At 49.1% G+C, this 120,780-nt stretch overlaps 2 protein-coding genes across 12 annotated transcripts; both read right to left on the bottom strand.

The window, feature by feature from the left end:
* Positions 1–8,062: 8,062 nt before the first annotated feature.
* NKX6-3 (NK6 homeobox 3) lies at positions 8,063–11,855 on the bottom strand. Its single transcript, XM_090258474.1, has 3 exons — positions 11,320–11,855; positions 9,283–9,452; positions 8,063–8,330 (listed from the first exon to the last, which is right to left on the bottom strand). The coding sequence occupies exons 1-3, from the start codon at positions 11,699–11,701 to the stop codon at positions 8,091–8,093; spliced, it is 792 nt and encodes a 263-aa protein (XP_090114600.1). The 5' UTR covers positions 11,702–11,855; the 3' UTR covers positions 8,063–8,090.
* Positions 11,856–14,192: 2,337 nt separating this feature from the next.
* On the bottom strand, positions 14,193–116,036 carry ANK1 (ankyrin 1). Of its 11 annotated transcripts, none has more exons than XM_090258782.1 (44): positions 115,898–116,020; positions 108,485–108,586; positions 87,577–87,675; positions 83,528–83,626; positions 82,873–82,971; positions 81,652–81,837; positions 79,729–79,827; positions 79,143–79,241; positions 78,749–78,847; positions 75,374–75,571; positions 73,909–74,007; positions 73,457–73,555; positions 72,423–72,521; positions 71,123–71,320; positions 70,440–70,538; positions 69,894–69,992; positions 65,652–65,849; positions 63,258–63,356; positions 61,371–61,469; positions 61,026–61,124; positions 59,856–59,948; positions 59,291–59,363; positions 58,541–58,564; positions 57,626–57,722; positions 56,444–56,522; positions 54,280–54,377; positions 53,963–54,187; positions 52,876–53,030; positions 52,298–52,509; positions 51,568–51,772; positions 51,094–51,190; positions 50,602–50,830; positions 49,068–49,193; positions 48,837–48,956; positions 47,495–47,573; positions 47,276–47,350; positions 45,556–45,687; positions 44,581–44,727; positions 31,833–32,391; positions 28,611–28,908; positions 24,258–24,341; positions 23,158–23,223; positions 22,724–22,855; positions 14,193–16,741 (listed from the first exon to the last, which is right to left on the bottom strand). In XM_090258782.1, the coding sequence occupies exons 1-43, from the start codon at positions 115,934–115,936 to the stop codon at positions 22,757–22,759; spliced, it is 5,679 nt and encodes a 1,892-aa protein (XP_090114908.1). In that variant the 5' UTR covers positions 115,937–116,020; the 3' UTR covers positions 14,193–16,741; positions 22,724–22,756. The 11 variants fall into 11 exon arrangements, with proteins under 11 accessions (XP_090114908.1, XP_090114914.1, XP_090114907.1 ...); XM_090258788.1 differs by having other exon boundaries at positions 31,833–31,905; positions 115,898–116,018; XM_090258781.1 differs by lacking the exon at positions 22,724–22,855 and having other exon boundaries at positions 23,083–23,223; positions 115,898–116,036.
* Between the last annotated feature and the right edge of the window lie 4,744 nt (positions 116,037–120,780).

Genomic DNA, 120,780 nt, shown 5'->3' with positions numbered 1-120,780 from the left:
TGCTGCAAATGGGGATTTGATCATTGCTCTTCATTCAAGCTTCATAAATTCTAAATTTTAGGTGATATCAACACAGTGATTCTTACTGATGAAATTTGCCTTCATTCCAGTGCTCCCTCTTAAATACACGTTAAAGTATGTAATGCTTCTGGTGATCAATTGTGATCATCAATTGTGAACTGCATTTTATTAACATTCATTGCCATTAATTAAATTCTTATTCTTAGCCACTGCCTCTTGTGGGTTCTGCTCCCTGTGAAGACTTTCCTCATGGCACTGATAACACTGTGTTCCCTTTCTTTCTTGTCAGCCTGTCTCCTTCTAGACTGTGATCATCGGAGCTCATTCTGTGTTTGTATTCCCAGCAACAAGCAGAGTGCCAATCAAAAAGCAGAGCATCCATGTTGACTACATGGGTTTTAATTTATGACATATAATTCTAATTTTCTTTTTAAACAGTTTAGAACCCAGACTTATTTCAAATGAGCCTTTTCTCTTTCTCCTTTTACAGTGATTAAGAGTGGAAGCTCCAGAATCAGTCAGACTGGGCTAAGCTGTGTGACCTAAGGCAAGTTACTTAGCTACTCTGTGTCCCAGGCAATGAAATGGGTATAATAATAGTGCTTATTTCATGTGGCTTTTCTTGTTTTAATTAAATAAGCTAAGTAAAGTCCCTAGAGCATTAGCAGGAAGTAACAGCAGGAGCGGTGGTAGATTTGTAGATTTGGTCATTGCAACAGCGTGTGGTAAGGGGACAGAGCACGGACTGTGAAATTGAGCAGAATCTTGACGCACTACATCCCTGGACCTGGGGTACAGCAATTCATCTCTCTGCCTCAGCTTCTCCTTCTGGAAAGTGGGCTACTAAATTATACATAGCTTTCGGAAGACAAATGAATGGATGTGATTAGAACATTTAGAAGGAGTCCTTCCTTAGGAGGTGCAAGATAGAGTCTTCCCTGCCCCATGGACCTCCTGCATTGTAGAGAGCAAACAAATGTCCCTTTGTCATCTTGACCTGATGTCAGGTGGATCCTATTGGAGCTCTGGGCCCGGGGGACAAAGTGACCCAGGAAATCCCTTGGCCTCTTTTCCATGATTTCTGCCTCCCAAATGATGGATATTCTTTCCCTTGCTGGTTTGTAAGAGATTCCTCCATAAACTCCCAACCCAACCTCTGACCAAATAGAAATGACATATCAGAATAAGAGAACTATTTTGTTTTTCTGAGCATCATCAGTGAGTTGTTTTAAGTAAAATAATTTCCCAATGAAAAACCTTCCAAAATATGCTCTCTGGCTATCTTATGCAGAAGGCAAAGGCCCCAGTTTAATATTCCTGAAGGCTCTGGCACATCCTTATGAACATGAACCACAGTGCTGTCATCAAAGACCTTTGACTCAAGCTGGGATTTTAGTCCCATCACCAAACACCTGCTGAGGCCTGTGCTTCTGAAATTCCTCTTCCTGCATGTCTCCTGCTGCTAGCAGTTGCTTCTCTGTGCCTTGGCTCAGGGCCTCTCTGAATCTAGTCTTGTCCCCAAGGCAGCTCTGGCCTCGCCTGGGAAAACAGTGTCTGTGCGCTGTGACAGCTACTGTCTTGTCCTCAGAGATTTTGTTCTCACTGTTTTGTTATACATGGTCACAAATGTTGGCAATCTACTTATACCCATCTGAAACCATCTAGGAAGTTTTTAATGAGCACCTGACTTGGGCCAGGTACTGTGCTCTGAGAAGAGGAGTGTTATCCAGACACATTCACGTGGTCATGCCCACTCACGGTCTTCTCACACCGCCACGTGCACCACATGTGGGCCATCTTGCTAAAACACAGCTTCTGATTCAGGAGGTCTCAGGCGGGGCCTGAGCATCTGCGTCTCTAGCAAGTCCCCAGGTGAGGTCACTGCTGCTGGTACTGTGGTCCATGTGTTAGAGCGTTAAGGCTTTAGCAGGATACAGAAACCCAAATGACTTTAGGGGCCAGGCAGGTGACATACTGTGCAGAGCCCAGGCACGTGGCAGTGTCAGGGAAACAGTGAGGATTGCACTCTGGACCAGGCTTGCCCTGCCTAAAGGCCCACTGGTTACTGTAAAGGCATTGTATGCCACAAAGAAACACATCTGTAAGCCAAATTCAGCTCGCCACATCTGGTTATCTCCTGCTCGAGAATCTAGGAGCTCAGGTAAGCTAATCTGGTCACACACAAGTCTTTCTGGAACCTCTCAGAGAGCAATTGACTTACAAAGCTAGAATACTTAATGGAGGGGGTGGCTTGTCCCCTTGTTGAGAAGACCTGCTTAGAGTTGGCTCTGCCACTGCCTAGTGGCAGGACTCTCAGGAGGAAGGAGAGTGGGAGTGCATGCACATGTGTGTAAGTCCCCACGTTGTTCTAGTGTTGTATGTGATTTCATTTAATCTTCTCAGTCTTGCACAGTTGGTCATCGGCCTCATTTTACAGATGAGGAAACTGGATTTCAGGAGCTTAACTCACTTGGTCACAATGACCCAGCTACTTACAGTGAAGTGAGGATTCCAGCTTGGGACTGTCAGCCTCAAAAGACCCTGCAAAGTATGTATACTTATTCCTGTCTTACAGTTGAGTAAACTGAGGTGCAGAGGTTAAATAACTCACCCAAGGACCCAGACTGGTGGAGCGAGGGTTTGAGCCCTGCTCTAACAGACAGGTTCCCCTACGCCCGCTGCAGGCCAGGACTTGGGCTAGCCAGAGCCTGGGCTCAAACAGTCGGGGTGGCTTGAGCATGAGGAGGGGTTGCCAGAAGTGGGGTTTCTGTGGCCCATGTCCTTTTGAATTGTTCACATCAGGATATGGGCATTCTGAACCAGGGGTGACACTGCCATTTCCCAACTTCACACCTATCCTGCTGAAGACATGTCCCAAGTTCTTCTAACACTGGAAGCCACCAGTGTGAGGCCCATGGGATTCGGTGCAAGCTGTGCCTGTCTTTTGGAGCCCACTGGACTGTCTTGCAAAGCAGGACTTGGTGGCTGTTGGGAGAACAGGACTTAATTTCTTTCCCTTTTGTCTCATCCCTGAGAAGTTTGTGATGTGATAGAAGTTGCAAGAAGCATGACTGTCTAAAAGGTTTTGTTTAACTCAGCATGTACAAGGCGTCCCTTTTACAACCGGACATAAACAAGGGGTAGGGGTCTATGGCTTATGATTTCTTTTTTTTTTTTAAGTATATTTTATTGATTATGTTGTTACAGTAGTCCCCACTTTCTTTCCTTTGCTCCCCTCCACCCAGTACCCCCCTTGCCTCCAGCAATTCCACCCCCTTTGTTCATGTCCATGGATCATGTATATAGTTCTTTGGCTTCACCCTTTCCTGTATTATTCTTAACTTCCCCCTGTCTATTTTGTACCAGCCAATTATGCTTCTTAATCCCTGCACCATTTCCCCATTTCTCCCCCTTCCTCCTCCCAGCTGATAACCCTCCAAATGATCCCCATACCTATGATTCTGGTCCTATTCTGGTTTGCTTAGTTGGTTTTGTTTTTATTTTTTAGATTCAGTTGTTGATAGTTGTGAGTTTGTTGTCATTTTAATGTTCATAGTTTTGATCTTCTTTTTCTTAAGTAAATCCCTTTGACATTTCATATAATAAGGGCTTGGTGATGATAAACTCCTTTAGCTTTACCTTTTCTGGGAAGCACTTCATCTGCCCATCCATTCTAAATGATAGCTTTGCTGGATATAGTAATCTTGGTTGTGGGTCCTTGCTTTTCATCACATTGAATACTTCTTGCCAGTCCCTTCTCACCTGCAAAGTTTCTTTTGAGAAATCAGCTGATGGTCTTATAGAAACTCCTTTGTAGGTAACTCTCTGCTTTCCTCTTGCTGCTTTTAAGATTCTCTCTTTATCTTTCACCTTTGGCATTTTAATTATGATGTGTCTTGGTGTGGTCTTCCTTGGGTCTAGCTTGTTTGGGACTCTCTGTGCTTCCTGGACTTGTATGTCTATTTCATTTGCCAAAATTGGGAAGTTTTCCTTCATTATTTTTTCACATAAGCTTTCAATTTCTTGCTCTTCCTCTTCTCCTTCTGGCACCCCTATGATTTGGATGTTGGTATGTTTAAAGTTGTCTCAGAGGTTCCTAAGCCTCTCCTCATTTTTTTCAATTCTTATTTCCTCATTCTGTACTGGTTGACTTTTTTTCTTCCTTCTGTTCCAAATCATTGATTTGAACCCCAATTTACTTCTCTTCACCATTGGTTTTGTATGGATTTTTCTTCATTTCATTTAGCATAACCTGCACTTCTTCCTTTATACAGTTGCTGTACTCAAGCATATTTGTCAAGCCTTGAGTATCTTTATCACCAGTGTTTTGAACTCTGCATCTGTTAGGTTGGCTATCTCCTCATCTGTGAAATTGGCTATCTCCTCATTGCTTAGTTCTCCCTCTGGAACCTTGATCCGTTCCCTCTTTTGGGCCATATTTCTCTGTCTCCTCATCTTGATAGGCTCCTGTGTTTGTTTGCCTCTGTGTCTTAGGTACTGTCCCACCTGTTACATTGTAAGAGGAAGAGCCTTAGGTATTTGTCAGTACAGGGTGACCCATTTCACCATGTCATGGTGCTGTTATGTGGGGGAGGGGTCTGAGAGGGAACAATGCTGCTTGCTCAGCCCTCACCCCTTTCCTAGGCCCTTCTCCCACTTCCTGTATGGGACTGGTGCTCCTCTAGCTGTTGCCCTGGCTGTAGTTCCCAGCGTGGGTGTGTCTGAGGATGTTCTAAGATCGTGAGGGTTCTCTAAACAAACAGACTCTCCTGAGAGACCAGCAGTTTCTTACGCCACCCTAGCCTCCACTGGTTTGCACAGTCAGAAGCAATGAGGCTTTATTTTCCCCGACACTGGAACCGTGAGCTGTGGAGTCTGGTCCGGTGCTGGTACCACTCCTCAAGTGTCCCTCCCGACTTTTTTAAATGTGTGACTGCACTTTCCACTGGCCTGCTGCTGCCACCACACCACGTCTCTGCCTCGGTTCTGCCCCTCCTACCTGTTTGGTTGAGTATTTCTTCTTTATATCTTTGTTTGTTGGACTTCCATGCAGCTCGATTTTCTGGAACTTCTGGTTGTCTCTAGTTTTGAGGTAGTTGTATTCCTTCTTAGTTGTGGAGGGAGACACAGCGTGTCTGGCTAGGCCTCCATCTTGGCCGGAAGTCCCTAGCTTGTGATTTCTTTATAAGGGATGAAGTGAGATAGCGTTTTCTATGCAACACACACACATGCACACATACATACACACACATGCACACACATGTGCACATCTTCAAGAGGGCAATACTTACTCCATATTATGCTCAGGAATCAGGGCCATTCACCTTGAGCTCTTCTCATCCTTCAGACTCTGAATCTAGTCCCTAGGCAAGGCCTGGGCAAGATAATGAGCACAGTGGGGGGCAGTGCCGCTCCTGGCTGGTGCCTGTGCTCAGGACAGGAGTGAGAGAGAGGGGACGCTGGGAGGGCTGCAGTCCTTGAGCCATAGGGTCCAGTGGTTGGTGTCCCAGCACTTTGACTGGAAGAGGTTTAGTTTAGCTCAGCAAACGTCTCCCAGAAGAAACTTTTCCCAGGCTTGATTTCATACTGACTCCAAACAACTTGAATCAGACATGCACGCAGTACAGCTATAATAGAGCAGTTAGGATTACACTATGCTTACGACATAGGCTAATGAGCACGATTTTTTGGTTACAGGCTTTTCTCTGCATACCTGCTTGATGACTTCGCACACCTGGCTCTCTGAGCTCCCAGAGGGTTATTGTCCTTGTGGCTGTGCTAAGTGCATGCTTGGGCCCTCCCGGCGTCTGTCCTATCGGCTTCCGTGTGGCCGCAGAGCACCTCTTAGGACACCCCTGTCAGCGGAGGGTTCCGTGCTGCAGCCTGTGACCAGGAGTACACAGGGGTGGTGCTCGATTCTTAGAAGCTGCCTTCTTAGATCCTTCCCACTGGCGTGGAAAGAGACCGCACGTGGACATCATTGTGAGTTGGGGGGCAGGGCTTAAAAGCAGTCCACACTTTCTTGTCACATTACCCTCGTTTCCGGGTTCACTAGGATTATTATAAAAGGCTGGTGCCTCAGTTTCCTAGCTGAGGTCTTCCTGCCACCCTCATTTCCACTCAGCGACCAGATTCTCCTGCCCTGGGGGCCAAGGGACAGGCTGAAGGGCTAGTTGGGGCAGCAAACAGGGCAGGATGCTTCCCACTACTTCCGCCTTTCTGGTATTTGCAAAGACCATAAAAGGTGGAAGAGTCCTGAAAGCATAGCTCATTCTAGCCTGTCATTTGACAGAAAAGGCTCCGTGGCGCTGCCCCATGTGGCAGAGCCTTGGAATCAGCCCTCAGGTTGCCTCGTCTCTTTTCTGTGACTTGGTTCAGGTTCTTCCTCGGTCTCAGTTTTCTTACCTATGCGGCGAGGATAATACCTACTTCTGAGGTTTCTTATGGGGTCAAGTGGGATAATTTAAGCCTTCACCCTGGGAGCGATTAGTAGGTGTTCAGTTAATGTTAGTGTTTTTATGTCCTCCCCTATTTTCTTTACCCTGTGGTATCTAGTTCCCTAAACGATAATTTCCCCCACTAGGCTGTGACTTCCTGGAGGTCAGGAACCCCAATAACTCCTCAGGTTTCTCAGTACCTATCACAGTGCCTGGCATGTACCGATGAGATTTCAGCTGACCAATGTCATGCAAAGCTTCGGGACTCCCAGAGCACCGACATCCCCCTAGAAGCAGAGGCCTGCCCTCAGGGGGGGCAGGGGGGCTTACAGCTGGCACACCTGGGACTCCATAGCCAATTTCACAGAAGCACAAGAGCCAGGAGAGGGTTCTGGGACTTTTATTTTTACTCCTTATTTTTTAAAAGCCAGTAAACATGGGCAAATGCTTGGTCCCTTTTGGGGCTGCACTTATCTGGTCAGCCCCACCCACCTCCCTCAGCCCTCCCACCTGCCAGTAGCTCCAAATCACCTGGGATGAAAAACACCACCCTGCTGGCTAGTGCCCCCCCCCCCCACAGCATCAGCTCCAGCGCTGCAGGGGGTTCAAGGAAGGGAAGGGCTGGGGGTCCCATGCAAGCCCTGGAGAAGCTCCTCCCTGCAGAGGCCTCTCCATCCCAGCGTGGGCCCCGAAGTTGGAGGAGCAAGGAATTCTGAGGTCCCTCCAGCCCTGCTGTCCCTCCCATCTCTCCGAGTGGTCCTTGCATCAGCACCCAGGAAAGCCCAGGTGGGTGGCTCTCCGGTGCAGCATCGGCTGCTGGGATACTCCCATCTTTCCTCTGCTTCTGCCTCTGTTTCCACCTCCAACCTCTGTCTTTCCCAGCAATGGGGCCTCTTGTCTCTCCTTGTCTGGGGGAACCCCGACCCAGGGCTAAAAAGGAGAAAGGAGGTCAGGAGGAGTGTTCCCTCTAGGGGTGTGATCCTAGAGTTTGGGTGTCACGGGTGTTTCTTCTTCCTGGAACCCACCTCCAGCCTGGGTTATGTATTTGACTCTGGCCCCTCAAGGGGGATCCTTCCCATGCCAAGGTCTGGACGTGCCAATCGTGTCTGCCGCAGTCCGCCAGCAGCCACCCTGGGCCCAGGGCCCTGGCTTCCCTGCTCCCAGAACAGAAGGGAGCCCCTTGCCTAGGCCCGCTGCCTCCCTAGGGGAAGCCCCCACAGCTGGATCACAGGGGCACGTCTGGGACCCCACAGCCATTTCCTGGCTGCAGAGCCTGGTCATGTCCATCGCCCTGTGCACTTGGCAATCTTCAGAGCCGGCAGGGCAAGGCCCGCGCCCCGGGAGGTGCAAGATGGCACACAGGGCGCCAGGCCTCAGGAGCAGTTTGCGGCCGCCTCTTCGTTTCCTTCTCCCTTAGCCAGGCTGGCCTTCTCCAGGACAACTTCTGTCTCCTCCTCCTTCTCCCATCCCCCTCCCCTCCCTCCTCCTCTTCCTCCTCCTCCGTAGCCCCCAGGTCAGCGCTGCGCCCCCAGTCCCCCCAGCAGCGGGGAGGGGAGGGGAGGGGAGGGGGCTGCAGGCTACCCTCCCGAGGGGCAGACGGCAAGCCGGGCGGTCGGAGCGGCGGGCCAGGCGTCAGACGCTGTGCCCGCCGAGGCTGAGCACCGAGAAGGCGGCGCGGTGCTTGCGGAGCAGCAGCCGGATCTTCTCGTCGTCTGAGTCGGGGTCCAGCGGCTTGTTGTACTCGTCGTCCTCGTTCTCCGAGGGCGCGCGGTCCCCGCTCGCGCCCGCGCCGCCAGGGGCCCGCGGCGTGGAGGACGAGGGCTCCAGGGCACTTTTCTTACGCCACTTGGTCCTCCGGTTCTGGAACCACACCTGGAGTGAGAAGGACCCTGAGGACCTGCACACAGGGCACACACGGGGCCTCTGTGTGACTCCCCTCAGTAGCAAGCACAAAAGCCTTGCTTTTATAGTAAACAAATGGCTCAATAATAGAGTAGGCTGTAATATTTGCACTACGGTTTTTTAGGGGAGGGGGCAATTTCAAAAATGTGAGTGCAGCAGCCCTTTAGGCTGAGCTGTACCACCCCCCATCCCCCACGGTCTCTCTTCCTTCTACTTTGCCATTGGGCACTTGCGTGGAAGATGCTGAGGTGGCCCTGGAGGTGGGGAAGGCAAGGCAGTAGGAGTTCACGAATCACCTACGTTTAGCTCCACAGTCCCTCGCTGAACTACATAAAAATTTTCCCCTTAATTTTAAAAATAATATATTTTCAATATTTGAGATAGCTGAAGAGCGCAGAAAAGAACCTAACACAGAAAAACATGTAAGAGAGCCACATGTTTCCTCCTGCTTAGGTTGGGCAGCTTTCTCTCCAGTACACCAGGAGCCTGCAGAGGTTAATGCCTGGAGATCCTGGGCCCTAAGCAGAGCCCAGACAGTGCAGAGAAGGGGGGAGCCTGAGGCTGGAGGCCTCCAGATCTGGGTTTGACTCCCGGCTTTGCACTTACCACCCAGGTGACCTTGAGCAAGGGGCTGAGACTGTTCTTTCATCTGTAAAACCCATCTTAGGGTTGCTGTGAGGGTTACATGAGGTGCTACAAACAAGGCCCTCAAACTAGGGGTCATTCCTGCCAGTCATTTTTTGGTGAAGGTAATTATCACCGTCTCTGGGGTTGGGTGGACAGGTGGTGCCCACACAGCAGGAGGCCTCTGGTTGAGAGCTGGGAGCTTCAGGGAGAGCAAGGCCACCTCTCTCCCACACCGTGGCACCTGTCCTTCAGGCTCCTCACTGCCAGGCAGGCATCTTCTCCCACACAGACTCACCTTGACCTGGGACTCAGTCATCCCCAATGAGTACGCCAGCCTTGCCCTCTCTGGGCCAGCCAAGTACTTGGTCTGCTCAAAGGTCTTCTCCAGGGCAAAGATCTGGTGCCCCGTGAAGGTGGGCCGAGTGTGCTTTTTCTTGTGGATGCTTTCGCTCAGGGGGTCCGGGGCTGGTGGGAGGAAGGACAAGTGCAGTCTAAAGGATGAGTGGGGTGCCAGCCCTGCCCTGCCTCTCCCCCAGGGCGAGCTGCCTCCTACAGGGTGGCCACTGAGGCTGTGGGTGGGTGGGCCATGGCACCTCTCATATGAACAGCATTCCTGACATTCTGATAATAGTGACTTTGACCTCTGTCTGGGTGGGCAGACACCTGCTGAGAAGGCATCTGCCCCAGGTTACAGCTACTTAAAGACAGAGGAAGCTGAGGACCTGCCTGGGACCCATGCCTGTTTGAGTAATGTTCTTTCTCAGCCATGCTGCCTGCCCAACCCCTCCAGGGGCAATAGGACTTTACCCTTGGTCTCAGGGATGCCAAGAAATGGATTAGGCACCTTCCACCAACAATCGGGGCCCAAGGGGCCTGAGAATTCTTCCCCTCCTGACTTCCTTGTTCTTGGAATCCCATTTTCCATGTCTCCAGAAACCAGAGTCTTAAGCCCCAAGTTCCTGTTTTCCCCTGTTACCAGGCCTGGGAGTCACCACACTGTTGAGTATAAACAAGGAGGCTCAAGACCGCACCCTCCACCCAACCAATGCAGCTTGTTAAGAAGGAGCTGGGCAGGAGGGTAGGTGGTGATCAGGGTGAGCAGAATGCCCACCTATCGGGCCTTGTTCAGAGCATCCTGGGGGCCTGTGCCCTGTCTCCTCATGTTACAGATGGGGACACGGAGGCACAGAAAGGGGAAGAGACCTCCTGGGAGACTGTCCCCTTCAGTCCTCTCTCCCTTTGTTAATTCAGCCACTTTCTTAGATATTTTCCTGTGTGTGAATATGCACCAGGATTGAAGAACAGGGGTGTGGAGAAGGTGTATGTTTGGGGGTGGGGAGGAGGAGGTGATGGAGGTGAAAGGGAGAGAGTGCTTGAGGCCCAAAGCACCCCCCAAACCAGGCTATAAAATAAATTCCAACAGATGGGGCCTTCACCCCAGGGAACTCGCTGTGTTTCAGACTGAGTGAGGGGTGAGCTGCCAGGCCGAGTGACCCCCTGGAGCAGTGCAGCAGAGGGGAGCCCCTGCTGCAGTGGGCAGCCCGTGCTCAGACAGGAGTGGAGGCTCCCTCTGCCCCTGCCCTTGCCTGATCTAGGCAGAGCCTTCGGGGCACAGGGATGGCTGCCGCAGCCACTGTTACTCTCCCTGCCTCCCAGGTGAGCCTCACCTGTCTATGCATGTCCCGCCCCCTCCTCCAGCCCCTGACTAGCATCATGGGCCAGTTCTCTGAAAACAGGTTTGGGGACAGTTCGGGTGAGGAGAGCTGCCCCAACAGCTACAGCCAAGTAGCTGCTCCTGGGGGCTCAGCAGCTGTCACTGCGACTATTAACATAAACCTGGAGGAGGTTCATAGGAAACAAGCCCCCTCAAAGGCAGATGGGACTGCAATGGAGTCAGTGTGCATTCTGTGTCCCTGAATGGTGGCTCTCCGGGAAGATGATGCTGTGGCCACTTCTCCGCACTGGGGACAGCATTTGCCCGCTTTGGATGAGGAAGTGGTTTCTGGGGGAAGAAGGTGAGCTGCCAGCCGGACCCTACACCAGGTTTCTGTGGGCTATGTGCTCTTCCCCAGACTTAGAGACTCCCAGGTCCTAAAAGGGCAGCTGAGGTGGCAGCTGGTAAGGGGTGAGAAGTGGGGGGAAGTTGCCCTGTCCAAGTAGGATAGAGTGGGTCGTGGAGGGGAGAATCCTGCTCTGAATCCAGATGAGAGATGGGTCCAGGGGTCTGAGCTTCCTGGAGGCTGAGGAGAGGTGGGCAGCGGGTGTGGGCCCCACTGTGAGTGCCCCCTTAGGACACCTCCTCCTCCCCAATCCGGGAGCTCCCTGTACTCACTGTTGGTGCACTGCCGCCCGCCTCGCCAGTCCTGGCCCGTGTCTGCCCAGCAGTTCCGGGTCCGGGTGGGGTACTCGTTCCCAGCCTTCGAAAAATTCCCCACCTGGGGGCCATAGTAGACGCCCTGGGAGCCCAGTCCACCAAAGCCCGCCACATGGGGGTAGCTGGAGAGCAGACTGCTGTTTGGCGTGGCTACGGGCCTGCTCAGGATGTCTGTGATGCCGTGGGGGGTCCCGGCGGCCAGCTGGGGGCCCAGCCCCGGGGGGCTGAGCTTGTAGAAGGAGTTCTGCACAGAGTACTGGCATACAGGGGCCTTCATCTCCGAGAACTGAGCCAGCGGTGTGTTGTTCAGCAGAAACGTCCCTTGCAGGTTGGACTCCATGTTCCCCAGGTCAGAATGAGGGAAGGCAGGAAGCCCAAATGCAGGCCCCTAAACCCTGAGACCCCGCCGCGCTCTGGTCCAGAATCCCATAGCAGGTTTGGAGGGTCAAAAGCAGCCCGAGTCCCAGACCGCCCTCCCACCTAAGGCATCAGCCCAGCCCCTGCCCAGGGATGGGCACCCACGTCAGCTGCTCGGAAGTCAGGTGCTCCGGGACAGGTGAAAGGCCTCGCTGAACCCCTTCCCTCTCTACCTGCCAGGCCCGGAGAAAGGCGGTTCCCCACTTCTCTGATCAGACCCCCTTTCTGCCTTTAAGTCTGGGGACCCTTCATAAGAAGTTTTAAGTTCAGAGAAGCAATATTTCCCTGATAAAGATATGGCCCATTAGAATACAGACCAGAGACTGGCTGAGCTGCGCCAGCTGCGTCGCCATTGGTTGAAATCCACATGGGCCTCACATTGGCTTTTCCTAGACAAATTGCACTTTGAAAGATTGACTGTAAAATCAGCCAGGGTGTGTGTGTGTGTGTGTGCGTGAGAGAGAGAGAGAGAAAGAGAGAGTGCTCTGGAAGCTCTGTTCATTCTCAGAGGGTCCATCTGCTCCCGGTCCCCTCAGTCCAGCAACTAGGAAAAGGTGGGTGGGTGGGTGGGTGGGTGGGGGTCTTGGAGGCTCCTGAAGCAGCTGCTGGCAGTCAGTCACAGTTCTTGCAGCTGTTCTCCTGAAGGCAAGGAGGCCCCACTCAGGGGTCGCTGCCCTGAGGTTCTCAGTCAGGCCCCAGTGTGCAGATGCCCAAGCCTCTGTGGGAGTGTGCAATCTGAGCGAGGATGCCTACCTCCCTCCTCCATGCCGGGATGGGTAAGTGGGGAGGCCAAGCTTTGGGGGGTGGGGGGAACGCAAATCCCTGTGACTGGACTGAGAGTCCAGGGGTGGGAGCCTGCCAGGCAGTCTGGGGCAGCTCTGAGCATACTGGGAATGTGCTCTTCTTGCCTCTGCCTCTAGGCAACCTGCCCTGATCTCCTCCGTCCTCCCATCCTCCTCCACCGAGGAAACATTTGTGCCTTTGCCCGGTCAGTTGCCATATTCTGCCTGGCTTGCACCTGGGTTGCAAATCTTTGATGGCTGAGATGGCTGTTGATTCAGCGGTGATTCTCTGTGCTTAGCACTTGGTTGGCGCTCAGTGAATTTTTGATGGATAAAACTAGATTGAATCTCAGAGCACTCACGTGCCTTTTTTTTTTTTTTTTGTCCTAATATTTACAACATGCAAGGCTTTTCTGGGAGCTTTCATTTTATAAACAGCAAAAATAGCAGTAAATAACATGGGTTACTTCTGTATGGGGCAGCATCCTTTCTTTAATTTTTATTTTATTTTATGGTAATCAGCATGCCACTGGTCTGAATAGGCAAAATGACAGGGAAAATAGTGACTGCCAGACAGGTGAACTTCTGTCCCTCCTCTACCTGGCAGTCCCAACACCTTTCCTGACCAGGCTGTGAGTTCCTTGTCTCGCTGAGCCATGCTCTCTGTAGCATAAATGCAGTTTAATGCACAAAAGACCTCACAAAGGCTGCATGTGGATATTGTTTTTCTAGAAGTTTGGATTAAAAACAGGTAAAAAGGTTCTCGTGCATCTGAGTTGGCTGTGCCACTAAGCTGCTGTTTTGGGAAACATGTCTGAATCCCAGTGTTGTCCCCCAGCCCCATCCAGGCAACTGTGATTCTGAACCTGTGCTTTTGAAAACCCTTTGGGCCATGCGGTTGCACAGCCCTGGCTGGCTTCTTGGTCTGGTGGCTTTTCTGATACTGAGAGAGAAGCTTCAGAGAGAGGGCTGGGAGCATTCCTTGGACCCTGCAACTGTGACTTTGTCACCCAACAATCATGGGAACTTATAAGGAAGAAAAGGTGCAGCAAATGATTTGGTTCTTATTTAATGCCAAGCTTGACAAGGGCATTCATGTTTTGGGATCCCAGGATGACACACTGAAGAAATTTTAACAAATGCTTAATCCATTGCCCTGTTTAACAGATGAGGAAACTGAGGCCAGCTTAATGGCCAGCCTTGCATGCAGTGTTAGGAACTCATTGCTAGGAACAGGGTGATTTTCTCAAAAGTTGTTCAGTTTTGAATGGCGTTGAGTGCAAAGGCCTGACGCCTTCACAAGGAGTGCTAGGGGGTCGCCGTGAATGTATGTCAGCTGTGGGCTCGGCCATGTACTCTGGTGGTTTGTGGTGTCCCCCACCACCTTGGACTTGTCCCCATCTCATGGTAATCTTCAGGTGGGACCAAAATCTGATCTACCATCTCAGAGGCTGGGAGGCTTCTCCCAGAGTGGTGGTCCTGATTAAGGTGGACTGTCCAGGTTTCCTGGAGGTGGGCACCTCTCTGGTGCACAGGCCACCCTTCAGACTGATCCCACTGCCAGGCTTCACTCCTGCCTCAGCACCTCAAACTCCCCAAGGATGAGCCAAAAAGGACAGATGGAGCCTGTGCCATGAGTCAATTTCTTTATTAATTTTGACATTTGTTCAGCTGGTGTAGGGAGAATGGTCTATACATCAGAGTGGGCAAGGGGAATTCTCTCCCAATTACAGAGCATGTGGGAGAGAGTCAAGAAAAGATTTATTTTCATAACAATTAGAAAAATCAAGGTAATTCCAAAACTTCTAAAAAGCATCTAATGTGCAGACTGCAGCATTCTCTAGGCATCGTGTGGAGACCCCAAACTCCTCCCCTAACAGCTCCTACTAGCAACCGCAGCGGGCAGCCATGCCGCCAAGGGCCCGGGCCGCGGGGCCAAGCAGCCATGCCGTACGGAGCGGAAGGTGCCAAAGCATAGGCTGGGGCCGTGGGTCGCGCGGGGCTCTGCAAGGGGCTACTTGGGGCGGCCTGGGACAGGAAGGTACAGGGTCGGGGCGGGAGGCGGGCCCTGCGCCTGTCTTCCTGGGGCCAAGTGGCCTGGCCGGGGGCGCCCGGGAACGGGCGCACGCTCCAGCCTAGCAGCGGAGCAGCCCTGCGCCCCTGCCCCTTAGGGGGAGCCGGCGTGCACTTGGTCCGGCACAGCCCTGGGGGGCCTGAGACCGCCAGCTTGGCCTTCGCCTCCGCCTCCGGGGCTGGCCCCTCTGAAAGCAAAAGCGAAACCGCCGGGACCAACAGAAGCGCCCGGGCTGGGCCGGCGGGGGCTCCGCGGCGCCCAAGGTCCCCCTCGGCTGGGCCGTCCGTCCGCCCGCCCCGCTCCGCCCGCCAGGACCTGTGCAGCCGGCGACAGGCACCAGGGCCGTGGGGGGCTATGACACTGAGGGAGCTTCTGTGCTACTTGGAAGGTGTGAATGTGTTCCGAGGACACGTCAGAAGAGTGGCAGGGAGGAAGGTGACTGGACACCCACGAACAGTGGCTCTGTGACAGCCAGCAGAGCCTGCCAGTCTCTCTCTGGCCCTGGAGGGCGCCCGCTGCGCAGGGCGGGGCCGGATTGTGCTGATTCGGGCCTCCCTCTGCCGGAGGCTCTAGTGTAACTTTAAGGCTCTTCCCTGGTGGCACCGAGGCGAGGAACAGCCAGCTGTCTTGTTTCCTTCCTGCTCTGACCCGGGGCCTGGCCTGGGGGGGGGGGGTCACCTTCCTAGCCCCAGGCCTCCTGGTGGTCAGCGGCTCTCTCCTCCTCCGGCTTCCCCTCCCCTGGGCTTGTCAGGAGTGGGCCCCTCCTCCGCCTCTCCAGGTGGGGCGGAGGGGCTTGGTCACGGCGGGGGCGCTGAGGCTGAGCAGCCTAGGCCCCCCATCCTGCGGGCTGCCTGGACTTAGAGCACCAAGTTCGCTCTGGGAGACCGTGGGGGTTGTGGCTGACTTCTGAGAACCCGCAGATACATTCACCAGCCCTACTCCTCTCCTCTTTCACTGAAAGACAGGCTGTAGCTCCTTCTCCCGCAGCTCGGAGAAGTCCTCAGGAGCTGAGCTGTTAGTGCTTTGCACATACTGCTAAAGTGTTTCTATTGGTTTGCATAGTATTTATTATTTTTCATATACACAAGGCTGATTACTGTACAGTTTACACTTTGAACACAGACTATGATATAAGTGCTTGAAGATATAGAAAAACCTCTTCTCTATTGAACATGCTGGTGCAATCCTGGGACAGTCACCAACTGAGAGAGAAGACCCTTTCAGATGGGTCACTGGCTCCCTTTGAGTCCTACAGCTAAGCCGGGGGTCCTCACTTCAGATTCTTAAGTCCCTAACACAAGGAACCCTGAATGCACTCTAAAGGTAATGATTTTCCATTGGAAGATGATTAATACCGAAACTGGCAGAGAGAGAGAGAGAGAGACAACATAAAAAAAAAAAAAAAATCCAGTTTATCCACAGGAGATTCTATAAAGCTTTGGACATCACAGTAAAATCTGTGTGTACACTGAGTAGAGGGGAGAGGTGCTTCTGTGTGTGCGTGTGTGTGTGTGTCCTCAATGCTATGTAGAGTGTTCCGGGGGAGTGGTCCCCTGGAGGGGGGACTGTCACAAATGGAATGGAGGTGTGTGTGGGTAGGGAAGGCTGGCAGATGAGGACAGGGGATTAAGGTGCTGAACTGATTTCATGCCTACTTCTCATTTTTTTCTTTCCAGGAAGCCCACATGGATTTCTTACAGATGAAGTTGAAAAAATAAGTACCCTGTAACAAGTCAAAATTAAAATGGTTTAAAAAAATATATCATCCCCAGCCACAAAGAGCCCTTGTTCACGTCTGCGTTCATGCGCTCTCTTGCGCTTGCTTTCCATCCCTCTCTCTCTCTCTCCCCACTTCTTGCTGCTTTTGTCCTGATTCCTGACTGAGATCTGTTTGTCAGTTGTCGCTAGAGGCAGGATTGAGGACTGTAGGTCATGCGTCTACAGTCAGTCATTCATGCGATTATGAGACTAAAGGAAGTCCCTTACGGAGATCATGCCGTTAGCCTAGAGGAACATGTGCGCCACTGTGCAGCCCTCCGGTCCAGCTCTCCTCCTGTGTGCATGGCAGAGTGTGTGGAGCTCAAGGGTTGGGTGTCGAGGTGTGATCCTGAGGGACACAAAGAGAGAAGGAGACACTTAGAATTTAAAGGTGCAACTCCCAGCAAAACACCCAAATACTGAGTTTTGTGCTGGTTGCTCAGATAGGGTCTGATTCAGGAAAAGCAGCCACCCCAAGCAAGGTGATGAGCAGAAAGGTGCTGAGCTCGGAGCCCCTGGCCTTCCTCATACCAGCCATCCTTCCCCCCGCTTCCCAACCCGGAGGCTGCCTCTCAGAGGTGGCTGACCTGGCCTATCCTAGTTTGCTGGCAAGTGGATGATTCCCCGAGAAAACCCGCCTGTGGGAGTGCTCTGTGCCTCAGGGAGGAAGCAGGAGGCTCCCACACCTATGCGGTCACCTGGGGAGAAATCCCCACGAGTAGCTCTTGGACCTGCGAAAGGGGCTGTGATCACGAGCCAGGCTTGTGCCAAGAGAGGCTAGGCTAGGCAGCAGTACCCTCCACCTTTCCAGTTCAGTTCGGCCAACATGCACTGATGGCTGCCGTGTGCCAGCCCCAGGATCCCAGAGATGGAGCAGACAAGATCATGGCCTCAGGAGCTCGTGTCTTCAGGGATGGCAGTGCCTCTTCAGCTCTGGTCCACAGCTCTTGCTGTTGGGCGCCTCTAGCTCCCTGCCTTTGTTCGAGGCTCTCCTGGCAAGCACGTCATGTGTTCCCCTCCCCGCGCAAGCTCTGCCCACCACCCTCAAGACCTCTCCTCCCCAAAGCCTTTCTGAGAACTCTGGCTCACTCTTGTTTCTTCCCTCACAGCTCTGGAAACTCTTCCCTCTCGTCACTACCTTTTATATAGAGCAGTCATAGAGTGTAGCAGTCAAGAGCATGAACTCTGAAGCCGGATCGCCTGAGTTTGTATCCTGTCTGCCAATCCCTGCTTAACCTTGGTTAAGTTACTTTCTCTGTGACTGTTTCCTCTGCTATACAAGGAGGGCTATAAGAAGATGCATCTTATTAGATTGTTGTGATCTTTAAAAGAGCTAAAGAGCCCTAACCGGTGTGGTTGGGTGTCCTCCCACAAAGCAAAAGGTGCAAAAGGTCGCAGGTTCAATTCCTGGTCAGGGCACATGCCTAGGTATCAGGTTTGATCCTAGTTCGGGGCATGTATGAGAGGCAACCAATCAATGTTTCTCTCTCACATCGATGTTTCTCCCCCTCTCTTCCCCTCTCTCTAATAAGTAAATAAATATTTTTTAAAAATAAAAGAGCTAAAGATATATAAAGTGCTTCGAACAGTGAGCAGTATATGTATGTAACTATAAATGGGCTCTCTGGAAATGCTACTATCCTTGGCCCGTCTTTCCCTTTTTATATCTGCATTCTTCCCCTGGCAGTGGTATAAATTCTCCAAGGGCAAGAGCCCCCCAGGTGGTCCCCGCACCGCCCACCCCAGTGCTAAGCATACCTCAAGTAAGAGACCTTATAAAACCTTGGGCCTGGGGAAGACAGGCCTCAATCTCTCACCTACTTTTCTGCCCTGGCAGGGCGCAGAGGAGAATGTTCAAGGCTAAGAGCCCATCCTGTGGTAACTGCTCATTTCCTCTCTGGGCAAACTGGGACTCCAAGAGGAGCAGTGACAGGTCCCGCGGGAGCACCCAGGCAGCACCAGGGTAGGGCCAGAATGCCAGTCCCCTGGCTGCGTCCAGTATTCTTCCTCAGTCCTGCACCTCTTCGCCTGGGTGCCCCCCGAGAAAGGTCTTACCCCACAGAGAGCTTGCAAGAGGCCCCTGCTGCTCCCCATGGCTGCCCTAGGCAGGTTCTTCTCCCCACTCCATCTCTCTGTGCCGTCCCACCTGCTCCCACCCCCTGTCCAGTGCCTGTGGCTCTTTCCTCTCTCTCCAGTGCCAGACTCCAATATACCTGCAATGTCTGGGAGTCAGGGTGGACTTAAAACAGCCAAATAAAACACAGCCTCTCGCCTCCTTGCCCCTTCCCGTTGAGATTATTAAATTTTTAACTTACTAAATTATTCTGTGGTCAGAGGTAACACAAGACTTGCAACCACCATGTCTGAATGGAACGTGCCTCTTAAAAAGGAAAACAAAACAAAACAAAAACCCTGCAGCCTTTTCATGCTGCAGCTTTCGGAGCGTCCCCAGAAGGCAGAGCCAAAGAGCCGCAGAGGCCTGCCGAGCACCAGAGCCCTGACCAGCTCCGGCCCGTAGCCTCCTGCTGCCCCGCTCCATGCTGTCGCTCTGTCTAACAGCACTGGCACTCTTATTCTTGGACCTAAGTACTTGGGCATAAAGCAAAACTCACCAGCTGTTACTGTCTGCTTCAAGCAATCAGGCCTTGACTGACCAAACAGCAATTATTTAACTTCCTAAAAACTACCAGAAAGCACCCTTCCCACATCTGCCAGGCCTTAGAGGCAAAATTCTTCCCAAGGTGGGAGCGATTGTGGGGACATCAGAAGGGGCGTTTGGGGTCTATTCAGTCCCTACCAGGGCTGGGGGTGCTCTGCCCTTCAGGAAGTGCTCCACATCTTTGAACAAACTATAACCATAATTCCTTTCAGCTCGTCGGCAGCCGTCCGTCTCGAGAGACGATGGTGTAGCTTCTTAAGAGTCTATCTGCACTGCCGAGAATGGCTGTGCAGTCCGACTCGGGAGTGACACGGTATCTGTCTCCTCCCGTGTTGAATCAACATCTTGCGATGACGCTGGAGTGTCCTCTCCAGTGAAGCTGAAGCTACAGAGCCTGGGCAGGGTGATATGGAGGGTCTGCTGTTGCCCATGCAGCAGACCCCCCCTCTCTTCACAGCTGAAGGGTCCAAGGGAAAGACGGAGTCAATACAGCTTGGCTTCAGGTGCGCCACAGGAGTTGCCGGTGTTGACTACAACGTCAAACCGCCTTAGGGACTCCGGCTCTGGATTTTCTGTCGGGGTTTACTCCCTTAGCCTTTCCTCTGAAGAGGTATGCCGCAAGGCAGTGGAGGTTTTTTGGAGTCAGAGTTTTCCTTCTCTGATGTGCCCTGACTGGAAGATTGAACCAGCGACACTTAGCTCGCAGGCCGACGCTCAATCCACTGAGCCAAACCAGCCATTTAAATATAAAGTCTACAGCTGTGCCACATCACCTCTGGGAGGTTTGTAAGGGAAAACCAGAATCAGTCACCATAACTCGCTCTCCCATATGCATAAAAATTACTTGAGCAGCTGATGCAGAAGCCAGAGTTCTGGGCAAGGCCGAGGAATCTGCATTTTAACCGGGCTCTCGAATGACTGAGTTACAGGGATGTGGAAAACCCTTTGAGAAACAGTGGATTAGAACCTGACAATTTACCAAGCCCTTTACAAACATAAACTCATCGATCACCATAACCACACTGGAAGAGGGATATCCAAGTCATTGCTCTTTCCTGGCTAAGGAACCCAAGGTTCTGAGAGGTCAATTGACTTGCCCTGGTCACACTACAAATTAGATCTGCAATCGATTGAGCACCAGAACACACATGTTCTCCTTTACCCTTTCAAAACAGCTCTCACGGCTCCTATGATTCTTTTTAAAGCTTTATTGAAGTGTAGCATACATTCAGAAGGGACTACTTTCATCCTCCCTCAAGGAGAAGGAAGCTCAGGGCCATTAAATGACTTGTGTAAGGTAATACAACCTGCAAATTGGAGGAGCCAGGTTTTCAATCTAGACTCCCAAGCCCTAGCTTTCACCCTTCTTAAAATACATAGTTGATTCTCGTAATGTACCAAAAAGTCGCCACGAACACTGGATTAGCCAACACTGGACCAGGAAAATACAGCGTCAGGTTCCTGCCAGCCTCTGTTAACAATAGCTTTGTTAACCAATGAATACCTAACCTTGTTCTATGTGTGTTTTCTGGACACCTTATTTAATATATATTATTGCTTCATTAACACTAAACGCATGGCTAACGGTGCTCTAACTCATGCCTGAAGGAAGCTTATTAAACACATGTATTTTTTCCATAAGGCATATCCCTGCCTTCTTGTACTTAGAAACCCTAGACAGCTCTTCCAGCACTGGCCCTGGAGGCTGAAATCACCAACAGATAGCCCCAAAATGCAGCAACAACAACAACAAAAATCAACCCGTGGCATTAAATAGACCGCAAAAAGGACACCTGTTTACAGTCTGAGAGCTGAAACCAGAGGGCAGAGTGCCTTGCTTGACCTCAGCTGGGCACGTGCACACAGAGCGACTCAAAGTCCTCACCACCATGCATGCGTCTGTGAGTGACCACAAAAGTGCTGTGAGTTTGAGGGTTAAAATAAACCTGAGTAGATGAATCTGCAAACATGAAATCCACAAATAACGAAGGCTGAGTAGGTGGTACTATTAAGAACCAGGGAGCTTTCAGCCCCTTCACCGTCTTCTCTGCAGTGCGCCTTTCTGGGAGGGGAGGATACTGCAGGCCAGGCTCTTGGGACCCAGGCAGGTGCCTGCTTCATCACTGGCTCCCTCACTACTGTCCCCACCACACACTTTCTTGGCCTTTTCTTGGCAGAGGCTCCAGCACGGTACTGGAGCCAGGCTGCCCTGTATTCCTGACACGTGAGCTCAGTGATCTGGACCCCACATCCCCTATGGGTGGTGCAGTGAGACCATCTACAGAAAATTAAAAAATAAAAATCCCTGAGTTCTGCCCTTCTCCCCAGGCTGGCTTCTGGGCTGCCTCTCTCCTGTTCAGGAATGTCCGGAGAACCCCAGCCAAACAGAAGCTGAGATTTAAAGCCCCTGCTGCTGTCGCCACCACCATAAGGAACATAAGGTAGAAGAGTGTACTTTCGCTTCGGCTCTCTGCTTTTTCTAATTATTTGCACCTTTGGATTATTTGCAGGACGGATCACAGCTAATCTCCTAAACCAGCAGACTGGTGGGCCCCCCTGGCAGTCCCAGGGTTAATACTGTGACCTCCTTAAGCTGCTGAGGAGTCAGGTCTAATTTTATCCTATAACTGGATCTGCCAGTCCTCTTTTTTGCCCAAGCGCTGAGGTATGTTGGGAAGCCCAGAGTCAGCACTTCTGGTGGCTGGGGAGCAGAGGCAGCGGCCCCACTTTTTGCCGAATGCAGAAAGCTGAAGCTGGCCTGCCACTCAGCCCAGAGCCAGGCCCTGGGGGTTTAAAAATGGCAACAACCCCAATAGTGTCGCTAGTGTCGCGCTGGGGCCACAGTGCTTCCTCGCTTCCTGCCGACTCCCACCCCGATGCATCCTGTACTGAGCTGCCCCGAGCTGGGTGCAGTAAAGAGCCTCGGGGCAGCTCAGTACAGGATCCCTCAGGGAGGACGAGGTCAGAGCTGGCCGCTGAAGCCCCCAGCACTGCACGGCCCGCTGGAGAGCCTTTGCCGCTGCGTCTTCACGGCCTCCTTCACTACACATCACCGCACACCCCGGCTCCTCAGCTCACTGCCCCATGCTCACGCACAGCCCTCCTGCCTTGTAGGGAAAACACCATGCACCCCCGGGCCTGTTAACTTCGCCCTTTCCTGGAAAGCAGGGGTGCAACAGGAGAATGGAAGCCATCGGTTGTGGGGGACTTCTGAAGGACTCCAGGTTCAAGGGGCAGTACAGTTCTAAGTCTCACTGTTGGAGCTCTTCCTAGGGACCCGGGTTGGAATAGCACAGCCTAGACAGACTCAGGTACCCTCTCTGATGCCCTGTCCCCATCTTCCAGACCCCTGTTGCTTGGTTTCCAAGATAATATTACTACTGAGGTTACCAAGCACTTTCACTCATCCAAGCATTTTTCAACTCTGTATTTCTGCACTCCCTGAGAGGTAGGTCAGAAGATATCGGTGACTGTTTTCTTGGTGAGGAAATCAAGACTCAGGGACTCAGTTAGAAGGTGGGGAAATGAGAATCTATGCCTTGGGACCATAGCTGTTGATCCTGCATCATGCTGGGGAGAGGCATGGGGGTGAGGAAAGGAGCAGCCGTTGCCAGGACCAGCCACTCCACGAAGACCAAGCCATGCAGAAAGGATGCAGAAAGACTGTGTTACCTCCAAAGAGGCCATTTTGGGGGATGCCCAAGATCACTGTTTCCCCCTTTTCAGGCTTGCCCGCTTCACTATCTGAGCTCCCTTCCTGCCCTCTATCAGGTCCGGATGCAGGCTACTCCCTCTTGGCTCCACCTGGAGACAGCAGCAGAGACAGAACATAGGACAGATCGCACAGAGAGACAGACAATAAATAGGCAAGAGAATGAAAGGCAGTATTCAGAAGCAATGGAAACACGGCCTCCCAGGGGGAAGGAAGGCTCGAGGGGGAGCCCACAGAGGTCAGCACAGTGCAGATGGAAATCCAAAGTCGGCTGGTACAGAGGTAAACAGCAGGCACAGGGGCCAGGCCACTGCAGTACCTTGATATGTTTCATAAAGTAATCAATATCAGCTTCCACCTCCCTAGGATCTTCCAGGGGACCCTCAACAATCACCTCCTCGTGCTCCTGAGTGTCATCGGCACCAGATGAGTCTATCTGCCGAACAACTTTGCGAATGATCTGGAAGAGACGGAAGGGAGAAAGGGCTGGTGAAACCATCAAGACAGAGCTTGAAAACAGCAGGTCCCCAGGGATGATGTTGGGGCAGAGGCAACCTCTATCCTAAAGTGGCAAGAACAGGGACAGGTCTCCACTCCCATCACTGTGTGGAAACACTCGCATTGGACAGCCTCAGAGGGATTCAGATTTGCAGAGGGGTCTTGGCAGGTTTTTAATGACCAAAGTTGGACCATATGTGACTTCCATCTAGCCCATAGCACTTCCTCTGCTTTTCAGCATCCATGGAAGCTTACACTGTCTGTCTTTCCCTTGTACGCCTGCAAGCTCCTGAGGGCAGAGGACATTTCTTTTTTATCTATAGTAATTCGACTCAATCCACCCTTCCCTTACTCATTCTTCCAGATATTCTAACAACTGTGCACTCTGCACCTAGCATGTGCTAGGAGTGGGAGATAAAAACATAAACAAGACATGATCCCTGCCCACATGAAGCTTGTGTGCAGAAGGAAAGACAGACGTGAGGGATCTGCTCCAATGTAACGTGAGCAACACCAGAGGTGAGCACATGCAAGTCTTTCCTTTGCTCCTCCTTCTCCCTGCTGCCCAAACCTTGCATGGTGCCCAACCCTTGATAGGCAACTTCATGTCTACTGGGTTAAAATCTGCTACCAGCTCAATGCATCTCCACATCCTCTTTAATTTCAGAGGCCAGTGATGGTCTGGGGATCACCATACTGCTGTCTTACAGCTCTTTTCAGGGCAAGGCATCACAGGACTAGGTTTGGGCTGCTCCACGGGGTTCGTTCCTTCTGGAACAGTGTAGCAGGGGCTCAATTCAGGCTGAATCAGACAGAGTGGCTATGTGGCGTGTCGTGTCCAGATCACAGAAGGCAAGAGCTCCTGGCACCTGAACTGTCCCGTCTGAGCCGTGCTGACCCCTCTGTCAGGGCGGCAAACAGGGAGGCAAGTGCACGGCTGCCTGTTTGGCCTTTGGCCCTCCTGTCTCCCCCCAGGTCAGGGGACTCCGCACCCACCTTCTTGGTGACAATGTTGCCCTGCTCATCTGTGAATTGTTCCTCAGTCACCTGCTCCCCTGGAATACTCTGAAGCTCATTCCCCTGAAATTAGAGAAAGGGAGAAAACTCAGGATTGATAAGCGGGAGTTTGGGAACAGGACTGGGGGTGCGGGAAGAGAACAGCAGCAGCAACGGTCCCAGACGGATGAATCCCCACCCCAGCAGGAAACTACAGCTCAGCACGTAGCAGCAGCCAAGCCGCCCTCTCCGAGTGCAAGAGGCGCTTCATGGGGCCATGGGGGCCGAGGACAGGTGGAGTCCAGAGCTCACAAGAGTTCTGTGTGCGCATCCCCACAACAGCCCCAGGAACAGGCAAAACAGGGGCGATCATGCAAGTTTCATGGGAGAGAGCCTGAGAGAGTACGTGGCACCTAATTTATAGTCCTACAGAATCTTACAGTGAAGAAAGCCCTTCCACAGAAACCATCACACGGAGTGTAGCCTGAGGACAGAAGCAAGATGACAACAGGCCTGCTGAGCCCCAGAGCTGAGCTTTCTCAGCCGTCACAGGGAGCCTGTCCCCTGAGGCCCTTCTGTCCCTTCTCTTCCAACATGTCTCCTGACCTGAAGTGCTGCGCCTTGCCCCAGATCCTCCCTACATGCGTCACAGCACCGTGCCCTCTGCCCTGGCCTTCTGGCCTCCAGTGCTCCCACCTCCAGCTCCAGCCCTGCCTCCTGCCTGGCGATTACCTTCAAGAGGACCCGACGCCGGATCACCCTGGTGGAGATGGTCTCCTCGTCATCACTCAGAGCCTCATTCTCCCCCAGCTCCTTGTCCAGTTCCTGGTGGATGTGCTTCAGCACAAAGCACAGGGAGCCCTTAAAAATGTGCATCACATTCTGGCAGCTGACCAGGAAGAAGCCCAGGAGCACTAAGGTGACCAGGAGCTGGGTGATGAAAGTCCACATTTTCACCAGCCCAGTCCTGCGGGGGCCAGCGGAGCCAGGGCTCTGGCTGCTGCAGGGGTCCAACCTCTCATTCTCTTCTCGGACCCCTGAGTCCCCGTGGGACCCCTTCCACTCTCACTCCACAGTCTCCCCCGCTTTCTCTCCAGGCAGGAAACAGACGGCCTCTCTCTCCCTAGAACTGCTCGCCTGAGTGTCCTCCTGCTGAGCAGCCCCAGGCTCTGCCCTCACGCCTGGGTGACGTCAGGCTTTGATAATTTTAGCTTCCAAACCAGCTGCTGGGGCTGTCCAACTGGGCTAGAAGGAAGCCGGCAGGTGTGCATGTCCTGGGCACTGAAAGCACATGTCAAAGTCACAGTGAGAAACCTCCGCCCCGCCCCACCCGAGAGCTTGAAGAAGGACAGAGCCCCTCACCTTTCCTGCCTGCTGCCTCTGTGTGAACTAGAGGCAGTTCTACCCAGGGAAGCTTTCTCATTCAGGGATGCCAGAAAATAAGGCGTCCAGGGAGGCCAGGTACTTGTGTGTTTCCCTGGGCTGCTATTGCCATGATCAGAATGACGTCCACCCCCTCTCGTGGGGACGGGACCAACTGATACCCTGGAGAGTGAAGGGTTTCTTTCAAAAATAGCTCTGGGATGAGTGACGTGCTCAGGCCCAGCACAGGAGGGTCCGGCACAGGTGGCAGGGCCTGTGCCGTTCCCATCAGCCCCTTCACCGGGCACAGCAACCCTGAAGGTAAGCAATGTAACGGGTGTGTCTATTTCAGGCCTGTCCTCAGAGGCTCTTCCCAGGCTGGCTGTCAGCGCCTGCTGGTGAGGAGCAGGAACCATGCGCATGAAACTCGCCTTCCCTGAGCTAATTCACAGATGCAGCCACAGCAGCTGTGGCCGAAAGGAATTCCACTTTCGGGATCAGGCTGTTCCTCCCTGAGTGGCAGCCACGTGGCAGGGAGAACAAAGATCTGGGATACAACACAATGACCCTACAAGGGAAAGTTGGGTACCTCCTCTGGGCCTCAGCTTCCTCACCTGTCAAATAGGGCGGCTTAAAGGGCTCTCCCTAACCTGTTCTGTTCTCGAGAGGGCTATGAGGATCACAGGGTTGCTAAGCGCTACCTCTGTGACTAATCACAGCAGACACCTACTGCAGTGCCTGCCGCTCTGCAGACATCGTTTCACGTGCATTGCACACACGAACTCAGTTAAGCCTTGAGCCCATCCTACCCTGCAGGTTCTTTCATTTTCCACAGAGGAAAAGGAGGCACCAGGGGTTAAGTAACTTGTGCAGTGAAAGAGTAAGTAAATGAAAGAGTCAGATTTCAAACGCCTATCACTGCACGACACTGCCTCATTTCAACAAGAAAGCCCTGGAAAAATAGAAGTCAGAGCATATTTGGTTTCGGCCCAGCCAAAAAGACTCTACCTTCAGGTATTTCCTCCAGGTCCTCCAGGAAGGAGTGTCTGGCTTACGATCTTTTCATGCCCGCCTCCCAGGCCCTAAATTATGGGGCATTTCTCTCTCTCTCTGTCACTATTTTCAGAGATCCACTGGAAATACGAGCAAATGGGAACTTTGCAAACCGGTACCTTAAATGGATCTCATTACCACCACCTGGTGTCCTGCCAGGGGATTAGGAACACAGCTCATCACACCATCCAATCTGGTCCTAGACTGCGGAGGTGTTAGGTATGGTCTCCCCTGCCCCACGCCCACTCCCACTGGGAAAAAGGAGATCTGGGCTCTCTTGGTTCTGACACCGGTTCGCTGTGTGACCCTGGAGACACCCTAGCCACTCTGGGCCTAAGGTTCCTCATTTATAAACGAGGCAGCTGGACCAAATGATCTAGAAGGTTTCTCCCTTGATCCTCTGGGGCGGTCCTGCTTTCTCCCCAGGTCTCCCCTTGCCCAAGGCTGACTGCAGAGTAACGTCGTCTTTCTCATTACTGTGAGTCAGGAGTGCAGCTGGTTAGGAGCTCCCGTGCTCTGGGCCAAGCACTTGCTCCTGGGAGCAGTGGAAGCGGGTACCAAGGAATAGCTTGATGGCAAAAAAACGCACAGGGGTGGGCTGGGGTTAAAAATGGACACAGCTGCCTGCCCTGTCCGAGACACATACTTGGCAAGGACACATTCTAAATAAAACCCGATTTAATTCCTAGCAGCTCTTGACAGTCAGCAGCCTAGGGCCATTGTGGAGGCAGCGGAGCCCTGCGGTCCCCAGAGGTGCCTGCTGGGACCAATTTCAGACAGGAGCATGGGAAGAGAAGAGAGGAAGGTAGCAGGAGCAAAGGGAGGAAGAACGCCGGTCCTGGATGAGGAAACGGTGCTGCCCGAACAGCAAGAAACCACATGAGATACAGACATATTGTTGACGCACACATTAAGAATATACAAAGGCACAGAACAGCACCACAAATTATATAAGAACCCATAAATTAAAATGACACATTAGTAAGATGTCTGGGGTTTGCTTCAAAATAATACAGGGGAGGTGGGAGAGAGGAGGAAGGTACAGATGAGACAAGAGTGGCCTGGGTGGTGAGTGCATGGAAAGTGAATATGATATTCTGTCTGTTTTTGTATTTATTTGCAATTTTTCATAATAAATTTTTTTAAAAAACATTAATATGGATGTCTATGGGAATGGGGAGGGGCAAGAGAACAAGAATGGGGCATGAAGATAAAAGTGAATACATAAAAAAAGCTCAGTGGGACAAACTGAAAGGGAGGGAGGGAGGATGGGCGAAGGAACTGGAGGAGAGAGGAACCTTCTCCTCATCCCTCTCCTGTTCCCTTTGGTGAGCCCACCCACAGAATCGCAGAATTCCTGAGGGAAGAACCTCGGTGATAACCCATTCACTCCTCATTACTCCATTCACTCCTCGTTTACCAGTGAATAATCAAGGTGCGAAGAAGAGAGTGGCTTGTCCTCAACCATGCAGACCATGGTAGGACCAGAGTTGCCCAACACCCCGTTCTCCCAGCTCTAAACCCTTTCTAAAACATGATGAAGAAAGAAAACAAACAAGGACCATGGCTTTGGAGTCAGCCAGGCCCAACTCAAGGCCCACTTCTGACCCTGTGACCTTGGGCAAGTTGCTCAACCATCAGCAGCCGGATGGGAAGGACCACCGAGAGCTGGGCCGCTGTGAGGATGAAGGCAGCACTGGCTGTGCCCAGAACACGCAGGAGCTCCACACAGGTCGGCCCCGCCTTCCCTCAGCAGGGGTCATGGAGGCAGACCAAGACCAAGGAAGCTTGTAGGGAAAGTAAGGTCACCACCATAATTTCTAAAGAGAATAAACACGCTCAGCTCTGGGCAGAGTGAACAGGAGGTCCCCTGGCCTTAGGCCCCTCCTGGCGCTGGTGCAGGATTCGGCAGGGCAGGTCCCTCCCTGCGGTTCTCACCTTTACCACCTGTGAGAAGGTGCGCTCCGCCTCCTGTACCCACTTGTGGGGGTCCGGTTGCCTCCGTTCCCTGTCGGCCTGCAGGCTCTTGGCCTCGGGCTGCTCTGGCTGCCAGTGCTCAGTCGCAGACACCAGGACCTTCTCATACTCCTGAGACCCACTGGGCTCCAGCCCTTTGACTGTGGTGACTGTTCTCTGGAATGAGCGTGGGCCTCGCGTGACCTCCTCTTGCCAGGAACCTTGTGCAGCATCTTGCAGGTACGAGACAATGGAGCCTTCCCTATCCCAGTCCTGCGGTCTGGGGCCCAGGAAGAGAGAGAGGACAGCGAGTCACCCTTCGGTCTCCACTCTCGCAGACATCCCCCCCTCCAGAGCCCTGGCTCACCCAGGACACATCCTATACCGCCCACTTGAGGGATGGGAGGGCATGTGCATATCACACAGCTGACCGCCCCATCCAGAGAGGTTAAATGGGCCATCCCTGTGGTCCAGTTGGGGAGGGTTTTGGGTACCAGTGCCATTGGTCCCCTCCCTTTGAGTGGACAGCCCCACTCTGGGCTCCCAAGGCACTACGCTCACAGCAAAGATCCAGTCACGAGGGCTCCACCCACAGCACCACACCCCACTCCCCTCCAGCCCCCCAGGCCACCTGCACTCAACAGTCCTCATCTCGGGGCTCATCACACAAGGCAGTCACATTCTCCCCTCCAAGGCTTCTGGGACACCTGATGTGCCTCCACCCTGAGCCCTCCACCCTCTAGTCACTTTTCCAGTGTCTTTTGGGGTTCCTCCTAATTCTCCTGACTTCTGACCATTGGAGACCCCAGGGCTTGGTCCTCAGACCTCAGCTCTACCCACATCCACTGCCTCCGGGAGCTCGTTCAGTCTATGGCCGCACACCCCATCCGCGTGCTCTTCACACCCAGAGGTACGTCTCCAGCGTCTCTCCCCTGAACGGCAGACGTGTGGCTGCCCCCTCCACCTCTCTGCTCTGGGTTTCGCACAGGCATCTCAAGGACAGTATGGGCAAAGCCACACTGATGGCCTGTTCTGCCCGGTCTTCTCCGCTGCAGTGAAGGGCGCCTTTGTCCTTCCAGTGATAAGCAAACCCCTTCGGTTCGGCTTTCACAAGCTACCCTGAGCACAACCACTTCTGGTCACCACCACTGCTACCATCCAGGTCCATGTCACCTCCAACACTGGCCTCCTAGCTCATCTCCCTGCTACGACCCCTGGCCATGACAGGCCATTCTCAAGACATTTGTCAGATCATCTCACAACTCTGCTCAGAGCCCTCCAATGGCTCCCCATTCCACCCAGTAAATGCTCAAGTCTCTCTGTGAGTCTCAAGGCCTGACACATCTGGCCTTGTCACCTCCCTAGCCTCACCTTCCTTGATCGCCCTGCTGTAGCTACAGTGACCTCCTCACTGTCCCTTGCCTGTGGCAGGCATGCTCTACTTCATGGCTTCTGTACTAGCTAGGCCTTCGACTGGCTGTCTCCTCTCAGGTATTCGCATAGCTCACCCCCCAATTTCTTTAAGTCTCTATTCCAATGCTACTCTCCCAGGCTTCCCTGGCCACTGTATCTACAATTTCCCTTCTCCAGACATATACACACCTCCTGCTCTATTTTTATTTTTTATCACTTATTATCTGGCATTTCTCTTTTAATTACTTAGAATTTTATTTACTTTATCTTGTTTACTGTCAGTCTCCCCACTAGAATATAAACTTCTTACAGGTAGAGACTTTTGGTCTATTTTGTTCAACACCATCTCCTAGGCAGGAACGAACACTTTTTATAAGTACCTGACACATTATAGGCACTCAATACATATCGCTGAGTGAATAAAATTTGTCTGCCCCCATTGGAAGGCTGACCAAGGTCACAGAGCCAAACTGTAACATGGTGAGGCCCAGCACTCAGGTCTGCTGGTTCCCCATCTAGTGACCTCACTGTCACAATGGTGCAGTGGCCACACACAGACAAGTGTTCAGTCAACGCTCGTTGAGTGAATGGCCATCGTACATTGTTGGATGATGGTCCCCCCTGCAGGAAAGCTGGTATTTCAGTTTAAATCCTCACAGGCTGTCTGTCCAATTCTGCCTTCTACTCAGAGGATTTATTTGGGAACTAAATAAATTCACGCTGTCTCATCTTCTAAATGACCTTCTTTTTCCTCCTACTATGGTATTTGGGCCACACTGAGTGGACCCTGGGGAATGTCTAGTCAGCATGGACTTTTAAGCCGAGCAATGTGAGTGGGAAGAGGAAATGAGAATAGATTTCCCAAGGCCTGGCCAGACCTGAGCTCCTTGGGTGGCCACGGCCTTCTGGGAGCACATCAACTGTATCCTTGCTTTAGGGGCAATTTAGGAAGCACAGCACTATGAAAGAAAGAGCTTCTGTCACTTGTTTCCTGTGCCAGGCCAGGAAAGCTAAAGCAATACCCGCCAACACGTCTGCCTCCACTCTCTCCCCGCGAGCCCTCCTCCACCCTCGGCACAGCACCGAGAGTGCGGTGTTCACGGCACGGCAGTGAGTCGGGCCACAGGTGCATGAGGCCCTTCTGCACTAACTGTCCCCCATGCTTCCCTGCTGCTTCTTGTCACAGAGAGCTCAGTGAGGAGCAACAAGAACAACCATTTCTTAGTAGTTGAAAGCTCTGTCCTGCTGCAGATGAGCCCAGCAGCCTCACTCTTTCAAAGGGATAAAGTAGAAAGGGCACCATTATCAGCCCTGTCACATGCAGGCTGTGTGACCACACGAATGACTATCCGGGCCCTGGTGCTTGTAGGTTTCTAAATATGGTCTTCAACGATAAGCACACAACAGCGATAGTGGCCCAGAGCACCTAGCCCCAGACACACTCTAGAGACCCGGTTCCTCCAAGCGTTGTAATCTCTCTCCTAAGTATGCTACCCACAACCCCAACACCCTAAGCCTCTCTCTTGGTAGCCACACCCAGAGCGGGTCTTGGGGAGGGATCGGCCTTTGCAGATCACAGCTCCATTCTTACATAACAAGAGGCCTGAGTGAGGGCTCAGAAGCTCCAGAGAAAGCTGGCACCTCCAGAATGAACTTGTCCCAGGGCGTTAAGAACAGAGGAAGGGTCAGCAGCAGCACCTACGAAATTCCCTCTGAACTCACTGCCAGGCACAGAGTCACCCGGGAGCCCGGAGGAGGAAAGGCATCCCACCACGGCAGCCCCGCCCTTACCTGTCCTGGCTGGTCTCCATCACCCGACTCACAGTGGGGGACTCTGTGATGTGGGCTTGCACCTTCTGCTGGCCTGAAACAAGAGACACTTCATTCTCTGAGTCCTGCCCTGCACCTGTCGAGTCCTCCTGCCTCTTATGACCTGGCAGCTTCTCTTCTGACCTCTGACCTTCCTCCTGGTCAAGCAAATCAATAAGGCCATTTGTGGCATCTGAATCCACTGTGTCGTCCTCCACAAGGTCCAGAGAGCCCACCGTGGGGCCCTGGAGTCCCTCGGAGAGAGCCCCCTCCAGCTTCCACTCGTGGCCAGTGGCGTCAGAGTCCTCGGCCTTGCTGCACTCCAGAGAGGAGTCCTCAGCAGTAACCAAAGAGGGTGTGAGGCCCGCGGACCACACCTGCATGTCAGACATCTCCAGCATGGCGTCATGCTCCGTGGCCGCCAAGGGGATGGCGTCTATGACGGCCACCTCGTTCCAGTACTGGTCTGCACGCAGCGGAGAGGGAAGCGCGTAGTGCAGGGAGGCAGGGGACAGCAGCTCGTCCTGCAGCGAGGAGTAACCTGGATGGGCAGACAGAGGGCAACATGCTCCAGAAGCGATTTTTGTCACACACGCCTACGTGCATGTCCACGCACACGCACACACGGGCACGGCCACAGACAGGCATGCACATTCCGGGCGAGGAGTTTTCCAAGCTCAAACTCCATTGCTCAGGCCTTGTGGCTGCTGCCCAGGGCACCTGGGCAAGAGAAACAAGGCTCTGGGGGTGGCAGGCAGCCAGGGAGAGGGGCGGAGAGGAGGGCGCCTTTGCTGGATGGCAAAGAGAAGAGATTGGAATTCTTTTCCAATTCAGAGCGCTAGATCAAGAAGCCTTGATCCACAGGACTCCTGCTCCATTCTGTCCCCAATCGGAGGACAACCGCACTTCTCCATGGCTGGGCAGAAAGAAATGTTCTTTCTTTGTTCAAAACTTCGCTTTAGCACAGTCCGTAGAGTACTATCAGGAATGTATCTTAAAAGGAGGAAACAGCCCACCCAGAGCCAGGGTCAGTAACCGAGCTGCCTTAGCGGGGTCGAATGGGTACACCAAACGGCCACAGACCTCGGTGCAGGGACCAAATGGAAAACCATTTGGTTTGGGATGAAGTAGCTTTTCCTCAAGTTGCAGACAGGTTCTAGAAATGTGAATGATCTCAAGAGGCACAAGTGAGGGCTCTAAGGGATCAAAATGGGCCAGGTCAGAGATGCCAGGAGGCACCAGGCACATCAGCTGCCACCTCAGGGCTCTGCCCGGAAGCTCCTCCCTTGCAGGCCCTGAGTTTCATGCCAGCTCCCGGTCAGCAGTGAGCAGGTGGGACTGGAGATGGCCAGCTCAGGACGCTGTGCGTGGCCCCCTGGTCAGCACAGACTGTTCGCACGTCTGTTCCTTACTGACTGGCTCGGACAGGAGTCCCTGCTAGTTTGGGGGTTGGCTCTGGTATTGGTTCCCTGGTGTTCAGAAGTGACTAGGAACCTGAGTGAGTGGCACGTGTGTGTGAGGATTCTGTGTGCCAGCTGAATGGGCACTGTCCTGTCATGTGGCTCTTCTGCTCTCCTCCAGCCAGGAGTGCGGTCCCTGTGAAAAGGGGAAAGAGAGCCTCTGACTCCCCTTCAGAGCAGCTGCTGATCTGTGGGTGGGAGAAGGAACTAGAAGACAAAATTCCCCATTTGGCTCATGGAGCAGCTATGTGCCTATAACCTCTGAAGACCCAGCAGAGCCAAAGGAGGATTCTGGGCATGGGTGCGGCTGCCCCCTGCAGTCTCTGTCGTGACCTTCCTGTTTCCACAGAGGTCCTTAATCTAGTGTCCAGGCTCTTCATCCTGCCATTTACCCTGCCCCCCTCCCCACCCCCTGCATCCAGCTATTTCCTGGGCTTGGCCTTTCTTTAGCCGAATGGAACCTCCTCGTGCCCCACTCTGGGCCTCAGCTGCTGCTCCCCCTTTCCTTCTCTACTTTTGACAATACCATCTCCAGCTATCCTCATTCACTTGTTCAACCCCACAAATTATTAATTGAGACCCAATTATACACCTTGTACTGGGTTAAAGGGTTGGGGGTTACAAACACACAACACACACACAAAAGACAGGTTCTCTTGGCCTCTTTTTTCATGATGTTTTCCCAATGACTTCCACTTGCATTGATTTGCCCCATCTTTGAACCTGCTCATGAGCTATATACTCTTTCACAGGCAGCGATGGTGTCTCCCTTTTCCTTCCACTTGCCTAGAACAAGCTGGGAATTCATTGGCCCCAATGACTACTGCAGAGCTCTCCAGGTGTGTGAGGGGGACACGGGAGCAAGAACAGGTGATCCCATCCATATTTAGTAAAGCCACAATCACTAACATTTACACATGTTTCAATGAGCCAAGAACCATGCTGTGTGATTGACATACTCGTACATCTTCTTTTAATCTTCCCAGGAGAGTTTTCTTCTTGACTGATCTCTACAAGTCTATGTGGTTCCATGCCCCAAAACAAGGGGAAGGAGGAAGAGACCGTGAGGTGTTGGAGTGGCTGGCAGGTAGGATTTTGTTTGACCAAACCAGGAACAAAGAGGTGGTAGAGAGGAGAAATGGATGGGTCAAATCTTACCAGGACATGAACTCCACATCATTGTATGTGAAACTGTGACCTAAGGAATTGGGAAACCCGGGGCAATGGCCTTCAAACCCTCCAAATAAATCTCTCCATATAGATGCAAACAGGATATTTAGAGTCAAGTGATTATTTTTCTTCTTGTTATTTTTAAAACATTATTATATTATTTCCATTAATAATTGAGTATCTATTTTGTATAAAACATATCTGCCATGTTATTTTTAATTCTTAATACAACAACCCTACAAGGAAAGTAATATTATTCCTACTTTATAGAATAGGAAACTAGAGGTTCAGGAATTTGCTTAAGGCACACAGTTAATCAGAGTGGTTTTTTCACTAGACTCTGCCATTAATATCTTTTAAAGATGGCTTTACAGAGTAATAGTGGACATACAATAAGTGCACATATTTAAAGTAGATACATTGACAGGTGCCGACGTAGATATATATCCATGAAACCACCACCACAATGAAGAGAGGGACACTCACCATCCCTGAAAGTTTTCCTCATGCTTCTTTGTAATATTTTCTTTTGCCACCCCATTCCCAGGTAACCACTGACCTGCTTTCTGTCACTATACATTAGTTTGCATTTCCTTGAATTTTGTGTAAATGGAATTACACAGTGTGCACTCTTTTTCTGTCTGGCTTCTTTCACTCAGCTTAATTAGTTGGGTATCATCCATATTGTTGCATGTATTTGTAAGTTTTGCATTTTTATTGCTGAGCTGTAAGTATTCCTTTGGATGGACAGACTACAGTTTGTTCAACCATTTACCAGCTAATGGACATTTGGGTTCCAATATTGGGCTATTTCAAATAAAGTGTTTTCCAAAGTGGTCATCCCATTTTATATTCCCACCAGCAGCGTACGAGAGTCCCAGTCCTTCCGTGTCCTAATCAACCCTTGGAATGGTCAGTCTTTTCCATTTTATTCTTATGTGTAGTGACATCTCCTTGTTGTTTTAATTTGTATTTCCCTAATGGCTAATGATGTTGAGCATCTTTTCATGAACTTATTTGCCATCTGAACATCTTATGGGGTAAGTGTTCGTTCAAATCTTTTGCCCATTCTAAAATGTGGGTTGTTTGTTTTCTTATTATTGAGTTTTGAGAGTTCTTAATATATTTCTGGATACAAGTCCTCTATCAGATTTGGCAATAATATTTCCTCCCATTCTGTAGCTCGTCTTTTCATTTTCTTCACAGTGTAATTTGAAGAACAGATGTTTTAATGAACTTCAAATGATCGATTTGTTCTTTTATAGATTGTGCTTTTGGTGTTGTATCTAAGAAATCTTTGCCTTACCCAAGATCTCTAAAGTTTTCTTTTATGTTTTCATCTAGAAGTTTCATAATTTTACTCCTATGAGTTTTTATGTTAGGTTTTAGACTTAATTTATAATCCATTTTGAGGTAATTGTTGCATATGGTGCAAAGTGTGAATCCAAGTTCATTTTTGCCTATGGATATCCAATTGTTCCAGTACCACTTGTTGTAAACATTGTCCTTCCTCCACTGAATTGCCTTTGTTGAAAATCAGTTGTTCATACATATGTGGTTTTATTTCTGAACTCTATTCTGTTCTATTGCTTTATCTATATTTATGACAATACCACACTGTATTGATTACCATAGCTTTGCAATAAATCCTGAAGTCAGGTAGTGTGAGTCCTCCAACTTTGTTCATTTTCTAAGTCCTTTCCATATGAATTCTAGAACTACTTTGTCAGTTTCTACAAAAAAGCATAATGGGATCTTGATTGAGATTGCATCAAATATATATATTATTTAGGGAGAATTGACAACAATATCAAGTCTTCTGATCCATCAACAAGGTATATCTCTACCTTTATTTAATTCCTCTCACAGATGTTTTATAGTTTTCTAAGGGTTTCACAACTTTCATCAGATATATCTCCACGCATTTCAATGACATTGTAAATGGTATTCTTTTATAATTTCAATTTACAATTGTTCATTGCTAGGACATAAAATTCAATTGATTTTTATACATTGAAATTGTATCTTGTGCCTTGGCACAGTTGTTACGTTTCTTGTACACTTCATTGAACTCCTTAGTCTGTGTAGCTATGGCTTTCATCAAATTTGGAAAATTTTCAGTCATTATTTCTTTCAATACTTCTCACTCTGTTCTATGTTGGTAACTTTTAATTTCACAAATATGACATTACTTGAAATTGTCACATAGCTCACTGATATTTTTTAAAGTTTCCTTTCTGTGTTCCATTTTGGAGAGTTTCTGTTACTGTGTAGTCAAATCCACTAATCTTTTTTCCTATAATGTCTGATCTTATCCAGTCTCTAGAAGATTGGTTAGGGTTATCTTCCATGTCTCTACTTAACTTTTTGAACACCTGAAATACAGTTATATAGTTATTTCACCATTGTTGTCTGCTAATTCTGACATCTGGTCAGTTTTTGGTTAGTTTCAATTGATTAATTTTTTTCCTTATTGTGGGTCATGTTTCCTTCCTCTTTGTATGTCTAATAATCTTTAAATGGATGTCAGACATTGTGATTTTTTTCTTGTTAGTGCTGAATTTCTGTATTCTTGTAAATATTCTTGAGCTCTGTCTTGTTATGCAGTTAGGTTACTTGGAAATAGTTTGTTCCTTTTGAATTTTACTTTTAAGGTTCGTTAGGCAGGGCTGGAGCATTGCTCAGCCTAGGGCCAGTTATTTTCCATTTCTGAGACAGAACCCTTCTTTGTTCCCTAGGCATTATCTGTGATAGAACAGTTTGTTGTAAATAACTGATTAATGCTCACCCCAAAATTGCAGGGGAACCTCTGAAGATCTCCAGAGTCCTCTGCCTGTGCAGCTGTCTCTTCTCTGGGTATCTATCTTGGGACCTCTAGCTGTCCCAGTCTCCCTGGACTCAGACTTCTTGAACCAGGGAGTCTTCTTGGATTTCTCTTCCCTATACTATGACCTAGAAACTAGCAACAGGGTTCACTTTGTGTATTTCCATGTCTCATGGATCACTGTCCTTTCTTGCCAGATGTCCAATGTTTTGAAAACTTTTGTTTCATATATTTTGTCCATTTTTGGGGGGGGCTGTTTTAAACAGGAAGGTATATCCAGTCCCTGTTACTTCATTTTGGCCAGTAGTGAAATGCATCTTAAACAGTCCCTCAGATGTGGCCAGGTGAACACTCTGTCACTCCTGAGAATCTCAGTAAGTCTTTTATTTTTGTTCTTTTTTTAAAATTGATTATGCTATTACAGTTGTCCTGATTTTTCCCCCTTTGCCCCCCTCCACCCAGAACCTCCCGCTTTCTCAGACAATCCCCACACAATTGTTCATGTCCATGGGTCATGTGTATAAGCTCTTTGGCTACTTCATTTCCTATACTGTACTTTACATCCCCACGGCTATTCGGTAACTATCTGTTTGTACTTCTTAATCCCCTCACCTCTTCACCTTTCCCCTACAGCTCCCTCCCACCTGACAATCATCAAAACACTCTCCATATCCATGATTCTGTCTCTGTTTTTCTTGTTTGCTTAGTTTGTCTTTTGAATTCAATTGTTGATACACATGTATTTATTGCCATTATATTGTTCCTAGTTTTGATCTTCTTTTTCTTAAATTAGTCCCTTTAACATTTCATATAAATAATGATTTGGTGATGATGAACTCCTTCAGCTTTACCTTGTCTGGGAAGCACTTTATCTGTCCTTCCATTTTAAATGATATCTTTGCTGGGTAGAGCAATCTTTCATGGTTTTAAATATTTCTTGCCAGCAAACTTTCTTTTCTTTTCTTTTTTAAATTGTATCTTCTTCTTTTAAAAAAAATTAAATTGTTTATTTTTAGAGAGAGGGGAAAGGAGAAGAGAGGGAGAGAAACATCACTGTGTGGTTGCCTCTCACTTGTGTCCCCAACTGAGAACCTAATGTGCAACCTAGTCATGTGCCCTGATTGGGAAGCAAAGTTTCTTTTGAGAAATCAGTTGACAGTCTTATGGGAACTCCCTGTAGGTAACTAACTTCTTTTTTCTCGCTGCTTTTAAGATCTCTCTTTATCTTTAACCTTTGGCATTTTAATTATGGTGTGTCTTGGTGCGGTCCTCTTTGCATCTAGCTTGTTTGGGACTCTCTGTGCTTCCTGGACTTACATGTCTATTTCCTTTGCCAAATTAAGGAAGTTTTCTTATATTATTTCTTCAAATAGATTTCCAATTTTTGCTTTGCCTCTTCTCCTTCTGGCACCCCTATGATGTGAATGTTGGACCTCTTGAAGTTGTTCCAGAGGCTGCTTGTACTATTCTTTTACTTGAGGGGGGGGCATGGGGGTATTCTTTTTTCTTGTTGTTGTTCTTTTTGGGTGGTTTTTTTCTTCTTTTTCTTCCTTATGTTCTAAATCATTTATTTGATTCTTTGCATCATCTACTCTACTGTTATTTCCCTGTAAATTGTTCTTTATTTCAATTAGTGTATCCTTTGTTTCTGACTGGATCTTTTTTATGCTGCTGAGGTCCTCACTAAGTTTCTTGAGCATCCTTATAATTAGTGTTTTGAACTCTGCATCTGATAGATTGCTCATCTCCATTTCATTTAACTCCTTTTCTGAAGTTTTGATCTGTTCTTTCATTTGGGCCATGTTTCTTTGTATCCTCATTATGGAAGCTTCCATGTGTTTGTTTCTATGTATCAGGTAGAGCTGCTTTGACACTGTGTCTTGGTAGTGTGGCCTAATGTAGTAGGTGTCCTGTAGGGTCCAGTGGTACAGCCTCCCCTATCACCCAAGCTGAGTACTCAAGGCGCACCCCTTGTGTGGGCTGAGTACACCCTTCTCTTGTAGTTAAGCCTTGGTTGCTGTTGGAAGATAAATGGGAGGGGTTTCCCCAGGCCAGTCAGCTGCAAAGAATGACTGTGATCACTTACCACCAACCTTTGCCCTCCATGGGGAATCAGTTGTGCAGGGACAGGTTGGTGGTATTCCAACATGGTCTGCAGCTGTCCACCTGGTGTACCGGCCCTGGGGTTTCCTGGGTGGTGCAGGTGAAGGTCATCTCCCACCTGTGTTTTGCCCGGGGCCACGCTGCCTGAGCTATATAGCAATCTGAGATGGCTGCTACTTGTGCTGGGCTTGGAGGTTCCCAGGTGAAACCAAGCTGTGAATCTAGCCTGGCTGCTGCTAGTGCCAGGCCTAAGGTTCACTGAGGACAGCTGTGCTTGTTTGAGAGGATTTAGGAAGTTGGAAAGCATGAGCTGAGACCAGTCATTCGTACAGAAAAGCAGCTTGGCTGGGCCTGTAAGTTGGGTGGGGCAGAGTCTCTGGGGATCTCCAAGGTGGGTCAGTGTTAGCCAGGTTCATGGAGTCTCAGATATGGCACCAACTTGTTAGCTCTGTGGCTCTTCAGGGGGAGAGTTTAGAAAAGGGACAATGGCCTCTGCTCACCTTGATACCAGACACTTCAGTTTCTCCTTATATGCCACTGGAGCCTTTTAAGCTGCTACCCCAGTGCTGGAGCTCAGAGGGAGTGAGTCTGAGCAGGTTAGTCCCTGTGTGGGTTCTTTAAGAGGATCTGCTTGGGGCTCCAGCAGTTTCTTCCACTGACTCGATCCTCACTGGCTTTTGCAGCCAAAAGTTATAGGGACTTATCTTCCTGGCACTTGAACCCTGGGGTGGGGGACCCGGTGTGGGGCTGGGACTCCTTGCTCCTGAGATAGCCCTCCCAAACTTTTACCCACCACACATGGGTGTGGGACCAGTCTGCTCTGTGTTTCTGCCCCTCCTACCAGTCTGGATGGATGTGGCTTCTGTAAGTTCTGATGGTTCTGAGTGATGGTGTTTCTGTATCTCAGTTGTAACTCTGACGTGCTTGTGCAAGGAGGCGGCCATGTGTGCCTGCAGCACCATCCTGACTGGAAGTCCTCTCAGTAAGTCTGGATAAGAACTGGGAGATGGTGGCTCTGCTGGCCACAGAATACCTGAGGCTTACTCTTGGGTATTCTTTGTGACTTTTCCACTTTAAAACTTCCATGGTGTTCACTTGAATGAAACGTCACTGGAATGAAAATATGTCCATGAAGAGAACTCATGCACGCACTCGTGCCTTGTGTTTATCCTGGAGTCCTCCCCGGGAAACAATATTTAGGGGCCACGTTTCACTGCTCCCTCTCAGTCTCCAGAGGACCCCACTGATCCACCCACACCTCCACAGGCTAGGATCTGAGGCTGTGGGTGACCATACCCATGGCTGGTGGGATTTCTATTAACGAAGAGCAATGCCCATTAATGCCTGAGCGCATCCTCATAAGGAACATCTCACAGGTAGGGGACCAGACCATAATAAGGTCTGCTTAGCTCCCTGGGTTGCGTTTCAGAAGTACCTATTTCTCTAGGCGCCTCGTGTGACCTTGCCGTAACTTAGCCACCAGCACATCCTTCAGTCTAGAGGTCTCCCCTCTGGGAAATCAGGTAAGAGGCAACCATACATACTGCTTTGGGGCAAAGCACAGTCCAGTGGTCCCTCCCAGGTCTCTCCTCGTCTCAGGCTATCACACTGGGTCTCTGCCGATCCAGATGTAATGATTATCCTATTAGTTTAATGTCATTGGCAAGCTAGATGAAGAGTGAACAGACAACCTGGCCTCAGAGGAGAGCCGCATTCAGTACTTGTATTCATTTTATTTCTAAGTAGACATTAATATATGTTCAACTTATCAAACCAAATGGAGCTGACAACTGTGGGTGTGAGATGTCCTTTTGTTTTTTTTCTTTCATGGGAGAAAGCTGTTTTATTTTTAGGAACATGCTATTTCCTTCTGATTTTAGGCAATTTTTTCCCTACACACTTATTACCCAAGGGCCTGGGTAGTCTCTTTTTGTGCAGGAAAAGCAAAGTAGCCTTCTGACTTAAGCCTCTTCTGGTCTGGCCAGTCCCAGTGCAAATGGCAAGAGGAGCCAGGAAGGAAGGAGAAGAGACTTCAGGTTTCTATTTCCCTGACACCATGAGACAGCCAATCCCTGCCCTTAGTTCCCATGGCTTCATAAAGAGGCTCAGGCATGCAGAGAAATGAGGTAAAACACAAAGGAGATGAGGTATGACCGTGAGCAGCAGTGCAGAGGGCTGGGCTGGCCCCGGAACAAGCCATCACTGCTCCCGCCCAGAAGAAAGCCAGAGAAACTGCAGGAGGCTGCTATCTCCCAACCTCCCTCCTCTGACCCCTCCTGCTTTTTCTTTCCAGACATGCAGTGGTCTTCCTGGGACAGGAAAGAAGGCAAGAAAAACAAACAAAAGCTAATTCTGGCGCCCAGAAAGGCAGGAGGGACCAAGCTTGAGGTCTGTTTCTGAGTGTCTGCTCAGGCCGTGCCGGGGAGTATGCACTTGGGGCACACAGCCTGTGCCTATCAGGAGACCCGCTGGAGGGGGCAGGTGCAGAAGGGGCTGGCGAGGTTGGACAGAGAAGCCAGAAAGCTTGTGACTGTCTACAATCGACAAAGCAGGACGAGGGATCCTTTAAAAACTTAAGTTAGGTCATGTTGCCCTTCTGCTCCAAAGCCTCCCATAGCCCTTCATCTCGTCCCAAGTAAAATCCAATGTCCCGAGGATAGTCCGCAAGAGCTGGCCTCCTATGGCTCTCTGATCTCTGCTCCTGTCCTTTCTGCCTCCCTTCCTCTGCCCAGCCCCTCTGGCTCCTCACTGCTCTATGAACACACCAGCCTCCCGCGCAGGGCCACTGAATATACACTCGTCTAGATGTTCATTCCCCTTGTCTCCTCCCAGCCTTTGTCCAGATGGAACCCACTTCCACCACTGATGTACACCCCCAACCCCAGCACTCCCATCCCCCTTACCAGAGTCTATTTTTTCCCACACCATTTACTGTAACCCGCTGGCACATTATATAATTCACTTACATATCAGGTTATTGTTTGACTCTCCAAATAGAAGGTAAATTGCATGAAGGCAGAGCTTGTTTATTTGTTTGTTTGTTTTTCTGGGTGGGGCGTCTGTTTAAGAACTGATTTTTCCTCCCTGTCTAAAAAAGCACCAGGCACATGATAGGTATTTGAAAAATATTTGTCAGATGAGTTGACCAACGGGAACAGAGACCTTTCCACAGGGCACAGAGAGGCCCAACCTGGCACAGGGATTCAGAGCTCCATTTAGGCATTTGAGTCTCTGTGACGGGCTGGGGCTGGGAGGCCCAAAGCCAATGGTATGCATTCATCAATGCTTGGGTTTGTAACTCTTTTAAAGCAATTTTATTATGGTAAAAACACTTAACATGGGATCTACCTTCTTAACCAATTTTTAATTGTTGTAATGCCTTGCTTGTTGTCACGTAATTCTATGGGCCTGTTGTCTTGCAGGTACATAATTGGGGCACGAAAAACCCCAAACCTTGTTGATTTGATTTCAGTCAAATGGCCTGGGGATCTTACATGAAGTGATGGGCTATTACACAGACAAGAAGTGCTCAGTCAGCTGGATTTCCTGAAGTTGGCAGCATTCCTCCTCCACCCTCCCTTCTTTCCTCTGTGAAAGCAAGTGGGTCTACCCAGCAGCCTCTGCAACGCCCCAGCCAGGTCTCCCGAGGGACGTGAGAGTGGACCACTGTCTTGGATCCCTTTACGCTGGGCGTGAGGAATGAGCAGTGCCCAGCCACAGGCCCCATGGGGAGCCAGAGACAAGCCCCCACACACGCACACACATGCCCTCGCACACACATGCCCTCGCACACAGCCGTGAGGCATGGGGCAGGGTGTGGGGCAGGAGTCTCCCAGGACATGCATCTGTAGAGGCTGATGGCTCCTGAACACCTTGCCGAGGCGGAGACAGTGGAGACAGGCGGTGGGAGAGAATGAGCGGACTACAGGTCCAGATGAGGTCAGAGGCAGAAGAGAGAGGTGACAGGGCAGGGTCAACAGAAAATGAGCCCTGTACCCAGGGGCGCTAGGTGGCACGTTCCAGGAGACACAGGACACGGAGAAAGAAATGTGTGAGGGGCCCAGCATGAGCGGGCGCCACCTGGCCGAAGGGGGCCCTATGGCCAGCCCAGCCTGGAACTTAACCACACACGGCCTATGCCCAGTGCCACAGGTGCCCGCACAGGAGCACACGGGCAAGTGGCCGGACAACCGATAAACTAGGAGCTTGGGGAGCATGAACGGCACGATGCAGCTGTCCAGGCTGACGTATTAGGTGCCAGAGGAAGACAGTTCACAAAATTAAAATTTTTTTTCAGGGTCTGTAAGGAATTGTAGGGATCTAACTCAGCTTGCTGATTTTAAAGCAAAGAAGATGGCTCAGCTGCACATGGAGTCAGGAGGAAAAAGGGACTAGAACCCAGCCTCCTGGCTCCTACCACAGAGAGGGTTTCTGCTCTGCTTCTGTGCCCACTGGTTAGAGGGAGAGCAGATGAGGGGCTTGGGGGGAGGGGGTCCACAGCCTCTTCCTTCATGTGGCTGGCTCCTTCCATGGCTGCCAAAAGGAAAGTGGTCCTCCAGAGAAAGCAGCGGGGGTACGGAGGGCAAAGGTCAACCTCCCAGGGGCCTGGCCACACTGGAGGCTCCCGTGCCATGCTGAACCACATCAAAAAGAACAAGGTGAAAGAGATGGGGTAAGCAAAGAGGAGGCCAGAGAAGGAGACGGGACTCAAAGGAAAGTAACCTGCTTAGCCTCACAGAAGGCGCTGCAATAGGACTTTCAGAACAGCATCCAGCTCATCCCCATCAGGCCTTGGGCAGGAAGCTCCATGCCCTCCGCTCCTCAGTCACTGACTGTTTTACAGATGGTGACACTGAAGCCCAAGAGCACCCATGCCTGGTGCAGAGCTTTGCAGAGCATCTGCGACTTGTAGGGTAAGGAGCGTAGCAGCCGCTCCATACTCGAGCTCTTCCCACTATGACACCAGGTCTCCCTGTAAGGAGCATCAGGAGCCTCTCTGAAAAGAGGTGCAGGCCTGTCTCTCTTGTTCACCTCTGTTCTCACTGCCCCTGGAGTGGGAGTTTGTTGAGACAGACCTCCCAGCAACAGGAGAGGAGGTTTCATGAAGTATCTTGTCCTGGAGGCTGGAAGGGCACGCTTGGCTCAGGCCCGCCTCCTTCCAGGAGACACTCACCATTCATCTGGGAGGGCGAGGAGGAGTAGTCCCGTTCCGTGTGCCGCCGGTCCGGTTTCAGATTGCGGCTTTGTCTGCCAGAGCCTTCCAACATGTTCATGATCTCGCTCCGATCAATGTTCCGCAGGGCAGTGTACAGGCTCTCCACTGTTGAAGAGAAGAGAGGTGCTTGCTGAGGGAATTCTACTGTAGGGCCATGTAGAATGTCACCGGGCTCTGAAAATCAGCCCAGGAGGAAATGGGGGAAGAGGGAAGATGATTTATATTTTTCAGAATGTGGAGGCATTCCTTTCTTGGCAGATCAAAACAAACGGCATGTTTGGAGAAGATGTCATCACCCTCAACAGATCTTTTTCCCAATCTCTAACAGTGGCCAATTTCAAAGCATGGAAAAACTTCAGTCATCTAAGAATACTACCAGAAAAGGAGAGTAAGAATGACTGGATTCCATCCTTTTGAAATCCTTTCTCCTTCCCAGCTGACTTGAGGTGTAAATGGAAACACTCAATTTCCTCTTTGTGTTTTTGACAATGGGAATTTGTTTGGGGGGGAGCTGAAAACAGTGAGACAAATCCTCCCTCCAGGACGGAGAAAAAGATGTGCTGGGAGGAGAAGAGGCTTCACTCACCCATGCTCTGTCCTGAGAGGACAGTCCTATTTGTTTGAGAAATTCAACAGGATGTCACACACCCTACACGTGCTGTTATCTGGGGGTCCCAGTGTGATGGCTACCTCATTCTCAGGTGGGAAGAAGAAGGGGGACAAGATTCTCTGGTATTCTCTTCTGGCAGGATTGTCTAGAAGCCCTACCGACCCTGAGAGGTGTGTGTGAGAGAGAGGGACAGAGGGGGCACAACAGATTGGTTCCAAAGGGGAACATCACAAACGGAACTTGAAGGAAGAACTACTGTGGAGAAGGCTAGGTCCTGGCACAGGCTTTGAAAAGAGAGGTGTCCTCAGCTTAACGGTACTGACTCTTTGCGTTTGTGCCTTCACGGATGACCCAGAGGTTCAACAAGGCCGCGCTCTGCTCCAATAGAGAGTTGGGGTTTTCGACGCGGATCCTGTTGATGTCTTCCACACTGAACTGCAGCTCCCGGGCCAGCTCTGCAGGCAAAGAACCAAGACGGGGCGTGAGCCCAGCCAGAGCTCGGCTCCAGCTCCCAAACGGGGCCCTGTGGACGGGGGCATCCAGAAGGGAGCACCTTTGGATCTGGGATTCCTTCTTCACGAGGAATGCCAAGTGGAATGCAGACACCTATGTTTCTGTATCTCCAGAACATGGGGCAGGGGTAGGGCGCTCAATAAATAGGCATTGAATGAATGAATGGACGACTGCCTTTCCTTCCTCTCATCACATCCAATATGAGATGGTGAGACAGCCCCTCAGCAAGGTTAGCCACTTCCAAGGTCACAGAGCTAGCTGAGCCAGCAGACCCCCACTCCACTGCCATCTGTACTACACCAGGAGGCCACTTACATGCCATCAAGAAGCAATTATAATGGAAATATATTTCCACATTTAAGGTTCTTCAGGGAGAGATGTTATTTACATTTTAAACAAAAACATGAGTTCTCATGTAAATGTAAGGCAGTAAACACTGAATGTTCCCTTATCTTCCCTCCCATTATTTTTATTGTTATTTCTCACAGGTGCTTTAGAAGAAAGAATAGCATCAGAGTTTAATTTCAAGGATGAGAAAGACCAGAGGAAAGTAATGGTGAGAATCTGAACATGCATTCACACACACAGACACACACCACACTCTCTCACTCTCTCTCTCTCTCTCTCTCTCTCTCTCTCTCTCTCTCTCTCTCTCTCTCTCTCTCTCTCTCCCTCTCTCTCTCTCTCCCCCTAAGCAGCAGCAGATATTCTTTTTTGGCTTAAACAATGACCAGTCTCTGAATTTCTGTTGTCAACCCTTTGTCACCCTGCCCCTCAGCAAGTTATTGCTCAGGCTTCTGAGTTTGTCTGAAGCCCTCTCAGCAGGGTGACTGAGTGAGGGGAGTCCATTCATATAAGAGCTAACAAATAAGGGGAGAGAATTAAGTTATGGAGCTGGTGCCTGCGTAAAGCACACACTGAGCTTTCACTTTATTTTCCCACTGCCTTACTTCAAATAAGATCAACTGTTGTTGTTGACAAGACATCTGGGGGGAGACTTTAGCTCCTGCTGGAGATTGGAGGTGAAAAATGTTGAGCCGTGGCCCTTAACTCCCCTTTCCCTCAGCAACGCCAGCTTGTGTGAAGAGGCAATGAGAAGCATGTAGGGGGCAGGGGATGTGCCACCAGGTGACATAGCTTTTGTCTGAATGTTATTTATTTATTTGCTGAATTTTCTGAGCTCTATCACTAACTAGCTACATCATTAAAGTCTCCCTATTTAGCTGGATCTTAGTTTTCCCATCTGTAAAATGAGGTGAACTAGATCAATTCTAAGGTCTCCTGAAATATCAAATGTTGATTCTTCCTTACAAAGGAAAACCAGACAGAAATGGGGGAGGGAGGAAGCTCCTGTCTTTCTATTGGCCCGCAAAGGCATTGCTTGGGCAACAGACCTAAGACAATCGCAACACAATTAATAGTTAAAAAGAGGTTCAGAAATGGTTTCATCAGTTGCTCATTAGGGGGAGGAGGTGCAAGGGTAGATGTACACAGGCCGAGTGCTTTTCTACCTCAAATTCCCAGACTCACCTGCCCAGCTGAGACCAAGGTGTTCTGCTATAATAGCCATTTTCATATCTGCTCGGTCTGTCCCACTGAGAAAACCTGGGGAGAAGCATTGGATTTTATTTAGTGGCCTCAGTGGGACACAGGATTGACAGGGGTGAGCAAGTGACCTCAGATGGGTGCTCAGGTGAGGTGGTAGACCTCAGAGGCGGTGGGCATGTATCATTACAAAGAGGTTTATACCCAGTGTTGATTCGCTGAGAATGCTGTATCTCAGGGCCAGCGGGGTCAAAGTCCTCCTCCTCTCCTCAGCTCCGCTCCCCTGTAGGAGGAAGACAAAGAAAGGGTGCTTTGATTTAGGTAGATCCCCCTTCTTGGAAAAGGCGATTCGAGCCCATAGGCTGTGGGGCAGAGAAGAACGCCGGTCCTGGCAAACAGTAAATACGCCTCTCCTTTGGAGCCTGAGCACAAAGAGTAGGACAGCGGGAGTGAGAGGGAGTTGACGGGGCCCACATCCTTTATTAATACTAATAACAACAATAACGGGACACCCGTGAGGCCTTTCGCATGTTCCAGGTCCTGTTTAAATGCCCACAGCAACCTATGAGGTAGGTACTATTATTATTCCCATGTCATTGATGCGGAAACTGAGGCACAGAGGGGTTAAGTAACTTGCATAAGGTCACTCAGCTAATAGCTGGTGGAGCTGGGGTTTGAACTTAAAGGAACAAGTTTCTCTCTCTAGATTCCTTTCTGTTCAAAAGATCCATTTGTGATACTGGTGCGAGGCTTAACACCCTGTGGAAAAGCACCCAGATGCTTTCTCAAGGCTGCAGGAAATCTTGTTCTGAAAGAGAATTTGGTTCACCCCAGCTCCCAGACAGAAAAGAGAAACTGAGCCGTGGATGTATGAACGTAACCTTGCTTCTTTTCTAGTTTGGCAGGGAAGGCTGGTTATTAACAGAGCACCAACAAAAACATGGAGACATATGTCTCTCCCAAGTCCCTGGGACATGTGCTGACTCTGCCGCTCTTACAGGTATCGATAAAGGAACATCCTCGGTCACGATGCTGGGCTAAGCCCCAAAACCTGCGCGTTTGCAGAGGCTGAAACACCAGGGTTCCCTCCTCTGAAGGCCTGGATCCCTGGAGAAGATAAGCAAGTCCATGAAAAAGAGGCTCAAAAAGAGCTATCACATGGCTGGGTGACCTTGAGCCTCTAGATGCCCTGTTCTGAGCCTCAGAGGCCTCGGACGCAGGGTGCCCGGGTAGATGCCTTTCAGGCTCCTGCAAGCCTCTGGGAAGGAACATAGCAGAGAGCGCAGAGTCCCTGCTGTTAGCATGCATATTGCCGGCTGATGCTGCTGTTTGTTCCTGAGCTTTGCAGAAAGGGCCCATGTGTGCTCTCCCTGCCAGGCCACAGCCAAATGTCGGAGGAGATTGGCGGGCCTTTTGTGCCTCGGGGAATTCAAAGGCGGCTTTCAACAGGAGGAAGCCCTTTGGAGGTGCTCGACCTGGGGTCTGCATGGAGACCCCCATAGGGATGCCACCCCCGGCCGAGGGTCCTCCTCAGGGGGCAGCTCACCTTCGTGCAGGGGGGCATGGTGATGTTCAAGTGGCAGAGAATGTGCTGGGTGTCCTCATACTTCATCGCCTTGCGCAGAAATGACAAGGACCCTCCTGGTTCTCGACTGCTGTCCCTCACCTAAATTCGGTCACACGAAAGGAAGACTCAGGAGGTCGTTGGAGAGGCCACGAGGTTGGCTGAGAGATTTCAGCCACCCAAACTTTCTAGACCCAGAAGAGAGGCTGGCACCTTTACAGGAATGGCCAAACGGTTCTCCCGAAATGACTGGAATTGGAAACTCCGCTGCTGGGCAGCCTTTTTGATGGGTACCAGGTTCCCAGAGAGTTCTGCGAACAGGGGCGTCCCTTCCAACACCTGTAGGGAAGGGAAAAAACAAATACAGCTTGTCACATAGAAGTACCCTTTTGGCTTTGATCTTTCCTTCCTCATGACACCCCCTTTCTTCAGCGTGGCATACAGTTGGTATGCTCCAGGAAATCCTGCTATTTGTTTTGGAAAAGGTTTTATTTCCAAGTTATGCTTCCTTACTGAAAAGACATTTTTTAAAAGATTTATTTATTTATTTATTTATTTTTAAAGAGAAGGGAGGGAGAAAGAGAGGAAGAGAAACATCAATGTGAGAAACATTGATGACTGCCTCTCCCATGCACCCCTACTGGCAACCAAACCCACAACCCAGGCATGCACCCCGACCGGGAATCGAACCAGTGACCCTTTGCTTTTTGGGACAGCGCCCAACCAACTCAACCATACCGGTCAGGGCTGAAAAGGATTTTATAATAAGCAGGAACCTTCATGTATCCCTGTGTGGCAGATCAGGATTGCTGTCAGACTACTCTAGAACTCCACGAGGCTACCATAAAATAACTTCTGAAGAAAAATCTGGTTTTCGCACTTGTCCAAAAATGTTTAGTTTATGCAAAGTGCTAGAAGGACCACGGGATGTTTTAATCTCACCCTTTACATAAGGGTCCCTGCTGTGTATAAAATGCTTTCAACTGAACTCATTTGACAGTTGAGGAAATTGAGGCACAAGCAAAATGAACGCTTTGCCTTGTCAGTTCTTTCTTCCTGGCCTTCAGCCACCCACAAAGGCTCAGCACAAACTCCGAGGCCAGACTTTTGCAAAGGTCCTGGCTTATTACACATCTTAACATGAGTGATCATTCTGGGGTCAACAGCAAGTTCCAGTCCAGTCCTTTGCTCCTCATATCATTCGTCCACCCGTCTCTCCTGCTTTCTCATCTGGACGCCACCAAAACCCTGGCACAGTGGGTCAAAGTGTGGGCTCTGGGGTCAGACGACTTAGACAAATCCTTTCCCTATGATTTACTTTGTTATGGAATCTCAGGTTGGTTACTTAACCTCTCCCAGCCTCAGTCTCCTCCTCCGTAAATTGGGGATAATTCCAGTACACACAGTTATGAGAATCAGATGAGATTATGCTAGTCAAGAGCTTTCATTATCACCTGGTACCTAAGCACTTGAGCTCTTATGATCACAAATCACTGGGCCAACAGTGATGTTCCTTACCGTTGGTGAAGCTTCCCTAGGATGCTGCTCAAGAGGGGCATCAAAGAGACAGCCTAGGAAGCCCCCCGCCCCCATCACCCAAGGAAGGATTTCCTGACTGCCTTGGGCTACAGTGTCCTGGAGAAAACAGACGGCATGTGCCCTGTCCTGGCTGCGGGAGCTCTGTCTCATTGTGGGGAGTGAGGCAAGCCCATGAGTGCCCAGTAACAAAGGGGTCCAGCTGCTGTACCTCTATGTCCCTGCTCCGGGCCACCTCAATGAAGTTCTCATGCTGCTCCAGCGTCTTGTCCACTTTATCGTCCGTCATACAGTAGCAGCGCAGCCGCCCTTCTCGGGGGTCATTCATCTTGGCGAAAATGACGAACTTGGCCATGTAGGGCACTGCGGTAAGTTCCTTATACAGCAGAGTGGCGAAGTTCACAGCCTCAGCAGTCCGAGGACAGTCCGACAGCCAAAACCTGGAAAGAGAGGGCTAATTATAAGCATGCTTCTAAATGCCTGATGGAGAGCTTCATGTCCACTCAGACAGGAGCAGCCTGTAAGCAGGTGACGGCCACTCTAGCACTCCTGCTGGTCACAGCGGGGCTTCTATGTGGAGGTCACTGAGGGTCAAGCCTGGGATGGGCAGGTTGGGATATGAGGATGGCTCCCTGCAGGGGCAGCGCTGATCCGTCCCTGCAGGGCCCGGGAGGCCCCTGGGCTGGGCTGAGACGCTTCTCACCTGGCAGAGACGTTGGTGGTGAAGGTGGCACACTCGTTGGCATACACGAGCTTGGTTGTTCCTGTTATGTCTTCCCACTGGGCTTGGTCTGTTCCCCCTGCAACAGGAGCAGAAAATGGGCTGGGGACAGTCTTCAGCACACAGACACAGAGCTGACCAGGGCCACGACAGTGAGGACCGCGTGCGCAAGGGCAGAGACAGGCACCATGGGTGAAGCCCTGAGCACACCTATCCTCCCCCGCGCTCCTCCTCCGCCACAGCACCCACAGCACCCTTCCTCGAGCAGTCAGAGGGTGCTTCCATGGAGCGCCTGGATGCTACGCAGAGGCATCGCCCCTCCATCCCTTCGAAGAGCTCATTACCAGGAGAAGCCATCAAAGGATGAGAAGATCACTAGCTTCACCTTCTCCTGTCACCCCCTAGTGTGGCCGGAAGGACAGAAGACAGGCCAGAGGCAAGGGGGGCACCTCTCACCAATGACGCTGCAGAGCAGGCGCAGGCTGGTGGTGTCTCCCTCCCCGCTGTCCCGTGGGTTGTCCGTCCAGGAAGGAGGGAGTGGGATCCGAAGCCCAATGGGGCGGTGGAACTTCCGGCGTCTCGGCTCCACGGTGACAATGGGACTGAACGTGGCCTGGTTGCCCAGGAGTTTGGTGACTAGGTCATCTGGTACAGGCTGGGCCTGTGAAGGGCCAAAGTGGGGACACTCAGCCCCAGAGTATCAGAGGGGCTTGTGGGCAGGGAACAGCACAGTCCCAAAGGGGAGAGCGAACTGTCGATGCAGAGTGCAAGGGGGCGGGGGCAGAGGGGTGTCCCACTACTGCTGGGCCACAGGGCCTGCCCCAGGTCTGACATCCCCATTTCGCTCTGCCTTCTGAGCCCTTTCTCCCCATCTCTCAGCTGCTCCTCACTCCTGAGATGGTGCCATCTTTGCTCAGCAGTACATGCACCTCTCGGAGGCCATGTGGATGTGTGCCTGACCTGGGACGCACAGCAGCTTAGCTGAGAGCTGCTGTCTGACCCCACCCGCCCAATTTTCCTTTGAGCTTTAAGGCTAAATCTCTAATCTAAATTTCCAGGCACTAGATAGCAGTGTGGGCTCAGCCTCCTGAGGACCCTGAGTGCCTTCCCCCTTCCATAAACCTTGTCTGAGTGCAGGGGGTTGTGGGGCAGGTGCCCCAGCTGGTGAGGAGGAGGGCTGCGTCACCTGCAGAGCCAGCTTCACTCTCTTGGTGACAGCATTCTCTGGGAACGTAGCCTGCACCAGGGGCACCAGCTTGCTCCTCAGGGAGCCCCCTTCGGGGCCGATGGTGTCATAGTCCTGGCAGAGCCGTGACATGATCACGAAGTACAAGGGGAAGTCCGTGGTGATGATGCGGCAGACCCTCTTCTTCTCCAGCTCTTCCAGACTGCCCAGCTCTGCAATCACACGGCACGGTGCCGCCAGCCCTGGCCATGCTGAGCCCCGCTCAGCCACCGCTGTGTCCCAGAGCCCCCTCAGCCCCGGTACCTGGGCCACGCCTCCACCCCTAGGGCAGGAGGCTGAGCCGCCTGGAGGGAGAAATCCCTGGGTCCAGAAGGTCTAGCAGAAGGAGATGCAGCTGGCGGACAGGCCCAGATGCTCACTCAGAGTCCCTAGGGACCCGGAACGGGACTTCGGGGCCATCTCTAGTCTCTCAGGGAGCTTCAAACTCCAGGCAGCCCAACAGCCCATCCCAAAAGTATAACCTCAAGTCCCACCTTCCAGGAGGAAGGCACCTGCTCTGGGACCCCTGGGGCTGTTACCTTCGTCCATTCCATTGAGGATCTGATCCAGGTAGCTTTCTCCATAGCGGCTCTTGTGTTCCTTCCACACGGAGCCGTTTTCACTCCGCAGCACCACAAGCTCACGGTCCCCGCGACCATGGGAGGCAAAGTGGGGGATCTCCACGATCACGGGGCTGAGGGGACAGAGCAGATGGGGCAGAGGTGTGTGGATTCAGGGGTGCATGCCTCGTGGCAAAGGCAGGGAAGAGCAGGCGTGTGGGGCAGGTGGTTACAGCCTCAGGGGGGAAGGGGGCCCTGCCTATGCGCAGGTCCCGACAGCGGCACAGACCTGTCCCCGGGTCCTGAGCCACACCGTGGCCCCTGCCACCAGGCCCCCTACCCTGGAACCTGATCCTGAGAACCCGCCGGATATCTCCACACAGGGGGCTGCACCTCTCTGATCCTCTATCACCAGTGATCAATCAGTGATAATGACATGTCCTTTGCAGGGAGGCCTTCAGAAGTACATTTGAAAGAGGAAATCAACCCAGAAGCCTGCTGCAGGCTTCTTTACAACAGTAGGTGAAAGCTCCCGGTGGGGACAGGAAGTGGACCTGCTCTGACCCAACAGCCACGGTGCCTGAAGAATAACGAAGCTCCAAGGACCACAGAAGCCCATTCTGCCCCAGACAAGGTGAGACACGGGCCTCTGAAGCCCATCGATCTTGCCAACCTTGGGGACAATGCTGCAAAGCTGTCTTTAGGAAGACCATTTCAGAGCTGAAATAATGAAGCCCTCAGGGGTCCCCAAAGTAGCCCTTTCTCCCCTGTCCCTGCTCCTGTGTCATACAAGGTTTAAGAGTATTAAGCTCCACCTGGCCTATGGTCTTCTTAGTGTACCAAGGAAAAGACAGTTACATGGGGACCCGAGCTCTGGGTTCTGTTCCTGTCAGGACAACAGAGAAATGAGAGGACGTGGGGCTCCAGGGCTCGCCTCTCTCTGCCCTGTGGCTGGATGGACCGGGGTGGTTGTGGCTGAGGTGGCAGCGATGGGCCAGCGGGGCAGGGACAGGTTAGGGACCCACTGTGCGTGCGCGCCCCCCCCCCCCCCCAGGTGCATACTCACCTCAAGAACTGGGCGCCTGTGGGCCCCAGGGCAATGATCCTGCTGGCCAGGCCCTCCTCCTCGGCCAGCGGGGGCGGCGTGCTCAGCTTCTGCGGCTTGACCAGGCGGCAGGTGATGCGAGTGGGTGCCGCGCACGTCCGTGGTGGTATCACCACCCTCAGGCCGTTATGACGACTCCCTCTCATGGAGCCTCCCCGGGCATCCACCATGAAGCTCACCAGAAACCTGGGGCACAGGCAGGTCCACGTTGGGCATCTGGGGGCTCCCTCTGAGACAGAGCGTGGGGGCCCAGGACTCCCTTCCCGGGGGTCACTCACCCTGTGTGGATGGGGCTGGCTACTGGGCTGATGTTGTCTGAGGTCTCTGTGGCTGGGCTGCTGGGGATGAGCGAGTCTTCATCATACTCCTTCGATGGCTGAGGAGGAAAGGACAACAGTCTTATCACCTCCCAGGCCCCAGGGGCTGGTCTCAGGGCAGCCGATGGACTGCCCGGCTGGGGAGGCTGGGGAGCGTCTCCTCGCCAGAAACCACAAGGACCCGTGGAGGAAGTGCTCCCACACACTAGCCCCTGACCCTTTGGGCTCAAGGCATCCCTGGAGTCTAAAAGGAAGCACGAGGCCCCAGGACAGAGCTTCAGAACAGAGAGAGCAAGTCCTCACTGCAGTCTGGCTTCAGCCTTAGGTCCTACACCCACTGCTGACCTCCCCACCCTGTTCTCCAGCTACACCCCAACATGCAACCTCTGCTCTAGGTGGCTTGGTTTTTACCCTAGGGTTGGCAATGAACCCTGCACCATCACCTACTAGCTCTTTAGTTCTGGGTGAGCTCTCTGTCCTGCTGGCATCTGAGGTACAAGAGGTGGCTAAACACACCCTTGCCCTTGGTGGTGGTGGTGGCGGGGAGGGGTTCCTGTTTCCTCATCTGCAAATGGGACAGTCCCCCCGCCTCACAGTAACGTTACAACTACAGGGACATGGGGGCTGCCTCACTCAGGGCTTTGCCTGTCACAAGGACTCATCAAAGCCAGCAGGGGCTGGATCTGTCCCCACCCCCTCCAGGTCTGTTCTCAACTCTGTTCCTGCTCACGCTTCCCCACGGTTGCAGAGGCCCTTGTCCCTCTCCTGCTCTGGTCCAACCCTGTTCACTTTTCACATCTCACCTCCACTGTGAATCTTTCCCATTGACTCTGATCTGGAAAACCTCATACCACACAGCTGGGCACTTGGATAGTTACACCTCCTGCATTCTGTGCTAACTGATTTCATGTAGCTAAGTCCACCCTTGCCGGTTGGGCCATCAGCCAGCTCCTAGGAGGCAGGGATGGGTCTCGTAGTCTGCCATGCAGCCCTATATAGGACACATAGTAGGACTCCAGTAACACCTGCTGACTTGAGTTCCTGACTTAAACACGGAGTCAAAGAGAATGGGTTGGCCAAGGAACAGCAGGACACAGGTCCCCTCGCTGCTTTCTCATTGCTGTTCTTGGCAGCACCCAGGGAGTGCACCCCAGCAGTACTAGGGCCGTATCTGACCATATCTCCCACATGCCACCCAATAAGTGACACCAACATCTGTCACTACGGTAGACCCAGCATAGAATGGCTGGCTGGACAGCTTCACAACCACTGGGTCCAGGGCTGTGGCCACTGCATTCAGGCTCACACCCCTTCGGTGGCAGTCGGAGACACCAGCCTTCGCTGGGACACAGTCACACCCGGTTCAGCTGTCAGGCCTCAGGCAGCCATTTCCAACTTCCAAACACCACCCCGCTTTCTTTTTATCCTAGAAAACCCCCTTGCTCTGAGGGAGGAAAAAGTGTCAATGGCATAAAATTAACTAGGGGAAATTAAATTGTTTTAAACCATTCCACATTTTAGGGGGATAAATTCAGGGGGCATCCAGGGAAGCCACGAATAGGGTGCCATAATGTATAAGAGTCCAAGGTGGGGACATCTCCTTGCTGCCCTCTTTCGCTTGTATTGGTGTCTTACGCTCCCAATAATCCCTTAAGGAAGGTGATGCAGAAAGTGCTCCCTTTTCTAAAAAAGGAGTCTTTGACGTGCCTGCAGAGTCACAGTAGGTGTGGGCTGCAGCCTTGGGCTCCCTCTGCAGTACTGTGACCTGCTGCCCCCTGGGTGCAGAGAGCATGTGAACCAGGGTTGTGGCCCTGAGAACATGGGCTTTGGAGCCAGAACTTCTGGTGTCAGTTCTCAGCCTCGCTTGTGACTGGACCTGCAGAAGGATGCTTGACACGCCCGTGGGCTCTGTAAGATGCCTGTCAGTCATATCTGGGATCATGAGAACCCTGACAGCACAGGGGCTGTGAAGAACACGCAGAGTCACGGGTCTGCAGGGCGTGGTAAATGCCACATGCTTTCCAACTATTAGTTCCTATCATGCTGCAGGTCTTCTCAAAACAATCACTGTTCCAGGGTCCCCGTTCACCGCAAAATGGAAAATCGGAGAAATGATGCTTCTTACCTGTTCTGGCTCTTCAGATCTGATCACTACTGTCTCAGGTGTGACACAAGGGATCCTGGGGATGGCTGGAGATTCCACCCTGTGTGCCAAGAACATTGGGAAATCAAAGAAATGATCCTTCTAAGTGTACCCCTGCTTCCATAATGACCTACCCAATCTGCCCCCTCACCTCAGCCTCGACCACCGCATTCACACATGCAATACAACTCAGCCTCCACCACTGACCGGCCTCATCCTTTCACCTCAAAGCCTTTCCCCGGCACCCACTGTCCTCAGATCTCGCTGAAGGGCCTGCCTTCTCCACGGATCTTCCCTGCGCTCATCACCCCAGTTCTTAGCCTTTGAGCCCTCGTTTGCAGAATCCTCGCTCTGGCCTTCACATCTTATTCTGCAGGGCTACGTGACCTCTTGGTGTGTGTTTTGATCTTATGAAAGAAATCTGTAGCTCCTTTATGTCCAGGGGCTGAGTCTTGTACTTCTTTCCAGCTGATGTTCAATAACTACTAATTGGTCACACATCCTTGTCATTTCACTCCCTGCCTGCTCCACTGCTCTGCTTCGTATCAGCCAGGGTGCTGAGCTGGCACACGCCAGTCTTTTCAGAAAGCGCCGAGGGCTCAGCATTTCCACCCAGTTGTCGCTTTTCGATTTATTTACAAAATAGCCCTATGTGCTAATGTACCCACAGCAAAACTAACTCACAGCATCTCAGGGAGGAATGAGAAATGTGTTCCAGGCAGATACAGACTCTCTGTGGGTTTCCCCTAATGTACAGAAGGACGTGGTCAGTGTTTGAGCTGAGCTTGGCACCAGCTGCTAATGTGAGCTTTCCTCAGTGGATGTTTCTGGTGAGAAGCCGAGAGTGTATGAGAGGGAGGGGGGTGTGCAGATGAGACTGTGAGTGAGGGGAGGGCGTAAGCTGGGAGCAGAAATTCCAGAAGAGGAGGGGAGATACTACGGGCCAGCCTGCCATAGGGAGGCCTCCATGTCCCCGCTTGCTCCTCAAGGTACAGAGCTAGTTCATCTTACGGTGCTGGTCCCATAGGCCAGCCGACCAGCATTGTATCCCTGTTAGTGGCACACCCGGGGCCTGGCCTTCTTGTGACTCTTCCCTGCTTTGGATCCTTCCGCTCCGAGGCCCAGGCCTGGACCTCGGCCATCCGCGCTGTGAACACTGCTTACACTTGGTCTAGCTTCGGCACAAAATCCAGCAGCTCCTTCTCTTCATCTGCATCCCTGGAATCCTGCCTCTCAGCCTTGGAGCCCACGAGTTCTTCTCCTGAAACCACACAAGTGTGAGTAAGTGACAGAATGGAGACCCGCTTTCTTGTTAACAAGTGCTTTGCCCGGTCCTCCATGCCGAGGAGTGGAGGAAGGTCTCTGATGCTCGAAGGGGATCATTAGCAATGTCTTTGACCAGTCCTGTTCCTCCAACCCTGGTATCTAGAGCAGGGCAGCCAGCTCCTAACGTCTTAGTCTGTCCAGGCTTTGTAGAAGAAAAAAAATACAACTGGAAAGAACTTTTTTTTTTTTTTTTTGTGGCTTGACTAATTCCACTTCCAAAGAGCCCTTGTAGAGTGTGCAGTGACACCAAAGAAAGGCTTGTCTCTGTTCTTTTCCACACCGCACACCACTACAGTAGAATAAGCTACAATGGAATTGAACCCACTCGTTTAGAAGGGCTCTAGGATTTTTGTAACCGAGAGGTTCAAACAATGTCTGCAACCCAGACTGCCTCTTTGTTCCCCTCTCCTGCAGTTGGAGCCCTCGATCTTGCAGTGTCATTTGCTGTCACTTAGCAGTGAGTGTCCCGAACTTGTGATCTGGAGCTGACAGAATGAAATAACAACAACAGCTCATGCAGTCATGATCACAAACACGGTGGCATGGGCACAGACACAGATGGACAGGCAGGAGCTACCTGCCAGGGCATGGATCTCATGGGTGTACATGTCCCGTTTTAGTCAAGCTCCTGGCTCCGGACTGTTAGCCGTCAGAGGAGGGTGGACAGCGGGAATGGATTAGTGAGAGCTTGGATCGCTTAGGGTGAAATGCACTTGTGAGAAAGGACCACAGGGAACAGAAAGTGTTTCATACCCATTATAGTTATATGAGCAGTTCCTGGAAAGCAAAGAAGAGCCAAGTTTAAGAAAGGACAGGATTGAAGTCAGATAAAGCGAGAGGCATGTTACCAAAGGGGACACAAGGACAGCTTTCACCATCTACTTGCAAAGTTATTAATTCAAAGGCTGGAGAGATCAGCCAGTCCAATCCTACCATTCGCATCTACTTAAGTGAATAGATAGGCTTATCTCGGGCAGTATAATACTACAACACTCTGTGATTCACAGCAGTTGAAACTATAGTAATTTCATGAGAATGGACACACCCCAAAACTCATGGGCTCATTCTGTGGTCAGAAGAGCAGCATATTAAAGAAATTCGTACAGGTTTTAAATAAACAGCTTGTCCTTTACTCAACGTACAAGGAAGGCATCGGGTCAGCTTTTAGGACAGGTCTTTAGAGCTCTGATAATTGATCTAAGTAGAATCGTATTCTATGTATAATATATGCAAACACACACATGTTTATGAAACTTCATGGGATTTTTTACTATAATCTCCAAGATGTAGATTTTCTTCCTAAAATTACATGAAAGGAGTATTTTTGATAACAGAGGACATCTTTAAAAAGCAGTCTCTCTGGTTTCAATACAGACCCGCAGAACTTGGGTGTGCTCTAAGGAGTCGAGCATGATAGGAAGCCTGGGGGATGGGGGTGGGGGGTGCTCGGAGCGCCGTACGTCCCCCGACTTTACCCAGACTTTGTTAAATCCCAGACTTTACCTTCGTCTTCAGAGACATCCAGGATCTCATCTACCGTCTCAGGGAAACTCATTCGGTGCTTGTCGCTGGCTAACTAAAATAAGAAAAAGCAGAAAATTCAACCCCAATAGAGCAGTGGATCTGTTCACTGATCCAGCAGTTACCTGGTGATGACTGTGGAGACAGGAAGGAGGTGGGGAAAGTTTGTCCCAAATGAAGAAAATCGGAGCTAAGAGACTCTCAGTTTGGCAGCTGCTGTCTGACAGGAACCATAGGGCAGATAAAAACGCCAGCTTCGCGTTGCCTAGTTCCTGCCCCGGCCCCATCTGGCTACCGCCTCTTTAGGTCTGGTCACAACCCTAATTCCTCCGTCCGCTAGGTGGCAGTACAACTCCACCTGATGGGGAGACAACCCCACCCCACCACTCCCACCCCTCCCACCCCTCCCCGCCTTCTGCCTTGGTTCTACCAGGGATCCTGGAACCCCCAAGAGCTTTACTTCTGAGAGAACCCATGGAGGTGCCCTGTCCGCGGGCCGTGTGTGTTTGGGATGGGGGTAGGGGACGCAAGGAAGCAGCAGACATACCACGAGACTGGGTTCATCTGTGACAACCTTGAGCACGTCTGTTACAGAAATGTAGCCCAAGCGCTTGGCTATTGCCAGAGGTGTGGTTCCATTCTGGGAAAAACAGCAGAGAGACGGTGAGACAAAGGAAAGGAGCTTGGGAGGAAAGCCCGCCCCCTTTCCACAGACCAACATTACAGTCTAATTGTTATACAGGTTCTAGGTGGACAGACTGCACCTTGGAGCCAACAGCAAGACCCCTGCACATTTGTGAGCCCAGACACATGCTAGATGTTAGCCAGGGTAAGGCAGAGAGGAAGGCAGGGACCCTCTAAATCTGCAGCGCTGAGTGTGAGAGCCTTGAAATGAGAGCAGGGAAGTCTTGCCAGGACAAATCAAAAACTTCTAAGGCGGAACCAACTGGGAAGAAATGCATCAGGAAGACACCATAAACAATTTTAGGAATATTGGGGTACAGGGCAATGCTGTTCACTGCTCTCAACACCAGTCCTTCGGGTGTCTGTACTGAGCATTAAATAGATAAGGAAATCCACAGACTTCGGTGAACTTTCAGTCCAGTCAGAAGTCACATATTACCAGAAACAGAGGAAGGATGTTTTTCCATTCTGATTTTAAGAGAAAAAGTGAAGTGAGAGTAAATCGAGGCTTTATTTTTCTTTTCAGTTCTCCCACGGTATGTCCTGGGCCCCACACAGATTCAGCCCCATGCACGGTTATAATTTTAGTAACCACATCAATCATCCAAGGTCCGCACACTTTCCGAGCTGGAAGCAGCCATGGAGGCAACCCAGTAAAACCTGTGCGCTGTCACGTGCGGAAGTTCATACCCACTGACATTGCTAAAGACAAACCCAAGGCCCTGAAACATCGTGAACTACGCAAGACAGTTGGTTTTGTTCCTTGTACTATACTGAAAGCAGCTTCACACATGTTAGAAATGGTTTCAATAATAATAGGGGAGGGGAAATGGTGCTCGAAAGGATAACCTTCGGTTCACCCCAGAAACTGATCACAGCACCCATGGCCTGGGGTGCCCAGGCAGCTACGACTTTATGGTCCTGCTGCCCGTCCAGGCCTCAGACGTGCAGCAGGGACAGATGAGCACCTGTGATTAGGGTCATCGCACAGGAGAGCAGCTTTCCCCAAATCAGGAACCAGGCGGGTACTCACCGAGCTGACCTCGTTTGGGGAAGCACCATTTTTGAGGAGCAGTGTCACGATGTCTGTGTGTCCTTGTTGGGCCGCCTGGTGCAAGGGGCTGTATCCCAGCTATAAAGCGAGGCAGACATTTTGGCAGGATTAGCTAGCTCCCAGAGGAAAAACTGCCCACATACTCCAGAATCTATCCCTCTTCTATGTGCAACATAAAAAATGCATTTTCCCCATTTCCCCCTTCAGTATCAAAGCTTCAAACTGTGGCAGAGCCCCAAGTGTGCCCAGAGCCACTCTGGCTGCATCCTAATTTGGCCCTTAAGAAGTGTCAGTATAGGAGTCCAGTCTCAGTTGCCCCTGTACCTTAGTCTTGGCATTGACGTCTGCCTGGTGCTGTAGCAGAAACTTCACCAGCTTGATATTTCCATAATGACTGGCCACATGGAGGGGAGTGTAACCCATCTGGAAAGCAAGAGATGAGAATGGGTGAGCAGCGGGGCTTCTGGGCATACCAAGAGCCACCGTGAGCTACGCGTTAATAAATTCTTACAACAACAGCTGATTAAGAGAGAATGGATGGGGAAACCCTTTGGAAGGCTGACAGCTGCTATAAGGTGTAAGCTGTACTGTCGTGGCCAGTCAGATACCGTCGGCCTGGAGAGGACCAGGGCTCAGTGTCGGACAAGTGAAGTTTGAGATGCGCAGGAAAGATCCAAGTGAGTTGTACAGTAGGTGACTGGGAAACTGACGCAGGTGAAGAGCTCCAGGTAAGGCGATGCCTATGGAGAGCTTCAGGTCTTGGAGATGAGCAAGGTCATTTAGAAAGTGTAGAGAGAAAGGAGGGGGGGCATCTACCACGGCAACACTTAGAGGAAGAAAAGAGGACCTTGAGGGACCAGCCGAGAGGCAGGAGGAAAACCAGGAGACCCGTGTCACAGAACCCAAGACAGGCTCTTCCAAGCAGGGAACAGCCTTCAGGCCCTTAGCTCCGTTGAGGGCAGTTGGCAGCACGAGATCACTGCTGACCCAGACAAGACAGATTATATTCCCCTTAGAAAGGTGAAATCCCATCGTAAATACCCCCAAAGGCTGTCCGCGTCACTGAGTAGTAGTGTAATGGATTTTATAAGAACTGCTCGTTGTCTGAAAGGAGTGGGCTTTGGACATTTATTTTATTTGTGTTTTGGCTGCAAAGGAACTAATTTTCAAGGACTCTGTTTTGCTGAATATTTTGGTGCTCCCTCCAAAGGCGGACAAGCCAAGGCCCTCTCAGCCCTTTGATCATAAGCCCTTTGGTGTCCAATTTCATACACCATCTTGACACAGACGCTGCAGGCTGAACCTCAAGTAATGATATGGCTTTGTGACCCCCACGTTCTAACCCTCAGTAAAAGGTCTCTCAGGGAAAGACCCCAAAAGACTAACATAGGCCCACAAAAGAAGCCTCAGAGATCTAGAACAGTCTTGGTCTTCAAGCAGATTCCTGTTGAAGCCCTAAGCAGTTGGGGATAAAATACTGTTTCTAGATTCTTCTCAGGGAGACTTCAACATCATGGTGTTGACTGGTCTTCCTGTGAAACTCCAGAGGGGACTGGGGCTGGGGTGGTGGTGTCACTTGTTCCTTCCTTTTAATACAGTTGCCTTGTGGTGAAAAGGGACAAAATGCCACTTCTTCCAGGAGGCCTCCTTCTTACTAATGGAACCAGTCTCCTCCCTTTATGCTTCGAGTGGCTCTCTGGTGCTTCTCTCACTGGGACATCATGTTACGCTGTCCCTTCCAGCCGCTGACAGGTACCTCCACACCAAACTGCAAATCTTTGAGGCAGATTCACTGCCTGTGCCATGCACGGTACCCTCAGCCACCTCACAGAGCTCCTCACACACAGGTTCACAAAGTTGAGCCAACCTTAACTGAACACTGGAATAGAAAGGGCTGAATTTTCGAGCAAATCCTGAGAAGCCTGACACTTGGACATGCTGCTCATGTACGACAGGTCTTGGAATCATGATTAAATATTCCTCTCGGCTTCTCACTAGAGAAGCTGAAAGGTCTAACAAACTTCAAAATTCCCAACTGGAAAGCGAGGCCATTAGAATTGGTGTCTTCACTGCCACCCCTAGAAAGTGGCAGAGAAGAATATGTCGCGGGGTCCTTGGTGTTTCCTAACTCCAAGGAGGAGCAATTCTGAAGCATGAGGGAGGCAGGCACTGGCAGGGCTATGGGCATGTGTGGGGGCGGGGAAGACTTACCCGAGTGGTGGCGTCTACGGTGACACCATGTTTGATCAGCACATCTGCTACTGGGACATGGCCTTCTTGTGCCACCAGATGGAGGGGAGTGAGTCCGCTCTGGAAAGAAAAAGTTCATCATCTGGTAGCCAGTAAAGAATTTCAGGCCACAACGGAAGAGCACTGCCCTGGCTGGCGTGGCTCAGTTGGTTGGGCATCATCCCACAAACCAAAAGGTCGCTGGTTCAAGACCTGGTCAGGGTACCTGTCTGGGTTGTGGGTTTAGTCCCTGGTTGGGGTGCCAACAAGATATTTGACCCTGGGCAAAGTTCTGAGCCTCCATATTCTTATCCAAAACATGAGGTGGTTAAACTAAATCAGAGGTCAGAGACATTTTCTGTTAAGAGCCAGATCATCATTATTTTAGGCTTGTCTCTGTGGCAACTACCCAGCTCTGCCAGTCATAGTGAGAAAGCAGCTATGACCAACACAGAAACAAACGGCACATGGCTGTGCTCCAATAAAACTTTATATACACAAACAAGTACTGGACCGGATTTGGCCAATAGGCCATAGTTTGCTGACCTCTGAACCAGACAAACTGTATGTACTTTCCAATTGTAACATTCCCCATTCCCAAGATTCAAGGTGAGCTTCAGAGCTTTGGTTTCCTTATCTAGAAAATAGGGATTATCCATGACCTACTTCAAGGGCAAAGTAAAGCTCACTTGAGAAAACAGATGGAAACTCATTGAAAAGCATGATGTGCCCAGTTAGATGTCGCGTGTGATCAGATCACAGCCAGTGTTGCACTGTAAAAAGGATGGAGGATCTTGCTGGAACGGAAAACACCATATTCTTGGTGTTCTCATCACGCTTTCTTATGAGGAGAGTAACGCATTCGAGATCTTGTTTGGTTTGTGCACATTCCCACAAAAATGTCAGAGAAGCCTTCTCTCCTCTGTATCCGTGGACCTCAATCCACTTTACTGACTGTGGGAGCCACAATTCCTCTGCAATCAGAGGCAGAGGGCAGAGCCTGTCCTCTCTCCAGGGACTCTACCCGCCCGCCTCTGTCTTCTGTACTGACCAGAGGCCCGTGAGCAGTACCTGTCCCCAGCTGAAGCCTGAGCAGCCAGGCCATACCCCGCAGGATGGCCCAGGAGAGTCCCCTAGGTCAGTCCCAGGCCTCTGGGCACTCTGCCTGATCCCTGGGCTAACACAGTAATCTGCTTACAATCACAGTGTATGGACGAGCGAGGATATCTCCAGTACAGAGAATCACCATCATTCTTAGGGCTCCTTACAGAGCCCACTTGAGATGGCGCAAAGAAGAAACCAAGAATCCCACCCAGCAGAATGGTCCTACCACAACACTTCCCTCCTGCGGGTCACCTGTCCCACTCTGTATTAAGAGCCAATGGAGCTACAGGTTTTTAAGAAATCTCAAGGTATCCTTAAAATAATTCCCTTTCTGCAACTGTATTATGCCCACTTATTCTGTAAGAAGTGGCTCTTGATATTGAATGATTCCACTTACATGAAATGTCCAGAACAGGCAAATTCAGAGTGACAGAAAGTAGATTAGTGGTTGCCAGAGACTAGGGGTGGGGTGGGGTGGTTGGTGGACATGGGAATGGTAGCTAATGGGTATGAGGTTCTTTTTTGGGTGATAAAAATGTTCTGAAATTAGATAGTAGTGATAGTTGCCCAATTCTACAAATATATCAAAAACCACAAAGTAGTACAATATGCAAAGGTGAATTTTATAGTATGTGAATTATATTTCAATATGACTATTTTTAAAAATAAGCGATTCTTAGTCTTTCTTGGGCCATGCATCTCTTTGAGAGTCTGATGAAAACTATGAAGACTTCACCCAGAAAAATGCTCCCATGCCCATCCTCCCAAAATGTTATGTACAAATTTGCAAGGTTTCAGACTCATATGCTAATAGTCGCTGGATTGAGAACTCCTACTTTAATGTATAGGCTGGCATTTAAAAACACATCCTCCCTACAGAAAAAGAGTATTTAGTACCAAATTACTTAATACATTCCTGAATGGAATACTGGCCTATATTTGGGAGACTGTCCTATGGATTTTAATATTGACCATTTTACAGATTTTGAACCAACCTATTTAGAAAGAATCAGCAAAGACTTTGGCATCAAATAGGCTCAGGGTCATGCAACCTTGGGAATAAGCACCTCTCTGAATCTGTTTTTTCATTTATAAAAGTAAGATAAGAATATACAAAGGGCTGTTGTGAGGATCACTCACACAGACATACACACACACCTAATTTAGAACCTGGGCACACAGTGGGCGCTCAATGTTCAGACATAATATCCAGTCAGCTAACACTAAACCATTACCGAGACCACAGGGGCAATCCAGAGGTGCCATGTTTACCTTGTTCCCCAGGTTGCCATTGGCTTGTTTGGAGAGTAGCAGAGCCACCATCTCTGCGTGACCCTCCTGGGCAGCCAGGTGAAGGGGTGTCACGCCTTGCACTGACTCCGCATTTGCTGACGCCCCGTACTGCAGCAGACTGCGGGCCACCTCCATCTGGTTCTGCTTGGCAGCGATGTGCAAAGGGGTGTAGCCATTCTGAAACAGAAGAATGGTTCCGCGGAGGCTGAGTTGACAGCATGTGCACAGGCCTTCAATTTGATCCTCTGAGGGAGGGCGAGGCCCAGTTTGGGGCCTGCTGGACACCCACCAAGCAGGGCTGGTGTCACCCAGGAGAGCAGCTTCAGGAAACCAACAAACAAACCATGTCTATGTGATTTGGGGAGGTCCCCACAAGCCAGCAAATGTTCTGTACCTTCTCTCTCCATCTATTTTCTGTATCAGTCTGACAAACTGCTGTGCAGGAAGGGGTCTCACCAACAGATGGTAAGATGCAAAAAGAGACTAGGTATGTAAGGAAACAAAAGGTTCCCACTTCCTCCTTCCTGCTTTAAGAACCAGCCCCCCAACATTTCATAAAGGGAAAGGAGCAGAGTGCACTTCTTTCCCTGTGCAATTGGGCCAAGTGCTCCCCTGGGCTCGCCAGCTGTAGGCAGGTGGGGTGAGAGGACATGCACCTGGCAAGGGACTTGGGAGCGTGAGTCAGTCTTGTTCCACCCTAACTCACCATGCAGTGGGGGCATGCTATTCAGCAACCTTTAGACTTCCTTTTGTATTTTTTTCAAGCCATTAAAGGTGGACAATCACATCTACCTTGTTCTTAAAGTTGTTGAATAGACCAAATGCAATAGTGTTTTGGAGGTGCTTTCCAAAGTTAAGACATAAAGATAATAAACCTTGGGATATGGTTCACAAGATATTTTCAGCCCCCAAGGTAAATCAGCCTGTCTGTCATGGTGCACTGTTTATCCAGCTGGCTCTCCTTGTTTCTTTTATTTTTGGTGGTAGGACATTTTCAGTGAAGGAAGCAACACATAGGCTTATATTCTGGAGTAAGTTCCTTGTCCCATTGCAGACAGGTGACAGCAACAGTGGTCATCACCTTTAAAAACTTCTTTCACCAACATTATCCTTTTGAGCTTCATCGCTATCATGGACAGCAAATAAAGTAGGCGTTTTTATTACTTCCCTACTTTGTAGATAAATAAGCCAGTCTCTGAGAGGCTAAGGGCTACTGTGATGTCCCATAGTAAATGGAGTAACAGATGACCCAAGCCTGCCTTTCTGACTCCAGATCCCAGTTTCCTTCAGCTGGAGGTGCGATTCTCAAACTTCAGTGTGTCTCAATTCACTTGGGGTCTTGTTAAATGCAGATGCTGACTCAGAAGGTCTAAGGAGACCTAAGAGTCTGCCTTTCTAACAAGCTCCCAGGAAACGCTGATGCTGATGGTTCAAGAGCCACACTTTGAAAATCCAGGTCCCAAAGCTCTCAGGGATATGGGGGTGCCAGGCTGCAGGACCTCTGAGCAGGACCCATGACTTTCTAAGCATATGCCCACCCTGGCCCAGAGCAGATGGCATACAGCATATGGTCCCCTCTCCCTGGCCAGCATTTTTTGAGCTGTCCCACAGAACTGAGTCTCCGTGCCAGCCAGGGTCTCACTGGGGAAACCAACATATCTAATTCTGCCAGGATCACTGAGCAGAAACAGGAAAAAGAGGAAAGGGGACTGACCAATATAGCAAAATCCCAGTTTTATAGCACTGGGGGGGCAGGGGGAGATCCACCTGCAAAGTGGATTTTATGGAGAAATGAAAAGGTGTAATTTACCCAGAGAATTAAATTGAATCCAAAAATCTTTCCCTTTAAATAATTATGTAAGATAATGCATTTGAGTGTTTCTCCTTTTTAATTTGATTATGTTATGAGAAAACATTAAATGCTTCTTTGTAGGTTGTTTTCCCATAACAAGATCGGCATTGGGATTATAATGAAGTTAATTAACAAAATGAATTTTGTACTACATCAAAAGAGAGCCAAGAAAAGAAGTGTGTGGTTCAGTGGATCGAGCGAGCACGAGATTTGGAGCCACCCCTAAGGGGAGATCTTGCTCTCTGAGATGAGGATCCAACAAGGTCTACTCAGTACCCTGTCAGGGTGAACAGCATGAGGCAGCTGAACACCGAGCTGGTGCCTGGCCCACAGCAGGCATTCACTGCATAAAAGCAACGATTATCAGCACTTCTCTTATGTACAAAGGACAGTAACTCGAGCGATTCAAAGTATATTCACGGAAGTATAATCAGAGTCCCAGGCCTCTTGGACAGCTGTGGCTGGTCCACATTGTTAAAATGAACATTCTGAATCAGAAGGTCTAGGGAGGCCCAAGATTCTACAGAATTCATATGGGTGTCCATTCTGAGGAGAGAAGTCCAACTGGCAAGGATAGCACTCTGTCCTGCCACAGGGCAAGCTGGCCCTGGAGGGGGCCTCCGGCTGCCAGGGGACCCTGGTGAAAGCTGGGATACAACTGTCCATCTCAGAACAGGGACCGCCTCTCTGAGCTTCCCCCAAACTAGGACCTGTAGGTGACAAGGACAAAGAGCAAGGAGGCAGCAGAGTCAGGGAGAGGTGAGGGAGGGCCAGGTGCCAGTGAAAGGCTCTGCTTTCCGGAGGAAGTGAGCTCATCCAAAGGCATGCACGCTGGAGAGATGTTAAAGCAACATTAGCATCAAAATTAGAAAGGGGAGGGTTTGGTTTGGGTGCAGAGAGATTTGCATGTGAAATTCTACAGAATTGCCAGACGACTTGGTAAACTATTCTTGCTGTGGAAACAAACCCCATCTGTACAGCGTTTGTGCTTCATAAATCTCTCTTTAAATACCATGAACCTGGCTCTGATTTCTTCTCTGCAAGGAGGGGTGCAAGGAGGAGGGGAGTCCAGCTTTTTATTTTTAGATGCAGGAGTAAGTCACATCTCAGCAGGGCTGCATGCTCTGTCTACACGGTGACGTGGGCTTTGCTACAACAGCAGCAGGGACAGGAGCCCAAGGAGACAGGGGCATCTGGGAGACACTGTGTCTGCAGGAAAGTGAGGCTGTAAAATTCGGATGAGCATCCATTCTGAGGAGGGAAACAAACTGAAGATCCACACTGGTTTTTCCTGACTTGGGTGCATTCTCCATGAAGTCAGCAGGTGTCAGCTGGAACCCCAGTACCAACCCACCCTCGCGGCTCCCTCCTCAGAGACAGCACTCCGACTCCCACCTGGCTGAGCACTGGGGTTTTGCGCTCCCAGAAACTATGCCTGAGCCTTGGCTGCCCTACTGAATGGTGAGCTCCTGAATGCAGGGATCGCCTGCGTCCTTCATATCCAAGCCCTGCTCCCATCTCCTCACCCCTTCTCCTATGCGTGGCCACCAGCCTCGAAGCGACCCTTTCCTTCCAGACAAACACTGCACACCCTTTCGTCCAAGAGGGGGCAGCCAACTCCCCCAAAACCGATCCTCTGTCCAGCTTCACCCCTACACCCTGTATTCCCCGCCCCGCCCCGCCCCCCCCCCCAGTCTGGTCTTGCGTAATAAGCCAGCCTGGTAGCTCTGTTTACCCAGGTTCCCCTAAGAGGCAATGAATCTGCTGCTCTGAGCAGCTCATTTCAGTGCTGCATGAAGCCAGGAGACTGTATATGGATATACAGTATGTCTACCACGTAATTACATGATAGGTCTCGTTAAAAGCACCCCACTCTAAAAGTATGAACTTATAAAAAGATACAGATTTGGGTGGGGCCCTTGCTTCAAGGTTCCAGCAAGTTCACCCCTAGCCCTATTTCTCCACGTGGGGCCACGGTGCTGGAACTGGAGAACAAGACTGACCGCGTGTGGAGCTTCCCATCCATGCTGACCATGGACAGCCCACATGCGAGACCCAGTAGACACTCAGCGCTTTGGGGAACCCATTTGCTGTGTGAAAAGAACCCACCTCCGTGAAGTAGTAACCTGTTGCTGAGAAGTGTCTCGCACTTCCCACCCACTCCCAGTCCTCAACGAGCGGCCACTATACTGCAGGTAACATTTGTGAGAGTGAGGCGAGATTTCTGAGGGAAATATAAAAGCAAAGCACCGAAGCCCTTTGGCTGCTTCTGGAACAGCCCTCCCGGAAGCAGAGGCAGGCGGGGGCTGAGGCTCCGAGACACCCCGGCCCGGTCTGCCGTCCTGCTGCGTGGACCAGCGCAGGCTTACCCAAGCAGGGCTGTGCGGGGATCCGCCCCGGGGAAGCAGCAGCTTGACGATGTCCAGGTGGTTGTGATGGACGGCCACGTGCAGGGGAGTCAAGCCATTCTGCAGGGGGGTAAGACCGACAAAGAGAACAGCTTTCACTCAGCTGACTTTCTCCTTGGTGATTTCCTTAGCTCCAAGCAGCACCATACTGGGATCCACATCACTTTTTATACAGGTAAAATCTGGTTAAAAATCATTCCAGAGCCAATCTTGATCAGAAGTCACTAAGGGCATACCAGCCAGCCCCAGGGCCACCTCCTCGTCCTCGCTGGGCCCGATGGGGCAGTGCTATCAGCACACTCACTCAGACTAGGCCACCAGGTCTTTCTAGAAGGTCAAGGCCTTTGTCAGAAAGACCAGTCTTCCCAAAGGTCATTCTCTCTAGATAGCTGCCCATTCGAAAGATGGACAAAGTGGGCTTAGGCAAGAAACGCTCTTCCCAAGTAGTAGAATTTAATCTTTGGTTCTGACTTCTAACCTGGGAGAGGGAGAGAAGTTCAAACTCACTTTTCCAGCAGCGTTTGGATGTGCGTCTCGCTCCAGTAGCACCTCTGCCGCCCGCACCCTCCCATACTTGGCCGCCACGTGGAGAGGGGTAAATCCTTTCTGAGGAGAAACACGGGCTGTCAGAACCATGGGGAGCCACAGCCGTCCTGCCTGGAGGAAGGGCCCACAGCAAAGGAGGCATCCCGCCTTGACGGCAGGGAGACACCAGTCAAATATAGGGCACAGGATCTCTGACCCCTCCGGAGGCCGTGACCTCAGCAATCAGCAGGCCCTCCACCACCCGCCACGCCACCGGCACCTCTGCTGATGAGCATAAAGCCATCTGCTGTTGTGATTCGACCACCAGCTTGTTGAGGGCAAGGGCTGAGTCTTAGTCCTTCTTGTCTCTCAGAACCTGTCTGACTGGTCTACAGCAGGTGCTGAGCAAATAGCAATTCCAAAATAAGTGGATGAAGGCTGAGTGGGTGAATGAGAAACTACTGTTCACCACTCTTCTGGGGCAGAACGATGACATATCAGGCTCACAGATGGTGGCCAGTCCCGTAGGTGCTGGCCCTCCCTGCTGCTTTCAGCACAACTGAGACCACACAGAGGAACAGGTGGGAATGCTCCTCCCATGCCCCAGGCCCAGCAGTGACCAGCCTGTGCTAGTCACCTAGAGAACAGGAAGAGGAAGGCTGTACCTTGGTCATGCATGCCTGGGAGGCTTCCTTTTCCAGAAGGGCCGTGGCCGTTTCCACGTGGCCCTCTCGGGCTGCAATGTGCAGGGGGGTGTGCCCGGCAGTGGTGGCCAGGTTGGGGTTGGCATTATTTTCTAGTAGGAGCTTCACCATGTTTGTGTGGCCAATGCGAGCTGCACAGTGAAGTGGGGTCTGGTCATCCTGAAACCGAAGTGAAAAAAAAATAAAAAGAATGGAATAATACTAAGGTTACCTAATGCGAAGCTTCATTTTACAAAGAAGGAAGATGATGTCCAGAGAGGTTAAATGACTTTCTTAAGGTTACACAGCTGGTAAGATGAAGAGATGAAATTCAAATCACATCTCTGAGTTACAGTAGCCAATATGCTGTCTCTTACAACAACCCTTCAAGTTAGTAGTTATTTCTACTTAGTTGTCCAAAGGCTTAGCCTTACCATCTGTGAAATGGGAACAATAATATCAAACTCCTAGAACCATGCTTAGGACCAAGCAGAGAGTGTATATAAGATGTTTCAGTGTTTGGTACATAATATGCACTCAATGAGCTGTAGTGGTGATTACTGTCTCCTAAGTCACTCCTTAGTGGACACTTGTCTTTCTCTTTGACATTACTTTGGGGTTGTTAGAGAGTCTAAACTGCTGAAGGGGAAAGGGGTCTTTTCATCCCATCCCGCCCCTTCCTGTTTATGCCTGATGCTGAAGGGGTTCAGTGGGTGAGGTTTCTCTGTTACTGAACCCAGCTGGGGGCCTCCGTCATGTGGTCCTGACAGAAGTCAAGAGTCCTGACTCTAAACAGAGCCTCTGTCACCTGTGGGTCGAGGAAAGCCTGCTCTTGGCCAAAGCTGTTCAGCTTGCAAACTCAGCAGCTATTCTTATTCTTCACTCACCCAATTCTTTGAAAATGCTTTTTACAACAAGCAGGAAGCATCCATTTTTAGATCATGTCATTCCTGACTGATTTTCACTGGCAATCCCTTCTTTAAAAGTTGCTTCCCTTCTTATACTATGACTTCAACCACTAAGAAACTCTCTCAACCCAATAAACACTGCGGGCCAGCCATGCTCCCTGGATTTTCATTATCCTAAAGAAACATAGTTCCAATGAAAAATTGTCTTTGGTCTTGTTAGAACCCCTGCAAAGCAGAACCTGAGTGTTTAGTGCAATGGACACGGGAATCTTTGTGCCATCGGCAATGCAGCCAGGCCTCTAATTAAGATGGATTTCCCCTCATTGAGCTTGAATTGTTTGCATCCCAGGATTCTCCCCACCTCCAGAACGCACCTTGGCCTTGGCATTGACTTTGGCTTTGTTCTGCAGCAAATATTTGGCAACTTCTGTGTGCCCTGCCCTGGCTGCCATGTGTAGCGGGGTTTCCACTTTCTGTAAAATAACAAAATTATAGACGTGTTAATACATGCTGGGTTTCCACAAGGACACATGCAGAGCTCCAGAGTGTGAGCCTGGAGAAGCTTGGTTGGTTTTTGTCCAAGAGGTGGAGTTGCCCCCGTAAGCAGCTCCTTCCGCCTTTAGCCTGCTGATGTGTGTGTGTGTGTGTGTGTGTGTGTAGTCTAAGTCGTCGGCAGCCGTCCGTCTCGAGAGACGATGGTGTAGCTTCTTAAGAGTCTATCTGCACCGCCGAGAATGGTTGTGCAGTCCGACTCGGGAGTGACACGGTATCTGTCTCCTCCCGTGTTGAATCGACATCTTGCGATGACGCTGAAGCTACAGAGCCTGGGCAGGGTGATATGGAGGGTCTGCTGTTGCCCATGCAGCAGACCCCCCCTCTCTTCGCAGCTGAAGGGTCCAAGGGAAAGACGGAGTCAATACAGCTTGGCTTCAGGTGCGCCGCAGGAGTTGCCGGTGTTGACTACAACGTCAAACCGCCTTAGGGACTCCGGCTCCGGATTTTCTGTCGGGGTTTACTCCCTTAGCCTTTCCCCTGAAGAGGTATGCCGCAAGGCAGCGGAGGTTTTTTGGAGTCAGAGTTTTCCTTCTCTGATGTGCCCTGACTGGAAGATCGAACCAGCGACACTTAGCTCGCAGGCCGACGCTCAATCCACTGAGCTAAACCAGCCAGGGCGTAGTCTAAGTATACTTACAAATAAACCCCAGAGCTTGTGAATGTTTAAAAATGCAAATATAGTCCCAGCTAACACTTACAGAAGTATATATACAGATGTTCTCCCCAAGTCTGAAGCCTCTGCTATTCTGAGAATTCTACTTCTACCCCCAGAGAGAACTAGGGATCGCTGGCTAAAGCTCCCCTCTGAGCTCTAGGTGCCGAGAAAGATCCCTTGCTGCCTCCACAGGCTTACCACGTTGGAAACATTGGGCGATGCCCCCCGCTGCAGGAGGTTCTTCACGATGGGCAGGTGCCCCATGAAAGAGGCCACGTGGAGAGGCGTCAGACCAGACTGGAACAGACAAGAGAGGAATGAGAAGAGAGGAGATGTTCCTGCTCCTCCAAAGAAGAGACACCCAGATATTGTTAAAGCTTTCTTGCCTCTAGCTGCTCCAGAATGGTTTTCCAAGAAAAGGGAGTTACATGAGATGGATTCATTTCCAGGAAAATGGCTAGAGGGAAAAAATCTCTACAGGGTGATCCTGCCCTGAGACTTGACACGTGTTTCCTTGTCTTAGCCACCCTTGATTTATTCCTTGGAGCAGTCTAGACTTGCATGTGCACACACACCCTCTGCAGCCACACGAAGTTACTGGAGAATGACCAGGGGGGGAACCACCCGCTCATCCGCAGAGTCTCTCCTACCTCAGTGACAGCGTCGATGGAGGCTCCTGTCTTCAGCAGCAGCTCCATGACACGGATATGGTTCTTCTTGCAGGCAATGTGTAAGGGGGTGAAGCCATTCTGCAGTCCCACACAAAGGGAGACAGACACACAGGTGCTTACACACTAGCCCAAGAAGCACCCAGACCGCCTTGCTGATTTAAAGGCAGTCCCTGCTCCAGCCTGTCAGTGACTTCCCACAGACCAGAAAGCCAATTACCACAAATCATTGAAGAGGCAGGTGGCTCTCATTGTATGCACCAGGCACGTTCCTGAGCATGCTATCTATAAACCTTTTTTAAAAATTTTAATCATATTTTTACAAGCGCCTGCTGTTTAAAGTTTCATCGAGGGGAAATTTACAATAAAGAGTACTTTTGTGAAGTGAATCATGTTCCCTCTTCCTGGAAACTGACGATCAGTTTTAGTAAAATGGATTTCTGTACATCAGCTCTGCTCTAAAGTGATATGCTAAAATGTAAACTCCACACAGGCAGGGAAATTTGTTTGCTTGTTTTTTACAATGTGCTATTCCCCTAATTCAGTGGCTCTTAAAGTGGGAGATTTCTGTCCCCTACCCCACCTCAGAGGCCTTTGGCAATGTCTGGAGATGTTTTTGATGGTCACAACTCAAAGAGCAATGCCATTAGCACATAGAAGGCAGAGGCCAGGGATGCTGCTAAACATTCTACAGTCCACAGGCCAGCTCCCTGCGACTAAGAAATACCAGGCACAAAATGTCAACGGTGCTGAGGTTGAGAAGCTCCGACTACCCTAGAACAATGCCTGACGTGCAACAAGAGCTTGATGGCAGCTTTCTGAATGAATGCACGAGCCATCCTTGCAGATGGATGGCTGTTCTGCCTTCTAAATTCTCTTCTTCTGGGAGCGGGCAGAGGGGAAAGGGCGGTCATGATCAGGCCCTGCACAGAGCTCTAGTGCCACCATGTCCCTGAACCAGCCAGGAGGGGATTAGCTTTAGGCCTGAACTCTCTACATGAGCAGCATGAACACTGTAAGCCCCTCTGCAGAGGAAGGATGCTTTGCTCAGGCCCTTTCACTCGCCCACAAAACAGATAAAAAAAGACAGGCATTCTCTAAGCAATCACTGTCCCTCGGCTCTGGGCCTGGCTCAGATAGAGTGGCACCCCCCAACCTGGGTGCATACCATGAACTCTGCCTCCAGAGTCAGGTCTCCTGAGCCCAAACCCTCCCTTGACCGCAGACTGTTGCTGGGGGCCACAGTCATCAAGGGTCACTGTCCTGCCTGTGCAGTGCCACACCTCATGAGCCCATGCATGTGTTGACACCTTCCAGGTCCTGAATCCCAGAAGCAGAAGCAGGTGCCAGCTGGTGGCCCTCCCACGAGGCTCAGCCATGCAGCTCTGGGCCTGCCCCACCTCGGCCCTTGCCCTGCTGACACCTTCTCCAACAGCTTCCCACTCACCAGGGCTCTGGAGTTTGGTTTGGCCCCTTTATCCAAAAGGACCTTGGCCACTCTGTGGTGGCCACAGTGAGCTGCGACGTGGAGTGGGGTCAGGTGATCCAGGGTGATGTCATCTATCTCTGCATTGTATTGCAATAGAAGTCGGACACAGTCAAGGTGGTCTCCCTGAGCCGCCATGTGAATTGGGGACAAGCCGTTCTGGTGAATAGGGAAAAAGCAAGTAATCACGAAGGCTTCTGGGGACAGAACATGGCAATTCAGGGCAATGATGCCAACCTCACTCCCTACTTCTTCCCTACACGATGCTTTGTGTGGCTCCTGGGTTCGTGCTGGCCTCCGTGCTCATACCAGTCTCTGACTACACTCTCTTTTCCACCTCACCAGATCTACCTTGCCAGATCCCCCAAGCCAGCTCTGGCCAGGTCCACCTCTTCCCTGACCACCCTAGACTATTGTGGGCTTTTCTTATCTGTACCACTCACTTGGACGTTATTCATGTATTTGCTGAATTGTATTCATATGTAACTTTTCAGGTGTGTGTTTCTTCTCTCCTTACTTTCAAACTTAAGAGTAGTGACCATGCCTCACATATGCTCTATGCTCACAGTGCCCTGTACATGCATGTGACGCACATAGTGTGGTCTTTAATCAATGTGGTTTTGAATGAATGAATGATGATAAAATGGAACTTGGATCTAAATCCCTCCCTCTCTTCTTTGCTCCTAACAAATACATAGCACTTAAAATTTTTGTTAAGGAGCCCTGGCCAGTGTGGCTCAGCTGGTTGGAGTGTTGTCCCATAAACCAGAAGGTTACAGGTTCAATTCCTAGTCAGGGCACATACCTCAGTTGCAGGTTCAATCCCCTGTCAGGGCATGTATTAGAAGCACCTGATCAGTTTCTCTCTCACACTGATATTTCTCTCCCTCTCTCTCCCCCTTCCTTCCCCCCTCTCTAAAATCAACAAGCATGTCCTTGGGTGAGGATAAAATAAATAAATAAACAGATAGATAAGTTTTGTTAAGGATGCTTGCTGTCTCTTAGACAGAAATTTATTTAAAAATTTAAAGACAGAGGAGACTCATCCATTCAGACATTAACTCAAAAATGGTTAACAAAATGATTAACGTATACCAGGTATGGGTAACGCTCTGGGGAAACAAGAAGACAGACACAATCCATGGCCTATGGAAGCTAGTAGGTAAAAGACATAGAAACAGATATATTGTTGCTATTCAATGTGATGACATCAAGGAAAGCGTGATCAAAGCACAGAGGTGCACAGGAGGGTGGATTCAGAAGGAGGAAAGAAATACAGGGAAAGAAGGCTTCCAGGAGGAGTTGATCCTTGAGCCAAGACTGCACCAGGAAGACAAAAGGGGAAGAACCTCCCAGCAAAGGGCACAGTGCATGCAGTGCCAGTCACAGCTCTCCCAGGGGAACTCAGGGACCTGTGTGCAGTTACACATGCAGGAGAGGCGAGTGTGATGGGGCGTGAGCGGGGCTGGAGCGGCAGCAGGAGCTGCACTGGGAATGTCTATGAGCTAAGGAACTGGGACTTCAGCTTTTATAAAGTGATGATTGAGAGAGAATTTTCAGTGAGGGAGAAACACAGCCAGGCTCCATGACAGCTGATGTTCGTGTTATGGGTTGAACTGTGATCCCTCAAAGTGCACATGGTGAAGTTCTAACTTCCAGGACCTCGAAAATGTGACCTTATTTGGAAACAGGGTCATTGCAGATGTAATTAGTTAAGATGAGGTCCTTAGGGTGGGGCCTATCCCAGTATGACTGCTGTCATAGAAAAAGGAGACATTTGAACACAGAGATGCACAGAGAGGATGCCATGTGGAGATGAGGAAGAGAGCTGGTGACTGATGCTTTTACAAGCCAGGGAATGCCAATGATTTCCGGCAAACCACCAGAAACCACGGGAGAGGCCAGAAGCAGGTCCTTCCGCCCAGGCCTTGGAAAGAACCAACCTTGCAAACACTGATCTCACACGTCCAGCCTCCAGGGCTATGAGACAGTCACTGTCCATGGTTTAAGCCACCTGGTGTGTGAAACTTCGTGACTGCACCCCCAGCAAACCAATACAGTTCTTCACACTGACGGCATTTTAAAAAGGTCATACCGTATTTCCCCATTGAAAAGAAGAAAGTGCTCAGTAAAGAATTTTCATAACCACCCTTTTTAGCCCCATTCTAATAATCTGGAGAATATAAAACCATTACTTACTGAGGACACTTATAAGTTTAAATACAGGGCCTCTGTAGAAAAACATTGAGAATTTTCTGACCTAACAATATAACTGGTAGTAGCAATTATACCTTCTTTTACTGGAGGATTTTTGCTTTTAAATGTACTTTCAAAGATGTTATCTCATGTAATCATCCCAACAGCCCTGAGAGAGAGGAGTAGAGCTCTCCACTTGAGGAAACAGGCACAGGGAGGGTAAGAGACATGCTCAAAGGCACAGAGAAAATCAGCCATGGACAGAGGATTGCATGAGATAAAAACACACACACACACCCCCAGCTTGCTTCTGTAAATCATGCCACATATTACAGATAGCTCTGCAGAATACTCACATGATAGTGTGTCAGGGAATAAATTGTCTTTCATGTTTGAACTAAGCTACAACTTTATGAAAAAGAACTTCTCACAGAAAACTTCCAGAGTGGCCATGAGTGGGCCTGGTTTCTGCTTTGCTATTCTAGATTCATATCCTCTCAATTCACCCCAAAGGATGGGGAAATGGGCCTGGAGGAGCTATAGGCAGCACTGGGGTTGTCTGACCACTGTAGCTCCAGGAAGACCTGATTTTAGAATGGAAGTATGGGCCTTGGCTCTGGTCCCTAATGGACATTGAAAAGAATTGTTTTGTTTTCTTTTTAACGTGACTCCAGTCTGGCCCAGGCTCTGACGACTTTTCCAAGGGCTTAGCTCCTGTCTTTTCTGGAGCCCAGGTGAAACAGAAGAGGGTTGATGGAAAGCTATGGGCAATGACAGCCCATGGGTCAAATCTGGCCTGCTGCCTGTGTTTGTAAATAAAGTTTTATTGGAACATGGCTACTCATTTGCATATTACCCATGGTTGCTTTCCTGCTACAATGGCAAAGTTGAATCATTAAGACAGAAACTATGGCCTGCAAAGCCTAAAAATATTTACTATCCGGCCCTTAGAGAAAATTTTGCTGACCCTGATCTAGATAATAATTAGGGCTCCTACGTGACAGGCATTGGGGTAATCACACATGCTGGCTCCGTTAGTAGTATTAGGGTCACTGTTTCTCAGTAATGGGATTTGCTCCCAGGTTGGCCTGACCTGGGGCCCTGCCTGAAAGATGCTGCTCATGGAAAGGAAGAGCATACCTTGGTTTTGGCTTGGATGGGTGCCCCGTGGTCCAGCAGGATCTCTGAGATTCGCACGTGCCCATTCCGAGCTGCACAGTGGAGAGGTGTCAATTCATCCTTTAAAAAACAGAGTCACAAAGAGAAAGCCCCAAAGGCACCTATCAGAGGCCATGGGAGAGAAGACTGCCCCCAGCATCACTGAAGCCGCAGAAGCATGATGCTTCCTTAGGACCAGCTTGACTCAGTCACTATCCTGTTACTGTCTCCTGGGGGCACCCTGGCTCCCACTGTGGGCTGCTCCGGGGGGCCGCAGGCCCATCACCAGCTGGTCACCGAGAGCCCACCACTCTGGGTTAGAGTGCAAGTTGGAACTTCCTCCCCTGGCCTTGTCATGGAGTTCACTGGCACCCACCTTGGTCCTTGTTTCTATCTGGGCGCCACGGTCCAGCAGGAGCCGCACCATGATCACGTTCCCCCGGCGGGAGGCGATGTGCAGAGGCGTGATGCCATTCTGGAGGGGAGGAGCAGGACCAGTCAGGGCGTGGCATCCTCCTATGGACAGCAGCTGCTCCGTACCCCACTCCCCCCGCCCTGCCCTTGCCCCCACCCAGCAACCGAAACCTCAGCAGTACTAGCAGCCACATTAAGCCTATTGTTAGGACATTTCTCACCCAAGAAAGATTTCAAACCTGTAGGGACATGACAGCATTGTGGTTAATCACAGCAAGTGGGCCAAGCCCACATCTCCCAGGGTCAAAAGACTGAGCTAGAAAAAAGCCAACCCCCGGCCCTCCAGGTGTCCCCCCTCTACAAGGGGAATTGGAGATAGGGGGATGTATAATTAGAAACCCACCAGTGAGGAGCCTTAATAAATCCCAGGGCTGCCTCACCCACAGGCACTGCTGCAGAATAGGGGGAAATCATGCTGCCCCAGGAGAAGCAAGAGCGCCTAGATTCTAGACAGCCCCCCAGACCCCTGGCCTGCCAGAGAGCCTCACCTGTGGTGTGAAGTTGACACTGGCTCCCCTGTTGAGGAGTAACTGGGCTACGTTGAGGTTCTCGTAGTGAGCTGCGATGTGGAGGGGGGTAAATCCTGTCTGGGGCATGACAGAGGGGGAACAACTTGTTACATGCCATGTACTGTCATTTGCATCTCAGAATTAGCCCAGGGATTCTGAAAACCCTATACATGAAGCAGATTTAGCATGAAGAGAACATTCGCCGACAGCATCAGGAGAGTCCATGACAAGTTATATCCAAGAGCTAGGTGAAAGCATTTGTTTGCAAAGCTATAGGCACTGTGTTCATTGTGGCATTATTCATGGTGGCTAAGACATGGAAACAACCAAAGTGTCCTTCCATAGATTATTGGATAAAGATGTGGTACACAGATACAACGGAATACTCCTCAGCCGTAAGAAAGATGAAATAGTGCCATGTGCAACAATATGGATGGACCTTGAGAATGTCAGGCTAAGCAAAATAAGCCAGTCAGAAAAAGTAAGAATTATATGATTTCACTCATATGTGGGATATAAAACTGAAAGTAACAAATGAACAAACAAAACAAACAAACAAACAAAAACTCACAGACACAGACAACAGCAAGGTGGTTACCCGAGGGAAGTGGGTGAGGAGGCAGTAAAGGGTAAAGGAGCCAAATATATGGTGACGGAAGATGATTTGACATTAGGTGGTGGGCACACATGCAATATACAGATCATGTATCATAGAAATGTGTACGTGAAACATTATTAACCAATGTCACCTCAATAAACTTAATCTTAAAAAATAACAATAACAACAAAAAGAAAACTTATCTCTATACAAAAGCCTACAAAAAAAAAGCTTAGGTACTGCCTCTGAGTGACCCACATTCTTTGTTTTGTGGTTCATGTGGACAAGCCATGAACTAGGATTGCCTCCAACTCTAGAGCCATTCAACTAGTGGCAACTTATGATGAAATGTTAATTGCTTGAGTGAAAAGTGGTATAGGGGTCCATGATTTCTTTTTAGAGAGAGAGGGAAAGGGAGACAGATAGAGATGGAAAGAAACATCGATGTGAGAGAGAAACATCAATTGGTTGTCTCTTGTATACAACCTGACCAGAGACTGAACACGTACCCCAGGCCTGTGCTCAACCGGAAATCAAACTGGCGACCTTTCTCCTTGAGGCCACACTGGCCAGGGAAGAGGTCTGTGATCTTAATTCAGCCCCTTAAAACGGTGTAATGATTCAGCTGGCCGGTCAGAGGCAGATGTCTGGCCCCTTGGGTGGGTCCGTAGTCATCTTTTTGTTCCATAACCTCAGACCACCCATAACCCAGTCAGCACCTTTGCAGACCAAACCCAGTGACCATGGGGAGGCGGGGCTCTGAAAATAACCCAGCACACGCCCATTCCCACTGTGAGACAAGAAGTGAACAGCCTAAACTTGCAGTAGAGAGTGGATCAGCAGTGAGTCAAAACATCAGATGGCATGTTCTGATGGCCAGCTCTCCAGGCCCCTGGGATGACCTTCCCTGTTCTCATCTCTCCATGTGAGGTCACCTCCCTCCCTCCACCAGGGGGCAGCCAGGAAAAGAGAGTCGGATAAAATTCTAGAACACCACCTGCTGGGATTCCAAAGTTTCACTCTGGCATCCTGCCTGCCTGGACACTTTTCTGGATGGCCTGGAGCAACAAGGGCCTTCCCTGCTCCACACCAAGCACATTTTTCTCGGTGTCCATCAGGAGTCAAAGTGCGTTCTTATATGTCCAAGTGGGGATCTGAAATCATTGTGGGGCTGGTGCTCCGTGCTCACAGCTGGCGCCATCTCCGGTCTGGGTCAGTTCTTGGGGACGTGTATTGGGAGCTGGTGGTGCCACTGTAACCTGCAGGTCCCCGTGGCCCTGACCCTAGCATTCTCCTGCCCTCACCTTGGAAAGCACGTCGGGGTTGGGGTCATTTTGCAGAAGCACCGCAGCTGTCCGGGTGTCATCATTGCGGGCCGCAATGTGCAGAGCAGGGAGGCGCACCTTCCCTTTCGTCCCGTAGTTGATGAGGTGGGCCACCACGTTCTCGTGGCCCTGCTGCAGAGCCACGGCCAGAGGAGTGAAGCCGTCCTGGCCAGAGGGGAGGAGGAAAGATCAGTTTGTTCTGACTGCAGTGACACTGGCTGTCCTCAAGGCAGCACACATGTGTTCACACCTGAGGGCTCTTGCTCATGACAGGCCCTCAGCTTCCAGTTCTCTGCTCTTCGCAGCCCTCCCATCCTTCATGCTCTGCTTAAATGCCACTTCTTCCCTGAAGCCTTTCTTGGTTCCACCCTCCTTTTCTGCAGCTTCACAGAGCCTACAGTAACCTTTCTTGAGCACTTATTTAATTTTCCTTTATAATGTGTTCCTGGTCTGACTGAGGGCGAGGAGAAGCATTTTACTACCTTCTGTTTCTTTGCCTACCCTCCTCCTACCCCCTACCAAATGGTGCCAGAGAAGCTCCTTAAACATGGCAAACGAGTCCTCATTTATTCATTTCATAAATATTACTAAACACCTGCCAAAAGCTAGAACCATGCCAGGCTCTGAGACTTTGATTGTCAGCTACTGTTATTAATCCCCTCAGTTGTACACTGGGACCCTATGAACTGGCTGAGCAGAATGATAACAGAATCATGTAATCATTGTCTTATAAAGTTAAAGCTCAGGAGAAGCCATAGCTTGAAGTTCAACTTTATCCTTTCATCAATGACAAAACTCAGGATCAAAGTGATTCGTCCAAGAGACAGAGTGGGTTCATGGCAAGAGCCTTTCTCACTAAGGTCCAAAGCAGACTTGTCAACCATACAGACCCACGCCGCCCCCACCTGTCCAGCCTTCAGTGTCGGTTAGAGTGGGAGTGACATGTTAGACTCTGGCATCATTTCTCTGCTATGTGTCTGGGCTTTTCTCAAGACCCACGACTCTGTCTCTTACTTTCTTCCAGAGCCAACAGCAGCCAGGATGGGTGCAGTGGCCTAAAGGTCAAGAGCACTCAATGACACTTTACATTGATCATGACACGGGATGTACCCCAAGTCATGTCCCAGGAACGCATGCCCCCGTAACCATGTCCTACCCCTGGAGACTTCCAGCGGTGAGGCCATTTCCCAAGGTACTTACTTCTGTGGCCACATTCTGATTAGCTCCATTCTCCAGTAAAAACTTAACCACTTCTAAATGATTCTCTTGTGCTGCCATGTATAGGGGTGTGAAGCCTTTCTGTAAACCAAGAGAAAAAGGCATTGCAGTTCACCCACAGTAGTAAGAGATGCTAAAACCGGTGTAAGGTCTTCTCAACTGGAGGACAGCTCTCCCCTCGTCCTGTTTTCCCCTAGCCCACAGGGCTCTAACCCCACCCGTACCTCCACGTGTAAAAACTCCGTTGCCCTTTGAAATGGCACAGTGGGATTATTACAAAAGGCCACAAGGTGGGGGCAACACTCCATGGACGTCTGTCTCTGCCCCACCATCAATCAGCCTCTCCCACACACTTCCCCCCGTGTCCCAGACCCCATGTATAGCTTTTCTCCCCATAACAAAGTATGTTATTCAGCTGGTTTACCGAACAGGGGCGAGGTCCACATGACTAACCACATCATTCTTAGAATGTGCAGAAGTGTGAAAAAATAATAAAGACGCCTTCTTTGTTGCTTGGAGACACATCACTAATAAATCTAGACTCAGCTACACAGTGTGCATACAACCCAGGAGCCAATGTGCCCACTGTGGGACAGACACACGGGTGGAGAAGAAAGGGACCAGAGAAAACCATCACCTGTGACTGGGCGTTGACGTTGGCCCCATAGTTGACCAGCTCCCGGACCACCTCGTCTTGACCAGCGAGGGCAGCGATGTGCAGGGCCGTGTTCCCTTTCTGAAACACACGGGGAGGAAAGAAAGGGGGTTTCCCACCAGGCCTGCGTGGGAGACTGTTAAAGGGACAAGAACAAGGATGCTGTCTGGGGGTGCACTGTGGCTTTCTCTATGGTCAAAGGGGGTAGGCAACACACGTAACCCACCGCACATCTTGACATGGTGGTGAAAGCACAAGAGGGAACTTCTTCCTGTTCTCCGTGGAAAATTAAAGTCAAAGACACTAATCCTCTGTTGGCGGGCAAAATACCTTGTCACCTGCTAACAGAGAGTCAGCATTCCTCAGGACCCACACTAAAGGTCTGCCAGTCAAGCTGGCCTTCTTTGGACTCCCAGCATCTCCCAGGACAATGCAGAGCCCCCATGGGGCCTGGAGCTCTGTGGAAAAGGAGGCCAGAAGAACCCATGGGCTCAGCACCCTGGATGCTGCTATGGTGACATCCGCTGAGCAAAAGCTGGACCACAGTGGACAGAAGGATTAAGAATGGAAGAGAGTAAGAAAACTATCAAACAGGGGAAAAAAGGATAGAAATATGTAAAGTTGCTCAGGGATAATAAAATGAACTATATAATGGATGCAATGAAATGAAGAAAATATGAAAGTAAATGGGAGAAAATAAAATAAAATCTGGCAAAGGAAAATACAAAGAAATAATATTTGAAATATTAATAAGTAAATGTTACGAGCAAGCGTTCACCAAATAAGAGAGGAAAGTCAGAAAGAATAAACAGTACAAGAAAATGAAAGCCACACTTATTTTAAAGTGAACTTTTGAAAAGCTAAGAACCGACAACAGAGACTAAGAAACCAGTCAGGTTCTGAGGTGAATGGAATGTTCAGGTTTTCTTGTCTGGATTCACTCAGGGATTTAGCAATAATTCCTAGATAGGGCTCGGGTCTAGAAGGCTTCTTCTGTTCCAGGAGCCTTCTCGCCTGGCTCCTTCCTGCCTCCTGGGTGTCCTGGGGCTGGAACGTCAGCACTTTCTTCCAAGATGACTCACCTACGTGACCCCACTGGAACCCATGCTCAGTGAGAGGCAGGGAGGACAGGCCCCGCTTGACAAATTCTGTCAAAGAGACCAGTGGGAGAAAATGGGACCACAGCTGGACCCATCTGTCCTTCTGCTACTGAAGGGGCAGAGATCTTGAACGACCTCATTTTTTTCTAGTTCACATGGCAGGTATATAGTTTTCAACAGAGACTTCAAACCCCCTGCAAGCACTTTGGCCATCTGTCTCCTGGGAGAAAAGGGTCCTTGTCCAAGTGGAACTGAGCAGCATGGGCCCCAGCTCTGTGGCCACCAGTCACCACTGCCCCACAGGGGAATGAGGCAGTCCCACTGAAGGTGCCCTGGGGGCCGGAAAGGGCTCAGGTCTTTGCATTTGAAATGTGGCCTATGGCCTCCCGAACCTGTCTTTTCGACATCTCCTTAAGTCTCATTTGATAAACAAAAGGGTTCTTCCTCAAATCTCCATCAGAGAATAAGTGCCAGAAATGAATGTACGGATGCTAATTAATCATTTTTCATAGAAATCCAAAGAGCCTACATTGAGAGGCCTTGGCACTTGGGTCCAACTTGCTCGCTGGGCAAAGTGAAACAAGGCTGTTGGCACCAGAACCACATCTAATAATCAGGACTCAGAACTCCAAGGCTCTCCATCTGGAAGAAGGAGGAGCACTGTGTCCATTCATTCGTTCGTCAGGCCGAGCACGTGTGTGTCAGGTGCTAGGTGAGGCATGAAGGTACAGAGACACTGAGGCTCAGGCTCCTCGCCCCCAAGAAGCTATGCTGAGTGTTTCCTTCATCTGCCCCTTCCTGCCTGAAACAACTCTACGCCAGAGTTCCTCCCACCTAAACCTTGGAAGGGAAGCCGGTCAGATGTGGAACCCTGCCTGTGGATCTTGTTTCGCCCATGGCATCCTCTGGAACTGGCCTGAGGGCAGCACTGGTGATGGATAAAAGCCAAGGGAAGACCTTGAGAAACAGACCCCCTCTCCCCACATCTATACACACGCGGGAAGGCTGAAGAAGGCCCCTGGCCCTGGGTCAGCAGTCACAGAGAGGGGGCTGTGGGCCTCTGTTTCCTCCACCCCCTCCCTCAGCATGAAGGAACACACCCTTGAAGGAGCAGGGGAAACTCCTTAGCTATATTAGATCCCACCAGGGCCAATGGCTCCATTTCCAGGGAGTCCTAGAGCTTGTGGAAGGGAGGACAGTGGCGGGAGGTGCCAAGTGGATGTGGGTGGAGGGATTAAAGCTTTCTCCCCAGTCCGCCACCCGCCTGGATACGGAGCTCCGGCCTTGGAGCCATGGAGATGGCCGAATGGGAAGAAAATGCATTTGTATTGTACTTAAAATCTCTAAGCACAGTTTAGAAAACTCTATTGGTTTGGGCTTTTAATTCTTTTTAAAATCTTTCTCAAGCTTGCAAGACTTGCTACAATTCCCCTGTCTGTTATGGCTCTTTCTTAGCCCACAGTTTCAGTTTCACCACCACTCCCGGCCCCCCATATCGCATTCAGAAACCACACTGGCTTACAAAATTTCTATAAATAACAAAGACACACAAGTGTTCCCTTGCAAAATAACAATCGAAGGGGGAAATTTGGAAAGAGTGAAAGTGCTGCAGGATGATGTCTGTGCAGCGGCTGGGACAACGCCAGGGAAGAAAAGCCTCGGGCCCACACACAGTGTCAGATGGCACGCTGCTTGCCGCCAGGCAGGTGAGAGCATCGGGGAAAGCACAATTGCCTCCCGTCACCCTCAGAAGGGGCAGGGTAGGAACAACTGGTATTTGTCACGGCATTAGAGGAAAAGGCCCACAGACATTCAGAAAGAGCAGCTCCGTCTGTTTTACCTGTGAGATCTTTTCACCTTCGGGAAATGACATGAAAATTACAGAATTTTATATCAAGAGATGATTCTACCTTCATAATATTTTGGTAGTTCATTTCATAACCATAAATTATATCTGTTCTCTGCAGTGTTCTTCTGGTTCTGTGCTTGAGAGGCAGCACAATGTTTGCCGCCTGGAACTGAAATTGGGGCTGACGTGGGTCCACGTTTAATAAATAGCAGGTGGAAAATAAGAGGCTGGAGGGACAAGCCCAAGAGGAAAACCACAGGAAGTGACAGAGGAAGGAAAAGAAGTGGAAACAGGCAATTTTGTTTGCTTAGCTTTGTGCCTCAGTGATGGCTGCATCCCGCTTAATGTACAAATAAGACGCACGCGTGCACAAAAGCACATGGATTCTGCAGCCTGTAGATGCATTCGTTTCATGACTCTGGTTTCTGGACTCAAGCCACTGGTGCGTACCATCTGTTGCTACGGGGAGAAACAGACCACTGAGAGAGGCGCGACTCAGCCTCTGCAGAGGGCCTCCTGGTGAGAGAGAAGGCTGATCAGGGGAGCCAGTCAGCAGAAGAGACAGGTATGGGCCTGACCGAGAAAGACTCGCTGCAGAAGGGTAAGTGAGCGGGATCTGGACTCTTCCACAGCCCTCGATAACAACAGTCACCAGTATTTACTGACGCCTTCCTAGGTGCCAGGTGTTTCACATACTACACAATCTCATTTCATTTTCACGCCGATCCTGCAACGAAGTATTATAATCTCCATTTTACAGGGAGTAAACAGAGGCTTCTCACTGGCTAAGTTGCTTAAGGTCAGAGTATGAAGTAGCTCAGGACTTGGACCCAAGGCACCTGACTTACAGTGCTCGTGGTCTCTGTATTCGAGTCAAGGACCCTGAGGAAGCATGAAGCCACCAGGAAAAGGGGTTTATTTTTAGATTTATAGTCTGATGATAAAAATAAGGTAAAGGCCTACTGAATCTTTGTAGAAACAGTGTCCTGTTTTCCATGCCAGGGTTTGGGATAATACGTGAAGGACCCATGCACTTGCATTTTCAATGAAAAGCATCCCCACTCCCAAAGAGACATACGTACCTTGGTTGTCGTTTCTAGAATGATTTCTTTGTGCAAAAGTTCAACCACCATCTTCACGTGGCCCTCTTTAGAGGCCAAGTGCAAGCCGTTCAGCCCATTCTGTAAAGAGCAGAGAAGCAGGAGGGTGTGGTTAGTGGGACTGGGCATCCTGCTGTCCCAACTGGTTGGAATAGGCTGCAAAGGGGCAGAATGGAAAAGCTGGAGGGGCCCTGAGAACACAGAACAGAGCCAGCCCAGCCTCTATGAGCAGGGAGCACCTCTTCCATAGGAGCGTCAGATAACAGGAGAGCAGGGGAAGGGGGTGATAACAAGCCCACCACCCCCTGCATATGAATGGACTGTGAGAAGCTCTCACAGAGCCAAAGGGTGACCTTGAAAATCAGAACTTACCAGGGCTTTAGGCATCCACTCAACTGAAATGGTAGAGCTTCAAGCCCCTGGTTCGTTTTCACAGCAACAACCAGAAAAAGTAAAGAGGCAACACCAGTGCATCCTAATCCTCTGTAGAGCTAGCTGTATATTTAATAAAATAATATTTTGAAATACGGTCATCTGAAAACTAAATACCACGAACCTGCCAGCTAGAAGATTTCCTCGATAGAAGAATTAATAGCTTCTTTGCCACCTTGCCATTTCAAATGTGACCAAAACTGACAGTTACATTTTAGGAAAAAGACAAAATAAAACACATTTTCTTTGCCCAATCACCAGTCCACAAAAGTAGAACTCTCACTGACCAATTAAAGTTTCTGCTCTGTCTGGAGATGCTACTGCTGCCTTAGAGAAAACAGCCTGGCTCACGCTTCCCTTATCACTCTCCTGCTTCCTGGCCTTCTGATCCATGCACTCAGATGCTTTCAAACTTTCTGGCAAAAGCTGACTTCAGAGAGTGCTACTTAGAGCCATAAATTATTCTGACAACTTGACGGAACTAATTTCAATGAACTAAATTTCACTTCCAACGGATGAGTAGATTTTGGCTCCATAGAGAAAATGATTTTGGTCACTAAGCAGTCTCCATCCCTGAGGTTTGTGCCTTGTTCCTCTCCTCTTCCTTCTCCCTCAGCAATTCTCACCTCTTCTTCCATCCCTCCCTCCCAGGGGATGTCCCAAAGCCACCACAGGCTCTGTCTAATAAGAAAGACCCTGGCCACACCCACAACAGTGTAGTGATTGACAGAGGGAAAGGCGGGGTGGGTAAAGAGGAGAATAACTGGTGATGGAAGGAGACTTGACTTCGGGTGAGAACATAACACAATACAATACACAGATGATGTATTATAGAATTGTACACCTGAAACATAATTTTGTTAACCAGTATCACCCCAACAAATTCAATAAGAAGTAAAAAACAAAAAGAAATAAAAAGAAAGGAAGAAAGGAAGAAAGAATGAATGGAAGAAAGAAAGGGAGAAAGAAAGAAAGAAAGAAAGAAAGAAAGAAAGAAAGAAAGAAAGAAAGAAAGAAAGAAAGAAAGAAAGAAAGAAAGAAAGAAAGAAAGAAAGAAAGAAAAGAAAGAAAAGAAAGGGAGAAAGAAAGAAAGAAAGAAAGAAAGGAAGAAAGAAAGAAAGAAAGAAAGAAAGAAAGAAAGAAAGAAAGAAAGAAAGAAAGAAAGAAAGAAAGAAAGAAAGAAAGAAAGAAAAGAAAGGGAGAAAGAAAGAAAGGAAGGAAGGAAGGAAGGAAGGAAGGAAGGAAGAAAGGAAGGAAGGAAGGAAGAAAGGAAGGAAGGAAGAATGGAAGGAAGGAAGGAAGGAAGGAAGGAAGGAAGGAAGGAAGGAAGGAAGGAAGACCATGGCCACCAAGATGGAGGGGCTTGGCTGCTGATGGTGTGACTTGAGGATCCCTGACTTCCCTCTCCTCAAATATCTCCACAGCCCCATCATGGGTTCCTGAAAGTCCTACTCTCCCTTTGTGCCAGGGCATCATTTCCAGGAGGTTCCTGTTAAAACCGAATATTCTACCTGGGAATGGTAGTGCACTGATCCTTAACAGATTAGTCCCATGGCTTCACTAAAACCAGCAGAGGAAAGTAATGAGTAATTACTAAAGTAGGGACACAGGACAGGTACCCCAGGGTGAAAGAATGGAAGGTGGATACAACTCTCTTTGCCTAGGATCCTCAGACAGGGTAAATAAAACAGGTGCCCTGGTACCAAAGAAAAGAGTAGGCTCTGAAGGGACCTTTAACCACTTCTTATTTAGATCAGCACCCCAACCCACCTGCACCCCAGACATGTGGAGTGCCGTTGGCCAAATGTTTGCATATCAGCACAGCCAGCCTCACCAAGGTGTGTGGGGGTGAGTGGAGAGCCATAGGGGGTGGGAGATGGGAGGGTGCCTTCACCCAGCGTTTCCCCAAGCAAGTGTCTGAAAACCTCCCTCGCATTTCCTCCTTTTGCAGATTTTGAACACTGTTAAATGCAGAGTCCAAGGCAGTGTAAATTATTCACACCCCAGTGTGAATGAGCTTATCAGATGAAGTCTGGGCCAGAGCCAGTTTTGATAACAGAAGGGAAGAAAGTGATTAAAAGCAAGACTGCAGTCTGTTAGGACAGGAATCCGGGGGAGGGGAAAAAGCATTGCGCTAAAGGAAACCAGTTCCCTCAAATCAACTTGCAAAACACAAATTCACTGAAAAGCAATTTGTCATGTGCTGTCTGGGAGCCACTCCCTCCCGCTCTGCGTCCTTAACTCTACCCCCGGGCAGGTCCGCACCAGCATCTCGCCCAGAGCACTGCCATCTGCAAAGCACCTTATCTGGAAGGTCTGAGTGCAGGCAGCCTGTGATTACTTGGGAATCGGGGTGGCGTTTTTTTGGCTGTGGGAGACTCAGCAGCTGCCGCTGGTGGCTTATCACAGGGGACTCAGCTGTGGCAGCAGCGAGGGTGGCGGGTGCTAACTGCGGGGGTTTTCGTGCTTACTTGCACAGCACAATCCTTTCCACAAGCATTTGTTGGACCTGGATGCCTCAACACTGGGAAATTGGCAAATCTGGAAGGAATACACCTCCGGTTCCCTGCTGCTGCTCTGGGTGGCCGTCCCTGCTACTTGGAGCCAGTATTGGAATCCCAATCCAGAGGGGATAGATTCTAGACATACTGTCTGTGCAGAGAATGCTGGAGTAGAAAGGAATATTAAGAGACCCTGAATGCTGAGGAAATCAAGGGCCAGAGTAGTCAAACGATTAGCTAAAGTCGCACAGCCTTTCTAGGGCACAGCCACATATAGAACCAATCTGGATTTCCTAGAAGAAAAAGGGGGGAGGGGCTGGGGTGTTTTTGCCCCCTAGGAACTAGTATGTTCCTTTTTATCAAAGGATGAAAGCAGGTTTACTCTTTTTTATTACCAGGCAGCTTAGAGCTAATGCTCGGCCACAGTAGTCATCCATAGGGGTCTGGCTATAACTGCTGGAGCTGCTCCCCAGGGTCACAGTTCCCTCCCTGTGTCACATGCCTCCCTCTCTAAGCTGCACTCCTGGCAGGAGGTGACGCTCTTTAGTATAAAAGGGACCATTTAAATAGATCTGCATCTCTAATAATTTCACTCGGCTCCCATTCCGATCCAGGTTCAAGGATCTCTTTCCTTTTTTTATGATTTTTAATTCTTCTCATTTTATTTTTAATTCGTTTGTTTTTCAACAGCCACCCTAAGTTATTAGTACCCTTTACTGTGGTGATCTGAGCCCAACGCCCTCATCCGAGCCGCAGAGCAAGCCCACTCCGGCACAGCTGTGACAGCTGGGTGGGAGAAGGCCCAGGATCTGAAGGCAGACCAAGTCACACAGGAACATGTGTAACAACCATTTGTCTCAATATCACTACTGTAATAGTCACTGCAGTCACCTCGTGCTGAGCATTTACCTAATCTGACTCAGCAAACGTTTACTGAGAACCAGTTCTGTGCCAGGCTGGGGGTGAATAAAAGACAAACTCTTAGCCTTAAAGAACTCACTTTAGTAGAGGAAACAGATGCATTAAAAATAAATGCAAAATCGTGTGAAAACACCCAAAATGGCACATATAAGACTGGAAGTAGCACAGAGGAGAAAGGGGTTGCTCTGTCAAGAAGGTCAAGAAAGGATCACAAAGGCTTTTACAAGGTGGCCTGTGCACAGGTAGGGTTGTAAATTCATCAACAATGGCCACGTGAGTAACCAGCATCTGAGTTTAAATTCTAAACCCATATGTAAATTTCAGAAACTATGCTCCCAGCCATCCTCATCAAGTGCATTCCTCTTTCTTCTAGGAAGCCTCTGAATGCAAGGGCTACGCAGTATCCAAACCTTTTGCAGCAGCTTCCTCAGCAGGAGGGTAGCTGGCCACCATCCAGGAGCCGATACCATTGAATGCCAGAAAACTAACTTACTGCACACATACACTAAGGGGCTTGTATAATTTTAGTAGATGCATACCCATAGCTAGTCTATACAGGAGACCAGTTATGGTACCAAAGGAGTGTTTCATGAATAAATACCATATTTAATACTTTCTTTTTAAAGCAGTTTTTATTGATAAAATAAGAAGGGGGAAGGGGTGGAAGTTCTGTGAGTTATTTGCTCTTAGCTATAACTATAAACAGAGGTGACTATACTATTATCACCCCTTCAAATCTAGGATTGATGAGTTTTGCTTTAGTTTGATTAAGTTGTTTGCTAAAAGGCAGGCTGTTGAATCTTACTGTGTATCTTTTCCTCTGTGCCATGTAACCTTCCCAGCCAATGGCAGACAGACTGCTGAGGGGGGCCACGGGGACAGGGAGTCACACATTTCTCCCCCCAAATAAATGGGTGTAGAAGATAAGTAAGCAAGAAGGAGGTAGAGGAATATGAACATACATGTTTCAGCTACACTGGAAGCAGGGGAGCAAAGCAGTAACTACTTGTGGCCATTTCATAACCACATGCCTTTCTCAGAAACACACCAGCTCGTCAGATCCCTCTTCCTAAAGACACCTCCTTCTGGCCTCCAATGACTCTTACGTTAGGCTAGCTGATAGTATCCCACAGCTCTTGGCTGCTCTGTTCTGCTTTTCTTGCCCCACTCTTTTTTCTATTTTGTTTCAGTTTAGATCATTTCTATTGACTCATCTTCAAGTTCTTTATCCTTTCCTCAGCTGTGTCCAATCTACTGATGAGCTTGTTGATGAAATTCCTCCTTAGGAAGGAAGTGGTTTTGTGTTTTGTTTTGTTAGTTCTAGCAATTTGTTTGACTCTTTCTTATGATTTCCATTTCTCTTCTGAAATACCCCATCTGTTCATGAATGTTGTCCACTACTTCCACTAGATCCTTTAACATATTAATCACAGTTACTTTAAAATCCATCTGATAATTCCAATATCCAGGTCATCTCTGAATTTGGTTCTGTTGATTGCTTTGTTTCTTGACAATAATTTTTTTCTTCTGTGTGTGTTGTAATTTTTAATTGAATGCCAGGCATTAACATGTAGAAGAGCAACAGAGACTGAAGGAAAGAGCATTTACACATAGAAATGGACACACACCTCTTCTTTTGTGAAGTTTAGCCTGGCTGGGATGGGGGAAGCTGAGTCAATCCAATCAAGAGTTGACCTAGGCCTGGGTCAATGTACTAGAGCATTCCAGTTCCTCTAGAGACAGGCTGCTGTAACCTTGAGCTTAGAGCAGGAGTTGGTGACAGAAGGCATTCCTGTGTTGTCCATCCCCCCTCAGCTTTCAGCCGTCCCTGCATGCCTGTGCCCCAGACCGGGCCATTCTCCACGCCCTCGCCCCACTCCCAGCAGCAGTATGCTCTCCCTTGTTACAAGATGCTGAGCCGCTGGGGGAGCACAGAAGTTCTTTTTTGTCCTGGCCCAGCTTCAGTCTTAGGCAGGCTGTTGCCTGGGCCTCAAAAGTAGGATTTGGGGTTGTTTTTGTTTGTTTGTTTTAGCATTCTTTTCCCTCTTCTCAGTGGCAGCAAAACCTGCCTTGTCTCTATACTTGGTCTTGCGTGAAGGGTTCTTGCTCTTCCTCCAGCAGTAGCAGAGGAATAAGTTCTCATTTTTGTAGGATCCTGCCCTTGCCCAGCAGTAGAGGGTTTTGTCTCTACCTTTCTTGCCGCCGCACTGGATGTCTGCTGGTGTCCTCGGCCAGGATTGCTTCCTACCCCTCCCCAGGGGCAGAGGCCGTTTGTTTCTATTCCTCCCCATGGAGAATGAATTTTTGCCCGTGGTCTGAAGGTGACTGGGCTTACTTTTGCTTCTCATGAGAGAAGAGTCTGGGGAAGCGGGCAAAGCTGTCTGTTCTTTCCCCGCCTCACAGCCACCAAGGGAAGCTCTCTCCGGTCTCCTGACTTATCCCAATATTTCTCACAAGCACCTGGTGGAAGCTTATTGCAGACACACTGGCCCACACTGGCCTCTAAGAATTTGTTTTGATTTTGGCTGTACTCTGTACTCTGCCAAAGCGGAAATGGTGGTCCTCTCCTTGGAGGGGTTCTTGTTCCTCTTGGTGGCTCTATGACCTCAGCCCTCTGATCGGATGAAGAAAAATTAGAATTTTGTAGAACTTCCAGCCTTTTCTCATGGTCAGGGTGGGAGCAATGTTCTTGGAAGCTTTTACATCCTATATACTCCTTACTCTGAATCTCTGAGGCCAACTAGTCCCCATTTGATCTCATTCCACATGGTTCTAATACAGCAAACAATCCTGTTAGCCTCTCTCTCTCTCTCTCTCTCTCAAAAATATTATTGCCAAGCATACACCTCGAGTTTTCCATCTGATTTTGCTCTTTTTCAGGTAAAATATCAAGTTAGAGGATTTTCCTGAGAAACAATCTGTCTGACAGGAGGAGAAAGATCTCAGCCAGGCTGCTTCAACATTTTTAAAAAGAAGGAAAAAAAGTCATATTCAGCCTGAATAATTTAATTTAGAGTATTTTCTTGTACTAACGGTGAGAAATTCCACTGGCAAAATACACAATCCCAGACATTTGTTCTCAGCATATTATCCCTCTGTTTAGCATCTCTGATTGCCCCAGTTACACTAACTGATTGCTAAATATACAAATACAGTAGACATGTCATAGGAATTTTTACTCTTACCCTGTCCAGAGCAGAGGATAATTTCAACTAGAAAGGATGTGACATCCCAAGATCCTATATCTCTTTGGAAATGGCAACGGCATCTCAAAAGCTCGTGTTCACATTCTTGGGTGAACATACAACCCTTCTGTTCCTTTTCTCACAGCCACTTATTTCACCTGCACACACAGCTCCCTGAGCTGTGTCCTGAGGGCCTCGGGGCTCCCTGTCCCCTCCCACCCCACACCCCTGGAACTCACTATTTCAGTCCTCCACACCCTTTCTTTGAGTTAAGCAGTGCATTTCCAGAGGATTTAAGTGAATGTGCTAGTGTAGTATCTAGCAAGTATGACCTCTTAATTTATAAACACCTACTACCATGTTATTGGTTTCACTTACAGATTAGTTGGCTGCCATTATGCCATGCTCGGAGGCAATGGAGCACTGGCCATGAAGTTTTATTGGGGAAGGAAAGGACTAGAGTCCTGGGAAGAATAAGCCAAGAGCATTGGCAGAAGAAACCAGGAAGTCTGAGGACCCAAGAGCAAACAAAAAGAGAGGTATGAGAGAGGGACTACTAGGTAACCTTGCCTTCATGCAACATTTCACTTTGCCCATGTGGTCAGCAAAGAACCAATCAGAAGCTCTTGCCCATATTAAAAGGACAAGGATATATATGTAGAGGGTCATGTACCTAGGTTTTTGTATATAATTTCCCAATTTCCTATTCAATTTGGATTCTCTTTTATTTTGTTGAATCTGTCAAGAGAAGATAAGTATTATACTCTATGTTACAGAAGTTTAATTCCCTGAGTAACAACCGGCCTGTACATTTGTGACCTCTAGCTTTGCTCTATTATTGGTTAATATTTGCGGAGCAAGGTCACTTATGTTATATATTTGCAAGTTTACAGCGCTGAAACAGAGCAGCAAATAAGAATGAAGCAGAGCTTATGGAGAGAGAAAAAAGAAAAGGGATTGAAATGATTGTCATTCCTATTCCAAATCCTGAAATTGACGGGAAAGAGAGAAACAGTGAGGGAAGAAAAAAAAGGCAAAGACCACGGAAACGAAGGAAGGCAGAGGAGATGACGGTCCAACAAGAGATGAGGGGAAAGGAAAGAGGGAGCAACTGTTACAGTGGGTTCACCGGATGAGGGAATGAATTAGGCAGCTAGCAAAAACACAACTACAACAACATAAACTTTGATACGTCTCCTCAAATTGCCTACATTAAATTTTCAACCCACAAAGAAATGGAACCAAAAGTGAATGGGAGTTTTCCCACCTTCTCTTCTCTTCCATTCCCTTTCCTCCCCTTCCCTCCCAGCTCAGGAAACAGGGCAGTGAACCAGAAGTTGTGCCCTGTAGAGGCTTTGTCAGAAGTGTGTCTGCTGTTTGAGAAAGAGGAGGGCTACTCTGGCGTGGCTGGGAGATTGTTACACTGAGCACATAAATAAATATGTAGAGGATGATGTAAATCAGCGGGAGTCAGCTTTCTCACTGTTAGTAGGGATTTACAAACCTGGAAAGAGGAAAGGCTAGAAAGAACCCTGAGGTGTTGGACTAGAATTGGATATACTGGCATGCTGCCATGGATTTTTAAAATATATACATACATACATAGATGTAGAAATAGTTACAGATGTGTGCACCCAGCAACCAGTAGCAATGGGCACATCGGGTGACCAGATTTTGGTGTCTAAATACCATCATTGGAAAAATGGCTGATCCAGGGCTGGGTCAAGGAAAGTATAAAATGACCCTGGGATGACTTGTTCCAAAAAGTAAGAAAATGCTCAAAGAATGATGAGGACAGGTCAAAGAATAAAGCCAGATTATTGAAAGGGCTCATACTGGCCTAACTTAGCTTTGAACATAAGAATAAATCATGAGAATACAAGATTACTACTCAACAAATAAAGCAAAAATCCATGAGCCTGCATAGGTATAAATAAATATGAAAAATAAATACATCAATGAGGGAGGAGGAAAAGCTTACCCTTCAGTAGAATGCCAGCTAATAAATGTACAAGAAATGATGGAGTTGGAGAATCACTCTCTGGAAACTCATAGTGGTAGTTAACACAGGTTGAAGACATAAATGTATGCCAGCACTGGTTGCTAGAAGTTCGATGAGGAACAAGGTACTGTCATTGCATCAGAATATTCCTCTCCCACTCCAATAAAATACTGATAAACTACAAAGGGAAAAATCGATGTTTTACAGTAGAAAAACCTGGTAGATGTCAACTTCACCAGGTGATCAGGGCTAACGTCACCTAGAGTGAAAAGGGGAAGTGATTTCTATGGTATTCCTACCAAAAATGCACTTAGTCTGGTCATAAGAAAACATCAGCAGATACAGTTGAGGTTCAAATTACAGAACAAAAGACTGTCGAAAACATGAGAGACAGGCAAAGCCTGAGGAACTGTTTCATGTTGAAGGAGACTCATGAAACATGACACTAAATACAAAGTGTGTTCAGGACAGACTCCTGGAGCAGAGGCGATTAGAGATCGAGAAAGAGAGAGAGATGGAGATACAGATAGAAGAAGGGGTTGTAGGGGCAGGAAAGAAAGGTTAAAGGTTGGAGGCAGAAAGAAAGAGAGGGAGGGAGAGCAATTTCTCATTGTTGCAACAGTTGGCAAAATGTTACTGGGGTCTGTGGATGGCTGTGTAACATCGTTGTTGACCTGGCTGGGAGGCTTATAGGGTGGCTGTGAGAGAAAGTGGCCTTACTTTTGGGTGGTGCACACTGAAATGTTTAGGGGTGATGGGGCATTCTGCCATATATAGTATATATGATACATGGGTGGGTGGATAGACAGATAGCTAGGGCAAATGTACTAAAATGGTAATACAGTAGAGAAGTAGAGAATCTGGGTGAAAGAGATATGGGAATTCTTTGTACTGTTCTTGCAACATTTTTAGAGGTTTGAAACTAAGTTTTTGAGAAAGAAAGTGGAGGAGGAGAAAGTGGTGGCAGAGAGGCTGCTGGCGCAGCCGGGGAGGGCTGTAGCTCTGGGCTCTGCCTATGGGAGCAGAGGGCGTGTGTCTGAGGGCTCGGAGCCAGTGGGAGGGGCTAAGCACACACAGCCCTCGTATCTATCTGACTAGGAGACGTGCAAGCCTTCCAGACTTCAGAGGTTATTCCAGGATAAAAAGCCTAGAGAGCCACCAAACGATGACCGGAGAGCAGCCCACAGCCCCACATGGGAACTGTTGGTGGGGAAGCCTTTTCAGAGGGCAGGTGTCAGGTTCTGCGGGGCCACCCCACCTGCAGCCTTCTGACCCAGATATCACAGGGCTCCCCAGACACTGCTTGGTGGGCTAGGTCTGCTAAAAATATATGATCCTGGAATCAAATGCATCAGAAGCCAGACAGAACTGAAGCAATTGCCATAACCGTGGCAGAAAATCATACCACATCTCCTTTGCCAACCTGTCTCTTACTCAGGGAGGGGGAAAGTAGAATAAGAGCAGAAACAGGAAGGAAAGGACAAATTCAGAGAGAAAGGAAGGCAATGCAGATGGAAAAGAACAAGACCGGCTCTAAGCACGTTTCCTGCTTTGTTTTATTGCAATCTAAATTTAGTGCTCCTACCCAAGCAGCTCTTAAGACTCCTCATAGTTTACGAGATATTCATGAGGAGGAAGAACACTCTAATCCTTTTTATTATTTTTCAAAGAAAAGAAAGAAAGAAACCCACGGTTCTTTCAGAGCTGTGCGAGGGGATGAATCAACCCCGGATCACCTTCTCTCTACTCTGGATAAAAAACCTGGCACAGCCTCCACGCTCCGCCAAGTCCCCTGGCTCAGAGCAGATCAGCTGCGGGCGGTGAGGCCCTTTGGGAGACTGGAGGAGGAAGTGTGAGCTCGAGTTAATGAGAGAATGGGACTCTGAAATTCAGCTCAGCAGCTAAGAATACCTCCTATGGACTAGAAACAGTTTCTATGTCCGAGATCTTGGCATTCCTTTAAAAAGAGAAAAACAGCCAGACCTTCAGAAGCAGAGCAGTGGGGTTTAGAGCAAAGAATAGTAGATAAGGAATTGAGAAAGGAATTGAGGCCTCTAAACTGTAAACTGTCCTGACCAGTCACTTCACCTCCCTGGGCCTCAATCTTCTTTTTTCCTTTTTTTTTTTTTTTTTTTAGAGAAAGAAGGGACGGGAGGGAGAAAGAGAGGGAAACAAACATTGATTAGTTGCCTCTTGTGTCCCGACCAAACATGCCCAGACCAGGGACTGAACCCGTAACTCAGGCATGCACTCTGACCAAGAACAGAACCAGTGACCTATTGCTTTGAGTCACACCGATCAGGGCAGAGCCTCAATGTTTGTGTCTTCAAAATATTAGAACTGCTCTATCTCCTAACTCCCTCTTGATTCCACAATTCTAGAATAAAACAATGGAACAGCTCTCAGAGAACAGCTGAGATATAAATGTAGAGACGCATAGGAAAAGGTATGACAAGATCCACATCTACCTGTTCAGAGAGATTTGGAGTATAGGGAAGACTTACAGAAGACTATATACGAGTATTTCTGTATAGTGTGAGTTTTTCAATAACTGCCATGTATTAATTTTGCTGAAAAATTAAAAATCACAAAACAATTAAAATCAGGGACATGGTTGTCAAAATTGACCCCAAAAGTTTATATCAAAGAATTCACCATCAAATGTAAATAATCCCAGGCAAATTAACATGCATGGTCTATTTCAATCAGAAAGAGTGGGAACTGGGTTTAGCATTTCCCTCTAATAACCAGCGAGGCAAATCTTCCTTCAAGGCCCAGATCAGATGTCATTTTTCTCTGTGACTTCTCCTGTCTCTCTTCGGCACATCATACCCTATTTCTACCCCCAGGCCCCTGCAAAGAAACTGCTCTTCCAACCATGTTCTCATGGCACTCAGTGATAACTCTAGCAAGGCCCTTTATCAAATGGAATTGTATTTATCTCCTAGGACTGTTCGAGGCTCTGTGTTTTCCTCACTGTTGTATCTTAGACCCTAGCATGGGGACTGGCACACAGTGTTGGTTCCATAAGATTCTGCAGAACTGAATGTGCATTCATGCAATCTCACACACACACACACACACACACACAACTCTGTTCTTAGTCTCCCAAGAGTGGGAATATCACATCTGGTCTACACATTGTAAAGTCACAGCAATCAAACCATAAAGGAGAGTGTGGAGGATGCACTTTCCTTGTAATGTGTTCCAGATCATTCTGACGATGCCCTTCACACTTTTCCTCATCCCTAGGATCCCAGAGATGTCCCTGTTGTCACTACAAATGGACCTCTTTATGTAACTGAATCAGTCAGTTAACTCATCCTTCAGCAAGAAGGAAGGGGAAATGAGACCAGAACAAGGACGGTTGCCCAGAGGAGTAAAGGGCTCTGCTGCAAGTCTCAAGTCCACCTGTAGGGTGCAGTGTAGAGACTCAGGCTGGGAGTTGGGAGACCCAGACTCTAGTTCAGGAACTCTTCACCTCTTCACCTCTCTGCGTCTCACTGACCTCACTTGTCCTGCTCTGTTCACCTCACAGGCGATGTGAGCACTAAAAGTGGCCATGCCTGGGGAAGGGCTCAAGAAAGCAGAGACACTGTGGAGCTGGAATCTGTGATTATTAAACACTGTGGGTCAGTCTGACTCACGATGTGTAATCAGCTTACTTTAAAACTGTAGACTGGCCACTGTAATTAGCCAGATGAACATCATATAACTTGTTTCTGCTGAAATTCAGAAGTAATTTCCCTATTTAAAATAATTCAGGAGATAGAGACTTTTAAGTTCCTTCTTTTTCATTAATACCTTTTCTAGTAAGAACTTCAGAAGAATCCATGGTACCAGACATGGAGCATGTAGTTGCTTGTCTTGTTTCACTGCCCACCACAGACCACAACTTTCCCATGTGGGGAGCTGCAATAATATAGTCTTCTTTCTCCTTCATTGTTCCAGAGCCTCAACAAGGCAGCAAGTTTTCAGAAGGCTTAATACTAACTTATTATCATATTAAGAAGGCTTTCTGTGAGAACTTGGCAGTGCAGGTAAAATTAGTAAACTATGTAGTTGAATGCCATTTCTATGCTTGTCAATAGTTACTAAGAAAAAGAAGATGATAAGAGAAAAGTAACAGGTTCTCAGTCTACACTGACCTAGACATAACCTTTGTAGCCTGACAGCCTCACTCTTTTTCATTTACCCCTACCTCACTGAACTCCTGGCAGCCCATGACCTTGATTGCTCCTGCCTTTGCACAGTCTAGTCCTTCTGCTGCATTTTCCTTTCCCCATTTCTCTACCTAGCAAACTCCTACTCTCCCTTCAAAGCCCTTTTTTGAGTCATCCGCATTTTAGCCACTACACCCAGCCCAGAGGCAATGCAAGAGCAGGGACTGGGAGTTATTCAGCTTTGAGTAGCCAGCACATAGCATATTCAAGCAGCTTAATAAATATTTGTGGAATCAGATAGTAAATGAATGAAAACACCCTCTTATAACACTGAGTTTGTAACTTTCTATATACAAGCTGGACTTCTTTACCAATCTCAGAGTTCTTTGAGAGCAGGGGATAAATGAATTTTGTCTCTAGCAAGGTGCTTGGGTCCCTATAAGTGCTCAATACATGTTTGTAGAATAAATAAATGAGCAGAGAAAGTCTAGGTGGTCTTCTTAAGTGAATCTCAAGAGATCCAAAATCATAAAGCTCAGAAGTAACCTCTAGACCTCAGCTTTCTGAGCTATACAGTGAGAGAGTTGAATGCCACGACCTCTAAGTTCTAAGATTCTATAATTTGGAAAGGTAGCAATTATCACAATCACCAGAGCCCAAGAAATCCTGATCAGAAGACTCGGCATTTGGTTCTATAGAAAAGATTATTCTGCAGCAGGAAGTATTGTTACAGATGCTCCATTTATTTGAAATGCTTAAAACCCTTGACTTTTAGGATAAACAAGTACCCAGCATGAAATGCACATGTGGACACTTGGGGAACATCAGCGGAAACTAGCATGGCTTCACATGTTTTCACTGGCTGTGTTTTAGCACTGGAAGTCGTTTACGTTTTTGTGAATATTCAGATGGCTGGGCTTCTGGGTACTGTAGCCAATATTGCCACCTACTTGACGAGTGGGGCTAGTGCCAGAATCCAAACCACAGAGTCATATCCTGTGAATGACTATTTCATAATGCTCTTAAAAGCAACAGTAGTTAGATCAAGTTCCTCCACAGGTTAAGCATCAAGTACAGAAGCTCTCATCATTAGTGGTTACAGCAGGCTTAACATCTACTGACTGAATTGACGAGCACCTACTATGTGCCAGGCAGCATCCTGAAAAAGACCATTGAATAAAACCAAGTCCTCTCCCCTTGAGGTGCCTACATTTTAGTGGGAAAGACAGAGGAACATAAAAAGAAACACAGATGTATCCTATTTCAGATAGTAGCAAGTACTGTGGAGAGAATAAGACAGGCTATGGGGACAGAGGATGCCTGCTCTGATCCAGAAGAGCATCTTCTAACTCCCTGCCCTATGCCAGTGCTGCAGACAACGAGGCCTCTCTCTTCGGTGTAAACTTTTCTCCTGGAGTCTCAAGTAACTTTCTTATGAGGAAGGCCCAGTGACCCATTGTTTGCCAGCATTGGAGGAAGAGAACAGAGAACTATAAGGTAATGGGGTTTTTTGCCCCTGGAGTTGCAGCTCATGGTACCCAGTGAGGCAGCCCAGATGACCCAACAATGCTAGGAATTCAGGAGCACAGAGGCTCTGAGCATTCTCTGTTTTTTCTCTTCTTATTTGGTTAACTGGGAAATGGGTAAGGTCAATTAGTTCATTGAAGAAAGTGTCTTTTTAGTTGCTATGCCCTCCATAATAAAATATTTTGATTTGAGTAGTAATCTAGCAGTCATTCTGGAAATGGAATATTTGAAGCTGATACTGGAATGTGCATAATTATGTAGCCATTTGTTCAAACAAGTACTGAGCAGCAGCGATGATAGACCCTAATCTAGGTGCTGTGAGGAATAAGCAGTCATGGATTTCACCCTCAGGTGGCTTAGCATCTACGAGGACAGAGAAAACGTGCTCGACATTACCATGCTATATGGTAGGACATGATTGAGCTGCACAAGAGGGGCTGATCAATTAATTGCAAAGGCAGAGATTATTTCAAGTTCCAGGGATCAAAAATGTCTTCACAATGGGTTTTAAGCTGAGATTTGAATGAATTATCCCATTGCCATGTGGTTCTTGCAGTGGCAAAAATGACACGGTCCCGGGCTGATAAAAGAGCACCTGGTCCCTATATGTCCTTGTGTTGTGTGTGCTGAGACCACCATAGCCAGAGCGACAACACAGCAAACCCAGGGAGACAGGTGCTCCAGCTTCACCACCTCCACTGTCCCCTTTATTCAGAGCCACTGCCTGTTCCACTGTCTTGGCCACCTGACCAGTCTCCCAGCTTCCGTCCCTGTGTCCCAAGCCCACATAGCACCCAGGGTGATCATTTAAAAACATACATCAGAGTTCTGACTGGTGTGGCTCAATGGACTGGGTGGGCATTGTCCTGCAAACCAAGAGGTTGCTGGTTCAATTCCCAGTCAGGGTACATGCCTGGATTGGGGGCCAGATCCTTGGTTGGGGGTGTGCAAGAGGCAAGCAATCAATGTTTCTCTCACACATCAATGTTTTTCTCCCTCTCTTTCTCCCCCTCTTCCCCAATCTCTAAAAAAATAAATAAGACCTTTTAAAAAAAAATCTACATCAGACCGAGCATCTCTTGTATAAACCCTTCCAATGGCTTTCTATCACACTTACAGTAAAATCCAAGTCATTATCATGGCCCGTGAACCCTTCGAGATTTGGCCTTGGAAATTTCTCCCACCTTTGTGCCTGCCACTTTTCCCTTTATCATTCCACTGCAGCCATACTGTTCTTCTTGCTGTTTCCCAAACAAAGCCAGCTTACTCCTGCCCCCATGAGTAAGCACATGTTTCCCTCCTCTTTCAGGAATGCTCTTCCCTAGAAACCACATAGCCTCATTTACTTCTCTTGGGTCTCTCTTAAGTCATGTCCTCAGAGAGGTCTTCCTCAGCCACCCCATCAAAAATACCTTTCCCTTCCATGGTATTTTTCATTGGCTGACATTACATATTTGTTCATTTTCTTAGTTATGTCTGCCATCTTTACCAGCATATAACGGCACAAGAGCACAGACTTTGTCTATTTGGTCTGTCTTACTCAGTGCCTGGAATAGTACCTGGCACAAAGTAGGTGCTTAATAAATACATCTGGAATGATCCCATAGAGACATTGGTAGGATGATATTCAACATGCCTCTCATCCCAGCTTTCATCAGCCAATGCCAGCATTTGACTTCCTCGAATGCTGAATGACTTCCAAATATCTATCTTTGGGTTGGACCTCTTATCTAAGTTCCTGGCTCAAATATCCAATTTCTTACTACATACATTCACTTCAACTCCTCAGAGACATTAGGAGGATCTCACACAACCCTGTTCTTGTCTCTTCACCCCGCTCCCACACACTGAGTCTGCCCGCCCCCCGCCAGTGTTCCTGGTTTCAGTGAATGATGCTTCTACCTCCAGAATAAGCTAGACATATGACGTCATTCTTAGAGGCTCCTTCCCTGCCCTCCCCCATCCAATTCGTCACCGAGGCCTGTTCACCTTGTTCCATCTCCACACTCATAATCTTTACCCAAGTGACTGATGCTTCTCGCCTGGACTGTTGTAATAGTCTTAAAACTGGCTCCGCCACATCCACCTCTGGGCCCTTCCATATGTGTTCTACACAGTAGCCAGTGTGATTCTTTAAAGCGCACCTCTGACCATGTCACACCTGTGCTTGAATCGGTGGTTCGCTTCCCTCTGCTCTTAGAATAAAGATCAGAATTGTGAATGTGGCTTCCGCAGGCAGGGTGGATATACGACCAAGACACACTGTACAGGTTGTCAAATGCTGAGATACCTCCATTCCTCTCGGTCAAGAGCCATTGCTTAAACTTCGAAGTACCTCCCCCTCCACTGCTGCTGCTCTGGCCACTCTGTCCCCTCACCCAGATCTTTCCTCTCAATCAGCAACTATAGGATTAGCATGTGGAGCAGTGGGTGAACACACTCTCATGCACACAATGTGCACAAATGCGTACACACACTGCTCAGGCCCTGTAGCACGCTGCCCCAGCTGCAGACTGCTGTGGCTATTGCCCCTGCCCATGATGCAAGGGCCAGCACAACCCCAACATCATCTCCCCAGCCTCACCTGGTCCTTCTTGCTCTCTAGACTGCAGCCACCTTGGCCTTCCTGAAACGCTCTGTGCTTTCCTCTGCCTCAGGGACTTCACATAGGCTGTTCTCTACAACTGGAATAGTCTTCCCTTCCTTCACCTCACTCACCCCTCCTCATCCCTTAGCTCAACTATCTCTTCCACACAGTAGCCTTCTCTGACCTCCAATTCTAGGTCAAGTCTCTGTTATGTATTCTCATAAAATTCTATGCATCTCCCCTCCCAACATAGTGCTTAATATAGTTTGGTGTCTATCTATTTCTGTGGCTATTTGGTTAAGAGCTCTCATTACTAATAGACTAAAGTTCAAAGAAGACGAGGACTAGGGCTTATTTTTTCACTATGAAATCCCTAAAGCTCAGCACTGCACATACATGTGGAGATGCACAGGAAGACATGGCTAAAGGCAATGGATCTAAAGCATGAACAATGCTTGAATAAGTGAGAGAATCTGGCATATCTTGAAAGATATTGCTGCACGCATGGGTGTCTGTGTGTCCTTGTGTGTGAATTTGTTCTTTTCTTTAAACATAATGATGATGATGATGATAAAAATGAGTAGACATAATCTGTGCAATAAGAAAACTGCCCTGAATATTCAGATGTCACTTATATAAGCCAAGAGTTCCTCTTTTCACACTACTTAGAGCAATTACTTCCTATTAAGGCAAGCAGCACACATTCTTTCCACAAAACATACTATTTGAAAGTGTGTTACTTATATAAGGATCAGCATTTGCTGTATTACTGCTATTGCAGTCCACCTGCTCAGAAGATTCAAGCCAAAACACATTCTCAAGCCATGACCCCAGGACAAAGGCCTGTTTTTATCTTCTCAAAACAATGAATGAATGCTTTTAAAAAAAGGAGGGCTCTAGTGCCATTACAGGCCGGGCCTGTGGAACATTATTAAACAGCAGAATTGTCCCGATGGGTGCACTAATGTGTTTAATGAGGGCACTTGTTCAGCTACTATAGTCCTTCCCCCACTACCCATACTCTTCACTCAAGAGCAAAAGCCACAATGCCCCATAAAACCAGATTGAGGCTGGGACGACGCTGGCAGCCCCAGGGGCAGCCCATCTGCAGCTCCCTGCCCCTGGCACAGTCACGGAACACAAGACAAAGACCAACAGGGCTCAAGATCTGGAGATCCGGGACTAAACCAGCAGCAAGCAGCTTAGTACTACCCTGAATCCTTCCTCTTTCTCCCCTCCGGCATTGCTAGCAGCAGTTTGCTCTTCGAAAGAAAGAGGCTGGTCTTAGCCAGGACTGCAGTCCCCAGTCTGAGACTGCAGCCTCCCCTCAGTCCCTAGCAGGACTAAGCGCGACCTGCCACTGGCACTGAGCTGACTGATTGATTGGCAATGGTGTCAGTGAAGTGCAAATAATGCCTGGTTGCCTGCTGCTCTCTGGCCTGAGATGAACCGAGGAAGTGCTCTGAGGAGAGAGAGCAGAGGGACAAGCTAGGGACACCTGGGGCCTCACCAACAGGAGGCCAATCAGGACAAAGCCTGTCCGTCCAGGGTGTCGTCAACATCTTCCAATTTCACACCGGAAATGAGCCCTGGCTCAAGGCTTATGATCGTTCAGTTGTCCCCATTTCTGCTAAATGGATTCCTTTGAGAGCTGGCTGGCATCTTAACCCTTGGAAGGCCTCCGGAGGTTTGGTGCTCCCCAGTCAGAAGCTGCACTGCGGAGAAGCAAGCATCTGGATTTCTGCAGTCCCAGTCTGAACAAAGGAAGCCTCAGAGCTGGCCTCTCTCACCAGCAATGCATCCCCGGTGGGGAGAGAGAACAATCCCCTCACCTGGTGGTGGGAGCAGGTGGGAACCCCATGACCTATAGCTGCTTCTGAGGTGCTATTCAGTGGGTCCCTGGGCCCCCTCTCCTGAGCCACTCCAAGACTCTTACTCTGCACCCAGCTTAACTCCTGCCACCTCTTCACGTGAAAGAAATGGATTCACAGTTTCAGTTTGCTATCTGAACGCTAACCTTTAGCTCTGCACGTTTGGTGAGAAATGTCCTTAGGTCCATGTCGGTATATTTGGGCATAAGGACAAAAGAAGAGGAGGAGAGCTTGTCCCTCCTCATCCACTTTGTAACCTGAAGTCCTGACCACACGCTTCACGTCCCCTCTGAAGTTCACTGCCATGGGCGTCTGCCTCATATCACGCAACTACTTCTGTTGCCCATCACACTCCACCTGCTCCATCCCCTCTGATCTTTTAGCTGTGAATTTACTCCACAGAAAACCAACTGAATCCAAATGGGATCTTGGCCCTGGGAGAGACAGTAGGTGGTATTTTGCATTTTAAGCAGGGGGCAAGGGGACAGAGGCACATTGTCAAAGGAAAAGTTAACCTGCATTCCAGGAATTTGACCCTGCTGGTCTGCAAGGCATCCAGCCCACTGCAAATAGATGAACCTGGAGGATACTATGCCATGTGAAATAAGCCAGTTGCAAAAGGACAAATACTGCATGCTTCCACTAACATGAGCTGCTTAGGGTGGTAGTCAGATTCATAGACAGAGAATGGAGTGACTGCCAGGGGCTGGGGCGGGAGCAGGAATAGGGCGTTATTGCTTATTCAGTGCAGAGTTTCAGTTTTGCAAGATGAAAAGAGTTCTGTGAATGGATGCTGGTGATGGTTTTACCATGATATGAATGTACTTAATGACAGTGAACTGTCTGCTTAAAAAAGGTTAAGATGGTAGGTTGTATGTTATGTGTATTTCACCACAATTTAAAACAATTTTTAAATGGTTAAAATGGTAAAAAAAAAAAAAAAAAAAAAAAAGTCACAATTAGTAAATTTATTCTACATTGGAAACTGAATTAGCATGCGCACCTGAACAACTTCATCAGCTGGCAAGAACAAACAAGTCATCCAGTCCTCAAGCTCAAGCCACATCCCTCTTCTCTTTCTAGGGGATGAGCTCCTCTCCATTCAGCCAATTCCTAATCTTTGGTCTGACTCTGTCCTCCAGTCAGTCTGGCACACATTCTGTTTCCTTACCACCACCCCCTCCAGAAACCAAGCCCCTGTGACTTAGCAGCAGAAACCTCCAGAGAAGCTGCTTAAGCCACATTAGTTCTCAACCTCAACCAGACTCTCCTTTGCCAGCACCCTGTGAGCAAGTCCTCACCACTCTTTCCTCCTCAGCCTGCAGAGAATCCTCAAAGGCTGCCGACAGACAAAGGAGATTTAATGTCACCACTGACACAACATGCTTCAAAGCCCTTCCTCCTGCCTCTTTCAAAGACCACAGAGTCTAAGAGCACAGCAGGGACCAGTGGCAACTTCTAAGGGAAGAGGATGCAGGGGACAGAGCCCAGGCCAGCCCACACTGTTCAGGCATCAGCCCTTCCCTGTGGGGCCCCGGACCAGGGCAGGGATGTGAGCACCAGGGTTAGAGCCTTCAGCAAACGGAAGCCCTTGGGGATTTTTGAGGCCACTGGGAAAAGGTTAATAGAAGCAGATTAAAACTCTCAGGGAGTGACAAGAGCCACTCTTCAGAGACCACACGCTGTCCCCATCCCACTTACCTGGTTACAGGTGTTAATGTCTACCCCGTTCCTCAGGTGATCCAAAGCTTTGTCCAAGTTACCTGATCTTGCTGCCCTGAGAAAGCTGGTAGCAGCATCGGCCTGTGAGGAGAAATAGCAGGCTGTGAGCATGTTCTGAGCAGTAACAACCTCACAATCCATTCAAGACCAGGGCTGCGAAAAAAGGCCAAGATCATGGGGGCAGCCTTGCACCCTCCAGTAACGACAGCCTGGTGCCCACCATGGTATTCAAGTGTGGTACAGGGCCTAGAGCCCCAGGCCAGACTGCTCTGGGGTCCGTAATGTGAGGCTGCCTTCAAGACCAGCCTCCTTTCCTTTTGGTATTTTTACAAGCAAACGTTCTTGGCTGGGACCCAGGAGGCACCAGCTTTTGAGAGGGGCTCCACTCCAAAGCTGAGTGCTCAGCACAGCCTGGTATCTTACTACTTTGCTGTTTCCAAGGGCTCTATGTCCTTACTAAGGAGCCCATATCACATAGCCCCTGGCCCCAATGAGTCACAGATGCAGACACCACGGGAACCAAACACATGCCCTCTGCTGCTATTTTGTGGTTTTGTTTTTTTAAGTAAAAAGCACATAGCACTTACTATACACGAAGAACCATTATCAGCACTATGTATTCATACACATGCAGACATGTATTTAATCCTCATCAAAAACACCCAAGGTAAGTACTAGTGTGGGCCCCATTCTACAGATGAGGGAACCAAGGTACAGGAAGCAGAAATGACTTGTGCAGGGTCACACAGCAGGTAAGAGGCACAGCCAGGACTCTGAAGCAGGCAGTCTGGCTGTAAAGTCAGTGAACTTGACCTGCCTGCCTGCTCAGCTGCCAGTTTAACTGAGCTTTAACTCACAGGTCTCCCTCATCTTGAATGAGAGTAAAGCACTCCAGTTCCATGGTTGTTCCTCAGCCAACTACACCAACCTATCAATCGTTTGTTTGTATTAAGGATGAATGGCAGCCCTGACTGGTGTGGCTCAGTGGGTTGGGTGTCGACCCATTAACCAGGAGGTCTCTGGTTTGATTCCCGGTCATGGTACATGATGTGTTGTGGGCCAGGTCCCCAGTTGGGGACACGTGGCAGGCAACCAGTCGATGTTTCTCTCCCTCTCTTTCTCCCTCCTTTTCCCTCTCTCTAAAAATAAATAAAGTCTTTAAAAAAAAAAAAAAAAAAAAGGATGAGTGACAGCCTGAGAGAGTGAGTGAGAGTGAGTGCTGGAGACAATAAAATAAAGTCAACGAGTCAACGAGTGCGTCAAGTGTATGGGCGAGCACACAATTGGAGGGGGGCAAGATGGCTCAGAACAGCTCTCCTGCGTGTCACCGAGAGCCCTACATTCCCAGGTACCTCTGCTCCTGTTTCCTTATATATAAGCCAGGGAGGGTAAGGCCTTTCTCCTACCCTTGCTATGAAGCTAAAAGGAAATAATATGTTATTATAATTATTGAATATTATATCAGCACAAGTGCTGAGCATAGTGCTTGGCACATGTGCCTACTCAGGTAAAGTCTGATGGGTAAGAGTTGTCACAGGACATGCCACAGGTGAAGTGTGTGATGCCATTCCACCAGAAGACGCATCCGTGCCTTGTGGGTTCTTCTCCCCTTGGGGAGATTCATGTCTCCTTCCTTCATGCACTCTCCTTAGAGAACATGTTATAATGGGCTGAATGGTGGCCCCCAAAGATATGTCTGTGTCCTAATCCCTGGAGACTGTGAATGTCACTTATTTGGAAAAATAGTCTTTGTAGATGAACTTGAGTTACGTGTCTTGGGATGAGATGGCCCTAGATTACCTAGGTTGGCTCTAAATCCAGTGGCAACTATCCTTATTAAACACAGAAAAGAAGGTGTGCAGAGGAGAAGGCAATGTAAAGGTGAGGCAGAGATGGAATTGATGAGGCTACAAGCCAAGGAAGCTGGCAACCAGCAGAAGTTGAAAGAGGCAAAGAACAGACTCCTCCTGAGAGCGTCCAGAGGGAACATGGCCCTGCCCATACCTTGATTTAGACTTGTAACCTCCAGGCCACGAGGGAATAAATTTCTGTTGTTTTAAGCCACTTTGTGGTAATTTATGACAGTAGCCATAACTCAAATACATGTTAATGATCATTCCTAAACATGGAAGACTCAAAATCTACAGCCAATAATCTCAGTGGTCTACAACTGAAATCCCAATCTCCTCCCCAAAGTGGGGATTCAGGCCTTTGACAATCAAGCAGTTAATCCGGGGTACAAAAGATTCTCCAGCCTTACAGTGTGACACCTGTCACAGCAAGAGCTGCCCTGGTCCTCCCTACCTGCTATCTCAGGCCTCCACACTGCTCTAGAAGAGTGGCTTCCTTTCTCTGCCTCCCCGACCCCTTCCTGAAAGCTCTGTGTCTGTTCACAACATAGGCACATTGGGATCCCACTGCCCCCAACACAGCAGGGGAGGCCCTTCCTCTTCCCTCCCTGACCCCCATGGCATCCCCACCCCTGTCTGTACCCAGGGCCACACCCTGATTATTCCCAGGTCCCCGAAGCCCTCTGCCGCTTCCATTTGCCAACTCCAATCTTTCCTTTTAGCTCCTGCCTCCTCTGTGACATTGCCCTTGGATACTCAATATTTACCATCTTGAAATCTAGAAATGGGAGTTTGCTTTTTTATTTTGAAAATATATTTTAGATACATCTTTCTCAAGTGATTTGATTTATGCATGTCTTGTCTCCCCAGCCAAACTGTTTGCTTCTTGGGGCAGGGACCAAATATTCTATTTCTTTTGAATCCTTCAAAGCATTAAGTATCAACTAGGCCAAGACCTCCCTTGGTCCAAAACACGGGGCACTCAATGTCCCCAGATTCCTCAGCAAAGCATCTATGTGGGAGGAAATATTTCATAAAAGAGAATCAATCTGTTGGATTCCTAGAGAAATCAGACTAAAGGTTTAGTCCCTCAGAGAAATGTCTGTTTGCGCCTACTGATTCAGAAATTCTGACTGTGCACAATTGTGTCTGTGTGTATATTCATATATATTTTTCTTACACCCAACTATTAGGGAAAATACTATGTTATTCCCCAAGAATGAGAGTTAGAGAGACATATCCCACCTATCCCACCTACCCAAACTATCTTCTGTAGCACAATATAGGATTTGGGATCAAAACCTGAGAACTGTGGGTAAAATAGATGCCATATCCATTAATGATGCTGTTAGACTGTTCAAAGCCATGAACCTAGGAATGGAAGGCACATACTGTATTTATAACAGACAGATAAGCCCATAAATAGAGGGCAAGGGAGGCCCAACCTAGACTAGGCCAAAGAGGGTTAAACAGTTTTTGTAGTTTGTATATGATTTCATGAAATTATAATACTATTACCAGTCATTGAGGAAGCGTATTTACAATGTAATATCGTTTAATCCTCATCACAACTGGTCAGGTAGGTATAATGATCGTCCCCATTTTAGAGGTGACGAAACTGAGGTCAGGGGAGGTCAACAACCTGCCCAAGTTCTGCAGTTAGTTATCAGTCAGGGAATCTGCCCAGGACTCCAGGACTAAAGCCTATGCTCTCCACTGCCCTTGACCCTAAGGGGCATGCTCAGCAATTTCAAACCTGAGGGTGTGTAGACAACCTTGACAGATTGTAGAGCTTAGGATGGACCACGTACGTGCCTTTGCCAATCAAACAGTTAATCCATGGCAGAGAAAGGGTCCCCAGCAGATCCCAGCTCTGACTCCTAAGCCCTATGTTAAGGCCAAGACAGGCCTCTAAAAAGGAATCATCTTGTCCTAGTCCTTTCTTTCACCGATAATAAAATGGATGGTAAAAATAAAGTGACTGGTTAAGGTCACGTAGATAGTAAGAGGTGAAGTTCAATGGCTAAGGCTTTTTCTTTTTCCTTTTGGCCTTCTCTAGGCATAGAGTAGTCAGGACATGAGCAGGACGCTCTGGGCATCTTACAGGTGGATTGAGGATAATGGTGTCACTCTCACTGCATAACTCAGCTTAATTCTACAATATATTTACCAAGGTTCTATTTCAAGTTCAGGATCCTGCTAGGGTGAGGTGAGGGGAAAAAAAATAAATCAGAATATTGCTACCTGCCCTGCTATTTGAAAAACAAAGTGACTCAGTTATAAAGGGTCACTCGAACATGCAAGCACCCACTGATTCACTCTGCAAGCATTCACTGAGCCCACAGAGGTGCCGGGGAATAGTTAAGCCCTCACTGGAATATGAAACCCATTTTCATCATCTTGCTCTTGTGAGCCCATACTATCTATCTATCTAATTCAACTACTTCCAATTCAATGACCTATCTTAGTGCAATTTCCTGATGCTTCTAGTAATGGTCTGTATGATTCAATAGGGCAGAAAGACAGTCCAAAGAATCTGATATGTTCCTTTTAGAATATTTACCTGAGTAAATACTAACCACGAAAATACCAATGCCAACAATAATAAAACACTAACCAGAGTATCTCTGGGCTGTGATAAACTGGAGTAGTGTCCCTGTGCCTCTCGGAGCCCTACTATCCCCTCTGAGACAGGGCGGCCTCCAAGAGGCCTCTCCATAAAAGGAGACTAGAGGACCTACAGGAGGCTTCATCCTGTGTCCAGAAAATCAGTCCGCAATGGCCCAACTCCTGTGTCACCACCAAGGGGCTGTCACACCCTCTGAGCATCTCACCAAGGCTGCCCTCTTGTATCTTTGCCACTTTCTCCTCTTGAGCTTCATTTTAATCTAATCTTACCTGTAAGAAAATTGCTTGAACCTGCATTGAGAAAGGGGTGTGTGTGTGTGTATACATTTGGTTGCGCCCCGGGCCACAGCCCTGCTGGTTAATCCATGTGATTTTGCTGAACTTTCTTTCATACCAAAATACAGTGTGAGGCAAAAGTAGGTCTACAGTTGTGCATATGCAAAACACATAGTTTATTCTTGCATTATTTATTAATTATTGTATTATTTTCTATATGAACTGTAAACCTACTTTTGCCCCACCCTGTAAGTTTTATAAAGCTCATACTGTGTTTTGAGCACTCTACTTAAATTAATTCATTTGGTCCCCCTAATAATATCACAAGGCAGGTACTCTTATTGTCTTCTTTTTACAGATGAGGTAAATGAGTCATAATGAAATTAAGTACAGTATTCCCTCACTTATCACGGGTATTACATTTCAGATGCCTCCCTGCAAAGCAGGAATCTTACATTTATTCTATACTCTTAAACCTACATAACTTTAACAACATACATATACAGTACCGAAAAATTCCGCGATATAGCAAAAAATCCGCAATAAATAATTAAATATAATATTTTTTAAAGTCCCGCAATACAGTGAGGCTGCGATATGTGAACCGCGATATAGAGAGGGACTACTATAACTTGTCCAAAGTCATACAATTCTAATACATGGCTTGGCCAGGATTGGAATCTGGGTGGCCTGCCTCCAGGGTCTTTCTCTTAAACCCAGTGCTGTATTGCCTCACAGGCTAATCATTTTCTAGTGCCCATAAGATTCCGCTCAAGTTCACCTCCAGCTGGAGGAAGCCTTCCACCTGTGCTGAGAGGCTTTGCCCACTTCCGTCCTCACTTCAGGAGGAAGTCAGTGGAGGGGAAAGGAAGGGAAGGGAATTCTTCCTGGGACTCAAGTTGTCATAAGGGCTTCTCAGGAAAAGGGAGGTGAACCCTTGGTTACCTGAGACACCCAGACTATTATTAAACTTGCACTTCCTGAGTGGGGTGATATGAATGTAGCAAAACAGGAGTATGGTATGGGCTCCGGTGTCCTGGGAGGGAGAGGCCGGAAGCACGCTGCTAAATGTCAGTGTGCCTGCAACCCAGGAGCATGGAAGGCTTCTGAAACACAGAGGCCAGGCAAAATTTCCTTGCAGGCGGGCTAAGAGAATCCCAGGGCCTCCTCCCACCTTCTCTGGGGCTTGAGATGGCCCAAGTTTTCCCGGGTCAAATCATGACTGACTTCTTCAAGGTCTTTTAGTGCAACATCCTCATCTCAGAAGATGAATGGAAACTGAGCTATTATCAATTTCTGTAAACAGTGATAAGGCACTATCTCTTGCACAAAAGGTCTTGTTTGAGCAAAACGCAGTTTCTTTAACAAAGTCATTGTCAGAATTCCCAAGAAGAGACTCTAGATCCTTTGGCTGCGGGTACTCAGTGTATTCAGGAGATGGAGAACAGCGGGCGGCAACCCTGTATGGCAGGACGTGGAGCGGCCTGCTTGGCCATCGGGGCTGTCCTCACATCTGAGTGCTTCTCCAAACTCGATGCCTAGTATCCCCTGGGCCCAGCACAGGCCTCCCGGAAAGAACAGTCTGCTCCAGCCAGCTGGCACACCTGTGCAGTCCTACCTTTATCCCATTGACTATACAGAGAAACAGAAGTGAACCCTGGGCCAGAGTGTGTGTGTTTCATTAGGTTTCTTTCCTTTGAGACTTACAAATTGTCTTCAGCCCCCACCCCGGCCAGTCAGACTTCCACTGGCAAAGATAAAATGAACAAAAGAAAAGTGTCATTGAGGGGACGATGTATATGCAGGAGTCCTGGGCTCCCGACACAATTGTGAGGCCTTGGGAAAACTCTGGCCTTTCTGTGTGCTCTTCCTGTACCGCAGCCTTAGAGGCTGGGTGATGCAGGGATGTGGGAAAGCCAGAGTGGACCCTGATGTTGGGAAGACCTGGTGTGAACCCCTGCTCCGCCACTTGATGCTGTGCCTGGCACAAGTTCCCAACCCTCAATTTCCCCGTTGCTCAAATGGGGTAATAATACACAGCTTGTTGGAGGGCTGTAAGGATGACAAGGTACAGGGAAAGCACCAGGCTCCTGGGCACACAACAGGTCTGCCTTCCTCTCGCCCCATTCATTGCCTGCTCCCTCTGGACCTCTGGGCCATCATGCTGCTAAGGTTTAGGCGTCAGGAGTGCCACGGGCAAGGCGGTCCCTTGTCTGGCCAAGGCCAAGGCCAGGGCATCCCCTCTGGCCCTGTTGGGTCCCCGTGAGGGGCAGCCGCGAGGGTCCACAGCAGAATCCGATCGGGGGAACTCTCCTCCCGGGGTGAAGGGGACGCGGCCTCACTAGGGCCCCGCGCGTCCCGGGTCCCCTCTGGGAAACTGTAAGGAGGCTCCGCGCTCCCGCGTATGCTGCTCGCCGGCCCGGGCCGCTTCCGCCGCGGCAGCCTCCTAGCCAAAGGAATTTTCCTCTGGATTCTGCCTGAAGCTTCGGCGGCCGTACGGAACGCCTCCCCGCACCCTCCCGAAAGTTGGCGCTCGTGGAGCCCGCAGCAAGGGCCCGGTGGCCCGAACCCCGCACGGCAGCCCCCAGCGCGCCGAGCTTCCTGGCCGAGCAGCAGCGGCCGGCCCGTCGTCACTCACCGCAGGGTCTAGACGGGACCTGCCCTGTCTCGCTGCCATGGTCCGGCACCCGCGCTGCAATCCGAGCCTGGCTCCCTGCTCCCCCTCCCCCGTTATCTGCTCGGCGGCGCAGGGAGCGCCAGCAAGTTACGCGGCATCTGGCTAAAAATACAGGCTCCCGGCGCTGGGCTCGGGCTCCGGCTCAGGCGCGGACTCTGCGCCCGCCCGCCCTCCAGCCAGCCACTAATGGGATCTCTTCATTTTCTCTCCATTATTATGTCAGATGGGAAAGTTAATGCGAAGCGATCTCCGGAGGGAAGGCACCTGCTGCCAAGCCCGAAGGAGGGGGTGCATGGAGGGAGCAGGCGGGGTGCGGCCGGAGCTGCAGGTGCCGGCCCTGAGCGGAGAGCCGGCGTCCTGCCGCTGCAGAAGGGAAGCACACACGTCCAATGGAGGTGCGGAGCTCCAAGCTGCATGGCGCTCCCGCCCTGCCTTCTGCCACCGCTGCCCTAATGAATGGGCCCTGGAGCCTGCACACACTGCCAGGGTGAGCTCAGCAAAGTCTATTTATGCCCCGTAACCAATTTGCATGTTTTGAGCTCTTCCATCGTGTCCTGAGATTCCAGCTGATCAGCCTGTTTCAGGTTCCGCCAGAGAGTGGAGACACGAAAGGAAGCTGAGAGGCAGGATGCTGATCTGTTACTACCCTCTCCATCCCTCAAGTCTACTGGTATTAATGAAATATAACCCAGGGCTGGAGTACTCTTCCAGTGTTCTGCTCCTGAACCATCCTACCCTTTTCCTGAGGTCATTTCAGGGGCAGATGTCAAAAGGATATCAGGATTGGCCAAGTCTTGAGGGGCGGGGGGGGGGGGGGGGGGGGAGGTGACACCAAGAATTAAGAGCAGACTCAACAGTGAGTTATGACAAATGGTCAGCAAAAGCAATGCTGGACCCCTGGGCCCCTGGGCCCCTGGGCCCCTGGCAATATTGCTTGTTCAAATCATGGCTGTTCTGTATTGTGAGCCTAGCTTCATGCTCTGTTCAAACTGCAGTCTAGATACAATACCAAATGACTTCTTTCCACCCCTCCTGCCCTGACCCGTGGGTACAGTAGAGCTGTATGCTGGTGAGGAATTAACACATTGAGCAATTTAGATGATGAACATATTGCATTACCTCCTTTAGCCCTCACAGTCACCCCATGAGGTAGACAGTGCTATGACAGTTGTTAGACAGAGAAACTGAGCCCAGAGAGGTTGAGAGTCAGGACCAAGGTCACTGATAAAGAGAGGGTCCAACTGACCCAAAGCCTTTCTGTGAACAGCACTGCCAAGATTCCTAACAAATATATATGTGCTCAGGGCCAGGAAGAAATAATGTGGAAGATGTTCCTGAGGGGGAGAAAAAACTCAGAGAGTGTTTTTCAAAGTAAAATGCCATTCCACAATTAAGAGAAAATCCTAAATTAGTCGGATAAACAAAGATCAAGAGAAAAGGTCAGGATGTTGCAAAAAAAGTGATCTGAATTGTATGATACAACTAACTCCTCCCCATGTGGGTGAAAAAACTGGTATTTGAAGAGAGCAACATCAGAATTCTCTAGGCCTGAGATCCTCAGCACCATCAGAAAATGAATTTAGGACAGGCAACCCCTGAAAGCTGGCTGAAAAACACCCACACTGATGCACCAAAGGGCAGGGGTCTGGGTGGAGGAAGTTACTGCAGCCCCTTCTCTTCCCATGCACACGTTTTTAAAACACAGGTCATGCAATAGGTCTCTTACCACATGCCTCTTAAACCTGCCTCTCAGATCTGCTCAATCCTCTACATCAAGAGCTTCAATTAATAAGTTATAGTTACTGGAACACCCCTGATCACAGTCCAGCAGAATATCTCAAGAGATTCTAAAGCACTGTTCCAACATTAATATTTAGAGAGAGAGAAAATGCCCTACTCAAATGGAAGATGAATAATATGCATCATACTTTCAAAACACTGATATAATTGATTCGTTCAGTCAACTGAAAGAAGGACTTTTTAACAGCTATATTGAGGTATAACTGACATACTGTAAACCAAATATTTAAATGTGTAATTTGGTAATTTTTGATATTGCGTATGGCCCCCACAAAACGATCACTACAATCGAGATATTGAGCCTCCCAAAGTTTCCTCCTGCCCCTTAGTAATCCCTCCCTCCTGCCAGTTGGTTCACATCCTTGTCAGCACTTGGCGTGGTCAGTCTTAATTTAGACATTCTAATAGATGTGTACTAGTATTTCAGTGTGGTTTTAATTTGCATATCCCTAAGAACTAATGATGTTAAACATCTTTTCAGGGGTTTACTTGCCATCCCCATATATGTATTTGGGTTTTGTTTTGTTGATAATGTATCTGTTCAAATCTCTTGCCCATTTTTAAATTGGGGTTGTTTTCCTGTTATTGAGTTTTAAGAATATTTGTTTAAAAGGTGAGGTAAACTGAGGTCGTGCAAGTAAAGTGAAATTTTCAAAGTTAAACAGCAAAAAATTCCCAATCTACAATCAGTACTCAGATCTTGTAACTCCTAAGCCCAGTGCTCTTTATACTCTACAATGCCATGTGTTATATACAATCACAAAGAGAAAGAAGAGATAGTCATACTGGGCAAGAAGCTGAATATGATCCATAGTACTGTGAGAGCATTGGGAAAGATGCTGAGGTAGTATCAGAGGACTTGGATACTCAGGACTGCCAAGGATTTTTTTTTTTTTTTCCTGGTAAAGTCTTTTTAATGGTCTTCATTTTACAAACTGTCAAGATGACAGTTTTAATTATACTCGCTTTATCTTTTTTTCTCTTTTAAAGATTTTTTAATTATAGTTGACAGCCAATATTATTTTATATTAGTTTCAGGTGTATAGTACTCACCTGGCATCATACATAGTTACTACAATATTATTGCCTATATTCCCTACACAGTACTTTAAGGATTTTTTTTACAATAGCCATGACTTCATCAGCATTAAAGCCTCGCAACTTAAACATGCAAAGAGTCAGGCAAGGCCCAAGAGGAGAAAGAAAATGACTACAGACATTTTGTTCAGTAAGGTCTGAGGTTAAAGGAACTGGAGATGACAAACACACATGAAGAAGAGAAAACTAAAGGATACTGCCCTTAAGATGTAAACTCCTCCAACACTGGAGCCTGGACCCCCGGCATGGAGCTAACTATACAGAGCCCTTTCCCAGGAATGGTAGCCTGGTCTCCATGACTTAATTATAAGCTTCTCACAGGCAGAGAGACAACTTGGCTCAACGTTCAGAATGCCCAATCCCTCCTTCACCAGCTCCCTCTGCGGTTGACACACTGCTGGGCATTGGTGCCAAATAAGTGCTTGCTGATTGATGTTAGAAATGACATACCCACCATTTCCATTAGTCATAAGGAAACTGTAAGCTGTGGGGTTACATTGATGTAGAGTAGACTCAGATTAGACAGAAAGAACTTTCCAGCTGTAAGGGATGCAACTTAATTGAACTCATTATTCAGAAGGGGCTGAATCTTTGCTGGGAATCCCTCAGGATCTCAGAAAAAGATAACTCACCATTTGCTGTGGCGTACAGAAGCACAGGATAAACAAATTAACTTGGAGGGGGTCTCTCTGGGTTCTAGGGATTCAGAAAGATAAGCCATTATTTTTTCCCCATTAATTAATTAACTGTCCCCCTCAAACCTCCATCCCTGCTACTGCCTTAGACAATAAATAATCATCTGTGCCTTGCCTGTTTATTTTTCTTCATACCTCAAGGCTGCACTTCTTATTGCAGGTACTTAGCATGCCCAGGAGACCTGCCAGCGGTAGTCACTGAAACTAAAGCAAAGGATCAGAAAGGGGTGGGTGCGCTACAATAAAAATGAGTGGTTCTCAGAGAGGATGCCAGACCACTTGTATATCCTACAGGTTCATGGCATCCGTCGATTTTTTTCCGGTCTTGCTAAATATTTTACCAACTATCTCTGCAGTTTCCTCAGCAGACAAGCATTGTTAAGTGCTGGAGGCTGTGTCTTTGGAGTTCTCTATCTTCCAGGCCATATTAAGCTACAGCAAGAGGAGATGGTGCAGGGAGAAAAAGGGAAGGAAATTCACTGTGCAACTTGTAAAACTTGGATCGAGTGGGAGCCTAGGACAGTTTACGGGTCCCCTGGCATGAATCCCCCTGTGAATCTTATAGCTCTTCCAGAAACTTGGAGAACACTTCTATTTTGGTCAAAAGCCTGAAGCAAAGAATCCTGGGTGCGTGGGTAGCTCAGATGACTGCCTCCCAGGACATGTCAGGGGAACAGGAACAGTCAGCTTCCGGTGGTGGCCAGCGTGGACACCGCTGGCTCCCCGCTAAAGGAGCATCCAAGCTGAGGTACTACCCTTCCCTACCGTTCACTGGAGGACAGATGTGCCCCTCCTGTTGCTCCTGCTTTAAACCCTCTTTGCAGTCTACTCAGACTTAGAATCAACTTAATAACAACAGCACTATTTGCTTTCCTGTGCAGCCTTAAATTATTCGAAGTTAGTAAGCCCACTGTCATTGAGCAACATAACTTGAGATAAGGGAAATAAATTCCCTGAGCATTGATTTCCCCATCAGCAGAATAAAAATAACCTGGCCCACCTCTCCAGGTGTTGTGAGAATAATGTAAAAATGCCTAGCACCACTTCGGGCACATAGTAGGTACTCAATAAATGACAGTGGATACTCTTTTTCCCTCCTTCTCCTCCCTTCTCTCTTTTCAACCAAAGCGTTTGTCAAAGGTTAATTCCTCCCCATTTCCCACCCTCAGAGGTATGGGGTGGTACTGATCTTGTTTCTGCCCTGGAAAATCAGGGCCTAGTCATGGCTTAGCCAAGGTCAAACATCTACCT

The sequence above is a fragment of the Furipterus horrens genome, unplaced genomic scaffold (genome assembly GCF_987537825.1).
Source record: "Furipterus horrens unplaced genomic scaffold, mFurHor1.1.pri manual_scaffold_12, whole genome shotgun sequence".
Taxonomy (NCBI): Eukaryota; Metazoa; Chordata; class Mammalia; order Chiroptera; family Furipteridae; genus Furipterus; species Furipterus horrens.
This window is presented reverse-complemented; position numbering and strand designations above follow the sequence as displayed.

Bases quoted from the DNA above. Each gene is read 5' to 3' on its own strand.
- NKX6-3 (XM_090258474.1), bottom strand. From the start codon at position 11,701: ATGGAGTCCAACCTGCAAGGGACGTTTCTGCTGAACAACACACCGCTG. The intron at 9,453-11,319 runs GTGAGTACAGGG...TCCTCCCACCAG, and splicing joins CGGGCGGCAGTGCACCAACA to CCCCGGACCCCCTGAGCGAA. The intron at 8,331-9,282 runs GTGAGTCTGTGT...TTCTCACTCCAG, and splicing joins TGACTGAGTCCCAGGTCAAG to GTGTGGTTCCAGAACCGGAG.
- ANK1 (XM_090258781.1), bottom strand. From the start codon at position 115,936: ATGGCAGCGAGACAGGGCAGGTCCCGTCTAGACCCTGCG. The intron at 73,556-73,908 runs GTAGGAGAGACT...TGTCTGTTCCAG, and splicing joins CCATCGACGCTGTCACTGAG to TCTGGTCTGACGCCTCTCCA. The intron at 61,125-61,370 runs GTACAGGGGCAA...CTCGCTTTATAG, and splicing joins ACGTCAATGCCAAGACTAAG to CTGGGATACAGCCCCTTGCA.